The sequence below is a fragment of the Saimiri boliviensis genome, chromosome X (genome assembly GCF_048565385.1).
Source record: "Saimiri boliviensis isolate mSaiBol1 chromosome X, mSaiBol1.pri, whole genome shotgun sequence".
NCBI lineage: Eukaryota > Metazoa > Chordata > Mammalia > Primates > Cebidae > Saimiri > Saimiri boliviensis.
Window position 1 is genome coordinate 115317354 of NC_133470.1, and position 121315 is coordinate 115438668.

The 121315-nt window shown below is 40.2% G+C and overlaps 1 protein-coding gene, 1 non-coding gene and 1 pseudogene across 5 annotated transcripts; 1 reads left to right on the plus strand and 2 right to left on the minus strand.

The window, feature by feature from the left end:
* Positions 1-7822: 7822 nt before the first annotated feature.
* Positions 7823-7915, minus strand: LOC120361992 (small nucleolar RNA U3; annotated as a pseudogene).
* A 28887-nt stretch (positions 7916-36802) lies between these two features.
* CUL4B (cullin 4B) lies at positions 36803-75639 on the plus strand. Of its 4 annotated transcripts, none has more exons than XM_010341707.3 (21): positions 36803-36893; positions 37645-38187; positions 40224-40339; positions 50955-51058; positions 51581-51650; positions 52488-52561; positions 53662-53824; positions 54100-54189; positions 54490-54572; positions 55252-55319; positions 56539-56657; positions 57746-57938; positions 59232-59336; positions 59834-59944; positions 60401-60486; positions 61583-61690; positions 62672-62785; positions 63699-63804; positions 65742-65914; positions 68414-68566; positions 71790-75639. In XM_010341707.3, exons 1-21 carry the CDS (start codon positions 36866-36868, stop codon positions 71883-71885), a joined length of 2703 nt encoding a protein of 900 aa, XP_010340009.2. In that variant the 5' UTR covers positions 36803-36865; the 3' UTR covers positions 71886-75639. The 4 variants fall into 4 exon arrangements, with proteins under 4 accessions (XP_010340009.2, XP_010340008.1, XP_010340010.1 ...); XM_010341706.2 differs by having other exon boundaries at positions 36807-36893; positions 60401-60492; XM_010341708.2 differs by lacking the exon at positions 36803-36893 and adding an exon at positions 36917-37075 and having other exon boundaries at positions 60401-60492.
* Positions 53884-53987, minus strand: LOC120361964 (small nucleolar RNA U13). Its single transcript, XR_005577987.1, has one exon. It is a non-coding gene; the product is annotated as a small nucleolar RNA U13 (small nucleolar RNA).
* Positions 75640-121315: the final 45676 nt, after the last annotated feature.

The following is a 121315-nucleotide window of genomic DNA, read 5'->3' on the forward strand; positions in this document are numbered from 1 at the left end:
AGGTTGTAGTGAGCTCAGATTGTACCACTGCACTCCAGCCTGAGCAACAGAAAGTCTGTCTCAAAAAAATAAATAAATAAAAAGTTAAAAAATAAAAAATAAAAAAACAATGTTAGGCCAGGCGTGGTGGCTCACACCTGTAATCCCGCACTTTGGGAGGCTGAGGTGAGTGGATCACCTGAGGTCAGGAGTTGGAGACCAGACTGACCAACATGGTGAAACCCCATCTTTAAAAAAAAAAAAAAATTAAAAAAAAATTGATTCTTCCAATCCGTGAACATGGAATATTTTTCCATTTTTTTGTGTCCTCTTCAATTTCTTTCTTCAGTGTATTTTTTCTTTTCTTTCTTTTTTTTTTTTTTTTTTTTTTTGAGATGGAATCTCACTCTGTTGCCAAGGCTGGAGTGCAGTGGCATGATCTCAGCTCACTGCAACCTCCGTCTTCCAGGTTCAAGCAATTCTCCTGCCTCAGCTTCCTGAGTAGCTAAGATTGTAGGTGTGTGCCACCACACCACCTGACTAATATCTTTGTAGTTTTAGTAGAGATGGGGTTCCACCATGTTGGCCAGGCTGGTCTCAAACTCCTGACCTTGTGATCTGCCTGCCTCAGCCTCCGAAGGTGCTGGGATTACAGGTATTAGCCACCGTGCCTGGCCAGTGTATTTTACTTTTTATTATAGAGACCTTTCACTTCTTTTGGTTAATTCCTAGGTATTTAATTTTATATGTAGCTCTTGTAAATGGGATTACTTTTTAAATTTCTTTTTCAGATTGTTCAGTGTTGGCATATAGAAATGCTACTAATTTTTGTATGTTGATTTTGGATCCTACAATTCTAATAACTTTATCAGTTCTAATAGTTTTCTCTTGAGTCTAGTTTATTCTAAATATAAGATCATATCATCAGCAAACAATGATAATTTAACTGTTTCCTTTCCAAATTGGATACCCTTTGTATCTTTCTCTTGTCTGATTGCTCTAGCCAGGACTTCCAGAATAACAATGATGATGATGGGCATCCCTGTCACGTTCCAGATCTTAGAGGAAAGGCTTTCAGTTTTTCCCCATTCGGTATAATACTAGATGTAGGTCTATAATATATGGCTTTTATTATGTTAAGGTATATTTTTTCTATCCCCTGATTTTGAGGGTTTTTATCATGAGTAAATTTTGAATTTTATCAAATACCTTTTTAGCATCAACTGAAATAAAAGGTTTTTATTTCAAACTGAAACTAGACATTTTTTTCCTTCATTCTGTTAACAGGCTGTATCACATTGATTGATTTGTATATGTTGAGCCATCCTTGCATCCCAGGGATAAATCCCAGTTGGTCATGATGAATGATCTTTTTAACGTATTGTTAAATTTAGTTTACTAGTATTTTGTTGAGATTTTTGCATCTATGTTCATCAGAGATAGTGGCCTGTGGTTTTCTTTTATTGATGTGTCCTTGTCTGGTTTTGGTGTTTGGAGTAATGCCAGTCTCATAGAATGAGATTGGAAGTATTCTCTCATCCTCTGTGTTTTAGAATGAGATTGGAAGTATTCTCTCATTCTCTGTGTTTTGGAATTGTTTATTTATTTTTGAGATGGAGTCTCACTCTGTCACCCAGGCTGAAGTGCACTGGCACTATCTCAGCTCACTGCAACCTCCACCTGCCGGGTTTAGGCGATTCTCCTGCTCAGGCTCCTCAGTAGCTGGGATTACAGGCGCGCGCCTCCACACCCAGCTAATTTTTGTATTTTTAGTAGAGACGGTGTTTCCCTATGTTGGTCAGGCTGGTCTTGAACTCCTGATCTCATGATCCACCCACCTCGGCCTTCCAAAGTGCTGGGATTACAGGCGTAAGCCACTGCACCCAGCGAGTTCCTCTTTAAATGTGTGGTAGAATTCAACAGTGAAGCCATCAGGTCCTGGACTTTTCTTTACTGGGAGACTTTTTATTACAACTTTGATCTCATTACTTGCTTTTCTGCTGTTCAAGTTTTGAATTTCTTCCTGATTCAATCTTGGTAGGCTGCGTGTCTCTAGGAATTTGTCCATTTCTTCCAGATTTTCCAATGTATTGGCATATAGTTGCTCACAGTAGCCTCTAATGATCCTTTGAATTTCTGTAGTATCAGTTTTTTGTTTTTTTGTTTTGTTTTGTTTTGTTTTGTTTTGTTTTGTTTTGTTTTGAGACGGAGTTTCGCTCTTGTTACCCAGGCTGGAGTGCAATGGCGCGATCTCAGCTCACCGCAACCTCCGCCTCCTGGGTTCAGGCAATTCTCCTGCCTCAGCCTCCTGAGTAGCTGGGATTACAGGCACGCGCCACCATGCCCAGCTAATTTTTTGTATTCTTAGTAGAGACAGGGTTTCACCATGTTGACCAGGACGGTCTCGATCTCTTGACCTCGTGATCCACCCACCTCGGCCTCCCAAAGTGCTGGGATTACAGGCTTGAGCCACCACGCCCGGCCTGTAGTATCAGTTTTAATACCTCCTTTTTTATTTCTGATTTTGTTTATTTGGATCTTCTCTCTTTTTTTCTTAGTTACTCTGGCTAAATGTTTGCCAATTTTCTTTAACTTTTCAAAAAACCAACTTTTTGTTGCATTGATCTTTTGTATTGTTTTCTTCATCTCAATATCATTTATTTCTGCTCTGAACTTCATTATTTCTTTTCTGCTACTAATTTTGGGTTTGATTTGCTCTTGCTTTTCTAGTCATTTAAGATGCATCCTTAGATTATTTATTTAAAGTTTTTCCTCTTTTTTTGATGTAGGCACTTATAGCTATAAGCTTTCCTCTGAGTATTGCTTTTGCTGTATCTCATAGGTTTTGGTAGGTTGTGTTTCCATTATCATTTGTTTCAAGATATTTTTCAATTTTCTTCTTAACTTCTTCATTGATCCACTGGTCATTCAGGAGCATGTTGTTTAATTTCCATGTATTTGTATAGTTTCCAAAATTCCTCTTGTTATTAATTTCTAGTTTTATTCCATTGTGGTCAAAGAAGATGCTTAATATTATTTCAATTTTTGAATGTTTTAAGACTTGTTTTGTAACCTAAAATATAGTCTATCCCTGAGAATGATCCACATGCTGAGGAAAATAATGTATATTCCGCAGCTCTTAAATGAAATGTTCTGTAAATATCTATTAGACCCATTTGGTCTACAGTGCAGATTAAATTTGATGATTCTTTGTTGACTTTTTGTCTCAAAGTTCTGTCTAATGCTGAGAAGGGGGTATTGAGGTCTCCAGCTCAGATTGGTGATTCCCCTTTCGCTAGGCCTACTTTAAATGCTCCCTCCATGGGCAGGCATCAACAGAGTTTGGTCTGAGTTTTCTTTCTGCTCTAACAGGACAGCACTGAGTTCAATGCCTCACAATTGCTGTATTTTCCCCTCTCCCAACACCCAGAGATGTTCTCCCCACCACGCCATTGCTGCTGGGGGTGGGAAGAGGTGGCGTAGGCAATTCCAGGCTGTTTTTTAATCTCTTCAGTGCCTCTTTTAGCAATATGAAATTAAAATCAGGTACCATGACGGCTCACCTGATTTTTGGTTCTTATGAAGGTGTTTCTTCTATGTAGGTAGTTGTTAACCTGGTGTCCTTGTGGGGGCGGGGTATGATCAGTGGAGCTTTTTATTCTTCCGTCTTGTTCCATCCTCCTCCAGCTTTTGTCTGTCAGGATTCTTGCCAAACAGCCTTCCTCTCCTGGCAAATGTCACATTGCCCTGGGAGCCTGCCATTTAACAATAAAAACAGCCATAGTCCGGGCACACTGGCTCATGCCTATATTCCCAGCACTTTGGGAGACTGAGGCAGGAGGATTGCTTGAACCCAGGAGTTTGAGACCAGCCTGGGCACCATAGCGAGACCCCCATCTGTAAAAAAATTTAAAAATTAGTCAGTCCTGTTGGTGTATGCTTATAATACCAGCTACTCTGGAGGCTGCAGTGGAAGGATCATTTGAACTCAGGAAGCAGATTACAGTGAGCCGAGATCATGCCACTGCACTCCAGCCTGGGCAACAGAGTGAGACCCTGTCTCAAAAAAAAAAATGACAAAAGTATTACACTGAAAATCTGTAGTGCTAGAAATAATAGTTAATAAGAGTTAACTTTTTTTTTTGTAGACAGAGTCTCACTCTGTCACCCAGGCTGGAGTGTAGTGGCGTGATCTTAGCTCACTGCAACCTCCACCTCCTGGGTTCAAGAGATTCTCATGCCTCAGATTCCTGAGTACCTGGGATTACAGACGCATGCCAGCCCAGCTAATTTATTTTTTGCATTTTTAGTAGACACAGGGTTTTACCATGTTGACCAGGCTGGTCTCAAATCCCTGACCTCAAGTGATCTGCCCGCCTTGGCCTCCCAAAGTGCTGGGATTAGCTGGGATTACAGGTATCAGCCACCGTGCCCAGCCAAGAAATAATAAATTTTAATTCTTTTTTTTCTTTTTCTTTTCTTTTCTTATTTTTATGTCTGTGTGTGAGAGGGAGTTTTGCTCTTGTTGCCCAGGCTAGAGTGCAATGGCATGATCTTGGCTCACTACAACCTCCGCTTCCCGGATTCCAGTGATTCTCTTGCATCAGCCTCCCAAGTAGCTGGAATTACAGGCACTCGCCACCACGCCCAGCTAATTTTTTGTATTTTTAGTAGAAACCGGGTTTCATCATGTTGGCCAGGCTGGTCTTAAACTCCTGACCTCAGGTGATTCATCCGCCTCAGCCTCCGAAAGTGCTGAGGTTACACGTGTGAGCCACCACACCCGGCCCATAAATTTTAATTCTATAAAAATTATACATATGCTATCTAAGTTATGACAGATCTTATAAGCATGGGAATTGGCATATAACCATATCCACATATGTAGTTTAATCTACTTCCATACACTGTGACAATCACAGAAACTAAATCTGAATGATGACAAATGCTACGTTAGGTCATTAGTATTAATGAGCTATTCAGATCAGTACATGTGCGTAAGTACCTTTCATTCATAACCCATCTATACAGGTACATAAGCAGGGCACTTTTCACTGCAATGCATTTCTGGACATTGTGTTGTAAGTGGTATCATCATAAAGTGGATTCTGTTTTTCCAAGGCTGTAATTGAGGGTGTGCTCCTGACAAAGAACTCATCTTCAAATAATTCATTGCTACAACTAACCATATATCATTAAGAAATGCTTCAAAATAAACCTCTTCAAAAATTAAAACAATACCTCATTTATTTATGTAATAGTTATAAATGACCTTTATGTTTTAGACATTCATGTTATCTGTTCTGTAACTTGTATGTAAATGTTTTGTGAAATTTATCTTACAAGGGTCCTTGATGTACATGTAGCACAGAGCACAGAAAACCAAGTCTTTCATACATTTTACTAAAATAAGTAATGTAGCTATAATAAGCATTAAATATTTAACAATTGTGTTTGCCTTCTTAGAATTCTGAAAGGATTTTACAGGGTCATCTTGACACAAGGCTCTGAAATACTGCCCAAGGAAGTTTGCAGTAAGGCCTCTTGTTCTTTTTTATAAATTTCCTTGAGCACCAAGCATGGCACCCAAACCCTTCAGACTGTCTAGCAAAGAAAGGTTTCTTTAGGAGCTAGGCCAAAGCTTTGAACACTGGAGGAGATGCTTTCACTGCAAGAAGGAATTGGGCCACTGCCAGACCCCTGCTGGGCCTCATATCTCTCAGAATCTTCAGCCTGTGAAGTCTTCCAGTAGGTTCACATTTCCCACAAACTGCCTCTCAGCTTTATACCTTAGAGGCAGTGGCAACCTGACTTTATATACCCAATAGAGCAAGACGCATCTGAAAACCCCACGACTGCCCTTACCACCAATCACTCTGCAAAGCACAGGTGAGAAAATGTACTGGTCATGCCACTGCCTGGATCCTTCCACGCGTAGCAATATAAGGAACACCAATAAAACAGCAACTCCTGCCTCCAGGGCCAAATACAGCTAAATTTGGAGAGAGCTGAGAGCCCCCTGTCTATCAGAAAATGGCACGACTAACCATCTAACCAAACTTGTGATGAGCCGAACCCACCATACCTCATTCACATCCCTCTTTTCTTCTGTCATCATTCAACATGTAAGCATCCAGTTTGACATATCTACTTTGTGACCTTGGGCAAATCACTTGAGCTCTGTGCCTGTCTTCTCATCTGTAAAATTAAGGTCTATTCTTCATGAGGTTTTATGAGGATTAAATGAGGTGATCTATGCAAAGCACTGTTATTATTGTTATTTTTATGTTTCATTATTATTGTTCTTGTCCTCTAACTGCATTCCAGTATTGCTTTGTGCTTCTTCTCCCTGAACCTGACCTCCCACTTCTACCTTCACTCCTTACATGCTTCGGCTGTGCCTCCTGGAACACCATTCCATGATTAACAAACTCTTCTGCCATCCACAAACTCATCCCTCAATATCCATGTTCCTAGATTTCCCATAAGGATGGAGCTTCCCTTACAGCCCTTTCCAGTGAAAGTGATTTATACCAACACACTGCATGTACTGCATAGGGAGGAGGTAAGGTGGGAATCTTCTTCCAGCCACACTGCAACTTTCAAACCATTCTTCCTCCACCCTCAGGCAAAACCCCCTGATCCCTCTTCTTCTGAGTTTCATGATATTTGGTTACACCTTGACTCCACCTCTTTGCTGTCCTATGCTCATTCATCAAAGATGCTGGCGTCTGGTTCACAGCCTTTCCTCTCACCCCTACCCCCAGGGTGTTAAGCACTGCAAGAGAAAGTCACACAGATGAACAGATTTGTACCACTCTGAATTCACGGTCACCAACATCAAGTGGACCTTCAATACTGGGGATTCTGTCATGTTTTCAGCTCACTCTCTCATTTTCCCAAATGGTACTTCTCAATCTTCTTCATTTTCCTCAAAACTCCAACTCCTCAGCTGCCCCAAAGAACTCACCTCCTAAAGATAGATAGAAGTCCCAGATGGGAAACCAACTTCCTGCTACCAAACTGGAAATGTATTCACAGCCATCCTTCACAGTTAAAATGAAAGGTATACCTCTTCCAATCTAGAAGTAATTCCCCCATGTGCATTGTAGATCCTATTCATGTACAGGTCTCCTCACCAGCCATACTCAACCTACTATTACCTCTTTTCCATTTTCAACCTCTCACTCTCTACTGGCCCCTTTTTCTTGGCTTTTTCAAAGGAAGTACGTGAATATTCCAAATCATGTAACATCCAAACAACACAGAAGCATAATGACAATCATAATGGCTAACATTTATTGAGGACTTATCATGTACCAACATGTGCGTTCAGGTATTAACACATTTAATTCTCAGAATTACTTATTAAAGTAGATAGTATTTTCTTTCTTTCTTTCTTTCTTTCTTTCTTTTTTTTTAAGAAACTGAAGAAAGGCCGGGCGCGGTGGCTCATGCCTGTAATCCTAGCACTTTGGGAGGCCAAGGTGGGTGGATCACCTGAGGTCAGGAATTCAAGACCAGCCTGGCCATCATGGTGAAACTCCATCTTTAAAAAAAAAAAAAGAAGAAGAAAGAAAGAAAGTGAAGAAGAAGTAAGTTGCCCAAGATTACCCAGATATGAAATAACAATCTGGATTTGAACTTAAGTAGTCACAACACTGTGCTCTCTAAATGACAACACTTAAAGTGCCCCTGCTGTGTCCTGCCCTGTCCTGCCCCACTCCATCTCATTCTCCCTCCCCTCTTTAACTCTTCCTTTCCTTCTCCATAGGTAATGACTGGCAATAAATTTGTGTGTATATTTGTGTGTATATCCTTCTAGAAATTTTTGGCGCATTTATATACACAGTACGTACATGCTTTTCATCTCTACCCATTCAGAGAAACTTCTCTAGTGACAAACTATAGAAGTGATCCTTGAAAGTACAGTCTTGGCCGGGCGCGGTGGCTCAAGCCTGTAATCCCAGCACTTTGAGAGGCCGAGGCAGGTGGATCACGAGGTCGAGAGATCGAGACCATCCTGGTCAACATGGTGAAACCCCGTCTCTACTAAAAATACAAAAAATTAGCTGGGCATGGTGGCGTATGCCTGTAATCCCAGCTACTCAGAAGGCTGAGGCAGGAGAATTGCTTGAACCCAGGAGGCGGAGGTTGCGGTGAGCCGAGATCGCGCCATTGCACTCCAGCCTGGGTAACAAGAGCGAAATTCTGTCTCAAAAAAAAAAAAAAAAGAAAGTACAGTCTTACATTACATACATGCTTCTAAATTGATGCATAATAATTGTACATATTTATAGGCTATATGTGCTATTTCATTGCATGCATAGTATGTATATTGATGAAGTCAGGGTATTTAGAGTATCCATCACCTCAAGTCTTCATCATTTTATTTGTTTGTTTGTTTGAGACGGAGTCACGCTCTGTCTCCCAAGATGGAGTGCAGCGATGCGATCTAAGCTCACTGCAATCTCCACCTCCTGGGTTCCAGCGATTCTTCTGCCTCAGCCTCCCAAGTAGCTGGGACTACAGGCACGTGCAACCATGCCTGGCTAATTTTTTGTATGTTTAGTAGAGATGGGGTTTCACCATGTTGGACAGGCTGGTCTCGAACTCCTGATCTCGTGATCCACCTGCCTCGACCTCCCAAAGTGCTGAGATTACAGGCATGAGCTATCGCGCCCAGATGAGTCTTTATCATTTCTATGTGTTGGGAACATTTAAAGTCCTCTCTTCTTGCTATTTTGAAATGTACAATGCATTGTTGCAAACTATAGTCACCCTACTCTGCTATCAAACATTATAAATTATTTCTTCTATGTAATTGTATGATTGTACCCATTAACCAATCTTTCTTCATCAGCCCCTCCTATCCACATATACTTCTCACCCCCTCTGGTTTCTATCAATCTACTTTCTACCTTCATGAGTTCCCACATGTGAGTAAGAACGTCTTTTTGTCCCCGGCTTATTTCACTTAAAATAATGACCATCCATGTTGCTGCAAATGACAGGATTTCATTTTAATGGCTGAATAGTATTCCATTGCATATACATGCCACATTTTCTTTATATCATTTGCCATTAATGAACACCTAGGTTGATTCTGTATCCTGGCTACTATGAATACTGCTACAATAAACGTTGGGGTGCAAGTAACTTTTTGTTATACTGATTTCTTTAATTTTGGATAAATAGTCATGAGATTGGTTGATCATATGATGGTTCTATGTTTAGTGTTTTGAGAAATCTCCACAGTGTGTTCCATAGTGGCTGTACTAATTAACATTCCCACCAACAGTGCACATGAGTTTTCTTTACTCCACATCCTTACTAGCATCCATTTATTTGTCTTTTTAATAACAGCCATCCTAAGTGGGGTCAGATGAGATCTAATTGTGGTTTTGATTTGCATTTCCCTGATGATTACTGATGTAGAGCATTTTTTATATATCTTCTGGCCATTTGTATGTCTTCTTTGGAAAAATGTCTATTTGTGCTTTTTGACCAATTGTTGTTTTTACTATGGCATTGAGTTCCTTACATATTTTGAATATTAACCCCTTATCAGATATATAGTTTGCAAATGTTTTTCCCATTCCATAGGTTGCCTTTTTATTTTGTGTTTGCTTTGCTGTGCAAAAGCTTTTTAGTTTAATTGTCGTATTTGTCTTTTGCTTTGTTTTGTTTTTGTTGCCTGTGCTTTTGAGGTCTTAGCCACAAAATATTTGCCTAGATAAGTGTCCAGAAGTGTTCCCCCTGTGTTCCTCTAGTAGTTTTATAGTTTCAGATCTTATGTTTCAGTCTTTAATCTATCTTAAATTGATTTTTCTATATGGTGAGAGATACGGGTTGGGTTTCATTCTTCTGAATATAATATCCAACTTTCGCAGGACCATTTATTTTAGTGTGTGTGTGTGTGTGTGTGTGTGTTTCCCAATATATCCATATAATAACACCAGCACCATTTATTGAAGACAGTGTCTTTTCTCCAATGCATGTTCTTGGTGCCTTTGTCTATAATCAGTTGCCTGTAAATACACGGATTTATTTCTGGATTATCTATCCTTTTCAATTGGTCTATGTGTCTGTTTTTATAACAATACCATGGTGTTTTGGTTACTATAGCCTTGTAACATATTTTGAAGTCACATAGTATGATGCCTCCAGCTATGTTCAGAAAGCTGCTCCGTCTGAGACTCCTTCACTGATTTCTTCTTCTTTCCCAGAATGCTATCCTTGGCATTCTCTTCTCCGTCCACACTCCCCCTCTTGATAATCTCATCTTGTCTCCTGGCTTTAAACACCATTTATATCTCCATCCTAGACTTCTCCCTTAAACTCTAGACTTGTATATCCAAGTACATATTTGACTTCTCTGCTTGAGTATCTAAAAGACATCTCATATCACATGTCTAAAACTACCGCCTGTTTCCTAAAAACTACTGAAATAAAATAAAAAATGAATAAAACAGTACTTCTAGTCTCTCCCCAGTCTGCCTCCCCACATACATCCCAAAACTGATATTACTCACAGCCTTCAGTTGATGACAATCCCATCCTTTCATGTGCCTAGATCCAAACTCTTGGGTATTTCTTCAACTCCTCTCTTTCTCTCACACTCTATCTTTGAATAATCAAAAAATCCTATTTACTCTTCAAAATATATCAATAATTCACCCACTTCTCACAGGTTTCACAGCTACCATCCTGGTTCAAGTCATCATTACCTGTTGCCTGGATTATTTCAATTAGCCTCCTAACTGGTGTTATACGTCTGTCCCCTACACCACAATCTACTTTCAACATGAGTCAGATTTTCCGATTAACAATGAAAGTTAAACATTTCAAGCCCCAGCCCTGGACCCTACAGCCACTGAGATGTTAATGCCTAAGAAGAACTGGATTGCCATTTATGAACTCCTTTTTAAGGACGGAGTCATAGTGGCCAAGAAGGATGTCCACATGCCTAAGCACCCGCAGCTGGCAGACAAGAATGTGCCCAACCTTCATATCATGAAGGCCATGCAGCCTCTCAAGTCCCGAGGCTACGTGAAGGAACACTTTGCCTGGACACATTTCTACTGGTACCTTACCAATGAGGGTTGGAGACATTTCTACTGGTACCTTACCAATGAGAGATACTGGATACCCTCATTGGTAAGGTACCAGTAGAAATGTCTCCAGGCAAACTGTTCCTTCACATAGCCTCGGGACTTGAGAGGCTGCATAGCCTTCATCTGCCCCCCAGAGATTGTGCCTGCCACCCTACACCACAGCTGTCCAGAGACTGGCAGGCCTTGGTCTAAAGGTCTGGAGGGTGAATGACCTGCAAGACTCACAGGAGCGGAAGCTGACAGAGATACCTGTAGATGGAGTGCTGTGTCCCCTGGAGCCGACAAGAAAGTGGAGGCTGGGGCTGGGTCAGCAACCTCAGTAAAATTGGAGAGGATTATTTTGCATTAAATAAACTTACAGTCAAAAAGACTTGAAAAAAAAAAAAAAGAAAGAAAGTTAAAGTCTCTTTTCTGCTCAAACCTCTCCAATTGTTTCCCATCTCATTTAGAGGAAAACCAATATCTGTACAATTGCTTACAAGGTCTTTAATTGTCTGGATTTCTGTTACCTATTTAGCATCATTTCCTACTACTCTCCCCTACTTTCTTTGACTCTTCTCTAGTGACACAGTCACACTAACCTCCTTGCTTCCTTGCTATTCTTTTTTTTGAGACAGAGTTTTGCTTTTGTTGCCCAGGCTGGAGTGCAATGGCGTGATCTCAGTTCACCACAACCTCCACCTCCCAGGTTCAAGTGATTCTCCTGCCTCAGCCTCCCAAGTAACTGGGATTATAGGCATACACCACCACACCTGGCTAATTTTGTATTTTTTGTAGAGATGAGGTTTTTCCATGTTGGTCAGGCTGGTCTCGAACCCTGAGCTCAGATGATCTGCCTGCCACAGCCTCCCAAACTGCTGGGATTACAGATGTGAGCCATTGTACCCAGCCCCCTCCTTGCTATTTTTCAAGCACACTATGCATGTTCATACCTTAGGGTCTTTGCACTGGCTGTTCCTTCTATCTGGAAGGCTCTATACTCCCGATCTCCAATGACTGTACCCCTCCCTTCCTTCCAAGTCTTTGCTCAAATGTCACCTTCTCAATAAGACATTGCCCTAGTCACTCCACTAATACATAATGTCATTTGCCCTCCCATCCCTTTTGCTCAGGGATGTAATTTTTCGCCAGCATGCATCACCTCCTAACATACTATAAAATGTATTATATTAGGCCGGGCGCGGTGGCTCAAGCCTGTAATCCCAGCACTTTGGGAGGCCGAGGCGGGTGGATCACGATGTCGAGAGATCGAGACTATCCTGGTCAACATGGTGAAACCCCGTCTCTACTAAAAATATAAAAAATTAGCTGGGCATGGTGGCGCGTGCCTATAATCCCAGCTACTCAGGAGGCTGAGGCAGGAGAATGGCCTGAGCCCAGGAGGCGGAGGTTGCGGTGAGCTGAGATCGCGCCATTGCACTCCAGCCTGGGTAACAAGAGCGAAACTCCGTCTCAAAAAAAAAAAAAAAAAAATGTATTATATTATTATTTATTGTGTCTCTTCTTAACCATGTAAGCTCAATGAAGGCAAACATTTGCCTGTTTTTGTTCACTGTTGTATCCAAGATCCTGGAACATGGTACACATTCAATAAATATTTGTTGAGCGAATAAATGGAACACTACATTAAGTACCATTAAAGTTTCCTATTTCCCATTATAACAACAATCCTGGAAATAGTTTTCTATATTTACAATCAAGGTTAATGTCATCAGCAATAGGTCACGTACCTTTGATATAATGTGATAATGGCACTTTACCTTCCTGATTTTCCTTCCAGAAATCCATAACCCCTGTCTAACTATGAAACAAGCATCAGACAAACCCAAATGCTACAAAATACCCTCAACAGACTTTTTTAAATTGTCTAAGTTATCAAAAACAAGGAATGTTTAAGAAACTTTCACAGCCAAGAGAACCTAAGGAGACATAGTAACTAAATATGATATGGTATCCTGGATGAGATTCTGGAACAGAAAAAAGAACATTAAGTTAAAAAAAAAAAAAAGCAACCTAAAAAAATCTGAATAAAACGACTTTAGTTAATAATAATCAATATTGGTTCATTAGATGAGGCACATGGCCTTTCCACTTTCTCTGTGTAACCTAATTCCTCTCTTCTTAAATCTGGGCTGATCTTAGGGACCTGCTTAACCAAAAGAATGCAGCAGAAATTTGGCATTTACAAGGGTAGGTCATAAGAGGCCTCGTAGCTTCCACCTGGGCTTATTGGGATACTCCCTCTTGGACCTTTGAGGCACCATGTAACAAGTCTCTCTACCCTGAGTCTGTCATTCTGTGAGGAGACCCTAGCTAGCCACAAGAAAGGATGTCTGGAGAGAGAGAGATGACCAACCTGCCCCCAACTGGTCTAGTCCTTCTTCTTCCTTTCCCCAGTAAATGGCACCATCATCCATCCATTTGCACAAGCCAGAAGCTAGGAAGTCATCCTTGTTATGTCTTGTCCCTCATTTTGCCTGCTAAATGTCTCTTAAGAGCTTGCTTGGGCCAGGTGCAGTGGCTCATGCCTGTAATCCCAGCACTTTGGGAGGCCGAGGCAGGCGGATCACTTAAGGTCAGGAGTTCATGAACAGCATGGCCAACATGGTGAAACCGCATTTCTACTAAAAATACAAAAAGTAACAATAATAATTAGCCGGGCATGGTGGCACATACCTGTAATCCCAGCTACTCACAGAGGTGGAGGTTGCAGTGAGCCAAGATCACACTACTGCAATCCAGCCTGGGCGACAGAGCAAGACTCCATCTAAAATAAATAAATAAATAAATAAAAAAGCTTGGTTGTTCTTGTCCTTTCTTAAAGTCTACCACTCCCACCACCCCTAAGATATCTTCTTTTCTCAGTAATAGCCTTCTAATTGATCAAACTGCTTTGACTTTTGCCCTTCATCCAATACTTTTTACACTGAGTGTGGTGGTTTTTTGCACTTTTAAACTTTTTTTTTTTTTTTTTTTTTTTTGAGACCAGATCGCACTGTGTCACCCAGGCTGAAGTGCAGTGGTGCGATCATGGCTCACTACAGCCTTGACCTCTTGGGCTCAGGTGATCCTTCCACCACAGCCTCCCAAGTAACTGGGTGCACAGGCATGCACCACCATGCCTAGCTAATTTGTTATCATTATTATTTGTAGAGATGGGGTCTCTCTATGTTGCCCAGGTTGAAAACTTTTCAATGATTCTTACTGCTCTTACAATAAAAACAAAATCAGTATAGCCTCTGAGGCCCTGCTTAGCATGGCCATTATTTACCTCTTTAGCCTCATAAAATTCTCTTTTAATACTGTTGGCTCTAATTTTATTTTTATCTGATTCAAATATTACCAGTTGAGTCATGGGTCAGTTGGTTGCCAGAAAATCTGAAAAAAAAAATCTCAAAACACTGATTCCAGTGACACAGTTTCTAAAGTTATCAGGAAACTGCATTCAAGAGCCCCTGTCAGACTCCTATAGCTGAATATAAAACCACCTTCTGAAAAGGATCAAAGCAATAATTTAAAAAATTTTTAAAAAAAGAAAAAAAAAGAAAAGGATCAAAGCAAATCAATTGTAGATGACAAGAAAATTGAATACCTATGGTTAAAGACACAATTAACAAAGAAATTTGGATATTTTTTAGCATATAACAATCTAACATAATGATAATTATTAGTGATAATATACATAAGTCATATTAAAATTGTAAGTCTCATATAATTCTAGAACGCACATTAATAACACATTCATAGATATACATCCCAAAGAAAGCCAAATGCCATTTCACACTTGACAATGCTCCCTGTATGACTGTAACATACCAAATAAGCCAAATATGTCTCTTTTGGACATCAGGGGATGCAATATCTAAAAAAAGTTAATGAGAATGAAATGACTGAATTTGCAACATGAAAGTTTGATCTTGTAAGATTTGTCAAATATCAAAGATTTAAAACACTTGATATCAAAAAATAGGATTACATGTCATTCAATTAGCCAAAGTAATAAATGGAAAAATTTCAAATAGGCAAAAATCTTTACTCATTGATAGAGGGGAGACCCAGCTTTACAAACAAGACCCAGTGAAGACAGCATGAGAGCAACTGACTCTGTCTCTTCTCTCTCCTTTCCTTTTTCCTTTTGTCCTGCAATTTACCCCAAAGGCAAACAAAAATCTTCTTTTTTATTTCAATATTACATAAAAATCTTGTTCAAAAGAGAAAACCAAATTTTGCCTTTGCATTAGCGTACTATTAATGTTAAACCTATTTTAATAAAACTTTATAAACAAATCTATCCAATCTTAATCAGTTTGACCATAAGTTAAAATTTTCATAAACCTTTTACAACTCTTTACAATTTTCTATTAAACAGCAGATCAATGCTCCAAAGAAACCCTGTTATTCTGACACATGGAACCAGATGTGCTTTTTTTTTTTTTTTTTTTTTTTTTTGAGACGGAGTTTTGCTCTTGTTACCCAGGCTGGAGTGCAATGGCGTGATCTCGGCTCACTGCAACCTCCGCCTCCTGGGTTCAGGCAATTCTCCTGCCTCAGCCTCCTGAGTAGCTGGGATTACAGGCACGAGCCGCCATGCCCAGCTAATTTTTTGTATTTTTAGTAGAGACGGGGTTTCACCTTGTTGACCAGGATGGTCTCGATCTCTTGACCTCGTGATCCACCCGCCTCGGCCTCCCAAAGTGCTGGGATTACAGGCTTGAGCCACCGCGCCCGGCCTGTGCTTTTTATCTTTATGTTTAATTTATAGAAAAACTAAGTAATCCCCTTCAAATTGTGTCCGACTTGTTCACATACAGAACTTCCTTTATAAGATAAATACTTTAAAACTCCTACAACTTGCTTATGGCTTCAGTTTTGTCCTATCATTCTTTTAACTTAGGACAATCCATAAAAACCTCTCAACTAGAAAAAAATACTTTCCTTTTGACAAAAAAACATATTTCCCATGCCTTCCTATAACCTCTTACCAAAACTCATTCTACTTTCCTTATATGCCTTACATGTGAGATTATTTTGCCAGTAATCTCAATTACATATATTGATGTTAACTCTCAGCAACTTTTATTCTAGTGAGAATCTCAGTAAGTAAGCAATTTTAACAATGAATGAGATTGCAGAGCCCAGGACAAGGACAGAGCTGTATACAATGTCTCTTTCCAGACTAGCTAGGGGACACAGCTAACTCCATGTGTCTCCCAGGCCTTACCTAGAATCTAACAGCTATAAAGCAGATAAGTCAAACAATTACAAAAAATGTCATAGTAGCAGTTTATGACCTTTAAACATCTGACAGAGACTGTCTGACCTGCCTGATTCAGACTGAATGTTTAAATTCTGAAGATATCTTTATTTTATTTTACTAAAAATCTTAAAATTATATTTACCAAAGATTACTAATGTCACATGAATGAAAAAGCATTAAGATTTCTATTTTCAAATGTTTATATTTATTTAAGCCAATTAATTAGAGCTCTTTCATATACATTGGTTATTGAAACATCACACACAGGAGACATATAAATATATAGACAGACAAAAGCAGATCTGGTAGAGTTATAAGATTCTTTATTTGCCGGTTTTTAAATTTCTCTTCTCCATTTGAGACCAGTCTCTTAATTACTTGTTCCCTGCCCTGAACAATTGCCAGCTAGGCAACTCTAAATTTGCATTTCTAAAGGGACAATTCTTAGATGAAACAAGATACAGGATTCATATTTTACTCAAACCAAAGAAAAAATGGTGCAAGTAAAAGTTCAGTTAAGACAGCCAGGAAAAGCAGATATCCTTACATGTGGACATTTCCTTAAAGATGTAAGTTTCTTCACTGGACTACTGGCTTTAAGATGGAGCCTTTTAAGGAGTAGGGTCAAGGAGGCATGCAGTTTCTAGGGCCTAATAGGCAGCCACAGCTGGAAGGCAGAACAAATCCCTAAAAATCAAGAATCCCATTTTCACACCAAAGTTTGGGTCCCCCCCAAAAAAGGAAACACTGTGGGATGAGACAACACAATGTTTTTACCTGAATTCCACTGCAAGGACGTTCCTCTGAGGCTGGTGGCCAAACCAAAGCCAATCAGCCCATTCTATAATCAGGCCATCCCTCATGGGAGCCTGTATTAATCTGTTCTCATGCTGCTATAAGGACATACCTGAGACAAATTTACAAAGGGAACAGGTTTAATTGACTCACAGTTCCACATGGCTGGGGAGGCCTCAGGAAACTTATAATCATGGTGGAAATGGAAGCAAACATGCCCTTCTTCACAAGGTGCAGGAGAGAGAAGTGCAGAGAAAAGTGGGGACAAGCCCCTTATAAAACCATCAGATCTTGTGAGAACTCACTCTCATGAGAACAGCATGAGGGACCCACCTCCATGATCTAATCACCTCCCACCAGGACCTTCCCCCAACACATGGGGATTATACTTTTGATTACAATTCAAGATGAGATTTTGGGTGAGGACATAGCCAAACCATATCAGAGCTTTACCTCTCAGTGTGGTTGGGAATGTTTCCATATAAATAATGCTTCCAGGTGACCAAAAGCATTATTTTATTATCCAAACATGCAAAGAACCAAGTATCCCCCCATAACTGCCATTAGCCATTCCTAAAAGTATGTCTCCTACCCAGCTATTACATATCCAGGTTAAAAGCTCTTTCAATATGCAAAGTAAAAAGGTCAATGCAAAATAGAGTCGAGCCTTATATTCTAATCTATCTGCTCACGACTCCTGGGGTTCCATGAGGAAAACAGAGGTTCTTCCCAAAACAGAGTCTGTGGTGCCTTCTGTTTTTCCTGTGGGGTCCTAGGCTGTTAGGAATCATCTTAGGTCCTCATGTGGGCATCAAGGGTGGCAAGAGGGCAGACAGAAGTAAATGGAGAAACATAATTCAGTCAACTGAGAAGAAAAAACCCTTTTTCTCAAAAAGCAAGATCTAAGAAGGGAAAAAGTATGAAGGCCTTTTAATATCATAATTTTGCAAAGGCAGTTTCACTGGTGTGTATTACTCAGGAGTGTATTTCTCTCACAATCAAAATTACTTCTTTTTTTTTTTTTTTGCCTATATTTCTAGAAAGTCCAGATTACACAGAGGTCTGTTCTGTTCTGTTCGTTTTTCTAGGATCCTATGCTCACATTAGTAAACTTTTAGAAGCAAGCAGTGTAAAAAAGAAAAAGAAAAAAGGAAGCAAGTAGTTCACTTTCTTTAGTGTGAAATTTTAAGTTTTGACTTTGGAATAAGTTGGGGGAAGAAGGGACAGGAACAGCCACAGAAGTTACCCTTTTTTTCTGAATACAATTCCTGTTTTTTTTTAACTGCTCCATTCCAATTGTAGTGAATGCAATTATTTAATTAACTGCAAGTATATCTCCTTGCATGGACATACAAAACCCCCTTCCCATGGTTTTGCATTTATTTATTCTGAAATTTGATTTTCTCTGAATTTACTCCCATAATCTTCTCTTCCTCTCTTATCAATATGATTCTAACTGATTTCTATCCTCAGGGGATTCATCACAATTTCTGGACTGCTGATGGTACACTTTAATTATAGTGCTCTTGTTTATTTTGCCATTGTGCTATTTTAAGGGATTCAGAGCAGGAGAATGGGAACAAAGTTGCAAGTGCGTAGGCTGCCATTTTGATCTAATCTGACCAAAGACGTTTTCTTTTTCGTTCTTTTTTTTTTTTTCTCTATTGCTACAAAGACCTCTCCAACCAAAATCATTTTCTTATGTCAATTTGCCTCACAGTTTCCCCATTTTCGTGTTTTCAAGTGATTTCTGTACTTCGCTATCCTCCTTACAAAATTTTTAACTTTGATGTAGTCTTATCTGTTAATGGATGGCCAAAAGGCACTAGATAAAAATCAGCAGTTATTCCTTATAAATGAGTACAGTGAGTATAGAAAGTACAACGAGAACCAGAATAAAACTTTTGTTTTTGTGTGTGTGTGGTGATCTCTGCCCACTGCAGCCTCTGCCTCCCCAGGCTCAGGTGATCCTCCCACTTCAGCCTTTGGAGTAGCTGGGACTACAGACACGCACCACCACACCCAGCTAATTTTATGTATCCTTTGTAGACACTGGGTTTTACCACATTGCCCACACTGCTGTCGCACTCCAGGGATCAAGCAATCCACCCACCTCGGCCTCCCAAAGCGCTGGAATTACAGACATGAGCCATGGCACCCGGCTAGAAAACAACTTTCTAAACACAGTAAAGAGTACCAAAAAACCATCAGAAAGCATCATAATCAAGTCAGTTCCCCTGAAATTCAGGAATAAAGCATAGATGTCCACCGTAGTGTTTTGAAGGTTCTGGAATGTGACAAAACAAGAAAACAAAATAAGCTGTATAAATCTAAAAGAAAGAGAAAAGAGAAAAAAGTAGAATTCTTTGTAGATGTGATTATATGCATTGAGAATCCAAGAAACCTAACTTAAAATCATTAAAACAAATAAGTCTATGTAGTGGATATCTGCTATTTTGCTTTGCCCAGCATTCCTTCCTCCCTGCTTCTAGCAACAGCATTCTTCTTCCTTTGGATACCTTCTCCTACTTTATCCTTTCAATATAGTCCTGGTAGGACATGTAATCACAATAGCCTCCTCCCCTGCCTATGGCTGGGCACCTAACCCAGGATGGACTAATCGTAATACCATAATCATAATATCCAACCCCACTGGACCCAGTGGTAGCTCCAAGTGGTAGCCATGAGACCCAGGCCAGAGATACAAGACCTCCCTTGGAATTTCCTAAATCAAAGGTAAAGAAGTAACTTTCTCGTTTCCTTGGATCTTGAGCTGTAAGGATGTGACCCCAGAGCAATTGGTAGCCGTGTGGGGTCTCTACCAAGTAAAAGAGTCTTAGAGAATTAGGTGATACAGACAGAAAGCAGAGATGAAAGATGAGATGGAGTGAGAGGGTAGATACCATTTGTGTCCCTGGATCTAGTTAGGTCTGAGATCTGCCCTATTCGTTTCCCAGTTACATTAATCAATAAACTCAATTTTCTTCTTAAGCTTATTTAAGTTGGGTTTCTGTCACTTGCAAACAAGAGTCCTAACTAATACAAGCCAGATATAAAATAAATATACAGAATCTCATCGTTTTCATTTTTTTCACCTTCAATGTATTATTAAATAGTTCCCTTTTATTTTCCAACATTTGTTATAAAAAGGTTCAAACATGCAGAAACACTGTTAATAATTTTTACAATGAACACCAATACGCCCGCCATCTAGATTTTACAATTAACATTCTTTTGTTATATTCCAATAATTTTCTCTTATTCTAAATAACAACTAAACATTGTGTGTGCATATATATATATATATATATATATCCCATTCACAACAGTGAGAAACGCCCACAGACACAGATTAAAGCCTTAACAAAACTCCTCTCTCAAGACAAATGATCAAAAAAGGAGCAACCTAGCAATCGAGAAAATTTTAGATAGCTAATCTAGTCAAGCCAAACACCATGGGAAAAAAGAAAAACTGAAGATTCACCTTTACCCACGCCAACAATGGCAGAGCATGAGCTTAGACTTCTGCTCTTAGAAGGCTCCAGTCCCCATCTCCCATCCCCCACCTTTTCCCGCTCAGCAGAGACGACTACACGGAGAACCTGATGCCCCTCCCCCTCCTGATGGGATGATGGCGGCACTACCCTGATGCTCCCCCCCCGTGACGTGTAGGTGATGTCAACACTACCTAATTGTGAGGACACAATCCCTCCCCAGCAGTTCAGTTTAGAAACTGCCAGTCTTGGTACAGAACAGCCTAGGCTTCTCTGTTGAAGTCCCGTAGGTAATATTTTTAAACAGAGAATAACCTGGACTTGGGGAACTGTATAATTTGAGATTTTTTTGGAATTTTCGTTTTGTTTTGTATTGCTTTTCTTTTGGCTACAACCAGGCCCCTGTTCGTGGAGTGGGGTTTCCCCTCGCAGGAATTGGTCAGATCTGCTATCAACCTTGAAAGCCTTAAATACACACGAAGTCCAGCCTTGGTGGTTAGGACCTAGCCTTAAAGGGCGGGCATTGATAATGTGTTTTCAAAAGGTCTTCCTAACCCTCTGCTTTAGACACATCGGACCATAGATGGAAGAAAACAACGGATTCTCCAGTGCCTGACGGTGAGCTAAAACATCCTTTTTTTTTTTTTTTTTTTTTTGAGACATAGTTTCGCTGTTGTTACCCAGGCTGGAGTGCAATGGCGCAATCTCGGCTCACCGCAACCTCCGCCTCCTGGGTTCAGGCAATTCTCCTGCCTCAGCCTCCTGAGTAGCTGGGATTACAGGCACGTGCCACCATGCCCAGCTGATTTTTTAAAATATATTTTATTAGAGACGGGGTTTCACCATGTTGACCAGGATGGTCTCGATCTCTTGACCTCGTGGTCCACCCGCCTCAGCCTCCCAAAGTGCTGGGATTACAGGCGTGAGCCACCGCACCCGGCAAAACATCCTTTTAAGATTTTGGAATGCGGGAAGGATCTTGTTTAGGAACGTATTGAAGGTGAACCTGGGTATGCACCTGGTTACAGGTCACAAGACCCAAGCAAAGCCACATTTTTAGGCACTTTTAAGCTACTCTCAATGTTGTACTGTTTTGTTATTCCCAAACATTTATAAGAGGTATGTTAAAAGTTACAGCCTTTACTCATCTGTGATACGGAGAACTTAGGGAAAAGCTCGTTAGAGTCATAGTTACTTGTGGTGAAGATCCTACCTAGCCAAGTGGTGATCACAAAATGGCCTTCAAGGACCATAACACTGCAGCTTAATGAAGAAGCAGGAACAGAAGAAAATTTGTGACCAGATTCAGATCGTAAGTGAGATAGTACTTTGAAGAACCTCCAGAAATAGCTGGAGGACACTTTGAGGAGAATCTGTTTTGTTGATATTCAAGCCGGTAGAAATTCAAGCCATTGTAATTTAAAAGGACATGTCAGGCTTGCAACTTAAGACAGTCGGAACAAATGTGTTTTCCTACCCAAATCAGCTTTAAATGACAGAAGAAAAAAAGCAAGTAAAAGAATAGCACTATAATTGCAAGGGTTAGCAAGGAAGGATGTGATTAACAGACCAAAATTTTCAGGATTTCCTTGAAGATGATATAGAAGAAATAGAATAAAATTGTCTGGGAAACCAGAGTCAATGAATTCATAACATTATACAGATATGGGAGAGGACTGCTGTAAAAGTGAATTCTCTCTTTTCTATCATAGACGCAAAGGACAGATGTCACAGTCACCTGGATCAGGAGATGGGAGTGATGATGAGGCTACTACCTCAAAAGCTGGTGGTGAGTAAATGAATTATTAAAACTTAAGAGTTAAGTCTAAATAATTGTTCACATGTCTAGGAAGCTTGAGTAAATTATGAAATTATTCCTCAGAGTGGGGTGGATCACCTGAGGTCAGGAGTTCGAGAGCAGCCTGGCCACCATGGTGAAACCCCATTTCTATTAAAAACACAAAAATTAGCCAGGCATGGTGGTGGGTGCCTGTAATCCCAGCTACTCGGGAGGATGAGGCTGGAGAATTGCTTGAACCTAGGAGGTGGAGGTTGCAGTGAGTGGAGACTGTGCCATTGCTCTCCAGCCTGGGCAACAGAGTAAGACTCTGTCTCATTAAAAAAAAAAAAAAAAGGAAAGAAAGAAATTATTCCTCAGAAGATCAAGTGTATTGAAACAATTACTAAAAAATTAATAGCAGGGTAGAAACAAATTTTCCCAGAAAGAATTGGGATCAGGGGATGGTGGTCAAGAGGGCACTCCTGTTTTTTCTGTATTGTTTTTGTTGCTTTACAGTGAGAATGAATTCATGTAATATTTTGGCTAAAACTTTTCTAAGGTTTGATAAAACTTAGTGTTGCTAAGGATATGGGGCAATTAACGGTCATTCAGAAGGTAGGGATCCTATGTTGGCACAATATTTCTGAAGGGTAAATGTGGCAGTCTATCAACATTTTAAATATTCCTTCCCCTTGACCCAATTGTACTTGTTCAAATATATCCTCAGAAATGCTTTTATACATGCACAGATTTTTGTTACAAGGATGTTCATTGGAGCATGATTGTAGTCACAAAAATTGGAAATATCCAAATGTCCAAAAATAGGGGAATGGTTTAATAAAATGTGGTATAGTTTTACTGTAAAATAGTGTACAGCCCTTAAAAAGAATGAGGCAGATCTCTATATACTGTCATGGACCAATCTCTAATATACATTAAGTGAAAAAAGCAAGCGTAGAGCTATATGTACAGTAATCATGCCATTTTAAAAGATACCAAAGCTTCTGTTTGTATGTATACAAGTATATATGTACATAAATGCTGAGGAAGGTGATACACCAAATTTAACAGGGAAAAGACACACTTTTAATGTTATTTATTTTTCTTTTATTTTATTCATTTTTTTCTTGCTCATCTGACCACCAACACTTACACTTTTTATCCTATATTCTTCTGTATTGCTTAAGTTTTTCTTATGAAAAGAATGTTTATATATTATTTGCATAAGTAAAACTGAAAGGTGACCATTAATAGAATGTAAATAGTATGTAGGATTTCCCAAACACTAATAGTTGTAAAAAGAAACAAAGAAAATTGTCAATCCAGCAACATAAGTGAAGAGAAAAAAGCAATAATAACGTATAATAATTGATTTTCAGTGATAGGAATATGTATCCATATATAGTATACTGTGTTGTCCATAAAAATAGTGAAGTAAGCTGGGCACGGTGGCTCGAGCCTGTAATCCCTGCACTTTGGGAGGCCAGCGCGGGTGGATCATGAGGTCAGGAGTTCGAGAGCAGCGTGGCCAGTATGGTGAAACCCCACCTCTAAAATAAATAAATAAATAATAGTGAAGTAGATCTGTGTATAGTGACAAGGAAAGGTGTTTATGATACAATATTAAGCAAAAAATAAAGTAACCAAAAAATTCATACTGTGTGATCCTTTTTAAAAAAAAAAAAAAAGGCAAAAACTCTGCATGTTGGTTAAATATATAGAAAAAGATCTTTAATCAGCAAACTTAACTGAGGTTATCTTTGGAGTCTGGATTTAGTTGGGGAGCAGGGACTAAGTGGAGATTTCACCTTATTTTGTAGTCAAAAGTTGTCGAGACCTAGACAATTCTTTTTTTTTTTTTTTTTTTTTTTGAGACGGAGTTTCGCTCTTGTTACCCAGGCTGGAGTGCAATGGCGCTATCTCGGCTCACCGCAACCTCCGCCTCCTGGGTTCAAGCAATTCTCCTGCCTCAGCCTCCTGAGTAGCTGGGATTACAGGCACACGCCACCATGCCCAGCTAATTTTTTGTATTTTTAGTAGAGACGGGGTTTCACCATGTTGACCAGGATGGTCTCGATCTCTTGACCTCGTGATCCGCCCGCCTCAGCCTCCCAAAGTGCTGGGATTACAGGCTTGAGCCACCGCGCCCGGCCAATTCTTTTTCTTTTTTTCTTTAGAGACTGAATTCTGCTCTGTCACCCTGGCTGGAGTGCAGTGGCGCGATCTTGGCTCACTGCAACCTCTGCCTCCCGGGTTCAAGCAATTCTCTTGCCTCAGCCTCCCAGGTAGCTGGGATTACAGGCCTGTGCCACAACATCCAGCTACTTTTGTATTTTTTTTTTAGTAGAGACAGTGTTTCACCATGTTGGTCAGGCTGGTCTTGAATTCCTGACCTCAAGTGATCCTCCCGCCTTGGCCTCCCAAAGTGCTGGGGTTAAAGGCATGAGCCACTGCGCCTGGCCAAGACCTAGACATTTCTGACTGTACCTCTGGTTATATTACTCCCTTCCATTTTTGATGCCCTTCAGTGGTTACCCATGACCTACTGGATAGAATCTAAACACTGGAGGACGGCATACAATACTGCCTGAACCCAGCCCACCTCTGTCTTCATCTCTCACCATTCCTCCATAGGCCTACTGAACATCAGTCACACAGCATGGTAATATGGTTGTTCCAAGGTATCCGCAGGGAACTGGCTCCAGGAACGCTGCAGATACCAACATCTGCAGGTGCATACCTCCCACAGTCAGCTCTGCGGAACCCACAGATACAAAAAGTTGGCCCTCCACTTACAGGTTTCCAATCCTGCAAATCCTGTTTTCCATCCCTGTTTGATCGCTGATGTGGAACCCGCCCATGCGGAGGGCAGACTGTATTTATTGAAAAAATACATGTATAAATGGACCATCACAGTTTAAACCCCAATTGTTCAAGGGTCAACTACACTTAAACAGTTGCTTAAAGGGGCCAAGATCTTTCTCATGCCTCCATGCCTTTGTACACACTGTTCCCCTTTTCAAGTAATCCATAGATCTCTAGATCTCACTGTCCTGATACTACAAATTAAGTTTGGATTTGTATAATTAATATACAAATTACAACATTAAGCCCCCATATTGTGGACCATAGAGAGTCCATTCTTCCACCAGGTTGTAGGGCATCCCCACCCTTGAGTAATTTCCAGAAATCTGCAAGATATGCTTAAATGTCAAAAAAAATCAATCCTGGTTGACATTTGTCATCTCTGCCAGCTATTCTTTCTGCATACTGCCATGGTCTGCCTTCAAGTCACCACTTCCTGTCTTGAAACTTTAAAAAAAAATACCTTTTTATGGCAGGGCATGGTGGCTAACACATATAATCCCAGCACTTTGGGAGGCCGAGGTGGGTGGATCACAAGGTCAGGAGATCGAGACCGTCCTGGCCAACAGGGTGAAACCCCATCTCTACTAAAAATATAAAAAATTAGACGGGTGTGGTGGCACATGCCTGTAGTCACAGCTACTCGGGAGGCTGAGGCAGGAGAATCGCTTGAACCCAGGAGGCAGAGGTTGCAGTGAGCCAAGATTGCGCCACTGCACTCCAGCCTGGGTGACAGGGCAAGACTCTTTCTCAAAATAAATAAATAAATAGGCTGGGCGCCGTGGCTCAAGCCTGTAATCCCAGCACTTTGGGAGGCCGAGGCGGGTAGATCACAAGTTCAAGAGATCGAGACCATCCTGGTCAACATGGTGAAACCCCGTCTCTACTAAAAATACAAAAAAATTAGCTGGGCATGGTGGTGCGTGCCTGTAATCCCAGCTACTCAGGAGACTGAGGCAGGAGAATTGCCTGAACCCAGGAGGTGGAGGTTGCGGTGAGCCGAGATCACACCATTGCACTCCAGCCTGGGTAACAAGAGTGAAACTCTGTCTCAAAATAAATAAATAAATAAATAAACAAATTTAAATTTAAAAAAAAACCTTTCTATTATGTAATTTTTTTAATTTTTAAAAAATTTCTGAAAACATGGTGACGTGTAATTTTAATACATACAAAAGATATATGATGTATAATTTACAGAGCATAATTATTAAATAAACATCCAGGAATCTATCATCTGTGTGTAAGAACTAGAACATTACTGATGCTTTTGAATCTACTTAAATTCCCCTTTCCTAAATTTTCTTCCTACACTTTCCCTAGAGCAAACTCTTATCCTGGATCTTATATTCATTATTTCCCCTTCCCCTTTTTTAAAAAAATCTCCCTGTGTTGCTCAGGCTAGTCTTGAACTCCTGGGCTCTAGCGATCCTCCTGCCTCAGCCTCCCAAGTAGCTGGGACTACAGGTACATGCCACATCACCCAGCTATTTCCCTTCTATACTTTAATACCCTTACCATATTATATATCTGTAAGCTTTTCTTACTTTTGAACTTTATTTAAAAAGTTATCAAATTGTATGTATTATTTGGTGATTTGTGTTTTTCATATAACATTGAGACTTACTCACATGGCTGTAATTTATTTACTGTTCAATGCTGTATAAGATTTCATTATATAACCATACCACAATTTATTTACCCATTTTCCTATCAAATAATATTCTCTTGCCATCCTTTGAAGTCTGCATGCAGACTAGGAATAGAAAATCCTTAGCATGTTCTAAATCACTTCCTCCTTTCTGCCATGTATCTATTTTGTTGTTGTTGTTGTGTTTTTTATCTATTTTTAACAATTACTGTATTCAAATGCAAGGATTGGCAGGTTTTTTTCTGTTAAAGACTAGTAGGAACTATTTAGGCTCTGTGGGCCATAGGGTCTCTGCCAAAACGTTTTTTTTTTAGACGGGGTTTCACCATGTTGGTCAGGCTGGTCTTGAACTCCCAACCTCAGGTGATCTGCCCGCCTTGGCCTCCAAAGTGCTTGGATTACGGGTGTGAGCCACCACTTCCGGCTCTGCCAAAACTCTGTTCTTTAAGCATAAGAGCAGCCACAGAAAATACGTAGACAAATATTGCAATGTTCCAATTAAACTTTATTTACAAAAACAGTAAAGGGCCGCATTTGGTCCATCAGCTGTAGTTTCCAAACCATGCTGTAGTTCATCTGAATTTTTTGTGTGTGTGACAGAGTCTTGCTCTGTCACCAGGCTGGAGTGCAATGGCACGATGTCGGCTCACTGCAACCTCCACCTCCTAGGTTCAAGTGATTCTCCTGCCTCAGCCTCTATTGTGGTTGGGATTACAAGTGTGCACCACCATGCCCAGCTAATTTTTGTATTTTTAGTAGAGATGGATTTTCACCATGTTGGCCAGGATGGTCTCAGTTTCTTGACCTCGTGATCTGCCTACCTCGGCCTCCCAAAGTGCTGGGATTACAGGCATGAGCCACTGTACCTCGCCCTGAATTTCTTTAGTGTTGCCCAGTATTGTGGTCTTATTATCACGTCTGCCCTTGTCTGTTTTGCACGTGTCAAACCCTATTCTCCCTCTTTGAGATTCTCAGCTCCTATATCTAAGAGTGAGCCCGATCTGTAAATCCAATTCCTGAACCAGTGTGGCTCAAAGCAAAATGTATTGAGTAGCCACAGCTCCAATAGCAAGTGAGGTATATGAGTAAGATTTGGTGCTAAGAGGGCTAAGATTGCTGTATCAGACTTGAGATTGAGATGCTGTCTTGATTTCCTTTATTAGCTCTTCAGAATTTCTGGTTAGGACTGAAGTTACACTCTAATAAATAGTCTCCTTGCCATGTCCTGAATGTGCCTTATTCTCTCTTACCTTTAGGATTTAAATGTGCTCCTTATCTTCCTTCTTTATGCCCCCTGCTCCCTTTCACTCCCTTTGCTGGCTGATTCCCATAGAAGCTATTCTTAACTCCCTTCCCTTCCTCCAGTGCACCCCACCTCACCCTCCTAGGCTGGGCCATGTGTCCTACCTCTGCGTTCCCATAGTGGCTTTTATTGCTCTGTCTTGTAATTGTCTCACCCACCAGGCCAATTGAGAACTGAGGGCAAGGGTTGTCTTTGTATATTCAGGGAGTAGATCACCATGGGTCTGCGGGCAGAGTTCATTCAGTTTTCCTGGATTTGGCCAGGAGAAGCAGTTGGTTTCTACCTCCTGTGAAGATCAGCCACTGGCTGAGGGTCCAGCTAGAGAACAGACTGATTCTGTAGAACAAAATTGCCACACTCTCCTTAAATGTGCATTGCCTGCTATTTTGTCCTATCTGCTTGATGATGGCCTGAGCTGCATGCAAGCTTGGTCTCCTTTTGGGCATTGTGATTTGGCTCATTTCAATAAAGGAGTTATTTTATTATTCTTCATTTTTTTCTCTCGGTGAGTGGGGCTCTAAACGTCTTTTTCTAACTTGTCTACTACTTGAGACTATTTTTTGGCGAGTCTCCTTACAAAATGGTAAACTATGGGAGATACTGTATTTGGAGTCAGTGAAGAACTGGAGTTAGATCTGTGTGCTTCGTGACTTTAGCAGGCAATTTTAACCTTCTTTGCTGAGCCTATTTCTCATCTGTACGGTGGGGATGGTACTTGATCTATCTCACAGTGTGTTTATGAGAATAAAATAAGATTGTATGTGAAAGTGCTTTGAAAAACCGTAAAATCAACTACAAATTGAATTTTGTGTTATTCTGTATTCCCTCACAGCATCTATCACTGTGCCTTGCCGAGAGTAGTTGCTCAATACATTTTTGTTGAATGACCAAAGAAACTGGAGAGAGAAATAATGCTTTTGGTGGAAATAAAGGACATTTAGTAATAGAAGCAGGAAAAATAGATGACTTGGTAATAGAAACTTCCCTTAGGTGAGGGATAATTTAAAAGTTGGGCATTTAGGGATAGCTCTAAACCTACATTCCCAATGTCTGCTCTCTGCTTTGCTTATAAAAATATTTCAGTTTTCTTTTGGTATGATTTTAGCAGCTGAGATAAGCTGTCAAACTTGATTAGGTTTTAAATATGCAGTCATCAAAAAGCACGATTGGCCCTAGGCAATACTGTGAGGTCAGCAAAATGTACTTTCAGAAATCTTTCCTTCCTGTTTGGTAAACTTACCTCTCACTACTCCCTAATGCAGTGCCTTCTCCTAGTTCTGTTTATCTCCAGGCTCCTAGGACTTTCATATTAGCCTTTTTTCCCCAAGAGGCATTCACCTTAAAGGGTTGGGAACCAAGTTTCCTTGGCTAATTGCACTTTAAAAAAGGATTCCTAGAGAAGGAGGCAATGTGTTATCCAAATGAATGAATAAATAATCATGAAATTTCAGGCACTAAAGGGAGTACGAGGGCTTATCAGCCCCATTGAAATCACAAGACATACTTACTTCACCTACAACTATGGTTTCTCAGCCTTGGAGGTATGTACAATTACCTGGAAAGCTGCTTTTTTTTTTTTTCTTTAGTCTGGCTTTGTCACCCAGGCTGGAGTACATTGGCACCATCATACCTCACTGCAGCTGGAAATCCTGGGCTCAAGCAATCCTCCCACCTCAGCTTCCCAAAGTGCTGGGACTGCAGGCATGTGCCACCACAGCCAGCTAATTTGTCATTTTTTTTTTTTTTTTTTAAATAGAGACAGGGTCTCGCTTCGTTGCCCAGGCCAGTCTTGAACTCCTAGCTTCAAGCAATCCCCCTGCCTTGGCATCCCAAAGGGATTACAGGCACAGGCATGAGCCACCACACCTGGCCAAGAGCTTCTTAAAAATACTGATAATTGAGGTCCTACTCACAGAGATTTTGATTGAATTGGACTAAGTTTGGACCCGGGTAAAGATTTTTTTAAAAAAACAACTCCTAGGTCATTCTATTGCAGGCGTCCCCAAACTTTTTACACAGGGGGCCAGTTCACTGTCCCTCAGACCGTTGGAGGGCTGCCACATACTGTGCTCCACTCACTGACCACCAATGAAAGAGGTGCCCCTTCCTGAAGTGCAGGGGAGGGGGGCGGATAAATGGCCTCAGGGGGCCGCATGCAGCCCGCAGGCTGTAGTTTGGGGATGCCTGCTCTATTGTATAGTGAGTTGGGAAGCCCTGATTTAAATCTAAATTGGCGCTGGGTGTGGTGGCTCACACCTATATACGTAATCATAACACTCTGGGGCCGAGGCAGGAGGATCACCTAAGGCCAGGAGTTTGAGACCAGCCTGGCCAACATAGTGAAACCCAGTTTCTGCTAAAACTACAAAAAAAATTAGCTGAGCATGGTGGCTCACACTTGTAATCCCAGCTACTTGTTGAGGTTGAGGCAGGAGAATCACTTGAACCTGGGAGATGGAGGTTGCAATGAGCTGTGATCCCACCATTGCACTCCAGCCTAGGTGACAGAGCAAGACTCTGTCTCAAAGGAAAAAACAATCTAAATTGGCCTTGTCTGTGAGTAAAAGAAAAGCTGAGTGTCATTAGAAGATCAAACATTGAAGCAGGGTGGGGTTGGAGGGACTTTGAGAGTCACTGATAAACTGAACAGAATGTTAAAATAGGCCATGCCATGGCACACCAGCTAGCCAAAAAAAAAAAAAAAAAAAAAAAAAAAAAAAAAAAAAGGCCCAGCAACTCCATAATAAGCAAGTGCTGGGCAGCACCCAAGGGAGAATTCATCTGTGGCTGGTCTGGCTCCCCACTCCCAAATCCCCAGGGAAAACAGCCTATCTCTAACTTTCAGTCCTTAAATCTGCTTTCCAGATGGTTCACAGGTATGACAGATACAATCTCTGAGCTAAGGAACGAAGTGCTTGAATGATTGATGTACCAAGTCAGTAATACTTCAGGCGTTGAGAACATTTTACATGGAAGACAAACAATTTTGTTAGAAATATGAAATCTAGGTTGGGCATGGTGGCTCATGCATGTAATTCCAGCACTTTGGGAGGCCAAGGTGGGTGGATCACGAGGTCAGGTGTCCAAGACCAGCCTGGCCAAGATGGTTAAACCCCATCTCTAATAAAAAATACAAAAGTTAGCTGGGCATGGTGGCAGGCGCCTGTAATCCCAGCTACTGGGGAGGCTAAGGCCGGGAATTGCTTGAACCTGGGAGGTGGAGGTTGCAGTGAGCTGAGATTGCACCACTGCACTCCAGCCTGGGCAACAGAGTGAGACTCCTTCAGAAAGGAAGGAAGGAAGGAAGGAAGGGAGGGAGGGAAGGAGGGAGGGAAGGAGGGAAGGAAGGAAGGAAGGAAGGAAGGAAGGAAGGAAGGAAGGAAGGAAATCTGTGTTATCTATTTACATTTTACTTAGCACATAGGTTCGGCACATGTTATTACTTTCCTTGCTTTTATAAAGCAACCCCAGGATGGGAAAAGGATGAATTAACATTGTGTGGTTAGATTATTTTAATTCACATTGTGTAGATAGATTATTTTTGCTTGAGCTTTGGACTCCTCAGCAGCCCATTGGTGTTGATAGCATAACAAAGCTTTTATTATGATACTATCTTTACTATCTCAGCATTGCTTAGTTTGCCTTTTCTGTACTTTCCTGCTTCAAGATGGTCCTTCAGAAAAGTGGATGAAGAAAAAACTGCCTTTTACCTAGCAGGTATTTTTTTTTTTTTTAACACATTCCTTTTTTCCAACAAGGTCTTACTCTGTCGCCCAGGGTGGAGTGCAGTGGCACAATCTTGGCTCACTGCAACCTCCGCTTCCTAGGTTCCAGTGATTCTCCTGCCTCAGCCTCCCAAGTAGCTGGGATTACAGGCATGTACCACCACACCCAGCTAATTTTTGTATTTTTAGTAGAGACGGGGTTTTGCCATGTTGGCCAGGTTGGTGTCAAAACTCCTGGCCTCAAGTGATCTACCCACCCTGGCCTCCTAAAGTGATGGGATTACAGGCATGAACCACGGTGCCTAGGTGTTTTTTGTTTTTGTTTTGTTGATACATTCTTAAACAATGCTTGCTTCAGAAACATCTTCAGATTCTCCTGGACAAGCAGTCTCTCCTGTTCCTAAGGAAAATCCCACCCGTTGGATAGGAAGGCTTCCAGGAGTATGTATCTAGTGGCAAGCCACTGCTATATCTGAAGAGGACCTAAAGCACCCCGGATGGCTATAACTGTATGGTGTCCTACATTACATTACACATCTTTTTTTTTTTTTTTTTTTTGAGACGGAGTTTCGCTCTTGTTACCCAGGCTGGAGTGCAATGGCGCGATCTCGGCTCACCGCAACCTCCGCCTCCTGGGTTCAGGCAATTCTCCTGCCTCAGCCTCCTGAGTAGCTGGGATTACAGGCACGCGCCACCATGCCCAGCTAATTTTTTGTATTTTTAGTAGAGACGGGGTTTCACCATGTTGACCAGGATGGTCTCGATCTCTCAACCTCGTAATCCACCCGCCTCGGCCTCCCAAAGTGCTGGGATTACAGGCTTGAGCCACCGCGCCCGGCACATTACACATCTTGATTCCCCAAGCACCCTGGGGAATCCCTGTGATCAAAAAGGGAAACGGGTTACACTCTGACTTTTTAGGGAGATGTCCACAGAAATAAAGGAATGGACATTAGAAGATGTAGTCCCTGTCTTTATATTTCTTCCTTTATGCATGTACTTACCTTTATAAACAGCTTGGTTGAAAGGCGGCCAATAATAACTATACCTCATGTGGTAGCATTGTAAAGTTTAATTAATGTTTCTAAGGTATGAGTTGAACTCACAAGATGAAAGATCCTAAATATGAAACATGTGTTAAGTACCCAGTCTGGTTGAGTCTGATAATGGCTATAATTGTATGGTGTCCTACATTTCACATCTTGATTATTGTGGCTCCCGTGAGTTCAACCTTAAAAATGTATTTTAATGTTGAGAATGTGTTTAACATTGGTTGGCAAACATTTGGGTGTATAGAATATATGCTTATGTTCTTCAGCTGGCCTCAATTAGTTGGTTCTTGATGTAAAAGATATTTTACAAATCAACTTGGTAGGTTTTTGTTTTTGTTTTTGTTTTTTGAGACAGAGTCTTGCCCTGTTGCCCAGGCAGGAGTGCAGTGGCACAATTTCAGGTCACTGCAACCTCCACCTCCCGAGTTCAAGTGATTCTCCTGCCTTAGCCTCCCAAGTGGCAGGAATTACAGGCACTCTCCACAACACCTGTACAATTTTTGTATTTTTAGTAAAGACGGGGTTTTGCCATGTTGGCCAGGCTGGTCTTGAACCCCTTACCTCAGGTGATCCACTCGCATCAGCCTCCCAAAGTGTTGGGATTACAGGCCTGAGCCACTGCACCTAGCCTTTTTTTTCTTTTTGTAATAAGGTCTCACTGTATCACCCAGGCTGGAGTACAGTGGTGTGATCTTGGCTCACCGCAACCTCCACCTCCCGGGTTGAAGCAATTTTCCTGCCTCAGCCTCCTGAGTAGCTGGGATTATAGGCACACATTACCAGACCCAGCTAATTTCTGTATTTTTAGTAGAGACGGGGTTTCACCATGTTGGCCAGGCTGGCCTCGAATGCCTGACCTTGTGATCCTTCCACCTTGGCCTCCCAAAGTGCTGGGATTACAGGCATGAGCCACCGTACCTGGCTTGGATCTGTGCTTTTTTTTTTTTTTTGAGACGGGAGTTTTGCTCTTGTTACCCAGGCTGGAGTGCAATGGCGCGATCTCAGCTCACTGCAACCTCCGCCTCCAGGGTTCAAGCAATTCTCCTGCCTCAGCCTCCCAAGTAGCTGGGACTACAGGCGTGCGCCACCATGCCCAGCTAATTTTTCGTATTTTTAGTAGAGACGGGGTTTCACCATGTTGACCAGAATGGTCTCGATCTCTTGACCTCGTGATCCACCTGCCTCAGCCTCCCAAAGTGCTGGGATTACAGGCGTGAGCCACTGCGCCCGGCCTGGATCTGTGCTTTTTAAAACCAAGCTATAACTCAGAAGACTGAAGGGCTTAGATAACCATGTGAGATTGAGAACTATTATTACTAGAATGTAGTTAAATATTAACTGGACTTAGCTATCATGTAGGTTAGTAGAATAGTTTATCTTTGTATGGCAAAACCAGCTTTCTCTTTTGTCCATTCCCTTTCAGTTGCACTAACATTTGTATTTTTCAAATGGCTACCACTTCAAATAGCCTCCTAAAGAATTTAACTACATGAATTAGAACAACCTTGTTCATTAAATCCTGAAAATGAGCCAGTCCCTTATAAAGACACAGCATGATTTTATTCACATTCAATGAAACATTCAATTCAATAAGCATTTACCCTGCATTTACAGTTGTTCAGCGTTTTGTAAAATATGAGACATGATAAAGGAAAGCTCAATGTTTTAATGCATCTTTCCTGGCCTTAAGAGTTTACTGTTTCTATTTGGGCAGCAAGAATTATATGGTAGGCCCAGAACTTTGGGAGGCTGAGGCTGGTGGATCACCTGAGGTCAGGAGTTCGAGACCAACCTGGCCAACATGGCGAAAGCCTGTCTCTACGAAAAATACAAAAAAATTAGCAGGCGTGGTGACACACACCTATAGTCCTAGCTACTCAAGGAGGCTGAGGCACAAGAATCGCTTTAATCCGGGAGGTGGAGGTTGGAGTGAGCCAAGATGACACCACTGCCCTCCAGCCTGGATGACACAGCAAGATTCTGTCGTAAACAAACAAACAAACAAGACTATGTGGTATATTCAAAACAGATAGGAGTGCTTCCATCTGTCCTCTTTCAGGCCCCTGTCTCCGTTCTCAGGGTCCTTGGGTTCTAAGTTCCAGTAGAGCCCTGCTTTTAGCAGGCTGTCATCAAATAGCAATGATATTGTTTGATAATGCCCAAGGTTGATTTGCATTTTAATCAGGGACTTTTCAAGACACAAAAACAAGTGGGCCTGTTTAAACAAAGTTAGAAAGTTGATTTATGTGCAGGGTTCTGATTCACCTATCACAAGCTATGCCATACAAGCTGCTTTTACTCCACTCACAATCCTGTCACTTTGGTTTGTAAAAGCCCTGCTTGCTAGATTGTCCCCCTGCTATCTATGATCGCCTACAGAGTAGACTCCAAATTCTTGGCTTGGTGTGCCAGGCACTTTTGAGCTTCCTCTTCCTTACTCCCAGCCAGACATCCTACTTTCCAGCCTCACTGCACTTTCCATGTTTCCATAAACAGGCCAGGCCTTTTCACAACTCCTTGCTTTGCTCTTGTTTCCATTTCCCAGAATGCCTTTCATCCTGTTCCCTCTTGTCTTTTTGGCAACTCCCACTTTGAGACACAGCATCAACATAATCTCTGTAGAATTCTTCCTGACTATTCCAGATTCCCCCAAATCTCTTGTTTTGCCTATTCTGACAGCACTTTGTATATTCGTTATAGTACTGTTACAGAAATTAGCTTTGAAACTATCTTCCCCTACTGGCTTCTCAAGGGCAGAGACCTTGCATTGTGCCTTACCAAACATGCTCACTGAATGCTTCTGCAGTTAGCATGATCAACAGGTTGGCAAATTGAGTTTTATTTGACATTGTGTTACCTCCCTCTGAGAATGCCTCAAGGTTAAGTAAAAACTCCCAACAGGGAATTTACAAGGTTTATTGTTGCTAATTTAACCAAATTTAAAGATTTAAAAAAGCAGTAATCAAATTTAAAGCGTGAGCTCATGAAACACATTGGTAGAAAACATTTGACTTTTGCGGATATTGTTCTAAAATGTCTCTCCTTTGGGACAGCGTGTAAGCTGAGATTTGGCAAAAAGAGGAAGTGGGTCTTAGCTTTGTTTGGTCTATAAATTACTGAGTTAAGGACTGATGGAGTCGGGGTTACGACGGTCTGGGCATAGTGCTGGGTGGGTGAGGAGTTAGTTTCGTTCCTATTTCTTCACCTTAGAATGCACCCTTAATTTGGCCAGCCAGCTTAGAAAATGTTCCTGGTAGGAAGGTAAAGGATTTACAGCTACCAGAATGAGTACGGCATCAAAACTCAGGCCTGATTCAGCCTTGGGTCTGTGGTGCCTTAAGATAAAAGAGAAACAATTAATAGCGGCACCGAATCAAAAAGTCCTTTTCTTCCTTAGTTCCTTTTTTTCTTTTCCTATGTTAACATCGTGACATTCCTTTCCAGCAACGGGCATAATGGCATGATTATGTTTTCCTCTATTTAGGGTTACTCCCCTAGCCTTGCAACCACTCCTTATTCTTTTATCTCTTTCAAAGTTTCCATTCTCCCGTACACTGACGTTTTATTCCGTCCCTCCCTCTCTCCTCCTCTTCCTCCACCTCCGTTTTCCCAGCTACCTCACTCCGCCCCTCGCCGTCACTACCTTCCCTCCCCCTCAGACTCCTTCCCGCTCCTCTCCCGCCACCCCCACCCCCTCGCCTCAGAAAGCTCCAATCAGGAGCTCCGAAGGTGTCTCGAAGGCCCGCCCCCTCCTCCCTATCCACTTTTCTTCCCCCCATTTCTCCCTCCCCCACCCCACCCCCCCACTCAAGTCCTGCGGACCTGGGGGCTTTGGGATCTGGGCGCTATGAAAAGTGTCTGCCCGGTCACTTCCGGTAAGGGCGCAGCGGCGCGAAGCTTCCCGCGGGACCGTTAAGGAGGGAGTGGGAGTTCCCGGTGGGCCAGGGAAGGAAGGCGCAGACAGGAAAGGAGAGCGCGAAGAGGAGCGGGAACAGGAGCGAACTAGCGCGGCGTCTAGGGCGCTTCAGCCGCTCGTTTCCCGCCGTCCCCCCAACGCGTGAGCTCCCTCGCCCCCCGGGCAGCTGCAGCGCTTCCCTCACCCCCACTCCCAGAGATTGACGCCGCCCTCACTCGGCTCCGCGTGACCGGAAATAGCGCCATCTTTAGCCTCTTGTGCTATTGACAATAACAAGCCCCGGTTCTTTCCCCCTCCCCCTTCCCCCCAACCACAGCCTCTCGCGTCTCCCCTCCCAGGGAGACGGAGAAAAGGAGGAGGAGCTGCAGCCTCACAGACTCGCTGAGTCGCTCCCGCAGAAAGGGGGGAGAGAGACCGAAAAGCAGGGGAGGGGGACGGCACGGCCGTTTACCTGTCTGCCTCCTCATTCGCTCTCCCCCCTCGTTCTGCTCACTCCTGGTGTCAGCCTACCCGCCTTCCCAAACCCTCCCATTCCCCCGGTGTAGTCCCCCCCTTCACTTTCCTTCTCGTCCTCTGTGTTTCTCCTCTCTTCTTTCTTCCCTTCCCCCTCTAGCATTGCCACCTTCTCTCCTACACGCACGCAGGCATATAAACGTAGGTTTTTGATGCTCCTCTGCCTGTTGACCCCGCTATTTTCATGTTTCCAACAGGTTTTTCTTCCCCCAGTCCCTCAGCTGCTGCTGCTGCTCAGGAGGTCAGATCTGCCACTGATGGTAATACCAGCACCACTCCGCCCACCTCTGCCAAGAAGAGAAAGTTAAACAGCAGCAGCAGTAGCGGCAGTAACAGTAGTAACGAGAGAGAAGACTTTGATTCCACCTCTTCCTCCTCTTCCACTCCTCCTTTACAACCCAGGGATTCGGCATCCCCTTCAACCTCGTCCTTCTGCCTGGGGGTTTCAGTGGCTGCTTCCAGCCACGTACCGATACAGAAGAAGCTGCGTTTTGAAGACACCCTGGAGTTTGTAGGGTTTGATGCGAAGATGGCTGAGGAATCCTCCTCCTCCTCCTCCTCATCTTCACCAACTGCTGCAACATCTCAGCAGCAGCAACTTAAAAATAAGAGTATATTAATCTCTTCTGTGGCTTCGGTGCATCATGCAAACGGCCTAGCCAAATCTTCTACCACCGTCTCTAGCTTTGCTAACAGCAAGCCTGGCTCTGCTAAGAAGTTAGTGATCAAGAACTTTAAAGGTAACCAAGGCCAAAATCCATAATCACCTACTAAGGATTTGACACTCGAGGGGTCACGTGCTCTATTTATGTTAATATATTAAACAGTTTGGAGGTGGCCTAATGTTTTATGCATAATCAATGAGGTGGAGGGGAGGTCCTTTTTTGGTGGAGGGTTCATTTTCCGGGGGTGGTTAGGATCCTTGTGCTGAAGCATACACCGGGTGTTTCTGTGCAGTATTTTGAGGTCTTTCTCAACCTATTGTATTTAATCTGTTATTCCTTATAACACTGACAATCAGTATGATTGATCCGGATTTTACAGGTGAGAAATTTGTATTCTAAAGAGGTTTATTTATTTCAGGTGCATAGCAAGCCTTGGCACTGCTGGGATTTTTATTTTTATGCTTCAGTAGGCCACATTATCCAGTGCCTAGAAATGCAGGTAGCAGTGGTGATCTTTTAATGCTCATATAAGATTTATAATTAGATTTATACTGTATTCATGAAATTCATTTGGAAGCAATATTTGGAGAACAATTTATTTACGTTCTCTGCATTTCTTTCCAAAGGTAGGGTTTGGAAGTGAAAAACATTGTGTATACACAGAAGTAGTAACTCTGTGTACCACTAGTCTAAAGATAGGAACAATAACTACATCTATTTTTTCCATCACTAAAATGGATTTTAAAGTATCGACCTGCAGCTTTTAGGAAAATTTGTTCAGACTGTGTTTGAGATATGTGATGGAGAGTATTATAAATGCATTGATGCAAATATAGAATCAGCAATTTTTTAAAATGTATTTGAGCTGAATTAATTTTTATCTTTTGAATGTGTTTCTGTTTTTCTGACTTACTTTTCGACACCCTTAACTTCCAGGTAATCAGTGCTTACAGTGTTCATTAAATAGAGAAGTAAATGAATGAACTTAAGTAACATATAGGAGATAAGTGCTTTGTGGCTAAATATTAGTATTGAGAAGATTAGGTTCTCTATGCTTGTGATTCCAACATTGTGTGGAAATCAGGAATCTGCTTTATTTTGTCTCAAGCCGATGGCTATGGTGTTGTCTATTTTTAACCCTTTCTTTTTTATATCATTACCTTCCCATATCCAGGCTCTCAGTTTCTGATTTAATCGGAGAGCTTTCTGAAGTCGTTATGAATTGTAATTGATTAACGTTCATTATTTCACTTAAAAATATATGGATTTAATAACCAAAGGTTTTTAAAGAAATGAGTAATGATCCTGATTGCATTTGCAAATTTGTTTCAGAGATTCTTTTTTTCTCTCCCTCCTAAAATAAAGGCACATTATTAAGGCATTTGGTTTGTCCGATTAAACTTTTCTTCCCCTGCTCATTGCTAGTCAATGAAGTTTAAAGCCTGTAGTAAGATGTTTCTTTCTGTTCTGAAAATGCAGCTATTTTCTGGAGTTACTTGGATGTTTCAATCTTTAAAAATGTCATTCTGATCATAAATGTTAAGATGTATGTATTTCTGTAGATGTTGCATAAATTTGGGGGTCAAACGGACATGAATTAGAATCCCAGCTTTGCCATTGACTAGCTATGATGACCTTGGGCAAGCTTACCAAATGAGTTCCAGCCTCAGTTTCCTCGGTTGTAAAATAGATTCCTCAGGGTATTGTTGGGAAGATTAAGAGGTTTATAAAATACTTTGCACATAGACATTTTAAATCTCAGGTTAAAAAGTCATGTCGACTTAGGTTTTACACATGATGAAATAAGATCAGGATTGTTGTTTTTTATGGTCATTCTTGAATTTTTATTTTTTTGAAGCAATACAATCAATAGGAGAAAAACCTCACCTTCAGTTTTAATAGGTGAGTCAAAATGACTTAAACAGTATTATGACATTTCAAATTTTATTCTTTATATTAAACTTAAATACAGTGGTTACTTTAATGATTAGGTGTAATAGTTATATAGATCACAATTTACTCTAAAAATAATAATACTATTGTATTTTATGGACCTTTGGTTACTATATCTGACATAGTATTCTGATACCAACCTTTTACGTATCATCTAGATAAGCCTAAGTTACCAGAAAACTACACAGATGAAACCTGGCAAAAACTGAAAGAAGCAGTGGAAGCTATTCAGAATAGTACTTCAATTAAGTATAATTTAGAAGAACTCTACCAGGTATGTATGTATTAATATGGATAACCAAATTTGATTACCATAAATTGAGGTGGGATGTATGTGGATTTTGCTTTCCAAAATAGGTTCTTAAGTAGACTTTTGGTTCCCTTCTAATTTTAGTTTCTCCATTATTTGATGAACTCTGTTATTAGACCACGTATTCTCACAGAAACTATGGGTACAGTCATACAGGTGTAAGTTGTGCTTATCTTTGACCGTTCTGATTAGGAATTACATTTAGGTGTACCTTGGTATAATAGAAATTCTACCTATAATGAAATCCTATAGCAAGGATCCGAAAGATGATTTCTAGTGACATGTCATTCTAGTGTGATAATTCTTTTTTTTTTTTTTTGAGACAGAGTCTCTCACTGTAGCCCAGGCTGGAGTGCAATGGCGTGATCTCTGCTCACTGCAACCTCCGCCTCCTGAGTTCAAGTGATTCTCCTTCACTTTCCCAAGTAGCTGGGATTGCAGATGCGTGCCGCCACACCTGGCTAATTTTTAATTTTCTTTTTGTATTTTTAATTAGAGATGAGGTTTCATCATGTTGGCCAGGATGGTCTCAATCTCCTGACCTTGTGATCTGCCTGCCTTGGCCTCCCAAAGTGCTGGGATTACAGGAGTGAGCCACTGTACCAGGCCGATAATTCTTTCTTAGGAAAGGCCTCAAGACATGCAGATATTATTCATACCTTCTTCTTAATAGTAGACATTTCTTTTTTCTTGCTTTTTATGTTTTTCTTATATCCTGGGCTACAAGACACACCTTAGCCCAGAAATGAGCAGCGGTTTGTAGTCCAGCAGCTTAGTTTGAGGTTCAGATTCTTTACTTATTAGCAAATGGGTCCTTACGGAAATGTTTAACTTAAATATAATGGTAAGGGCAGTTACCAAGGGCAGTCTCTTGCTACCAAGAATTTTTTCCCTACTGTGTATTTAACACGCAGTTAATTCAAGAAGTTGCTTTCCGGCCTTCAGCCCCAAATGCTATCAACCCCTGAGGCTCTCAGCTCGGAAGGCTGTTGGCCCTAAATAAATAAATAAATAAATAAAATTAAAAAAAAAAAAGAAGTTACTTTCCATTAGAGTGTCAGGGATTTGGTGTTAAAAGATACTTCAGAGTACAATAGCTTGAATTTTTGTATTGGTGAGTACCTTATAAGAAATGATGCTGGTTTGGTTTATCAGTATTTGTTTATTTTAGTTGCAGAGCTAGTATGGTGATGGGCAAATCCTGGATTAGGAGTCAGAAGATGGGTTTGGGATCTAGTTTTGACTGCTGTTCCCTCGTAATCTTGGGCAAGGTACTAAAACCCTCTCAGTTTTTTTCCTGTTTTTCTAAGAGATGGGGGTCTTGCTATGTTGCCCAGGCTGGTCCTGAACTCCTAGGCTACAGCAATCTTCTTGCCTCAACCTCCCAAGGTACTGAGATTATAAGCATGAGCCAACACACCCAGCCACCCTTCTAAGTTTAAATTTCCTCTTGTGTAAAGTAGAGGAAATAATATTTGCCCTCCCTCTCACAAAGTTGCTTATAAGCATCAAATAAGATATTTGTGGAAAACATCTCCAGGCAGTATAATCTTAAAAATACAAGATGATATCATTAGTCAAACTTTTTCACAAGCCACAGTATAGCCGCTTCACTTGTTGTATATCAATTGAGAGCACCAGTTTCTGTTGCTATGAAAATTAAGTCAGCAACATATAGTAATAATGCTATGTAATATTATAAGCATTATAATGCTGTGTAAATGTCAGCTAGTAGTTGTAGTACTAAGCTGTTATGAATAAGCCCATTTCATTTTGCTCCTTTGGCATAGTATATATGTGGCTTCTAAGATGTACAACAATAAAAGTCAAAGTATGAAACCAGACTTGGAAAGGCCTTAAGAGAGCATATGGTCCAATATATATATTTTTTTTTTATGGTGTATGTGACAGCCTGCAAAGGGGATTTATCTTACAGTATCTCATATAATCATTTCAGAAACCCTTTCTGGAGTATGCAGGGTAGTAGTTATTATCCCCACTTTTTTTTTTTTTTTTTTTTTTGAGATGGAGTCTCACTCTGTCGCTCAGGCTGGAGTGCAGTGGCGCGATCTCAGGTCACTGCAACCTCCGTTGCCCGGGCTCGAGTGATTCTCTTGCCTCAGCTTCCCGAGTAGGTGGGATTACAGGCACCTGCCACCATGCTCTGCTAATTTTTATATTTTTAGTAAGGACAGCATTTCACCATGTTGGCCATGCTGGTCTCAAATTCCTGACCTCAAGTGATTCACCCACCTTCACCTTTCACAGTCCTGGGATTACAGGTGTAAGCCACCACACCTGGCCTATCCCCGCTTTATTGATAAGGAGACTGAGTCTCAGAGAAGTTGAATAACCTGCATAGAGTCACATATTGGCAGAGCAGGGACAACTCAACCTGAGATACTGGATTTCTAGTTCAGTTCAGTGCGCTTTTACTGCTGTACCAGCTCACTGATACACTCTGGTACTTTGAATACCACTGTAGTACAGTGTTTGAAGCAATTAAATTGTTTTACTTTAGGAAAAAACTCTTTATCATCGAAAGTGTTTTTATCTGTGCATGTATATAAGTGGTGTTTATTTGGATATTATATGGTGTTTATTTGGATATGCTGGTATACAGCATATTTAATTTCAATGTGTTATTTTATGTATTCCATATTTATAACAAATGTTTATTGTAGTTGTTAATGAACCCTATTTACTTTACCTTAAATATTTTTGATTTGAAAATATGTTTCCTGATATATTGGTTCTGTTAAATTTTTTTATTTCAGGAGCATAGAGCTTACATCTTTTGTTTTTGTTTTCTCGTACTTTGTAACTTTTACCTGCTGTTGTTCAGTTGCATTTCTTTAACCTAGTCACAAGTCTTATAACTTCACTGTTTGCATTTTTCTTAATACCTTACTGCTTTTGCTATAATGAATTAAAAAGCATTGGTTTTTAGCTCTTTTATAGTTTTTGACCTTAATTTTATAAATGCTCCTTTGGATTGTTCTCAGAAAGATTATTTTGAGCTGTTCAAGTTCAAAAAGGAGAATAAAGGACGTAAAGCTATTTCTTTTTTTTTTTTTTTGAGACGGAGTTTTGCTCTTGTTACCCAGGCTGGAGTGCAATGGCGCAATCTCGGCTCACCGCAACCTCCGCCTCCTGGGTTCAAGCAATTCTCTTGCCTCAGCCTCCCGAGTAGCTGGAACTACAGGCACTCACCACCATGCCCAGCTAATTTTTGTATTTTTAGTAGAGACGGGGTTTCACCATGTTGACCAGGATGGTCTCGATCTCTCGACCTTGTGATCCACCCGCCTCTGCCTCCCAAAGTGCTGGGATTATAGGCGTGAGCCACCGCGCCCGGCCAGAGCTATTTCATATAATCTGGACTTCAGGTGTTTGTTTGATTTTGGCTCGTTGAAATGTAATTAGAAGTACTCTCTCAATCTACCTGAGTGGGAAATTAGAAAAGAAGAAAAAGTACTCTCCTGAAATTGGAATAATATGGAAATATATAGTTATACAGAAGTTCTCCAAACCCCTGTCCCACCCTTTTCCTCTGAAGTAAACTCTTACTGTCATATGTCTACTCAGAACTTACTTCTGCATGAAAAAACGTTTTGCTTTAAAGCTTTAAGTATGGAAGTCCCTAGTGTTGCATGTACTGCCTACTAAGTTTTTAATTTCTATAAAAGAACATGCTGTTCTTAGTACACTTGCAGTAAGCAAACATTGTCTTTTTAAAGTAATTTTAAATGAGAATTTGACCTGAGTTTTAAAATTATCTTTCCTTGGCAACCTTGATATCCTGTGGGTGTGAGGCAATGATTAATGTTTTCATTTGACTTTTTTGTTTGCTTGCTTGCTTGTTTTTGACTGACTACAAATAAGACTGATTAAATGCAGTGACTTTTGAGTTGTTCAGCCTGCCTTAGGTTACAGATCTGTGACTCATCATATGACTTCTGGCGAGTTACTTCTCTACGTCTTGGTTTCCTCATTTACAAGATGGTGAGACTAACCACTACCTATATGGCAAGGTTTTTTTAGACGTAAATGAAATATTGCAAAAAAAAGTAATTATCGCAGTCCTTGCTATATATTGGTATGTGTCATCAATCATAGTTTGAGTCTTTAGAAAATAAGTCTTTATTTAAAAATTACACTTTATTTTAGAGATCTGAAACCACACATTTTTAAATTCTAAATCTACACTGGTCCAGAACAACTGGCTGATAAATAGATTACATTCCAATTGTGCTTCAGCAGGACACCATTAATGAAATTGAAAAAATAATAGAAAAAGAAAATCTCTAGGAACAGTATTCCTCTATGCTTATAAAGAATGTGTCCTGTTTCCACATGTGGTATCTTAAAGTTGGAATTTTGGTTTTAGTGTGAGTTTTTTTTTTTTTTTTTACTATTAATAAGTAATATTTTAAGTAGGATTATTTTCATAATCCTATTCTGAGCTCATGCTGCAGTGTTTTATTTATTTAATTTTAAATAGAGATATGGGGGAGTGGGTGGTCTTACTATGTTGCCCAGGCTGTTCTCGAACTCCTGGCCTCAAGCAGTCATCCCCACCTTGGCCTCTCAAAGTGCCAGGCTTACAGGCATGAGCCATCGTGCCCGGCCTAGTACAGTATTTTAAGATCAGCTACCTTTTTTGGAGATGCTGGAAGTTTGTACAGGAGAGTGTAACATTTATCTTTACTATAAATCTCTTGCTGTTTAAAGTCAAGCCTAGTCCATACTTCAATTTTGATGAAAATGACTTTATTATTATTAATGGGAACTCTGGTTATCTTTTTGTGAAATAAACTGTAAATAATGAAACCTTCTATTAGTGACTCATTTATAGAGTAGACGACCACAGGACTAGAAGCAAATAGAATAGGTTATTATCCATTGTAAAATCTGGTTGCTTAAGCAGTCAGTGGTTATAAGAAAGCAGTTAGATTTTTAGCAGTGTTGATGACTAGCTGTTGGATTCTGTGTAACTTTTGTCACCCTATAGATGTCTTAAAGCTTAGTCTATTATGTATTTCTCTTTTTACTGAATCTTTAATCAGTACTATTGTTGCTGTTTATTTTATTTTATTTTATTTTATTAAAAGATGGGGTTTCTGGGCCAGGTGTGGTGGCTCAAACGCCAGTAATCCAGGCACTTTGGAGGCCAAGGCGGGCAGATCACCTGAGGTCGGGAGTTCAAGACCAGCCTGACCAACATGGGGAAACCCCATCACTACCAAAAATGCAAAATTTAGCTAGGCATGGTGGTACGTACCTGTAATCCCAGCTACTGGGGAGGTTGAGGCACGCGAATTGCTTGAACTTAGGAGGCAGAGGTTGCAGTGAGCTGAGATCGCACCATTGCACTCCAGCCTGGGAGACAGAGCAAGAATCAGGTCTTAAAAAAAAAAAAGACTTGTAAAGTTATTTAGAATCTGTTTATTACAAATAGTAATAATTATGCTGTTGAACTTCCAGGTTTTATTAGTATAAATAATAAATACTAATATGTAAAAATACATAAATGATAAATACATATTTAAAATAATATATTTTTTAAAGTACTTTCAAAGATCTAGAGTAAAATAGAGCTTATCTCAAATACTTTCTTATTCCTGTTTCCATCCCAGCAGTAATAGGATGAAGAGTACTTAGTAAACAGTCATTCCTTGTTCAGTCCATGACTGCTTACTGTGTCCAAAACTGGACTGATATCTTGGGGTTATGGAGAGCACTTAGTGCTTGTAAGAGAGCATAAGTACCCTACTTATGTTCTAATAGATTCATGAAATTAATAGTTCGTGACAGCATTATTTAAAAAGAAAGTAGCAAATATCAGAATGCATCACACAGTAATGATGTATAGGTTCATGAAGATTTTAATTACATAAATTTATGTACAATGGATTGTGACATAAGATAAATTTCCTACTGTGGCTTTGGGTCAAAACATTTTGGGAGCCACTTTTTTTGTTTGTTTGTTTTGTTTTTGAGACGTAGTTTTGCTCTTGTTACCCAGGCTGGAGTGCAATGGCGCGATCTCGGCTTACCGCAACCTCCTCCTCCTGGGTTCAGGCAATTCTCCTGCCTCAGCCTCCTGAGTAGCTGGGATTACAGGCACGCACCACCATACCCAGCTAATTTCTTTTGTATTTTTGGTAGAGACGGGGTTTCACCATGTTGACCAGGATGGTGTCGATCTCTTGACCTTGTGATCCACCCGCCTTGGCCTCCCAAAGTGCTGGGATTACAGGCGTGAGCCACTGTGCCTGGTGGGAGCCACCGTTTCAGAGACACCACTCCAAATCTTGCTCAAAAGTGAGAAAAGTGGACTACTCAGATCACAGGATATGTAAAAAAAAGTTTATAATCAGGGGCGGCCAAGGTGGCTCACACTTGTAACCCCAGCACTTTGGGAGGCTGAGGTAGGCAGGTCACTTGAGATCAGGAGTTTGAGAGTAGCCTGGCCAACATGGTTAAACCCCATCTCTACTAAAAATACAAAAACAAAACAAACAAACAAAAAAATTAGCTGAACATGGTGGTGCATGACTGTAATCCCAGCTACTTGGGGGTCTGAAGCGGGAGAACCACCGGAACCTGGGCAGCAGAGGTCACAGTAAGCCAAGATTACACTCCAACCTGGGCAACAGAGCAAGACTATCTCCAAAAAAAAAAAAAAGTTACAATCAGACATGAGACGAAAATGGTAAGATTGGCCTAGAACGCCACGCTAAAAAGTGTGGTGGTGGGGAAGTTAGAAAGGCTTTTATTGGGGAAGGCAAGTATTTGAGTTTTTTGAATATCTAATATATTCCTCTGGTTCAAAGCCCCAAAAGTATTGCAGAGCATGTAGTGAAAAGTTTCACTTCCACCCCAACCTCCAACCCCATAGTTAGTTCTCCTTGTGACAGACATTATTAGTTTTTTGGGTATCTTTCCAGAGATGTTTTATATATGTAAAAACAACTGTGTATGTTTTTACTTTGTCCCTTTTTTACATAAATGATAGCAGACCATGTACCACATAATTCTGTTTGTTTGTTTGTTTGTTTGTTTGTTTCATACCTGTTATGGGATTGCTCCATCACAATACAGAAAAAGCCTGATGGAAAGTTGTTGAGGAAGGGAAATCACTAGATCTGATCTATAGGTTAAGTAGTCAAGGCTAAATTAGAAAAACAGAATGTTCCCTTCGAACTTGACCTCAAAATTCACCTTAGATGCTGCTCCCTTTCTTAAACTTCTTAAACCACCCTCCAGCTAAACCCAGGTGAGGCTATGTGTTATAAAGCCCAGCTTAATTCTCGATTTCTCACTATTTCCACTAACTTTTTGTCTATTTCCCTCTGGGTCTTTGGAGCTCTCTCCCTTTAGCTTCTTCCCAGGAAGGCTTTTCTGACTTGCCCTCCCCTAAATGCTGGGTTAGGGGCCTCATCTCTGTACTTAGCCTTATCATAGCATCTAGCACACTCAATTGTAATTACATGTTTTCTAGCAACTTTTGTCATACTGGAAGCCCTTCCTATGTGCAGGACACATTGCTAGAGTTTTTTTGAATACTTACGTATTCACTTGGTTCAAAGCTCAAAAAGTGTTAAGGAACTTATAGATAGATGACCATACAATCTGTCATTAAGGGGTCAGAGAGACAAGATATACACATAAAAAGATAAGTAGTATTGTGTAAGAAGTATCCAGTGGTTGGGGGGAGATAAATAGTATTGACTCAATGACATGTCAGTATGGTAAGATGGGTGCAAGCGCCATGTGAGTCACTGGTAGCTGAGGCAATTAGGAACTTAGTGGAAGGAGTGGGATGTAATTGATTACTAAGAGAATATGGTATCTTGTGTGAGAAGATAAGTAGATGTGTCGAGAACTGTTTTATGTGAGAAGGGAACATAGCAGAAGGAAATGGGATAAATAGCACTTAGAAAAGTACTGGAAATGGGAAATGTGGAAAGATGAAGTACGCACTAAGTCATATGACAGAATCTAAGCAGAGATATAAATGTGAGTCATTCAAAAGGAATGGTGAGATACAATGAGAGGAATACTAAAGGAGGAAGGGGGCCAGTCCACAGAGGACCTGTGTGAACAGAGAGGCACATGAAATAAAGGTAAATTCCCTTAGGCATTTGTGACCTAGCCCCAGGTCATATGAGAAGTGGGCAGGCCAGCAGAGTCTCAGCCTTATTCCTCCATAGCTGCTCAATCTAATTGGCCTGCTGTTTCCTGCTGAGGTGTGGTGACTTCTCTCTTGTGGTGTAAGAGGTTTCCTTTAAGCTTTCTTTTCTTTACGTTTTTTGAAATGGCGTTTCGCGCTGTTGCCGGGCTGGGATGTAATAATGGTGTGATCTCGGCTCACTGCAACTTCTGGCTCCCAGGTTCACACGATTCTCTTGCCTCAGCCTCCCGAGTAGCTGGGGTTACAGGTGCATACCACCACACCCGGCTGATTTTTGTATTTTTAGTAGAGGTGGGGTTTGACTATGTTGACCAGTCTGGTCTTGAACTCCTGACCTCTTGTTTGCCCTCCTCTGCCTCCCAGAGTGTTGGAATTACAGGTGTGAGCCACCACGCCAAGCCAAGCATTCTTTTCATTTGCTAATTTATTTACTGGACCTGCATATTGGGAATGTGACTTCTAACTACATGTTTATAAAATTCCACTCTAACCCACACAACTTGGATACCCCTCCCACAGTCCATTTTAATGGAATTTATTTTTCTTCTGTTGTGGTTAGAAAGGAATCTTGGTATTATATTTAAGTGATTACCACTTAGAATTGTAGATTATATCAGAGTTTTCTTCCCATGCCTGTTGTTTTAAATTTGAAAGTCTTTGATATATACATAAGAAGAAACTTAGTGAAATCTGAAGGTCATCCTTCTGGAATCTGAGTATAAAAGAAGACCAATTCACTTATTAGAATGAAGTAAAAATGCAGTCATTTCTTTTGTAATTGGTGTCAATTCAGTTGTACAAATGTTGTTTATTTTTTTGAGACGGAGTCTCGCTCTGTCACCCAGGCTAGAGTGCAGTGTCGTGATCTCAGCTCACTGCAACCTCCGCCTCCTGGGTTCAAGCGATTCTCCTGACTCAGCCTCCTGAGTAGCTGGGATTACAGGCATGCACCACCACACCCGGCTAATTTTTGTATTTTTAGTAGAGACAGGGTTTCACCATGGTCAGGCTGGTCTTGAACTCCTGACCTTGTGATCTGCCCACCTTTGCCTCCCAAGTGCTGGGATTACAGTCATGAGCCACCATGCCTGGGCACAAATTTTAAAATCTATATTTAACTATTCTTAAACTGAAATGTTGGTGAAAATTTCTTGTTATTATATCATACTTATTATCATACTGTTAGCAGTAATTTCTGCTTTGTTCTGTTCAGGAAAACCCAAGAAAGTTTAAGTAAATCTTAATTCAGTTGTAGTAGGACTGCCTGACCCATTTGATAAATAAACAATTGGTGAAATTCTTTTTTAACCCCAAAATGAAGCTCTGCTTCTGAAAATGATTAGCATTTGAAGCGACAAGACAGCTTTTTTATTTTTGAGACAAAGTCTCACTTTTTCCCCGGGCTGGAGTGCAGTGGCGTCATCATGGTTCATTCTAACCTTAAACTCCTGGGCTCAAGTGATCCTCCTGCCTCAGCCTCCTGAATAGCTGGGACTACAGGTGCACACCATTATGCCCAACTAATTTTTAATTTTTTGTAGAGATAGGGTCTTGTTTTCTTGCTATATTAGGCTTCTCTTAGAAGGACAGAACTACAGAACTAGTAGGAGATGTATATATAAGGGGAGTTTATTAAGCATTAACTTACACTATCACATGGTCACACAATAGGCTGTCTGCAAGCTGAAGAGAGCCAGTCTGAGTCCCAAAACTGAAGAACTTGCAGTCGAACGTTTGAGGGCAGGAAGCATCCAGCACAAGAGAAACATGTAGGTTGGGAGGTTAGGCCTGTCTCTCCTTTTCACGTTTTTCTGCCTGCTTTATATTCACTGGAAGCTTATTAGATTGTACCCACCAGGTTAAGGGTGGATCTGCCTTCCCCAGCCCACTGACTCAAATGTTAATCTGTTTTGGCAACACCCACACAGACACACCCAGGATCAGTACTTTGTATCCTTCAATATTAACCATCACAGTTTCCTAGGCTGTTCTTGAACTCCTAGCCAAGCAGTCCTCTCACCTTGGCCTCCCAAAGTATTAGGATTACAGGCATGAGCCAGTGCCCACAGCCCAAGTAGCATTTTCTTTGTGTATCGTGTTGGCATTCAAAAGGTTTCAGGTTTTTGAGCATTTTGGATTTCAGATTTTTGGATTAGAGATGTTCAACCTGTAATTTGTTCTTTTTTGATACAGTATATTGGTTATGAAAAAGTTTGCCACTCACATTGATATATTTTGTTTTACCTTGTGTCTTAAGTGGATGAATAACCCTTTTTTAATAAGCTGATGTAATAGAAATATCAAATTAATGAGAATCTGATGTAAATAGTTGAGAAATCCTTCATCCTCTCATCAAGAAAGTATGTGTTTAATTTGCAGGCTGTAGAAAATCTCTGTTCTTACAAGATTTCTGCAAACTTGTACAAACAGCTGAGACAGATCTGTGAAGATCACATCAAAGCACAGATTCATCAATTCAGAGAATATCCTTTTTAAAACAAAAAATCTTAAGTAGTTTTGTCTTCCTTCCTTTTTCCGTCCCTACCCCTCACTATTTAACCCAGGTTGAAGTAGAATGCCTGTGTTTTGTAGGTTTGATATTTTTTGTGCCTTGTGTTTTTTGAGAAAGAAAAAATACATGTTGACTTTTCAGCCTTAATTCGTGTCCAGAACTACATGTGGTATTCATGCAAATATGATGTCCTTATGTCTTTACCTTTTTGCCCTAATAGATTTCTACTTGAGGGAAAATAATCTAAGGGAAATCATAAACTGAAAACATGAGGTTCAATTATGTCTAAGACTTGTTTTTAAAGGTGTTTTTTAGTATAATCCACTTTTTTTTTCTTTTACAAATAAAGAAATAGCACTTTGGTCCATAATAAAGTGCCATTTGGTTTCGTTTAGTATACAAGGTATTCACATTTAAGAGTAATGTGCTGTCTGTCACATGGCACATATTACTTGTACTAAATGCTGTAAAATATCCTTAACGTATGTTTCAGGGATTCATTGGATAGTGTTCTTTTTCTAAAGAAGATTGATAGATGCTGGCAAAACCATTGCAGACAAATGGTAAGCTAGAAAAGGTATTATATTTCAGCCAAACACTGTATTAATAGTTAAAAACATTTAAATGCAGGAGTGTTAATTTTTAAAACTTAGCAGTAGGGAGATTGCTTCAATGTCTATGCCTTTTCTATATTGGAAACTAGTTTTGATTGAGTTTTCTATTTTAAAACTACAGGTTACAGGTAAACTTGCATTTCAGAATGACTCGCACCTTAGGTTCATTTTTATTTTTGTCACACTTACCAAAAATGTATTTATCTCATTCATTAAAAAGCTACATTTTGTCTGTCACTCTTATTTTTTTTTCTCTCTTGATGGTTTTCCTGTTCACTACTTGATTACCTGTGAAGGTGCCTGATGGTCCTTATTTTAGTTTATTCAGATGACAACTTTTTCCATTTTCCTTAACCTGGTATTAGTTTATACCTTATTCTACAGATCAAAATCTTAAAATCTGTCCTCCCCACCCCCAACCAAAAACTAAAAACCTCACGTGTTACATTGTAAGGCAGCTTCATTGCCTAGCACTGTGGCTAAGGAAGAATTATATGAGTGTCCCCTTGAATCCCTGTTGTTTTTCAATTATTTCTCAGGTAATAAGTCAGGTGGAGGGTCATTGTAAGTGCCTTCCTTTCTCGAAAACACAACAAGGATTAAGACAGTCAAATAATAAAAATGATATGGGCATATTCTCAGATAGGTGTGTTTATCTGCATATTAGATCCTAGTAATCTAATATATATACAGACAAACCCTTCAGTTTATTCTTACTGAAAGCAAATATTTCAGCTTCACAACATATAAAAATTGTTTTGATTTCTTTTTTTTTTCCATTGGCAGATCATGATCAGGAGCATTTTTTTGTTTCTGGATAGAACTTATGTTCTTCAGAATTCAATGCTACCCTCCATTTGGTAAGGATTCCAGTAAAACATGAAAAGATTGTTCCAAATCATACTCAGATCTTAATTACACTAATGAAAGAGTATAAGCAATACTGTGAATATTCTAAAAATTCATATTTGGCTTCTAGACTTTCCTTTGTAGCAGTTTTATCTTCCTAATAATATGTTGTCTTTGCTAATATTGAAGATAGCTAACATTCCCTGGGCATATATTTATGAAGAAGTTTTTTGTTAAGGGGACCAAAGTTTGCTCTGGAATGTCTATGATTGTGATTCAGTTTGCTGCTGATCATCAAGAGTTCACTCATGCCGGCCGGGCGTGGTGGCTCAAGCCTGTAATCCCAGCACTTTGGGAGGCCGAGGCGGGTGGATCATGAGGTCAAGAGATTGAGACCATCCTGGTCAACATGGTGAAACCCCGTCTCTACGAAAAATACAAAACATTAGCTGGGCATGGTGGCACGTGCCTGTAATCCCAGCTACTCAGGAGGTTGAGACAGGAGAATTGCCTGAACCCAGGAGGCGGAGGTTGCAGTGAGCCGAGATCGCGCCATTGCACTCCAGCCTGGGTAACAAGAGTGAAACTCCGTCTCAAAAAAAAAAAAGAGTTCACTCATTTAACATTATGGAAAAGTCCATGTATACACGAAAATAGAATAGTATCATGAACTCTTCCCCCTATCATGTACCTATCATCTGCTTACAGCAATGACAGAATTCCCTGCTTCTTGAGTATTGAAACCAATTGATAAATAACCAAATAAGCTTTCAATGCCAGTACAGTGAAAACTGTTCTATGTCTTTGAACTAATTTTGTCTCTTGATTTGAGCAAGAAAGAAATCCACAAAAAGAAGTAATACAACAAAATTTAGTTATGGAGGAAAATAGGAATTTAGCTTCAGTTCTCATTAAACACAAAATGAGTTTCCTGTATGCTTTAATCTAATAATGTTATTCAAAATTAAATGTGTGGAGTTTATTCTTTTACAATTGGTGCTTCAAAGCCTGGGGGTATAATTAACATGGGAACATGTGGTAAGAAGTTAAGCAAACCTCTTCAGAAGTGGTATTGTCAAGTAATTTAGATTATATGTGTTTTTTATTTTAGGGACATGGGACTGGAGTTATTTAGGGCTCATATTATAAGTGATCAGAAAGTCCAGAATAAGACAATTGATGGCATCCTTCTCTTGATTGAGAGGGAAAGGAATGGTGAAGCAATTGATAGGAGTTTACTCCGAAGCCTTTTAAGCATGCTGTCTGATTTGCAAGTAAGTTAACCACTACACATATACAGAGTTGATTGCTATTCCAAGTTTTTTCCCCCCCATATCAGACAGGTAATGTGTTGATGTCATAACAAGGTTTGAAGGAAGCACATCTCAAACATGAGCATAAAACCTCAATCAGCATGCTTCTAAACTTCAAAAGGATCCTAGTTTGATGTTTAAAAACCAAATCCATAATGCTGTTTACATAGACACAGAGGACGTTTAGTAAATATTTACTAGGTAAATCATATCCTTCATTTTGTTCTCCCTCCCAGATTTATCAAGATTCTTTTGAACAACGATTTTTGGAAGAAACTAACCGGCTCTATGCAGCTGAAGGCCAAAAATTAATGCAAGAAAGAGAGGTATTTAAAAATCATGACTAATAAATTCACTGTCTCTCACAATAGACCTTACTTTGTAGAATATAAACTTCCCTTTGCATTTATCTTCCCAACATTGTGATGCTCTTCTCTCACTTAGGTGCTCCTTTCTTTTCTCTCTTCTTAAAGGCCAGAATTCTGGATCATAAACTCTACCTATAATTTTACATATGATTCTACCCTGTCACATTTGACAGGGCTGCTCCCAGGATCTTTTGGACTTGACATTTTCTGAGTGATTTATGGGGAGGAAAACAATAATATAAAAAACTATCTTTGTAGGTTCCTGAATATCTTCATCACGTTAACAAACGTCTAGAAGAAGAAGCAGACAGACTTATTACTTACTTAGATCAGACCACTCAGTAAGTATTGCATGCTTAATGTAATTGTCTTAAACTGTCGTTAAATCACTTGTAGCACTTAAGGCATCCTAAAAATTAACTGTTTTCAGTTGTGATTTGAAATGTTAACAGTTGTTTTCATAATGCAAGCTTCAAGTTATTCTTTCCCTAGTTAATTAGTTTTCATCAAGGATTCAATTATTAGGGGTGTGTGTGTGTGTGTGTGTGTGTGTGTGTGTGTGTGTGTAGAATGTAATTTAGAAATAATATTAGAGATTGATGTGATCATTAAACTCTTCAGGCCAATTAAAATTCAGTGGATTCCCCTATTTCTGTGCTTTCCTAAGTATTGTCAGTCGAGGGGCTTCTGTAAATAGTATTTCTTTACCTTCCTGATAAAAGTAGCAAAACTTGGAAAAAGCCAACTACAGCAAGATCATGGAGATACTTATTTCATGATATAAACCTAATTCTAAAATAGGCATTTTAAAAAATGTTTCCCAACAATTCCTTTGTGTTTTCTTCTTTTAGGTATAAGGTATAGTAGTAACTCTTAAGCGCCAATAAATGTATACATAGGATAGGAATCTTGAAATTAGCACACAGTGAGCTATTTGATTTTTTTTTTTCCCTCAAGAGAGGCTTAACATTTTCTGGAAGTCAAACATCAATAATGCTAAACTTTTTTTTTTCCTCGCAGGAAGTCATTAATTGCTACTGTAGAAAAACAACTCCTAGGGGAACACTTAACAGCAATTCTTCAGAAAGGTAATTGGCAATTTGTAAAAGATTACTTTTTAAATGGTAGTGGCAAAATAGTAGAGAATTTTTAAAGGTGTTGCCCTTTTAAAAGTTTGATAGCATGTGGCTGGATTTCTGAGGATGGACATAATCCTTATTAATCACAGTAAACTTCCTGGAGGTGCCAATTTTCTTATCTGAAAGATACAGGAACTAGAAGAAAGGGATCCACCAATACCAATAAAGAAACAGTGGTTGATACGTGCCTGTAGTATCAGCTATTTGGGTGGCTGAGGCAGGAGGATTGCTTCAGCCCAGGAATTCAAGATCAGCCTGGGCAACATAGTGAGACTCTCTTCTGGTTAAACAAAAGAAAAGACAAAAAGTGGGAAATTCTTGACTTAATTTGTAAGCTTTCAGTAAGGAAAGGTATTCCATCTTATACTAAAGTGGTGAGTGTTTTCTGTTGTTGTTCATGGCATGTAAAACCAAGCACTTCTAATCCAAAATGATCTTAGACTATACCCTGCATTTTACTTTGAGAATGCCACAAATAGGTAAAAGGCTTACCTTTCTCTCCAACAATATTTTCTTTTGTTTATAAATGTACGTATTTAGAAATTTAATGCAGTTATACTGTTATTTCATCCTGAAAATCAAATGTTTATTAGAGTCTCATTTAAATTTGACCTATTTATGCATGGCTTTTGACATATCACAGGCCGTTTCCAATATTCTGAAATGTAGCTATGTACATAATATGGCTAATATATATATATGAGGTATTTATAATGTATATTTATGTGAACCAGTTTTTAGAAACTTGTTTATCTAATCTGTCATTCTAAATGGCACAAACCATTATACAGTTAACCATATTTATTTATTTATTTATTTATTTTTAACTTTTTAAATTAAAATGGGGGTGAGGTCTTACTATTTTGCCCAGGCTGGTCTCAACCTCCTGGGCTCAATTGATCCTCCTGCCTCGGCCTTTCAAAGTGCTGGGATTACAGGTGTGAGCCACTGTGCCTGGCCTATTTTTATTTTCGTAGTGACTAAAGTCACTGTATTTTGTTTTTACCTAGAGAGATGGTTGGGTTTAAGTCAAAGGAAATCTTACATTACAACTCACATATAGACTAGTTCAAACCAGTATCACAATAATGATTACAACTCAGATTTGAATAAAATGTCTGATAATCTTATTCACTATATTTTAATGCCAAAATGTTTTAAAATACAGGTTTAAATAATCTCCTTGATGAAAACCGAATTCAAGATTTGTCCCTCCTGTATCAGCTCTTCAGTAGAGTTCGAGGTGGAGTTCAGGTTCTATTGCAGCAGTGGATTGAATACATCAAGGTATTAACAATTTACCTGTGATTTTTCTCTCTTATGGCTTATCTACACATTAAGAACGCATATTGGCAAGCATTTCTTGTTTGATCCAATTTTTTTTCCTCTTTTTTTTTTTTTTTTTTTTTTGAGACCGAGAGTTTCATTCTTGTCACCCAGGCTCAAGTGCAGTGGCACAATCTTGGCACACTACAACCTCCGCCTCCCGTGTTCAAGCAATTCTCTTGCCTCGGCCTCCCAAGTAGCTGGAATTACAGGCATACATCACCATGCCTGGCTAGTTTTGTATTTTTAGTAGAGACAGGGTTTCACTATGTCGCTCAGGCTGGTCTAGAACTCCTGACCTAAGTGATCCACCCACCTCGGCCTCCCAAAGTGCTGGGATTACAGGCATGAGCCACCGCACCTGGCCTTGATCCAGTTTTTTTAAGGGAATTTTAAATTTGTTTTGAAAAGTAATAGGACTTTTAAGAACAGTTAACCTGAGAATGGTAGCTGTGTGGCATATCAGCTATAAAACCTGATTGATGTTTGACATGATTTCTATCTCTAGCACTTAAAGCAGTGAGTGTAGAAAAGAAAGAAGACTTTGAACCCCAAATTTCTTTTCTTTCTTCAATCTTACACTAAAGCCAGATTGCCATTTTAAGGAAATTGAAAGCTGACTTCTTTAAAAATAAGGAAAAGATCCCAGAGGCTTTTAATAATACCCTGTTACGATATCATATGCCCTGTGATCATTCCTTATTATTTTTGTGATTATAGGCGAGTGGTTATCAGTCTGGATATTTTAGTACTTTATATTTTTTTTCCTCATTTCACAAACAGCTTTATTTTGCCAGGTGGCGTGGTGCATGCCTGTAACCCCAGCTACTTGGGAGGCTGAGGCAGGAGGATCCTTTGAGCCCAGGAGTTTGAGACTAGTCTGGGCAACATAGCAAGATTCCATCTTAAAAATAGCTTTATTTTACTTTTTTTAAATCTTTAAATATATGTGCCACTTAAAATATGATTTGGGGATTGTTTTCATTGTAGATATCATTTACAATTTCATTGTAGACAATTCAGTAAAAAGTGGGAATTTTTTGTTTTAGGCATTTGGCAGCACTATTGTAATTAATCCTGAAAAAGATAAAACCATGGTTCAAGAATTGCTGGATTTTAAAGATAAGGTTGACCATATAATTGATATCTGCTTTCTGAAGAATGAGAAATTTATCAATGCCATGAAAGAAGCATTCGAAACATTTATTAACAAAAGACCAAATAAACCGGCTGAACTTATAGGTATGTTTTCCAGTCCTTTTTCCAGTTGTTTAATGATGTTCTTTCAGTCAAAATCTTAATCAGTCTGAAATTTTTACAAGGTTGTAGTATTACTAATTCCTCATTTGTTTGAGGTTGCTTAGCCGGTATATTAAGTTTGAAAAGTGTTTCTAAAAATGTAGATGTAAATACTGAATGAAAGTCTACATGTCAAACATAATGTGCTTCTTTGTAAGACAGTATGCTGGGCCCTATTTACCTTTATTGATAATAAGCTTACCTGTTTTCCAAGCCTAAAGTGATTTAGAAATGCAGCAGGGTATTATTTCAAACTGTTAAGAAGGGGCGGCATGAAATTACAGTTGTCAGTGAAAAAGGAAAAAGTCCAGGGCAAAAATAAACCTAATAACCTGGGTCCATTTAATGTAAAGATGTCATATATACTACAGTGCTTCTCAAGTTTTTCCACCCAGGTACCCTTAGTGTCAGAGGAGGAGGTAACCTGAGAAGGTCTAAGGTCCTCTGCCAAAAGGATGAAATTTTGTTGCAGCCTATCTATTATTTATCCTTAACATGTAGCAAATTTTACCTTCTACTCTGTGATGTGTCTGGTTTATTTTAATAGAAAAGTAATGTTTAAGATTGCTTATTATCCCTGTAAAATAGACACTCCAGAAGATGTCCCATGTCTTTCAGTGGCTTTGATTATGCCTTCATAGGGCTACATGAGGCCTCCCCCACAGGAAATCCATAAACATCAGAATAGTAGAAAGTACATTTGATCTGGAGTCAGCACACTTGGGTTTGTGTTCAGGCCCTGATATTAACTGTATGGCATTGAACAAGTCATTTGATCTCCCTGACTTTGGAGACTTTAAAAAGTGCATATAGCCGGGCGCGGTGGCTCAAGCCTGTAATCCCAGCACTTTGGGAGGCCGAGGCGGGTGGATCACGAGGTCGAGAGATCGAGACCATCCTGGTCAACATGGTGAAACCCCGTCTCTACTAAAGGTGCAAAAAATTACCTGGGCATGGTGGCGTGTGCCTGTAATCCCAGCTACTTAGGAGGCTGAGGCAGGAGAATTGCCTGAGCCCAGGAGGCGGAGGTTGCGGTGAGCCGAGATCGCGCCATTGCACTCCAGCCTGGGTAACAAGAGCGAAACTCCGTCTCAAAAAAAAAAAAAAAAAAAAAAAGTGCATATAAATTTCTGAAGTATTGAAAAACTCAGTGTATCATACTCTTCTTTGGGTATAGTGCCCAGTATTTCATGTATTCCCCTGGTTATTAAACAACAAACTTCTTCCCCATTTTAGCTAAGTATGTAGATTCAAAGCTTCGTGCAGGCAACAAAGAAGCTACAGATGAAGAACTTGAGAAAATGTTGGATAAAATTATGATCATATTTAGATTTATCTATGGTAAGTATTTACTAATGTTTTAATATTTTTCTTTTAAAATAGCACTCAACAGAGAAGCTAGCAAGTATATGCAACCTGGAGGGAATATTTATTTGGGAATTACAGATTTAAAATTGTTTTTAATTCATTGGGGGGGGGGACTTGAGGAATGTTACCTAATCATCCTATGCTTTGACTCTTCTAGTATGAAGTACCTTAGTTTTTGCTACGTGGTTTAATCTCTCCAATATTTGCACCAAAGCTACCAGTCCACAAAAGGTTTTCTGAAGAAAAGTTAATGCAGTAAAGACAGTTAAATGAAAAAAGTTTCACAATAAAAACTTTGAAATGTCTGGCACAAAAATGAATCTCTACTGTTGCTTGCATTTAACAAACTTAGATAAAATGTGTAAACTAAAATAACTTGGAATAATGGTGTGATTTATTAAAGTACTTTGAAGCAGTTTTGTCAGAACTTTTTATTGGAATATTATAAATTTTGCATGTTTTTTACATAGGCAAGGATGTTTTTGAGGCCTTCTATAAGAAAGATTTAGCCAAGCGCCTGTTGGTTGGGAAGAGTGCATCTGTAGATGCTGAAAAATCAATGCTGTCCAAACTTAAACATGGTAGGTTTCTCATTCTTCCCATTCCTTTTCTTTGATTTTTGAAGGAGAATGTTATCTTTTTACTCTTTCAATCAGTTTCCTCTTCTGTCAATCATATCTATGTATATATGATGGAAACATAAATTGAGCAAGCTCCTGAGGTTTCCAACTTACTGTATATATATCCAGAGCTGTTGCGTTTTTGAAGACAAAACCTTGTTCTTGGTTTTATTATTTGTATAAAAATTTCCCATTTATTTTATATCTAAATAGTAGATAAGGTTACTACAGGATTAAAGAGTTTGACTCTGAATTAATGGGGCATACACTTTGGGGTAAGGATTTCTTTTTATTCTTATGAATAGTTACAGATCATACTTCATACTAAAATAAGTTTTGTATTTCACGTTTCCCATTTTAAACCTCTTTTGTTTTTACTACTTTAAAATATTATACATGTACAAACACCTTTAATAGAATGTGGAGCTGCTTTCACCAGCAAACTTGAAGGAATGTTTAAAGACATGGAACTTTCTAAAGACATCATGATTCAGTTCAAACAGGTAAAAGTGAGTTAAACTCTTACTTAATTCCTCAAACTTCGTTATATTTAGTTATCTGCTCGCTGTGATTTCTACAGAAGAGGATAAATAGAAACATGTTTGTTGTAATTACTTCATGGCAACTGAGGTGATATTCACAGAAAAGAAATCATCGATGAAATACAAGTATATTTGACCTACTTTAGGATTTATTTTTAACAAACACCCAGAATAACACAAAAATAAAAATAAAATGAGTTGAACTGAGGTCAGTATAAGAAGAGCTATAGGTAGATAGTGGGAACAGGGCTTTCCCCAGCATCTTACCCTTTGGTGATTTGCATGTTCAGAGCTTGCAATGGGGAGAGAAGTGATAATGTAGCTGTATAAATCTTTGGGGACATTGGGAATAGAAAGCTAGATCCACAGTTTTGAAGATGTAGGTAAAGTAGTTTTGAAATATTGAAGAACATAGGTGATAGTGATGGCAATTAAATTTTCCTCTTTTGGGGTTTTAATAGGGACTTCTGTACCCCACAATGTTGCTAAGTTGGGAAGTGGAAGTGAAAGAATTAAGAAAAAAATCAGGGCCAGTAAGATCATAGATCCTATAGTAGCTACAGAATAGGGCTTATCTGCTTTGCCCTTTTCCCCTCTTCTTCCTTCCCTACTCCAGGTCTCTCCCTGCAGACAGGCAGTGGAGCAAGCGAAAAACTGGAGACTTGGGCTGGCTGGTGGGGTGAAGAACAGGGGTTGCTGCAAGGTGTTTAAGCCACATAGGGGTATTTAAAGGTGGGGACTGCAGGTGTTATTGGGGGAAAATAATGGACAAGAGATCCTATAACAGCCCAGCTTTATGTGAAAAATTATTTAAGTTGATAATGCCTATAATGAGGTCATGTGATCTTTGTATGTCTTTGTATCAATGTTAACCTCTATACTTGCCTAGTGCATTTTGTGTAGGCTTCATTTAAAGTCCTCTTAATAGTTGCCTTTTATTTTAAGGATGGCCAGTATTTGCATGTAATTTCATAACAGGGAACTTCTTAACTAGGTTATTATGCTAGGAAATGTACACAGTTTTAAGATCTCAGTGTGTGTGTTGATCTTCTTTTAGTATATGCAGAATCAGAATGTTCCGGGAAATATTGAGTTAACTGTGAATATCCTGACAATGGGCTATTGGCCAACATATGTGCCTATGGAAGTTCATTTACCACCAGAGGTAAGAGTTACTGTTCAGAACCTGAGTTACAGGCATAGAAGTCATAGCACTTCCATTTTGCTTGTCATTTAAAAGTAGATATTTAGAAAAAATTAGAGACCCAGGGTCTCGTATTGCTCAGGCTGGTCTTGAACTCCTGGGCTCAAGTTATCTCCCCTGCCTAGACCTTTTAAAGTGTTGGGATTACAGGTGTGAGCCACCAGGCCTGGCATAGATACTTTTAAAAGTGTATGTCAGTAAACACATCAACACCAAATACCAACTGCTTTAATACTTTACTTTTGTACTTCTAAGTCCAGTTAAGCACATAGCTGATAATGCCAAATTTCTGGATGCAGGGTCAGTTTCCCTGGCTCTTCTTCCATCTTTCCAGATTATATCCCTCATTCTACCTAGCTATTAAGAATTCTTGTGCATATTTCACCCGTGGGTGGGATTGCTTAATGATGGGTGCTTGATTAAATCTGTCCTGACTCCTAGGAAATTGTCTAGCCCAGTACTGAAGCCCATGAAAGGGATTAAAGCTAGACAGATAGATACTGAGAATCCTCCATGGAGATGATTATGAAAGCCAGGGAGTACATCTCTCTCAAAGAGGAAGAAAAAATGGCAGAGGCAGAATTTTAAAAAAGGCTCACATTTGGCAGATGGTAGAAAGAGGAACCTGTGAAGGAAACCAATGCAGAAGCAACAGTCAGATAAAGGAACCAGCATAGTGCAGAGGCACAAAATCTGCTGCAGGTGAATGTTTCAAAAGGGGATGATTAAACGGTACAGAGAGCAAAGGGTATAAATCCTAATAAATCCCATTTGATTTGGTGGTTGGGAGATCATTATTTTTCATTGAAGTAATTGGTGGAACTACTGGATATAGTCTTAAAAATTTCCAGAAATATGTCACATGATGTAAGTATAAAAAGTGGTAAATGTGGTATTGGATACAGAGCTTAAATAAAGCCTTATTTTATTTATTTTATTTAGATGGTAAAACTTCAGGAGATTTTCAAGACATTTTACCTAGGCAAACATAGTGGCAGGAAACTTCAGTGGCAGTCAACCCTAGGACACTGTGTGCTAAAAGCAGAATTTAAAGAGGTAAGTAGATGTTGCCAAAACTTTTCGTTTTCAGCTTTATCTTTAATATTTAGGTCATCCTTCTTACCTGAAGGTTTAAGCTATTGTTTTATAAATGTATCCTAGATATCTGTATGACAACAGTGACACCTTGTCACAGCTTTTATGTATTTTTAAGTAGTTTTAGGTGTGTGGTATTTCCACAATTGATTTGGCCCTTCTGCAAAACAAAATGCATTGAACTTCCCCCTACCCTTTATTCACCTGTGGATGAAAACTTCACACTGCCATTTCCTATTTTGATTTATTTGTTTATTTTTAGAGACAGGGTCCTACTGTGTCACCCAGGCAGGAGTATGGTGGCACAATCATAGTTCACTGTAACCTCAAACTCGTGGGCTCCAACTATCCTCCTGCTTCCTAAAGTGCTGGGAGTACAGGCATGAGTGATTACACCGGGCCTAACACTGCCACTGCTTGACAGAAATCTTGTTGCTGGGAGCTATGAATAGAGTGGGAGTTAAGGCGAACAATGCGCATATCTAATCTCAAAAAACTTCAGCTTTTCATGACTAATCTGAGTCAAACAAATCAAAACTACATTTGAAATAGTGATTTCTTACTGCTTGTGATGAATATCTAGAATGACACATAAGGCTGATTAATTTTCATTACTTTATTCTGTTTTAATTATAAGGCTTTAAAAAGGCCTGTTAAAAAGTTAGCTAATCCTTCCCCCTATTTTAGGTAGGGTCACACCTAGAACCCCACACTGAAATACTGTTATTACCACCTCAACTGGCTTTACTGGATAAGGCTAATCATGTTTCTGAATCCACTAATTCAAAAATGCTTTTCCTATAAGAGATGATTTGATTAATTTTTCATGTGTTTTTTAAAAAGTGATGGCTAAATACCTTTATTTCTCCAACAGGGTAAAAAAGAACTCCAGGTCTCTCTTTTTCAAACACTGGTGCTGCTAATGTTTAATGAGGGAGAGGAGTTCAGTTTAGAAGAGATCAAGCAGGCAACTGGAATAGGTTTGTGTTGAATCAGTTGATTAGCAAACATTTAAGTGTTCACTATGTGCACACCACTATGTTAAGAGGCCTGGGAGATACATTTATAGGAGTAATCCCTTGCAACGTAACTCTTTTGAGGGCTTTTTTTTTTTTTTTTTTTTTTTTTTTTTTTTGAGATAGAGTCCCACTCTGTCACCCAGGTTGGAGTCCACTGGTATAATCATGGCTCGGGCTCAAGGGATTCTCCTGCTTTAGCCTCCCAAGCAGCTGGGACTACAAGTGTGTGCCGCCATGCCTGGCTAATTTTTAAAATTGTTTTGTAGAGACAGGGTTTCACCATTTTGCTCAGCCTGGTTCTCGAGCTTCTGGGCTCAAAGGATCTTCCTGCATCAGCTTCCCTAAGTACTGCAATTACAGGCATGAGCCCCTGCACCCAGCCAGAACTCCCCCCCCCACCAACCCAGATGGAATCTTGCTCTGTCACCCAGGCTGGAGTGCAGTGGTGTCATCTTGGCTTACTGCAACCTCCACCTCCTGGGTTCAAGCAATTCTTCTGCCTCAGCCTCCCTAGTAGCTGGGATTACAGGTCCTCACCACCATGCCCAGCTAATTTTTTTTATATATTTAGTAGGGACGGGGTTTTGCCATGTTGACCAGGCTGGTCTTGAACTCCTGACCTCAGGTAATCCACCCACCTCGGCCTCCCAAAGTGCTGGAATTACAGGCGTGAGCCACCGTGCCTGGCCCAAAACTCTTAATATAACCATAGGGAAAGGGGGAAATGACACTAGAAATATGTCAAAACCAATAGGTACTGGCTTGTAATGCTGACTACAAGTGTGTTAAGAGTTCGACAAAGCAAGAGATCTCTGTGGATTGGCACAATTGGGAAAGCTGTCATGAAGAAAGTGGGATTTGAGCTGGGCCTTCAAGTTTTGGTCAGGGAGAAGGCATATACAGCAAGGGGAAATAAATTTTGAGACAAGATTTGGAGGTAGGAATGGGCACAGTATAGGCTCATGAAGAGCTTAATTGTGGCATAGAATCATAAGAATCATGAAGAGTTTAATTGTAACAGAGAGTAGTGAGTTACAAAATTAAGTAAGATGAGTAGGTACTGATTGTGGAGAACCTGATAAATCTAGCAAATGAAACTTACATTGTAGTGTCTCAACTGTGTGGCATGGTGGAAGTAACTATTTGGACAACTTACTGAAATCAATGTATAGGACAGCTGGAAAAATGAAGGGATTCCAGTTTAGATGCTATTGGGATAATTGAGGCATAAAGTGGAAAGGACTTAGACTAGAATGAGGCCATGAGAATGGAGAAAACATGTCTCTGTGGAAGCAGTGGCTAGCTATTATGTTGAGGATGAAGAAGAAGGAAAAGTTAAAAGATGATTTCAGGGTTTCCCAACTAAGAAGGTTAGTAGTATCGCCACTGACAATTGGAAAGAGGACACAGTTTTATGGGGAACATGATGAATCGAAATTTGGATATAACTACAGTTGGTAGTAAAACAGAGAGGTGGAATTGCCCCTTAAGCGTGCGGGCAATTTAAGAGAGAAGTGAAATGTCATTTTGGAAGATTTGGTAGTTGCCCACATGGTATGATAATCGACACCTTTAGAAGAGGACTAGGGGCCAGGCAGGGTGGCTCACGCCTGTAATCCCAGCACTTTGGGAGGCCAAGGTAGGTGGATCACTTGAGCTCAGGAGTTCGAGACCAGCCTGGGCAACGTGGTGAAACTCCATCTCTATTTTTTTTTTTTTTTTTTAAAGAAGAGGACTAGGAAAAAAGCGATTGGATAGAACGAAGAAAAGTTGATGACAACCTTGGGGAAAAAAATGAAACAGTTTTAATAGGAGGATGGAGTGGAAGCTTGATTGAGATAGAATGTAGTAGTTGTTCATGCTAGTAACAAATAACTATACCTCTGTTTCTTCTTCAGAGGATGGAGAGTTAAGGAGAACACTGCAGTCTTTAGCCTGTGGCAAAGCTAGAGTTCTGGCGAAAAATCCAAAGGGCAAAGATATCGAAGATGGTGACAAGTTCATTTGTAATGATGATTTCAAACACAAACTTTTCAGGATAAAGATTAATCAAATCCAGATGAAAGAAACGGTATTTCTTTCACTTTCTCCTAGTCCTACCACACTGGAATTATACATGTTAATCGAAATATATAAAGATTTTATACCTGTAATACTACCAATACCATTAACATTTTCTGTGCCTATGTTGAGCTAAATATATTTCTGCATTTAATTTTGGGTTTTTGGGGGAGTGGTGGTACAGGATTGGGTTGATATTCAACATGGTTTATATCCTACCGTGTTTATTTAATATTCAATCTTTAGAATTTTTCCATGACATTAAATAGTTTCAAAAAATGGCAAATGGCTGTGTAATACTTTTACATGGCTCTTATAATTTATTCAACTACTGTTGATTTTGGGGCAATTAAATTCATTACTTTTTAGTATTATAAATAAAATTGCAAGAAACCTGTTTGAACTTAAATCTTAATCTCTTTGATAGATGATAAATTTGAGGAAGTAGATTTTTTTGGGTTAAGGGTGTGAACATTTTAGGAGTCTTAGTATTTAATGTCATATCGTGTTCCAGAATGGCTGGACCAGTTTATGCTCTGTCCAGCAGCATATGAGAAACTGTTTTACTATATCCACCAGCGCTAAAGATTATATTTTCTTTTTCCAACTTGCTTGGTGAAAAATCTGAATTCTTTATTCACTATTTCTTTGATTAACAGTGAAGGTGGGCCAGGCGCGGTGGTTCACACCTGTAATCCCAGCCCCTTGGGAAGCCGAGGCAGTCAGTTCACCCGAGGTCAGGAGTTTGAGACCAGCCTGCCCAACATGGCAAAACCCCGTCTCTACTAAAAATAGGAAAATTAGTTGGGCATGGTGGTGCGTGCCTGTAATCCCAGCTACTGGGGAGGCTAAGGCATGAGAATCACTTGAACCTGGGGTATGGAGGTTGCAGTGAGCTGAGATCACACCACTGCACTGCAGCCTGGGTGACAGAGTGAGACTCTGTCTAAATAAAATTAAAAAAAAAAAAAAAAAAAAAAACATGAAGGTGAATATTTCACTTGTTTTTGCCATTTGAATTTGTAAGATACTTCTATTAATGAAACTAGCTATAGCATTCTGCAACTGATGGTTTTAGTTCCAGTAAGGTTTAATGCAATATTTGAAAAAACGTTTTCTTTTTTCTTTTTTTTTTTTTTTTGAGACGGAGTTTTGCTCTTGTTACCCAGGCTGGAGTGCAATGGCGCGATCTTGGCTCACCGCAACCTCCGCCTCCTGGGTTCAGGCAATTCTCCTGCCTCAGCCTCCTGAGTAGCTGGGATTACAGGCACACGCCACCATGCCCAGCTGATTATTTGTATTTTTAGTAGAGACGGGGTTTCACCATGTCGACCAGGATGGTCTTGAACTCTCGACCTCGTGATCCACCTGCCTCGGCCTCCCAAAGTGCTGGGATTACAGGCTTGAGCCACCGTGCCCGGCGAAACGTTTTATTTTTTCTTTTGAGATGGAGTGTCACTCTGTCACCCAGGCTGGAGTGCAGTGGCACGATCTTGGCTCAGTGCAGCCTCTGCCTCCCAGGTTCAAGCGATTCTCCTGCCTCAGCCTCCCAAGCAGCTGGGACTACAGGCATGTGCCACCATGCCTGACTAATTTTTGTATTTTTAGTAGAGATGGGGTTTCACCATATTGGCCAGGCTGGTCTCAAACTCCTGACCTCATGATCCACCCGCCTCGGCCTCCCAGGGTGCTGAGATTACAGGTGTGAGCCATCATGCCTGGCCGAAAAAAAAGTTTTAATGTAGGACAGCAACCAGTATCTTCAGACAAGTTCCTGTCTTTTCCACATACACATCAAAGACAGGATATTTCCTTAAAGGATTACCATGTCCTTTTAGAACATTTATGCCGTACCAGGGAGAAACTGTTGCAAAAAGCCCAAACGGGTTTTTTGGTTTAGTTGCTAAAGAAGAATATTTTTACTTTAGCATCAAGATTGGTAAACCAACTCCTAAATGCCTACATTTCTGTAAGTCTTAAAGGATTGTAAGCATGAATGGCATGCATGTCTGATTTATATATTAGAAAATAAAAATTAATTTTCAAAGAGTTTGACTCTTAACTCGTTTGCTTAGCCAGTTAGTATGATGTCTTGGTCAGAGGTCAAATAGAGTTAGTCACTTTATAAACGAGCTACTGTCCTAGAGAAATCTGGTTAACAACCCATTGAAACTGATACCCACTTCTAGAAGGTATCAAAGACAGAGTAAAAAAAGAAAATGGTAAATTCTGCATCAGCTATCTCTACTTCTAGAAAAGCAATTCAAAGATGATGCTTTTCTATTAACTAGTATTAGCATTACTTCATTGGTGTAGGGCAATATAATCAGAACAGAAAAAAGTTATGTTTGTAGGGTTTTTTTCTCTGTCAGTGTCTATATTTATGAGACCGCATTTAGATAACTCAGTACCTTTAAAGCAATAACAATGTCATGTCCCTAAAATGCATAATTTATATGGTCACGTTTTGCTGCTGGTATAATTCTTAGGTTTAAAACTTTTTTGTTAGGTTGAAGAACAAGCAAGTACTACAGAAAGAGTATTTCAAGACAGACAGTATCAAATTGATGCTGCAATTGTTCGAATTATGAAGATGAGAAAGACACTTAGCCACAATCTCCTTGTTTCAGAAGTATACAACCAGTTGAAATTTCCAGTTAAGGTAGGTACTTCCATGTTTTCCTATTGAACACATTATAAATAAAAGCACATTAGATTTTCAGACACAAATGTTGCAAACAGAGATTAAAGTATCATGACCATTTAGAGAGAAAAGTTTTAATTTCCCACGTTGATGCATATGATTTCCAAAAAAAATTTTCTTAGCATATGTGGGCAGCAGTGACAAAAGGGGGAAATAGCTTATAAAAGCTTGGATATCTGAAAGTATAGCTGCTAAATGAGTCTTTGAAATTTACAAGTTTATTCACTGTATTTCTTTTGAACTTCTTGGTTTATTTACTTCTTTTCCTCTTGAAATACTGTCGTATTCACAGATTTGGTTATTGTAGATTTAGTTAAATTTTCTGTTTAGATAGCTTACATAAGAAATTATCTATTAAAAACCATACAGATAACTAGTCATCATTAAGCATCTTTTTGAAAAGTGTAGTGGTAGTTCTAGTAAAGTGAAATTTGTTATTAAATGGAAATGTTCCAATATGAATGCCCAATAATAAAGTCACTTAATGTGATGTTGTACTGGCCTATTTTCCAAGTTTTAGGAGGTAGCTAACCAAACCCTTGGATGATAAACATTGGTAGAGTTTTGATATATCTGCTAGCTATTAGGGTTCTTACCAGCGTTGGACTTCCATAGATCTCTTAACCTTGCTGATCTTGTTTCCTCTTTTGTAAAATGGAGATAATAGTAGTACTTACCTTGTAGGGTTATTGTGAGGTTTAAATGAGATCATGAATGTAAAAATCTTAGCACTAGACCTGGTATATAATAAGCACTCAGTAGCTCTTAGTTCTAATAAGGTAAGCGTTTTCTTTTCTCCAAACCTAATATTGCCTCCTCATTACCACACTTTCACCCTCATTCTCTGCCTAACAATCATTTCACCTCAAGCCAGAGAGATCACTGATGCTAGGGAAATTAGGGGATCGCTGTAGTTAATATTAATATTGTGCTGATATTCTAGGTCTTTTGCCATAAAGAGAAAGTCATTTGATTTCCAAACCTTGGGATTAGTGGATAAAATTTTCACTGCTGCATCAGACTGCCTTCCCTCTTTTCCCTTCTTGAACAAGTGGTCATTTTACTTATCCTGAAAAACCTTCTATTAGCAAACAAGATTATATTATATTTATAGGCTAGATACATAAGACATATAGTGGTTGTCATCCAAGAGCTTAGAATGCAATCATGAAGATAAAGCTACAAGCTTTCTTAATTACTTTTAAATCTCAAAATACGGAAATCCAAGTCACTTAGATGCATTAAACCAAAAATATGAAGACTATGAGATGCTTCATTTATCAAGCCATTTCATGTAGTATTCTTTTTTTTTTTTTTTTTAATGGAGTCTCACTCTGTCACCCAGGCTAGAGTTCAATGGCGCGATCTTGGCTCACTGCAACCTCCGCCTTCCAGGTTCAAGCAGTTCTTCTGCCTCAGCCTCCCGAGTAGCTGGGATTACAGGTGTGCGCTACCAGGCCTGGCTTATTTTTGTATTTTTAGTAGAGACAGGGTTTCACCATATTGACCAGGCTGGTCTCGAACTCCTGACCTCGTGATCCACCTTCCTTGGCCTCCCAGAGTGCTGGGATTACAGAGAGCCACTGTGCTCAGCCAATATTCTTTTAAATAGTGATTTTGGTGGTGGTGGTTGTTGTTGTTGTTTTGAGATGGAGTCTTGCTCTGTTGCTTAGCCTGGATTGCAGTGGCACAATCTCGGCTCACTACAACCTCCACCTCCTAGGTTCAAGCGATTCTCCTGCCTCAGCCTCCCTAGTAGCTGAGACTACAAGTGCACACCACTGCACCTAGCTAATTTTTGTATTTTTAATAGAGATGGGGTTTTGCTATGTTAGCCAGGCTGGTCTCGAACTCTTGCCCTCAGGTGATTCACCCATCTTAGCCTCCCAAAGTGCTGGGATTACAGGCATGAACCACCACACCCGGTCTAAATAGTGATTTCATCAACATATTTTAAATCTTAATTTATGAAAATGAAACCAACTAACTCTTGCCCAAAGTAAAGGTGTCCTTCACAAACTATCTTGACAAAACTAGTATTCTGTGTCCTTAAACTACCATATAGTCCTCATGTGAAGTTACAGTAAATGTAGTCTTTTGTATTTAACCAGGCAAAGGGCAGCTGCTTCTGGGAGACCTCTTTAAAATAGAAAAGCATAGAAAGTATTGTGTAACAATATGACAAAGGTGTGACAGTTTAATGTGTGTATAGTATATAGTACGGGTTGAACACCCTTAATGTGAAAATCCAAAATCTGAAATGCCCTAACATTGGAAACTTTTTGAGTGCCAACATGATGCCACAAGTGGAAAATTCCACACTTTACCTCATTTGACAAGTTGCAGTCAAAATTTTGTTTCATGCGTAAAAGATATAAAGTTATCTTCAGGCTATTTAAGGTATGTGTGGAACATAAATGAATTTTGTGTTTAGACTTGGGTCCCATCTCCAAGGTATCTCACTATATATATGCAAGTATTCCAAAATGAAAAAATCAGGACCAGGCATGGTAGCTCACACCTGTAATCCTAGTACTTTGTAAGGCTGAGGCTAGGGAGATCACTCAAGACCAAGAGTTCAAGGTCAGCCTTGGCAACATAGCAAGACCCTATCTATTAAAAAAAATAAAACTACAAAAAAATTAAAAATCGAAAACACTTTGGGTGTTAAAGAATCTTCAGTGCATATGACATTTATTAACTTGGTTTACTTTCATGATACTTTTCTCTAAAAAAGGGATTTAAATAAAATTTTTAATTTTTTTTTTTTGAGACAGAGTTTCACTCTTGTTACTCAGGCTGGAGTGCAGTGGCGCGATCTCGGCTCACCGCAACCTCCGCCTCCTGGGTTCAGGCAATTCTCCTGCCTCAGCCTCCTGAGTAGCTGGGATTACAGGCATGCGCCATCATGCCCAGCTAATTTTTTTGTATTTTTAGTAGAGATGGGGTTTCACCATGTTGACCAGGATGGTCTCGATCTCTTGACCTCGTGATCCACCCGCCTCAGCCTCCCAAAGTGCTGGGATTACAGGCTTGAGCCACCGCGCCCGGCCTAAATAAATTTTTTAAAAAGAGATTAAGTTCATGAGCCAAAACTGTTGTCTTTTTAATGGGGTGTTAACTAAATGGGCTTGAGCCAATGATAATGAACTTTACATTGAAAGTTTGCCTTCTCTTACAGCCTGCTGATCTTAAGAAGAGAATAGAATCCTTAATAGATCGGGACTACATGGAAAGAGATAAAGAAAATCCAAACCAGTACAACTATATTGCATAAAATGTTGGCCTTGCATTTGGTGTCATATGCAGTAGCCAGTGGATAAACTAACCTGTTGATTCAATATTATTTGACTCCTTTTTTACTACCGATGACCAAATGAAGCAGTGTAATTAATGGAAATAGTTGAGTGGACTTTTTCTCAGTGGTTAACATGCCCATTTTAAAGAGTAATACTTACCTTTAAGAAGAATGTTGTTGAACTCTTTGCATGTTATTTAGTATGATGTGCAGAAAACACTTAAGAACGTACCTGGTCTTCATGAGTTCCTCTTTGGAACTGGGAAAGAGATCCCTGTGGCTATTAAAAAGCGGGGAGGGTTCTTATACACCATTAAATATGAAGCAGAAGGTTTATTTGCTTAAAATGTCATTTAAAGACACTTAAACTGCATGCAAACTTTATTTACTGTACAGAGTTCTGGATGTATTTATCAAATAGAAAAACCACCCTTGACTTGGTTGTTCACCCATTTTGTGGTTTCCCTTGAAAAGAGAAATGAGCTGTCATAGCTATTGATATTTTACTAGGTAATGTTCTGTCACACTGAAAGGGATGTTTTTTAAAAAGAAAAATTATTTGGAAACAAGTTTTCAAGTAGGGGGGCAGTTGCTTACATAATATCTTGTATATTCACATCCTAAAAATTTCCATTTAGGAGTATGGGATGTGTATATATGGCTTAGCCCCGAGTTTACTGTGCTGATTAACACATACTTATAAAAATAGCTAAAATAGAAAATTAATGATCAGTTGTACTAGAGGAACATCATAGAAGAGAAAATAATCCAACTCTTTCTTTATATTAAGAATGAATACAATAAGAAAATTGCAAAAGAGACCAAAATGAACGTGTTTTGTAAATTGTTACAGGAGCAAAAACTTGTCAACAGTTTTCAACATATTTTAGACTTTAAATGTTGTTAGGACAGTTTTGTCTTCAACTTGGACCAACTGTAGATTGTTACAGACTTCCTAGGATTTAGCATTCTATTTTCTCTACCAAAGTTTTTTTGGAAACATCCCACCTCTTCTCTTTGTTTGATAAATAAGCCTTTCCTGTCATCCTCATTTTAACTTCCTAAAACCCTAGATATAAAGGTCCTCCCTCATTTTTTCCACACAGCTTCTGTTGGGGAATTTGACATTCTGTGTCATGCTGGTCTTCCTTTCAGAATTGCTTGAAGTTGAGTTCTCTTAGCCATTGGACACCTGCTTTTCAGGAAAATGACCCAGGATTGTTTATATTACAAAATGGCAAAAGTACTATTTTTCAAATTGATAATTTGAGCAAAAGGCTTCCCTTTACCATCAGTGTTGTATTGTTTTTGTTTTGCTTCCTTCTCTTTCCTTGAAGCATTGAAGGGAGGAGAAGCAGAAAATTTTGTTTTTGTTTTCTAAAAATCAGAACTTAATGCTTTTTGCCACAGCATATTACCTTGCCTATTGGAGCCGTTAGGAAGATTACCTATGTCCTAATGTTCAACCTGAGGAGATTTTTGAATCTTATGTCTACTGTTTTTTTTTTTTTTTTTTTTGAGACGGAGTTTCGCTCTTGTTGCCCAGGCTGGAGTGCAATGGCATGATCTCGGCTCACCGCAACCTCCGCCTCCTGGGTTCAGGCAATTCTCCTGCCTCAGCCTCCTGAGTAGCTGGGATTACAGGCACACGCCACCATGCCCAGCTAATTTTTAGTATTTTTAGTAGAGACGGGGTTTCACCATGTTGACCAGGATGGTCTCGATCTCTTGACCTCGTGATCCACCCACCTCGGCCTCCCAAAGTGCTGGGATTACAGGCTTGAGCCACCGCGCCCGGCCTTTATGTCTACTGTTGATTGTTTTCTTGAGTTCTTGAAGACCTGTGGCCAAGTATTTTTTTAAAGTGGCCTGTTTCTTTCTAATTGCATCAACTTGCACACTGGTGTCTAACTATATGTGGTATTCAGAACTTATAATTCTTACTGAGCAGCCATTGCCTATATTTTCTCAGCTCCTCCCTGATTTCTTTATATGAGCTCAGCTGACAAGCAAATGCAGCTATTTTGTTTGCCCTCTCTTCATACCAGACCATCAACAACAGTGTTCTAACATCCCTGGTGGTCTCTGAGATGTAGACTTATACAAGATTCAAGTTATTCTTAAGCAACTTTTAGATAGAGTTGCTCCTGTTACAAGGAAACTCTTGATGTCATCTTTTGTTATCTTGAAAGCAGGTCTCCTCCCTGAAGCTTTTAAGTCTTTGAAAACTTGATGCTGTTTTAGCTGAAAAATTAGCAAGACTGTTAAACAAGTTGATGGGAGCTGTTTAAGAAACTGAAAAGTAATAGCAAACTACATTGGATAATTGTGATTTTCAGTTGTTGTTCTGTATCAGTTGAATTTTTGTGCTCTTTTCCCTGTGTACGTGGTGGTTCTATTTTTCTCCAATAAAACTTTTATTTAAAAAATGTTTCTAGAGAAGATCTTTAAAATTCAAGTATTGTAAGAAAGTTAAAACCACAGGACTTAAAATCTTCTTAACAACTTCTGATGAACTCACATTTGTCAATTTTGTTATTTTTAAACTTAAATTTTTTGTGATTGTTTTGTGGTAATACTTACTGTAAGAGTATGGGGGAGGGTATGGTTAATGAGATGAGGAAAATTCCCAGGAATCCTTAAGGTGAATAATTATTCATGAACATCATTGTAGAAAATGCAAATACAAGTATAAACATGGCTTCATTCAAAACCTCAATGTCAGATTGTTTCATAAAGTCAATATGAAATGAGTCTAGATTTGAGTTCAGGGGAGAAGGAAAGATTACTCTTATTTTAGTTATGGCATTTGATCTTCCTTTTCTGTTAATACTTTTTTGAGTTCTGGGCCAAATACTCATAGTAAGATGTTCCTCAGAGTTTTTGAACCCAGTTCCTGAGTCTGCTTGAATAGTCTTAATATCATGTTTAGCCACACTCTTGAAATTTTTGCTGTGTACATGAGGGTACAGTTCAGAAAAACAGCTTATTTAGGCATCTGCATCTAAAGATTTGAGAAGTTTGTTTTTTAATCTTGATATTCATAAATCTTTTAAAATTAGCTGGGTTTTGTTTTCATGACCACTCTCTTTAATGCTGTGAATGGCGGGAGTGTTGTTAAGCATGTCCTGTTCTCTTACATAAAATTGCCGAAACAAATTGTTCATTAAAAAGAAAAGAACAGTACTAATGAAAATTTGCATACTTTGTAAAATGGTATCTTGCTAATGCTTCATTAATGAATATTTTTTAGTGTCCTATAAAAAACACTTGTTTTATATTTGAATAGTGAAGTTTGTTCACCTGTAAACACTCAGTCAAATCAAACACTTTGCTCAATTATTTTCCGTTTTCCCCTTTCCTCCTTTATAAAAAAGGATATTTCTTCTTTTAAGTGGACACATAGTGTACCTTTATGTTTAACAATCCTTAGAAGTTATCTCTAGCATAGTGGAAAAAACCCTAACCTTTCTTTTGTTTTAAAACCCTTTCTATTTGATGTAGAATGTAAAAATGTGTTGCATTGGCACGTTAGAACTTAATAGTTTTGTCAACTGTGACAACACAGATCCTCCTCATTTATTCTCAAATTTCAAAACTTCTTAAGTTTTTTATTGTGGTACACATAAAATTTACCATTCTAACCATGATAAAGTGTTCAATTCTGACAGTACATTCACAGTATGCAACTACCATTATGTAGTTCCAGAAGTTTCATAAACTCTAAAGGAAACTCGGTACCATTAAGCAGTCATTTCCCATTCCCCCTTTTCACCCAGGCTCTGGAAACCACCACTTTCTGTCTCTCTGGATTTGCCTGTTCTGGATATTTCCAATCAATGGAATCATGTATGTGACTTTTTGTATCTGTTTTCTTTCACTTAACATGTTTTCAAGGTTCCTCCACGTCATACGTCTTGTACTTCATTCCTTTTTATGGCTGAATAGTAGCATGTATATACAATATCTTGTTTTTTTTTTTTGAGACGGAGTTTCGCTCTTGTTTCCCAGGCTGGAGTGCAATGGCGCGATCTCGGCTCACCGCAACCTCCGCCTCCTGGGTTCAGGCAATTCTCCTGCCTCAGCCTCCTGAGTAGCTGGGATTACAGGCACGTGCCACCATGCCCAGCTAATTTTTTTTGTATTTTTAGTAGAGACGGGGTTTCACCATGTTTACCAGTATGGTCTCGATCTCTTGACCTTGTGATCCACCTGCCTCGGCCTCCCAAAGTGCTGGGATTACAGGCTTGAGCCACCGCGCCCGGCCTACAATATCTTGTTTATCCATTCATCAGTTGTTGGACATTTGGGTGGTTTCCACCTTCTGGCTATTGTACATAATGGTGCCATGAAGATTTGTGTACAATTATCTGTTGAAGTCCCTATGTTAAAATCTTTTGGGAATATAAGAGTGAAACTGATGGGTTATATGGTAGTTCTGTGCTTATCAATGAACCATTAAACTTTTCCGCAGCAGCTACACTTCTGTTCCCACCAGCAATGTATGAGGTTTCCAATTTCTCCACATCTTCAATACTTGCTGTTTTCTGGTTTTCAGATACTATAATCATCTTAGTGTGAAGTGGTAGTTCATTGTGATTTTGAATCTCATTTCTTTAATGACTAATAATGTTGACCATCTTTTCATGTGCTTATTTGGCCATTTGTACATTTTCTTTGTAGAAATGTCTTCACATTTTTTGGCTTTTTAAAATAGGCTGGATTGTCTTTTTGTTGTTGAGTTATAAGAATTCTTTTAATATTCAGGATATTAAATAATTTGCTAATATCTTCTCCGGTTCTGTGAATTGCCTTCTTACTGGGTGGTGACGTTTGCACATAAGTTTTTAATTTCAATGAAGTCCAGTTAGTCTATCTTTTCTCTGTTGCTTGTGCTTTTGGTATCTTTTTTTTTTTTTTTCACTTACAAGCTCTCTACATGTCATGGTGTCATATTTAAAAAACCATTGCCAAATCAATGCTCATGGTTTACTTCTTTGTTTTCTTATAAGAGTTTTACAGTTTTATTTCTTATGTTTAGGTCTTTGATCTTGAGTTAGTTTCTGTATATGATATGAAGTAAATGTTTAACTTTATTTTTGCATGTGGTTATCCAGTTGTCATGCTACCATTTGTCAAAGAGACTATTCTTTCTCCGATTGAATGATCTTATCAACCCTTGTTGAAGATCAGTTGACCATAGCTGTGTGGATTTATTTCTTTTTTTTTTTTTTTTTTTTTTTTTGAGACGTAGTTTCGCTCTTGTTACCCAGGCTGGAGTGCAACGATCTTGGCTCACTGCAACCTCTGCCTCCTGGGTTCGGGCAATTCTCCTGCCTCAGCCTCCTGAGTAGCTGGGACTACAGGCACGCGCCACCATGCCCAGCTAATTCTTTTGTATTTTTAGTAGAGGCGGGGTTTCACCATGTTGACCAGGATGGTCTCGATCTCTTGACCTCGTGATCCACCCGCCTCGGCCTCCCAAAGTGCTGGGATTACAGGCTTGAGCCACCGCGCCCGGCTGGATTTATTTTTACGTCTATTCCATTCTTCTTATATATCAGTCTTACACTGGTACTACACTGTTTTGATTACTGTAGCTTTTTAGTAAATTTTGGAATCAGAAAATGTGAGTATTTCACCTTTCCTCTTTTTCAGGATTGTTTTAACTATTTGGGTGCCTTACATTATAATTCCACATGGATTTTAAAATCAGCTTTTCCATTTCTGCAAAAAAAAAAGCTATTGGGATTTTGATAGGGATTGTATTGAATCTGTATATCACTTTGGGGAGTATTGTCATCTTAACAATATGAAGTCTTCTAATCCATGAACAAAAGATGCCTTTCTGTTTTTAGGTCTTTAAAATTTTTTTTCAGTAAAGTTTTATACATGTCAGTGTACTTTTCTTGTATCTCCCTAGTTAAATATACCCCTAAATATTTTGTTCTTTTTGGTGCTGCCATAAATGTAATTGTTTTCTGAATTCACTTTTCATGCTGTTCATTGCCAGTGTATACAACTGTATACAACTGATTTTTGCATGTTGATCTTGTATCTTGCATTTTTGCTGGATTTGTTAGCCCTTAAGAATTTTTATGGATTTTTAAGGAGTTTCTATGTATTTTTGCCTTCTACAGTTTACTTCTTCCTTCCATTTTGAGTGCCTTGGATTTCTTGCCTAATTTCTCTGACTGGAGATTTTAACAGTGTTAAATACAAGTAGCTAAAGTGAGCATCCTTGACTTGTTCCTGTTCTTGGGTGGGAAGCTATCAGTGTTTCACCATTGAGTATGATGTCACCTGTGAGAGTTTTATAAATGCCCTTTATCTTACTGAGGAAGTTTTCTTTCTCTTTTATTTAGTATTTTAGAGATGCAGAGTCTCATTCTGTCACCCAGACTAGACTGCTATGGCACAATCATGGCTCACTGAATTCCCTACCTCATAGGCTTAAGCATTCCTCCCACCTCAACCTCCCAAGTAGCTAGGACTACAGGCACCTGCCACCACACCTGGCTAATAAACATTTTACACATAGAGAGACAGGGGTCTCACTGTGTTGCCCAGACTGGTCTCAAACTCCTGGCCTCAACTGATCTGCTGCCTTGGTGTCCCAAATTGCTGGGACTACAGGAGTGAGCCACTGTGCCTGGCCCAAAGTTTTCTTTCATTCTTAGCTTTCTGAGTGTTTTCATCATTAAAGGGTGTTGAACTTTGTCCAGTGCTTTTTCTGTATCAGTTGAGATGATCATGTGGCTTATTTCCTTCATTCTATTCATGTGGTGTAGTACATTGATTTGTTTCCATATGTCAGATCACTTTGGCATTCTTGGCATAAATCCCATTTGGTCATGTTGTATAATCCTTTTGATATGTTGTTGGATTTGATTTGCTAGTATTTGAATATTTTTGCATCTATGTTCATGAAGAATATTGATCTGTACTATTTTTATAGTATTTTTGTCCAGCTTTGATAGCTGGTTAATGCTAGCATTATACAATGAACTATCAAGCATTTGCTCTTCTGTTTTCTGGAAGACTTTGAAAAGAATTGGTGTTCATTCTTCTTTAACAGAATTCGCCAGTGTAAAAGTCAGAGGATGAGGGGAAAAAAAGAATTCACTAGTGAAGCTGTCCAGCCTTAGGTTGTTCTTTTGGGGGATGTTTTCAATTATTTAATCTCTTACAGGTCTGTTCAGATTTTCTATTTCTTTTTGCATCAGTTTTAGGTCATGTGTATATTTCTAGGAATTTGTTCTTTTTTTTTTTTTTTTTTTTTTTTGAGATGGCGTTTCGGTCTTGTCGCCCAGGCTGAAGTATAGTGACGTGATCTCAGCCCACTGCAACCTCTGCCTCCTGGGTTCAAGCAATTCTCCTGCCTCAGTCTCCAGAGTAGCTGGGACTACAGGTGGGCACCACCATGCCAGGCTAATTTTTGTGTTTTTAGTAGAGACAGGGTTTCACCATATTGGCCAAGATGTTCTCAATCTCCTGACCTTGTGATCCACCCACCTTGATTTTATCTTAGCTATCTAATTTGTTGGCATACAATTGTTGATAGCAATCCTTTTTTTTTCGATACAGGGTCTCACTCTTTCACCCAGGCTGGAGTGCAGGGGCACAACCATTGCTACTGCAGCCTAGATCTCCCAGGCTCAGGCCATCCTCCTACCTCAGCCTCCCAGGTAGCTAGGATCATGGGCATTCACCACCTTCACCACCACACCAACTTAGTTTTTTAAAAAAATTTTTGTAGAGATGGGGTCTTGCTGTGTTGGTCTCAAACTCTTAGATTTAAGCAGTCCTCTCACCTTGGCATCCCAACATGCTGGTATTACAGACATGAGCCATTGTGCCCAGCCTCATAGCAATCTTTTATCATCCTTTTTAATTGTGAGGTCAGTAGTAATATCCCACTTTCATTTCTGATTTTAGTAACTTGAGTCTATTCTATGTTACTCTTTTTTTTTCTTTTCTTTTTTTTTTAAACAGGGTAGTGCTCTGTTGCCCAGGCTGGAGTGCAGTGGCACAGTCACAGCTTACTGCAGCCTCAAACTCTTGGGCTCAAGCGATCTTCCTGAGTAGCTGGGACTACAGGCGCATGTCACCACACCCAGCTAATTTTTAAACATTTTTTTTTTTTGTAGAGATTGGGTTTCTGTATGTTGCCCAGGCCAGTCTCGAACTCTTGGCCTCAAGCAGTCTTTCCATCTTGGTCTTCTGAAGTGCTGGGATTACAGGCATGAGCCACCATACCTGGTCTATTACTGATTTCTAATTTTACTCCATGTGGCCAGAGAAGATGTGTATGATTTCAGTCTTGTTAAATTTATTGAGACTTGTGTGCCTAACATGGTCTATCCTGGAGAATGTTTCATGTGGAGTTGAGAAGAATGTATATTTTGCTGTTTTGTGTGGAATGTTCTGTGTAAGTCTACTGAACCAAGTAGGTTTGTAGTGTTGTTCAGTTTTTCTGTTTCCTTATTGATCTGTCTAGTTCTATCCATTATTGAAAGTGGGATATTGAAGTCTTCAACATTATTGCAGAACTGCCTATTTCTCCCTTCAATTCTACCAGTTTTTACTTCATATATAGTGGGACTGTTAGGTGTGTCTATGTTTATGATTATTAATATCTTACTGATGTATTGACCACTATATCAATACATATTATTGTTCTTTGTCTCTTGTAACAATACACATTTTTACTTAAAAGTCTATTTTACCTGACATTAGTGGAGCAACCCTAGCCCTCTTTTGGTTTGCTTGCAATGTCTTTTTCCATCCTTTCTCTTTCAACTTGTTTGTATCTAGAACCTAAAGTGAGTCTCTTGTCAACAGTCTATAATTAGATCTTGATTTTAAATCCATTTTACCAATCCCTTACTTCTGAAATTGGAGAGTTTAATTATTTTACATCTAAAATAATTACTGATACGGAAGGGCTTCTGTCATTTTGCTATTTGTTTTCTATGTATCATCTTTTTTGTTTCTTAATGGCTTTATTACTGCCATCTTTTGTGTGTGTTTCTTTTTAAATTCATGGGTTTTTTGTTTTACTGCTGTGCTTGATATATATGAAGTAATGGATACTGCATTTTTACTTGTACATTTATTATTAGGTTGAATTTAGTTTTATAATCATAAACATCTGGTAGAAATAACATAAGCATATTCGACTAGTAAACTCAGAATAGAAGTTGTGTCTGCATTATATTTAATGCTGATGCTGACAACCCTGAAGGCATTTTTTGTAACTAAACCAACAATATTTACTAAAGATTACTAGTCAAGTCAACTTGAAAAGCATTTGGGTTAGTTCTTCTGTTTTCTGAGAAAATACACACTTTATGTAAGTTTCTTTTTTTTTTCTTCTGTCCTTTTGTTTTGTAGCCAAGTTCTCACTCCCTCACCCAGGCTGGAGTGCAATGGTGCAATCTTGGCTCACTGCAACCTCTGCCTCCCAGACTCAAGTAATTCTCCTGCCTCAGCCTCCTAGTACCTGGGACCACAGGCACATGCCACCGCACCGGGCTAATTTGGGTATTTTTTGTAGAGATGGGGTTTGCCATGTTCCCCAGCCTCGTCTTGAACTCCTGAGCTCAGGTGATATGCCCGCCTCCCAAAGTGCTGGGATTACATACAGGCTCGAGCCACTGTGCCCAGCCATTTTATTTTATTTTATTTTATTTTATTTTATTTTATTTTATTTTATTTTATTTTATTTTATTTTTTGAGACACAGTCTCTGTTGCCTGTACTAGAGTGCAGTGGTAGGATCATAGCTCACTGCAGCTTGGAACTCCTGGACTCAAGCAATTCTCCTGTCTTGGTCTCCTAAATAGTTAGGACTACATGCACCAACCACCATGGCTAGCTAATTCTTAAATTTTCTTTTTTAGAGACGAGTGTCTCGTTACGTTGCTGAGGCTGACGTTATGCAATCCTCCTGTTTCGCCTCCCAAAGTTTTAAGATTACAAGCCTAAGCACCACACCCAGCCCAGTGTATTTTTCTTAAAGCCAATGAAGTTGAGCTTGTTTACACACAAATTTAGGTAATACCATGGGGATAGAAGAATGTCACATGTACATAGACATGCATAAACATAGAGATACAAACAGATTTTACAGCTTTTATTTAAAAATTTTAGCGATGTATCAGGTACAATAATACAAAACTCACTAGTTTGTAAAAGAATAGCTGGATCTAAATTGTGTTTCTGGCAGATAGAGTAAGTTAAGTTTACCTATTCAGATGGCTAAAGATTTTTACAAGTATCTGTGGAAAAGACTTTCCACAGATTTTCATTTGCCCAGTCTCCAAATAGCTCCTTTTTTTCCCTTCAGGTGAGAGTCGCCTCCTTGAGATTTTCATTTCAAAAGAGATAGCCCTCAGGCCCTAGAGAAGAAATTTTACATCTCAAAGGCACAGAGAAAGGATGAAAGTTCTCTCCTAGGAGTTTTGTAGCATATTTGCCTATTTTTAGAGGTCAGTCTTAGGAAGCTGTGGACTAAAATGTAGATGACTGAGGAGGCATCTAGTGGTTATCTCCAAAGAGCATCGGAGTGGATGAAACATCCAGTCTATTTCTAACGCCTTTCTTTTCAGCCTCAGGTAATTGCTTTTGGAGGTCCCTAAGTCCCTTGAGAGCCAGAGTTCTACAGTTCAAGAGACTAAGGGGCTGGAGTGGAAAGGTAAAAAGTCTGGCAGTGGTAGACAGAGGGACGGAGGAGGTAGGAGCTTGGAAGGGGAACAGATCAAGGTTCAAAGGAACTGAATTAAAGATCGAAAGTGGCAGAAGGCAGAGCGGAAGCAATGGGGACAAAGAGGTCTCAGAGCCAGTTTGGGGAAATCTTTCAAGAAGCCAGTGAAGTTTCAAGTTACTAGCAAAATTGTGTCAACAGAAAGAAGGTGTCCAGAGTTGGCAGATCATATAGTCTGCAGGATTTTGAGAAAGGAATTTTAGTTGACTGAGGTTTCCATGGGGGGAGCAGGATCAAAAAGAATAGAGAATATTCTGGCATAATTGAACTCTTTTCTTTTTCTTTTTCTTTTAAACCAAAGGTGTAACCATGACAGGTTTCTTGTCCAATGTACACACAAGTTGATATGCTGAGATGCTGGCTTACAGCAGAGAAGGAGGTTTTTTGTTGTTGTTTTTGAGATGGAGTCTCGCTCTGTTGCCCAGGCTGGAGTGCAGTAGCATAATCTCGTCTTACTACCACCCGTGCCTCCCAGGTTCAAGCAATTCTCCTGCCTCAGCCTCCCACATAGCTGGGATTACAGGTCTGCGCCAACACACCCTGCTAATTTTTGTATTTTTAGTACAGGCAGGGTATCACCATGTTGTCCAGGCTGGTCTCAAACTCCTGACCTCAAGTGATCCACCCACCTTGGCCTCCCAAAGTGCTGGGTTTATAAGCGTGAGCCACTGTGCCCGGCTGAGAAACAGGTTTAATGGTAGGATAACTAAAAAAAGAAATGGGAGAAAACCTCAAGTCTGTCTCCCTGAGGAATTTCAGGTTAGGTTTTTAAAGGGTTTTGGAGTGGGCCAAAGTGTGGAGATTGTGTATTGGCTGAAGAGTGCAGGGTAAAGTCACAGGGCACGGAGATGAAGAAACTATTCTTGGCCAGGCTCACACCTATAATCCCAATGCTTTGGGAGCCCAAGGTGGGAGGATTGCTTGAGGGCAGGAGTTCAAGACTAGCCTGGCTAACACAGGGAGACCCCATCTCTACAAAAACAAATGTAAAAATAAGCTGGGTGGTGGTATGCACCAGTAGCCCCAGCTAATAAGGAGGCTGAGGCTGGAGGATAACTTCAGCCCAGGAGTTTGAGGCTTTAGTGAGCTATGATCGTGCCACTTCACTCTAGCCTGGGTGACAGAGCAAGACCCTATCTTAAAAAAAAAAAAAAAAAAAAAAGCTGGGCGCAGTGGCTCAAGCCTGTAATCCCAGCACTTTGGGAGGCCGAGGCGGGTGGATCACGAGGTCAAGAGATCGAGACCATCTTGGTCAACATGGTGAAACCCCGTCTCTACTAAAAATACAAAAAAAATAGCTGGGCATGGTGGTGCGGGCCTGTAATCCCAGCTACTCAGGAGGCTGAGGCAGGAGAATTGCCTGAACCCAGTAGGCGGAGGTTGCGGTGAGCTGAGATTGCGCCATTGCGCTCCAGCCTGGGTAACAAGAGCGAAACTCCGTCTCAAAAAAAAAAAAAAAAAGAAAAAGAAAAAGAAAGTATATTCTTATGCTGATTTGGTTCTCCTCTGAGGGCCTTGAAACTGGTTGCCTTCAGCCTTTCCATTGGAATTCAGGATCTGAAAAATATCTTAGGTAGACCTTAAACAAAAGCCTTATGATTCCAGTGTCAGAGATCCTATCTGTAGAAAAAATGTAAATGCAAATAGCCAGTATCTAGTACTACATGACTTTCAGCAAGAGGAAAGTGGGCCAAAGGGCAGCCTGATTAATTTTTAATTATAACTATTTCTGTCCAGAACCTAGCATGCAATTCTTGTCACCCCTCTGGGGACATTTTCAAAGGTATATTTATCAAGTGACTTGACCAAAACCAATAAGCCCTTAATGGCTTAACTGTGGTAGCAAGAGGTGTCTCCATAGAGGGTGCAAAGATACGGTCCTCCCAAGATCTAGAGCCACTCCCAGAGATAGCCAAAAGAGAATCCTCTGAGAGCTGGCAACAGTTGGTAGGACCCTAGCTACAAGAAGGATACAACCCCCATTTCTGCCAAGCCATATTATTGAGGGCTGCCAACCTTTTGGTTGGCTGCCTCCAAACAGGCTTGATAACCTGTGTAACCAGACAGGTAGAAAGCCAAGCTAAGCTTTCAGGACACAAGATGAGACTAACAGGAAAGCAAAAGCTGTCTCTGAGAGGGAAAGGATCAAGCCAGAGTCATAATCCAAAAAATCAATTTGTACAGATATTTTTCTCCTGCTGATCAAAAGTTAGAAAGTAAGGAACAAGGAAAAGTGTTTGCCTTCCTCTTCACTACTACATCCTGCAGACATATCCAGGAGAGTTGACTTTGGTAAGAATTTTTACCCTTAGCCAGCTTCTATCAGTTTTCCCAGGATCTCATTGGCAGGTTCCAGAGTGAGCAGGGTACTCCAGAGATCCTATCCTTATTGCCAGAAACTCTAGGGGAGGAAAGATACTTTTCTCTCTGTCCTTCATAGTTTCTAGTTGTGGTGGACTCCTGTAACAAAAGATAGACTCCTCACAAGAGAAAAAGTTTAATAGCTTGTACAGTGGTCCCCCTTATCTGAGGAGAATATGTTCCAAGAACCCTGGGGGATGCCTGAAACCACAGGTAGTACCAGACCCTATATATACATTTTGTTTTCTATAAATACATACCTATACTTCATTTATAAATTAGACACAGTAAGAAATTAACAACAACAATAAAATACAGCAATTGTTACAATTTGCCAGCATCACTACTCTTGTGCTTTGGGGCCATTATTAAGTAAAACAAAGGTTACTTGAATAGAAGCACTTCAGTACTACAACACTTGATGTGATAACCAAGGTGGCTACTAAGTAACGGGTGGTGTATACGGCATGGATCTGCTGGACAAAGGAATGATTCACATCTTGGGTGGGATGGAGCAGAACAGCATGAAATTTCATCATACTATTCAGAATGGCATGCAATTTGAAACTTATGAATTGTTTATTTCTGGAATTTTCCATGTAATATTCTTGGACCATGATTGGCCACAGGTAACTGTACCCAGTGAAAACAAAACTGTAGTTAAGGGGGGACGGTTGTATACTTCATGTATACCTGGGAGATAACCATGGAAGGATGAGTAAATCTCCCCTTCTGTTGTATTGATTGATTTTTTTTTTTTTTTTTGTAGTATACCATTTTGATTCTCTTCTCATTTCCTTTTATGTGTATTTTTTTTTAATAGAGGCTAGGCATCACTGTGTTACTCAGGCTGGCCTAGAGCTCCTGGGTTCAAGTGATCCTCCCTCCTCAGCCTCCTGAGTAGCTGAGAGTATAGGTGCATACCACCTCACCTGGCTTCTTTTCATATGTATCTTTTGGGGGTTTTTTTCTTAGTGGTTAGCCGGGGATTATGATGGGCATCTTAAGTTTACAGCAAACTAGTATGAATTAATACTGATCTAGCTTCAACAGTATAGTATATACAAAACCTGCCTCTATACAGCTCTACCTCTTCTTATGTAGTTACTGTCCCAGAGTACATCTTTATACATTGTATGCCTATTTAGAGATGAAATCTTTCTCATATTTCTTACTGTGAAATAGCCAATGAGACATTCTTAAGTTGAAAGCAATATAAATATCAGAGTGAGTTGCTTTTAGGTATTCAATTGTTTTGTGGTAATATAAAAATCCCTTCTATGCATAAACATATTTTCTTTTCATTGTCTATATGTCAGAAGTTTGTTTTTTTTTTTTTTGCTTTTGTTTTTGTTTCTGAGACAGAGTTTTACTCTCTCACCTGGGCTGGAGTGCAGTGGCACGATCTTGGTGCACCGCAACCTCTGATTACTGAGTTCAAGCTATTCTCCTGTCTCAGTCACCTGAGTAGCTGGGATTACAGGCATGCACCACCATGCCCAGCTAATTTTTGTATTTTTAGTAGAGACAAAGTTTCACCATGTTGACCAGTCTGGTCTCGAACTCCTGACCTCAAGTGATCTGGCTGCCTTGGCCTCCCAAAGTGCTGGGATTATAGGCTTGAGCCACCGCGCCCAGCCTATATGTCAGAAGTCTTTTTTTTTTTTTTTTTTTTTTTTTTTTAACATTTGGCAGATAGTAAGAAATTTTTATTAAGTACAAAGACATTTTTCGTCTGGTTGTTGATTTGTTTAAATCATTGGTGTGTGAATATCTTGTGAAAGCATTTTTTTTTTTTTTTTTTTTTTTAAGATGGGGTTTCACCATGATGGCCAGGCTGGTCTTGAATTCCTGACCTCAGGTGATCTACCCACCTCGGCCTCCCAAAGTGCTAGGATTACAGGCATGAGCCACCACACCCAGCTGTGAAAGCATTTTTCAAAGTGGTCGTAAGCCTTCATAATGGTTAACATTATACCTAAAAGGGCAGTATGGAATTTGCCAGATTTTTAAAAGGTAACACAAGTGAGAAGCAAGGACAGATTTTCTTACAATCAGGCCTACATGATGAATTACACCTTTGCCCTAAAACACAAGCACCAAATCCGACTGTGGAGTTAGCATCTTTCAAAGGTTTATTTCTAATTCCTCTTTGAGTTAAGCATTATCAGACAGAGAGATAACTGTATGCACATTTTTCTCTATCTTTCAAACATTAAATTTTTAACATAATTTATATAATGTTCAGGAATTTCAAGTATCCTACTTAATCATATGGTTTTGCATGTGATTGTTTTAAGAGGAAATTAGATATAAACAAGTGAAATATTTTAACCAAAGGTAAGAGTTATATGAAAACTTCAAGCCTCTTTGAATGCACGAGGTTTATATTAACCTTTTCAACCTATTCTTATGTAGGAATTAATAAATGGAGGGTCACTTCCTTTGCAATTAAAAGGAACAAGAAAATATTATTTCAAACCAGTATATATAATTCCTACCTAAAACAGATCATTAGATTCTGTCATCTGGGAATGAGTATTTTGGGGATATCAGGCCCTAGCATAACACTAAAACATTCGCTAATTTAATTTCCAATTTATTTTCTAAAGCACGCCATTAAAATGTGCTTTTTATTTTTTATTTATTTATTTTTTGAGACAGAGTCTCGCTCTGTCACCCAGGCTGGAGTGGAGTGGTACAATCTCGGCTCACTGCAACCTCTGCCTCCTGAGTTCAAGCAGTTCAACCGTTATATAACACTGTATTTTATAAATGTAAACAATTCGTCCATGCTTTTGAACACACATAGCTTGTTCGTTTTGTTTTGTTTTGTTTTACCCATTACAGACAATACAGAAATAAACATTCTCGTAGATTGCTCTTCAAAAAAGATGTGGGATATATATCCTATCTAAGATTAGAATTACTCAGTCATAAGATGTGGGCAGCTTTGATCTTACTAAATATTGCTATTGCTTTTCAAAGTAGTTGTGCCAATTTATATTTCTACCATGAATGAGATTACATTGCTCATCACCACCATCATTTAATGCTGTAAGGCTTTTCCATTTTTGGTAATCTGATGCATGTGAAGTATAATACCTTACAGTTTTATTCTGTATTCATCTGATTGTAGTGAGATTGATCTTATAAATATATTGATCATTTTGGATTTCCTTTTCTGTGAATTCCCTACTCATATTCTTTGCTCATTTTTGAATTTACCTGTTTTTCTTATTGACTTATGAAACCTACTTATATTTTCTGAATATTAATCTTGTGTTGGTTACATGCACTATGAATGTGTTCTCCCAGTCTGTGGATTGTCTTTCTGATTTGTATGGAGCCTTTTGATTAGTTATACTGAAACTATCTCTACTGTATTATTTTTGTGCTTTGTATTAACTTTACTTTTTCTATGTTTCTTTCCTTCTTCCCCTGTTTCACTGATCATGTTTCCCCCTTCTACTGGTTTGGATGTTACACATTCTACTTCTTTTAGAGTCACCCTTAAAATATATTTTAAAATTTATATACAGTATAATTCATTTTTGGTGTACAGTTCTGAGTTTTGACAAATGACAGCTGTGTAAACACTACCACAATTAAGATACAGAAGAGTTTCCTCATGCCTCAAACTCCCTCTTAGTACCCCTCTCTATATCCCTCCTTTCACCTCAACCCATACTAATTACTGATCTGTTTTACACTCGTAGTTTTGCCTTTTGCATAAGGTAATGTAGGAATTGTATGTAGCCTTTTGACTTTGGCTTCTTCCACTTAGAATAATGAATTGAAGATGTATTCATCTTATTGAATGTATCAATAGTTCATTCATATATATTACTATGTAGTAGTATTCCATTACACAGATGTACCATTATTTACCCATTCACCAGCTGGGGGTTGTTTCAGGTTTTACATTTACAAATAGGCTTTTGTGTGAAAATTAGTTTTAATTCCTCTTGGTAAATACTTAGGGGTGGGATTTCTAGGTACCCTTAAATTTTAATATGCATACAGTCCAAAGTTAGTATCTTTATTCCCCTTTTGAACAAAACAAAGATCTTAATACATTTAACTCCAAACTTTTATCTTCTATCTTAGCTTGTCTAGTATTTAGTGCTACTCTTATCGTAATCTTCCCCAACAAAATCAGTAATTTTTATTTTTAGTCAATGTGTATTTAGGTATTATGAATATATTTCAACAATTACTTTGGTCATCATTGCTTCTTGCATCCCACTCCTTTCTTCTAAAAAGCACATGTAGGCCAGGTGCAGTGGCTCATGCTTGTAATCCCAGCACTTTGGGAGGCTGAGGTGGGCGGATCACTTGAAGTCAGAAGTTCGAGACCAGCCTGGCCAACATGGTGAAACCCTGTCTCTACTAAAAACACAAAAATTAGTGAGGCATGGGGGCAGGCACCTGTAATCCCAGCTACTCTGGAGGCTGAGGCAGGAGAATTGCTTGAGTTCACTGTTCTAACCCAATGCAAAGAAACTAAAAACCTTGAAAAAAAGTTAGATGAAATGCTAACTAGAATAACCAGCTTAGAGAAGAACATAAACAACTTGATGGAGCTGAAAAACACAGCACAAGAACTTCATGAAGCATACACAAATTTCAATAGCCTAATAGATCAAGCAGAAGAAAGGATATGAGAGATTGAAGATCAACTCAATGAAATAAAATGAGAAGGCAAGAAAAGACAAAACAGAGTGAAAAGAAATGAACAAAGCCTCCAAGAAATATAGGATTACGTGAAAAGACCTAATCTACACTTGATCAGTGTACCTGAGGGAGACAGGGAGAATGAATCCCAGCTGGAAAACACTCTTCAGGATATTATCCAGGAGAACTTCTCCAACCTAGCAAGGCAGGCCAACATTCAAATACAGGAAATACAGAGCACACCACGAAGATACTTCTCAAGAAGAGCAACCCCAAGGCACATAATCATCATATTCACTAGGGTTGAAATGAATGAAAAAATGCTAAGGGCAGCCAGAGAGAAAGGTCAGGTCACCACAAAGGGAAACCCATCAGACTCACATCAGATCTCTCAGCAGAAACCATACAAGCCAGAAGAGAGTGGGGGCCAATATTCAATATTCTTAAAGAAAAGAACTTTCAACCTAGAATTTCATATCCAGCCAAACTAAGTTTCATAAGTAAAGGAGAAATAAAATCGTTTATGGACAAGCAATTGCTGAGAGATTTCGTCACCACCAGACCTGCCTTACAAGAGCTCCTGAAGGAAGCACTAAACACGGAAAGGAACAACCAGTACTAGCCACTGCAAAAACATACCAAATCGTAAAGACTAACAATGCAATGAAGAAACTGTGTCAACTAACAGGCAAAACAACCAGCTAGTAACAAAATAGCCTAAATGCCCCAGTCAAAAGACACAGACTGGCAAACTGGATAAAGAGTCAAGACCCATCTGTGTGCTATATTCAGGAGACCCATCTCACGTGCAGAGACATACATAAACTCAAAATAAAGGAATGGAAGAAGATTTACCAAGCAAATGGAGAGAGACAAAAAAAAAAAAAAAAAAAGCAAAAAAAAAAAAAAAGCAGGGGTTGCAATCCTAGCCTCTGATAAAATGTACTTTAAACCAACAAAGATCAAAAGAGACAAAGAAGGACATTACACAATGGTAAAAGGATCAATGCAACAAGAAGAGCTAACGATCCTAAATATATATGCACCCAATACAGGAGCACCCAGATACATAAAGCAAGTTCTTAATGACCTACAAAGAAACCTAGACTCCCGCACAATAATAGTGGGAGACATTAACACTCCACTGTCAATATTAGACAGATCAATGAGACAGAAAATAAGCAAGAAAATCCAGGACTTGAATGCAGATCTGGACCAAGCGAACCTAAAAGACATCTACAGAACTCTCCACCCCAAATCCACAGAATTTGCATTCTTCTCAGCACCACATTGCACTTATTCTAAAATTGACCACATAATAGGGAGTAAATCACTCCTCAGCAAATGCAAAATAATGGAAATCATAACAAACAGTCTCTCAGACTACAGTGCAATCAAATTAGAACTCAGGATTAAGAAACTCACTCAAAACTTCACAACTACATGGAAACCGAACAACTGGCTCCTAAATGACGACTGGATAAACAATGAAATGAAGGCAGAAATAAAGATGTTCTTTGAAACCAATGAGAACCAAGACACAATGTAACAGAAACTCTGGGACACATTTAAAGCAGTGTCTAGAGGGAAATTTATAGCAATAAATGCCCACATGAGAAGCGAGAAAAGATCTAAAATCGACACCCTGTCATCAAAATTGAAAGAGCTAGAGGAGCAAGATAAAAAAAAAAACTCAAAAGCTAGCAGAAGACAAGAAATACCTAAGATCAGAGCAGAACTGAAGGAGATAGAGACACAAAATATCCTTCAAAAAATCGATAAATACAGGAGCTGGTTTTTTGAAAAGATCAACCAACTAGACAGACCACTAGCCAGACTAATAAAAAAGAAAAGAGAGAAGAATGAAATAGAAGCAATAAGAAACAATAAAGGGGTATCACCACCAATTCCACAGAAATACAAACTACCATCAGAGGTTACTACAAACAACTCTATGCACATAAACCAGTAAATCTAGAAGAAATGGATACATTCCTGGACACTTCACAGAACTGGAAAAAACCACTTTAAACTTCGTATGAAACCAAAAGAGAGCCTGCAAATCCAAAACAATCTTAAGCAAAAACAACAAAGCTGGAGGCATCACACTACCTGACTTCAAACTATACTAAAAGGCTATAGTAATCAAAACAGCATGGTACTGGTACCAAAATAGAGATATAAACCAATGGAACAGAACAGAGACCTCAGAAACAATGTTACACATCTACAACCATCTGATCTTTGACAAACCTGTCAAAAACAAGCAATGGAGAAAGGATTTCCCATTTAATAAATGGTGTTGGGAAAACTGGCAAGCCATGTGCAGAAAGCAGAAACTGGACCCCTTCCTGACACTTTACACTAAAATTAACTCCAGATGGATTAAAGATTTAAACATAAGACCTAACACCATAAAAACCCTAGAAGAAAACCTAGGCAAAACCATTCAGGACATAGGCATAGGAAGGACTTCATGACTAAAACACCAAAAGCATTGGCAACAAAAGCCAAAATGGACAAATGGGATCTAATTAAACCTAAGAGTTTCTGTACAGCAAAAGAAATAATCATTAGAGTGAACTGGTAACCAACAGAATGGGAAGAAATGTTCACAATCTACCCATGTGACAAAGGGCTAATATCTAGAATCTACGAAGAACTAAAACAAACTTACAAGGAAAAAAAAAACAAACAAACCCATTTAAAAGTGGGCAAAGGATATGAACAGATGCTTTTCAAAAGAAGACTTACATGAGGCCGACAAACATGAAAAAATGCTAATCATCACTGGTCATTAGAGAAATGCAAATCAAAACCACATTGAGATACCACCTCACGCCAGTTAGAATGGCAATCACTAAAAAATCTGGAAACAACAGATGCTGGAGAGGATGTGGAGAAACAGGAACACTTTCACACCATTGGTGGGAGTGTAAATTAGTCCCACCATTATGAAAGACAGTGTGACGATTCCTCAAGGATCTAGAAATAGAAATTCCATTTGTTACAGCAATCCTGTTACTGGGTATGTACCCAGAGGACTATACGTAAATCATTCTATTATAAATCGTCTATTGCAGCACTGTTTACAATGGTAAAGACCTGGAACCAACCCAAATGCCCATTGATGATAGACTGGACAGGGAAAATATGGCACATATACACCATAGAATACTATGCAGCCATAAAAAACGATGAGTTCTTGTCCTTTGTAGGGACATGGATGAATCTGAAAACCATCATTTTGGCAAACTGACACAAGAACAAAAAGCCAAACACCGCATGTTCTCACTCATAGGTGTTGAACAATGAAAACACATGGGCACAGGGAGGGGAAGATCACACACTGGGGTCTGTTGCGGGGGGTGAGGGGCTAGGGGACAGTGGTGGGTGGGGAGGTTGGGAAGGGATAACACTGAGAGAAATGCCTGATGTAGGTGACGGGGGGATGCAGACAGCAAACCACCGTGGCACCGTGGCATGTGTGCACCTATGCAACGGTCTTGCAAGATCTGCAAATGTACCCCAGAACTTAAAATACAGTAATAAATAGATAAATAAGTGCTCTGGGAATTAGCCTAGGACATGCATTTCCCCAGTCAAAATATACAGTTCTTATAGATGATTTTTAACCTTCATAGATGCAGCTTTCTTCACATGCTGCATGATTTACTGTTCATCCATCAGAATGTTTACTTCTCTTAACTATTCACATATATTTTGTACAATCCTTATAATTTTCATATTTATTTATTTCTAATTTCATTTCTTTTTCACTTTTTTGAGAGACAGGGCCTTACTTTGTCACCCAGGCTGGAGTGCAGTGGCGTGATCTTGGCTCACTGCAACCTCCGCCTTCTGGGTTCAAGCCATTCTCTTGTCTCAGCCTCCTGAGTAGCTGGGATTACAGGTAATCACCACCATGCCTGGCTATTTTGTATTTTTAGTAGAGACAGGGTTTCACCATGTTGGCCAGGCTGGTCTTGAACTCCTGGCCTCAGGTGATCCACCTGCCTCTGCCTCTCAAAGTGCTGGGATTACATGACTCACTGCAGTCTCAACCTCCTGGACTCAAGTGATCCTCCCACCTTAGCCTCTCAAGTAGCTGGGACAACAGGCATATGCCACCATGCCCAGCTAATTTTTAAAAAAATTTTCCTAGAGATGGGGTCTCATTATGTTGCTCAGGCTGGTCTCTAACTCCTGGGTTTAAGTGATCTTCCTGCCTTGGCTTCACAACCTGCTGGGATTACAGGCCTGAGCCTTTGCACCCAGCTCTAATTTCATTTCTATCGTAGCCCTATGTCACTTTTTACTGGGACTTTCAACACTCTTTATATGTATCCGATATATAATATGTTAATAATGTTCATTAAAGTACTCAAACATAAGCAAAATCACAGCAAACATGCCTGATGAACCACCAGTGCCAGAGACCAAAATGACAGCCAATAACCATCTGCTGGTGGCAGAGTTGATGACGTTTGCTTTCCACATGTGGCTCGCTAAGAAATATTTCAAGCAGAGGAGTCTCTGTGTATAGAGAACTTACTATGTGACAGGCATTGTGCCAGGATCAGGAATTGCAGTGGGGAGCAAGTCTAGTCTCTGCTCTCCCCAAATTCCCAGTCTAGCAGAGGACACAGATCAGGAAGTGGACAATTGCCATGCAGTATGGTGAGATAATGGCGAGCCAAACACCTACAAAGAAAGGTCACCTAATCCAGGCTTGGAGAACAGAGAACACTTCCTGCTGAGTCTTCTAAGTGATGTCTAAGCTGAGCCAGAGGACGAGTAACATTGAGTCAGGCAAAGATGGGTCTTTGCAGGGAGGTGGGTCCTAGGCAGGGATCACGGTCTGTTCAGAGAGCTGAGTGACGAGGAAGGCTGGAGAAGTAAGTGGAAAGCAGGCCACATGGGGCTTTAGAAGCCATGGGAAAGAAGCAGGCAGTGGTTGGGTCCTCTGGAGGAAGACCTTGAAGTCTCAGCTGTCTCTTCCACTTAGCACTGTGAACTTGGACAAGTTACTTAAGCCTTTAAGCCTCAGTTTCCTCATGTGTAAAATGAGGACAAGGCCGGGCACAGTGGTTCACACCTATAATCCCAGCACTTTGGAAGGCTAAGATGGGAAGATCACTTGAAGCCAGGAGTTCCAGACCAGTCTGGGCAACAGAGCAAGACCCCACCTCTGAATTTTTTTTTTTTTTTTTAATTAGCCAGGCAAAGCGGCACATGCTTGTAGTCCTAGCTACTCAGGAGGCTGAGGCAAGAGGGTTGCTTGAGCTCAGGAGTTCTAGGTTGAATGAACCATGATCACGCCACTATACTCCAATCTGAGCAACAAAAACCCTGCTGAAAAAAAACCCAGAAAAATGAGGACAGTATTCTAATAATAACTACTTCATAAGCTTAAGTGTTAAAAGTGGACATAAGGTAGCAAATACATAGTATGTGCTCAATAAATATCAATATTTATTTTTTAGAGATGGAGTCCGTAGCGATTTTTATATTATTTCCTCTAAATATAAACTTGACATTTTGGCTGTTGGAGACTTGGTGGTCTCATAGATTTGCACAGGCTATATGTATGTATGTATGTGTGTATATACTGTATGATTATAATATAAAATTAATTATGGATATATTTAATTATAATTAACATATGTGTTTAAAAATTAAAATATTAAATTATAAGTAACATGTTTATAATATACAATTATATATATAATTTCATATTGGCTTTTTATCATTCCTATGCATTAAAACCTTTTTTTGCATTTACATTTTTTTGTTTATAATCTTAGTTTTTTGTTTGTTTGTTTGTTTTTGTGACAGGGTCTTGCTGTGTTGCCCAGGCTGGAGAGCAGTGGCATGATCTTGGCTTACTGCAATCTCTGCCTTCTGGGTTCAAGCGATTCTCCTGCCTCAACCTCCCGAGTAGCTGGAATTACAGGTGGGCACAACCACGCCCGGCTAATTTTTGTATTTTTGGTAGAGACGGCGTTTTGCCATGTTGCCCGGGCTGATCTCGAACTCCTAGCCTCAAGTGATCCATCCGCCTCGGCCTCCCAAAGTGCTGAGATTACAGACTTGAGTCGCCACGCCCCGCCTATAATCTTAGTTTTGTTGATTACGAAACGATTTTATATATCGATATAGTGCTATTCGGTCTCCGTTTCTTTTCTAACTTCATGGCTTTATATGTTAAACCTTATTATGCTTCCTCCAGGGACAGTGTTTTCTCTCTTCCTCCATCTCTTTCAAACTTGCTGTTTCTGTGCCTTCCTGCTTAGGGACTCTAAATTGGTACCGCTTAGGAAAGAGCGCCCTCTGGCATTCATCTAGTGTCAGTTCAAAAGACCATTTTCTCTTAACTGTGGTCTGTGGTCTCTGCCTATTGCCTACGAGCGGAAACCTTCAGTCTCAGAGGGCGTAGAGGTTGTTAAAACCGTAGGTTTCACAATTTAACAAAGCCGGACGGGCGTGGTGGCTCACGCCTGTAATCCCAGCACTTTAGGAGGTCGAGGCAGGCGAATCACCTGAGCTCAGGAGTTCGAGACCAGCATGGCCAACACGGTGAAACCTCATCTTTACTAAAAGTACAGAAACTAGCCAGGTGTGGTGGTGCACACCTGTAATGCCAGCTACTCAGGAGGCTGAGGGAGGAGAAATGCTTGAACCTGGGAGGCAGAGGTTGCAGTGAGCTGAGATTTGGCCACTGCACTCTAGGCTGGGCAACAGAGCAAGACTGTCTCAAAAAAAAAAAAAAAAAAAAAACAGAAAGAAACGAAAAGAAAATGCTAGTCTATGCCACCATAGAATTTGGCAAATCTTCCTGATCACTGGATCCCTTTGTTAGATATAAAGACAAGGCCAGGCAACCAATCTGCTGTTAGGACATCAAGTCAATGGTAAGGAAAATTTAACAATAATCATGAATATAGCCTCTGAATAAAAATAACAACAGCAATGAAAATAGTTCATGTTTACTGAGAGTGCAACATGCCAAAGCACTCTACCAAGTGCCTTATACACATTATTTCATGTCAGCCTTGAACAAACCACTGAGAGAACTTCTATTACTACCATCACCATTTTAAAGATGAGGAAACTTGAGGCTGAGGTGGCGGATCACCTGAGGTCAGGAGTTGGAAACCAGCCTGGCCAACATGGCAAAACCCCATCTGTACTAAAAATACAAAAATTACTGCCAGATGTGGCAGCTCACGTCTGTAATCCTAGCACTTTTGGGATGCCAAGGTGGGCAGATCACTTGAGATCAGGAGTTCAAAATCAGCCTGGCCAACATGGTGAAACCCCATTTCTACTAAAAATACAAAAAAAAAAAAAAAAAAAAAAAAAAAAAAAGCTGGGTGTGGTGGCACACGCCTGTAATCCCAGCTACTTGGGAAGCTGAGGCAGAAGAATTGCTTGAACCCAGGAGGCAGAGGTTGCAGTGAGCCAAGATTGCACCACTGCACTCCAGCCTGGGCAACAGAGAGAGATTCTGTCTCAAAAAAAAAAAAAAAAAAAAAGGAGGAAACTCAGTATGAGAGTGAGTGAATAGCTTACTTAAAGTCACAAAACTACTAAGTGTTAGAACTGGAATTGAAATCCAGGCTGTCTGCTGCAAAAGCTAATATGCTAAGTATGCTATAGTTAAGGTGACCACATAACTTCTTGTCCAAGCTGATACACTTTTGAGTGAAGAGAGCTCTGAAACCAACTACATAACTTTTCTGAAATATTTCTTTGGTACCAAACATTGATTTTATTATATTAGTTGCAAAAAACATTGTCAAAAGTAAGATGCTTTATTTAAAAAACAAAGATAACATCCATCTGTGTATATTAAAGCAAAATATTTATATTGATTATCTGAAAACTTTTAAATAGCAGGAGTAATTATTATTGGTACATATTCACATAGTCTGATCAGTTTCTTAGTCCTGTCTTATAATGCATCACTGGTATTTTTGTGAAGAAGGTACTATTTCAATATGATTTTATTATTTTTATTTTTATTTTATTTCATTTTTTTGAGACAGAGTCTTGCTGTGTCACCCAGGCTAGAGTGCAGTGGTGTGATCTCCCAGCAACCTCCGACTCCTCTGTTTGAATGATTCTCCTGCCTTAGCCTTCCAAGTAGCTGGGATTACAGGTCCCTGACACCATGCCCGGCTAATATTTATATTTTTAATAGAGACAAGGTTTCACCATGTTGGCTAGGCTGGTCTCAAATTCCTGACCTCAAGTGATCCGCCTGCCTCCACCTCCCAAGGTGCTGGGATTACAGGTATGAGCCACCGCACCTGGCTGATTTTGTTATTTTTAAACTTAAAAATAAAATGATCTGCAATCATTTTCAAACTTGCATTTAAGGCTGGGTGAGGTGGCTCATGCCTATAATCCCAACACTTTGGGAGGCCCAGGAGGGCTGATGACTTGAGCCCAGGAGTCCGAGACCAGCCTGAGAAACATAGCAAGAATTTGTCTAAAAAAAAAAAAAAGAAAGAAAAGAAAAATTTGCATTTTGTGGTTAAGAAATTTGAAATTATTCATACCCTTCAATTGTCTTGTATCGGTAAACCATCCTATTTTTAATTTAGAAAATACTATGTTTGCAGGTGCTGAGGTACCCTGCACCTCAACTTCAATAAATGGTATACATCTTAACTATAGCACACTTAGTCATAATTACTTTTTTTTTTAGATGGAGTCTTGTTCTGTCACCCAGGCTGAAGTGCAGTGGTGTAATCATGGTTCTTTGCAACGTTGAACTCCTGTGCTCAAGCAATCTTAACGCCTTAGCCTCCTGAGTAGCTAGAACCACAGGGTGTGCCACCATGCCTGGCTACTTTTGTTTTATAACAATTTCTTGTTGTAAAGATAGGGTTTTTAAAGTTGCCTCAACAGGTCTCAAATTCCTGGCCCCAGTCGATCCTCATACTTTGGTCTCCCAAAGTGCTGGGATTACAGATATGAGCTACCTTCCCCAGGCTCACAATTACATTTTAAAAAAAATAATAAAATGGGGATTGGGTGCAGTGGATCACGCCTGTAATCCCAGCACTTTAGGAGGCTGAGGCCGGTGGATCACCTGAGGTTGGGAGTTTGAGACCAGCCTGACCAACATGGAGAAACCCTGTCTCTACTAAAAATATAAAATTAGCTGGGCGTGGTGGCACATGCCTGTAATCCCAGCTACTTGGGAGGCTGAGGCAGGGGAATCGTTTGAACCTGGAAGGTGAAGGTTGCAGTGAGCCAAGACTGTGCCATTGCACTGCAGCCTGGGCAACAAGAGCGAAACTCTGTCTCAACAAAATAAAAATAAAAATAAAATAAAATGGATAATTATTTTATCGCAAATATTCTTACAGAAACTCTCTATTCAAAATGCCATTCTTCAACGAATGTTGTCACAAGATAAAATTCATTTAAATCATACCTGTAATCCCAGCACTTTGAGAGGTTGAGGCGGGTTGATTTCCTGAGGTCAGGAGTTTAAGACTAGTCTGACCAACATAGCGAAACCTCGTCTCCTAAAAAACAAAACAAAACAAAAACAAAAACAAAAACAAAAACATTTAAAAAGTTGTATCTGGCCGGGCGCGGTGGCTCAAGCCTGTAATCCCAGCACTTTGGGAGGCCGAGGCGGGTGGATCACGAGGTCGAGAGATCGAGACCATCCTGGTCAACAAGGTGAAACCCCGTCTCTACTAAAAATACAAAAAGTTAGCTGGGCATGGTGGTGCGTGCCTGTAATCCCAGCTACTCTGAGGCAGGAGAATTGCCTGAACCCAGGAGGCGGAGGTTGCGGTGAGCCGAGATCGCGCCATTGCACTCCAGCCTGGGTAACAAGAGCGAAACTCCGTCTCAAAAAAAAAAAAAAAAAAAAAAAAAAGTTCTATCTATGTTTCTCTTGAAAATTTTGCCAAATGTGGATGCTGAGAATCATAGGCCTTCTCAATTTTGTTCCATTCAGGTACAGAATATAAATCTAATTAAAATTTTATCAAATTAAATGTCTCCAACAACAAAAAAAATAAGAGCCCTATCAACATGACAAGTGTTTTCTCTCAAGTCAGCATACTCCAAAGCACAATGATAGAATTTCACAATTAAATCCTGTTTGTTCACCATTACAGCTCTAGTTTGTTTCAATCCTTTTTTAAGAGATACATTTTGATGCCTTTCTGTTTTTCAGGCTTCGTTTTCAATAACTGCAATCTACTAAAAGCTTCAAAAGCCAACATTTTTTAGACACTCTATTTGTTGACTATTTTGATTAAATATTACCTACCGATGTTCAACAAAATAACCCAATCTTTGTTAAAAAAAAAAAAAAAAAAAAAAAAAAAAAAAAAAAAAAAAAAAGGTCAGTATCCATTTTAGGACACTTAGGTGCACTATCAAAGGAGCCCTTCAAAAGCTCTCTTTAATTTTTTTTTTTTTTTTTTTGAGACGGTATCTTGCTCTGTCGCCCAGGCTGGAGTGCAGTGGCACCATCTCGGTTCACTGCCACCTCCACACAGGTTCGAGTAGCTGAGACTGCAGGCACATGCCACCATGCCTGACTAATTTTTGTATTTTTCGTAGAGACGGGGTTCCACCATGTTGGCCAGGCTGGTCTTGAATTCCTGACCTCAAGTGATCTGCCCAGCTTGGCCTCGCAAAGCGCTGGGATTACAGGCGTAAGCCACTGCACCCAACCAAGACTTAACATTTAAATATATTACAATTAGGCCCTAGACACAAAATATCTTTTCAGGACATGTAAGCATGCAAGCGCACAGCCTCTGTAAACCAGCCAGAACCAGTCCATGGTGGGTGATCTGATCAGGAGAAAGTTGCTAAAATCAGCCTGTTGTCCAATTAAAGCTGTAGCTGTGGCTGGGGGAAGAGAGGTTCAGTTAGTCAGCATCTGTGAGCTAGATGAGTTGTGGTTGTTTTAATATTTTAATATTATCTCAAGACCAGTGCTTGTTTAGCTGCTAGAGAAAAAAAAACCTTGAGACAGAGCATAGCTTATTATCTTTTTTTACTTCTATTTTCTAATCAACACCTTGCAACATAGCTTCTTCTTTAAGTGTAAGGGTGTGTGACTTAACCCTTGCCTGGTATAGCCTTAGGTTCTGTTTATAATTTTGTATCTTATTGCCACAAAGGGTCTATTCTGTCGGTCTTATGCTCTATATTTTAACATTAGTGTTGGTGAGTTGTGTCTAAACCATAAAACGGAGAGGGTATAACAAGACGTGTCTTACCTATCATCCCTTCATGGCCAGGAACTCAGTTTTAAGGTTTTTCTGGGGTCCTTTTGGCTGAGAAAGGGTCTGTTCATTCAATAGGAGGCTTAAGATTTCTTTCTTTCTTTCTTTCTTTCTTTTTTGAGAGGGAATCTCACTCTGCCACCCAGGCTGGAGTGCAAAGGCGCGATCTCGGCTCGCTGCAACCTCCGCCTCCCAGGTTCAAACGATTGTCGTGCCTCAGCCTCCTGAGTAGCTGAGATTATAGGCACCTGCCACAATGCCTGGCCAGTTTTTTTTTTTTTTTTAGTAGAGATAGGGTTTTGCCTTGTTAGCCACGCTGGTCTGGAACTCCTGACCTCAGGTGATCTGCCTGCCTTGGCCTCCCAAAGTGCTGGAACTTAGGATTTTATGTTAAGTTTACATTACAACAACGTCTATAACGATGTCAGATGTTTCATCTTCATCAGAATTCAGTTCAAATATTGTTATTTTGATTTCATGCATTGAATGAAATAAATGCATCATTATTAATTTAACTTCTGTTTGAAGCACCTGAGGACAGCGATATAAAATTGGCATCATTAAACTATTTGTTTGGCTAATGCAGCCAACACCTTAATAGCTACAACTTCGCTTTTTGTATGTGCACAAGGAAAGTTGGAATTTAAATTGAGCAAAATGAATTTAGAAGAACAGTCATTTGATCTACATGAGAATCATGTTGAACAGAGTTATACGTAAACCTGTGGTCCTTAAGCACATCTGTAGATAACTACTGCCTTATGAGGTATATGCTGATGCTTCCTCAACAGACCATTGCCTTCTGGGTTTTGTGTGGTGGGTTATATCACTCTGGCCCTCACAGTGGTAAACATCAATAGACATTTTGTGCAAGTTACATGTACCAAATTTAATACCTTTTTTTTTTTTTTTTTTTTTTTTTAGAGATGGGATCTTGCTCTGTTGCCCAGGCCGGAATGCAGTGGTGCAATCATAGCTCACTGCAGCCTTGAACTCCTGGGTGCAAGTAAGCCTCCAGCTTCGGCTTCCCAAAGCGCTGGGCTTACAGGCATGAGCCACCATGCCCAGCCAGTACCTCAATTTTCAGTAAACATGTACTTTCATTTATTTGAGCTCATTACTGCTAAGAAGGTTTATAACAAAATAAAAGGCATTATCAATCAATACATAGTTGTACCTCTACACCATGCATAAATTACACAACCACTGTTGTATGGACTATCAGACTGCTCTGTATATTCTCTGTGGCTGGTCTGCTCAGCCTCTATGTCCTATGTCTATACAGGTACACCTTACCTATCATTGCCCACATTTCCCATTGATCCTGCTAACTGGCAACATGATGGCTTCTTCTACTTGTTCTTCTTTAATTTTACTTTAAGTTCTGGGATACATGTGCAGAATGTGCAGGTTTGTTACATAGGTATACGTGTGCCATGGTGGTTTGCTGCACATATCAAGTGGTCATCTAGGTTTTAAGCCCCACATGCATTAGCTATTTGTCCTAATGCTCTCCCTCCCGTTCGCCCCCACCACCTGAGAGGCCCCAGTGTGTGATGTTCCCCTCCCTGTGTCCATGTGTTCTCATTATTCAACTCCCACTTATGAGTGAGAACAAGCAGTGTTTGGTTTTCTGTTCCTGTGTTAGTTTGCTGAGGATGATGGCTTCCAGCTTCATCCATGTCCCTGCAAAGGACATGTTCTCATTCTTTTTTATAGCTGCATAGTATTCCATAGTGTATATGTGCCAAATTTTCTTCATACAGTCTATCATTGATGGGCATTTGGGTAGCTTCCAAATCTGACCTGATGGCTTCTGAAACACACATAGAAGTCAAAGGCCAAAGAATCACTGGCCAGTACACCAAGTGGCAGGCAACTGAACAGTGTCAGATTCTCCCTCCATCACTACTCAAGATCTGAGGTTGTTAGCAGTCCCTAACTGCTGATGTCTGGGCATATTTCTTTTTATCAGTGAGTTCCTCTGCCTGCTTTCCTTGATGGGGAGGTTAGTTATTTATATCTGGAACGGGTTAGGAAAAGAGATTATCAGTGGTTGTCTTTCAGATTTAATCAGGTGAAAACCAAAACGAGGACTCTGTAGAAACTGGAAGTTCAAAGTGGAGATCTACTAAACTCAAACCAAATTATTTTAGTGCAGCTATTGATAGTAACATTAACTTCAAAAATGAAAAAAATGTGAGACGAATGCTAAATTCGATGAGATGTGGAACAGTGGATATAAACTGAGACTGTCCCAGGCAAAATAGGACTGTAGAGCCGTCCTTGTAATACTACTTCTTACTAGATTATCATTTCTTTCTGTTTGTGTTTTTGAGAAAAGTTTGTACTCTGTCACCCTGGCTTGAGACTACCACACCTGGCTTATTTACTTATTTATTTTGTAGAGACAGAGTCTCATTGTATTACTCAGGCTGGTCTCAAACTCCTGGGCACGAGTCGTCCTCCCACCTCAGCCTTCTGAAGTACTGAGATTACAGCTGTGAGCCACCAGGTCCAGCCTATTACTTCTTAAACTGGATCCCATTTAATAACTTCACCTGTTCTTAACCAACATCCTAGAATAGAAATATCATAATGATGATGATGATATGGATGATGAACTTTTGATCCAGTTGATTACATATCCTCCTTAAAATGTTCTTCCCTCTTTTAGCTTCTGCAGGGGTGGGTGTTTCATCCTTACTGGGTTCCTCCTCCTCTACCCAAGTCTAACTGTTAAGAGTGCTTCAGGGCTTGGGTCCTGGGCCTGCCTCCCTTCTCTTCCTGCACTCATTCTTTTCTCTGTGGCAGCTGCTCTTGCTACACATGTACAGTTGTCTGGTGTAGACATTTCATCTCACGTTTCCTACTATCCTGTATCAAGAGATGGCTGCCAATCCTCCTCCTTACATGTTGAGATACAGTTGCAATTCACTGTTCGAACATTCAACAGTTTGCCATGTGTTACTACACTGTTGGTTTGCTCCCAGGATGGTGGACACAGGGAATACGCCATTCTGATCTCCCTGCAAGGAAGGACTTGCTGCTCAGATGTGGCGAGTGTGCTCAGAATCAGATGTCAGCTACTGCAGGGTCTACCTCCACTTCAAGTCATGAGGTCATGCTCTCTCCAGGGCAGCCTGCTTCCAGTGATAGGGAGAGGGGGATGAAGGCCTAGCCTTATCAACCCATTGGGGGACACTCTGATGGCAACAGTCACTCCAGACCTTCCTGTGGGGTTGGCAAAGGCTTTGTTGGGCTGGCATCACCGTTGTTGGGATGCATCTTGCCTCCTATCCCTTCCTATCACAGGTATTGATTTCTAAATAAACATCTTTCACTGCAAATTCTACCTCAGCGTGTTTTGGCAAAACCCAACCTGTGACAGCTCCCTTCCTTCCCTTATAGCAACTACAACGTAACTACACAAAGTCCAGGGCAACACCTTGGTATCAGCTTAGATGCCTTCCTGCAGCTCAGTGCAGCTGAGCCAACCCACCTCTCCCACAATAGCCTGCACTTGGCAATGACGGTTCTCTCATCCTATCCCGCAGCCACAGGAAAGGCCACATGTGTGGACTTGAGAAATGTGAAGCAGGGAAAACTTCATGATGAAGGCTGGATTTGAGCTGAATGCTTCAAAGCAAGGGAGAGGGAAGGGGAAATAAAACTATTATCAACTGAGCCTTATGTCTCAGGCTCGCTGCTAGGAACCCTACTTTCTTTTGTTCATTCATGCTCTGCTCACAATAATACTGTCAGGTAAGTGGTTTCATTGCCAATGAAAATTAAAAAAAAATAAGTACCACTGTTGGTGATTATATCACTGATGATCATGACAAAATAGAAGTAAGTACCATTGAATACACAGTAGTATGTAACAGGTGGTGTTCTGGGCCTTCACATTCATTATTATCTCATTTAATCATTCAAAGTCCTCCAGGCCTGGGAAACTTTCAGTTGTTGTTTTTTTGTTTTTTGTTTTTTTCCCTTTGGAGATGGAGTTTCGCTCTTGTTGCCCAGGCTGGAGTGCAATGTCGCGATCTCAGCTCACTGCAACCTTTGCTTCCCAGGTTCAAGTGATTCTCCTGCCTCAGCCTCCCGAGTAATTGGGATTACAGGCGTGTACAACCATACCTGGCTACTTTTTGTATTATTAGTAGAGATGGGGATTCACCACATTGGCCCGGCTGGTCTCAAACTCCTGACCTCAGGTGATCCACCTGCCTCGGCCTCCCAAAGTGCTGGGATTACAGGCGTGAGCCACCATGAAACTTTCAGATTTTAAAGACACTCACCGAGCTCCTATTCTCTTACTTTCTAGTACCAGGGCTGATGATTTCACTTAGGATCAGCTTTTTTGAGAATCATTCTCCCAGCAATTCTACACAAATTTATTATGAGACAGCAGGCCATGTTCGAGGCCCATGTAGAGTTGAGGATTCCCCCAAATGATCCCTCCTTTTACTCCTCCCTTGCTGACCCTGATTCACTCAGGAGCTCTGTGAGAAAGCTGAGGGTCAGAGAAAATGAGGAATTCAACTTAGCTCACACACCTGGCAAATGGTAGTTTAGAGCGTTGACCTGATCCCTTAGCCAGGGTTCCTGACCCCTGTGCTGGGTTATCTCTTATGGGACTGTGATTGTTTTCTTTTCTTTTTTGAAGCATAGTGTCTTTGTGTTTTCTTAGGTGTCAGGGCAACAGTAAATAAAAAATTAATTTAGATGCAGGGAGGCATCTAAGCTTATCAGGAAAAACTTTGCAAGTAAAACCTCGTGTCTATATTTACAGAAATTAAAGGCTTTAAAATAAATGGCAGTTAAATTACAAAATTGGGTAATGTGATTTTTTTCTCTACTCAGTGATATAGATAAAAGAAACACATTTTTGTATTTTATCAGTTACTTATTTTAGTTACCATTTTTAAATCTTCTCAATGTGCTTCTTTTAAACAACTTTATTGAGGCATAAGTGACAAGCTACAAATATTTAAAGTGTACTATTTATTTTTAGGAAACCCCACTAGCAGGAATAAAGTGTACAATGAGTTACGTTTTGACAAGTGCGTATATGAAACAATTGTGTGGCTTTATGCCGCTCAAAGTCATTTATAGCTACCGCAACACCCACAGACATGCCAACCCAGGACAGGCACTAAGCCTACTGGCTTTGGTGCAGGTTCTTGTTCGCATAAAGGCCACCGGGTAAGTAGGTTCGCTCAAGAAAGACTTCAACGCACCTACTGCCAGCAAATCCGAAGCGGCACCTTTAGGCATAAAGGGCAGCACTTCATCGTTCTTTTCGCGCAGAGGCCATAATTAACTGGTAAGGACAGCAAGCTACTGTTCGCGCCAAAGCCAAGAATAGAGCAGTATCATGCAGTAAAAACAAACTGCATTTAAAGCTGAGGCCTCCAGGGGGAGAAAAGTCCTGGAGGAATGCCTAGAAAGCGGCCAAGCAGCCAGAGTCACCAGCTCAAAGTACAATAGTGGCTTTGCTGAGCAAGGTCGCCTTGACCGCTGCCAGCGAGTGCAGCCTCTCACAGCTGCAGCCGGCCCCCAAAAGGTACCAAACGCAAGAGACACAAAATGCCAATGCTTCGCCTAGATCGAAGTGTTCCTGGTCCGCAACCCTGACCCACGTTCCTAAAGGCGCGCCTGCCCGGCCCGGATGCCCCTCCTTCCGCCACCCTCTCAGGGCTCCGCCCAGTGAAGAAACCAAAGGATTGATGAAAACCGACGCTCCTCTACCCTTTAAATACACCGAAAGTGGGTGGAGAGGGAAGGGAAGGCTGAACACGTCTGATTAGTTTCCTTTTTATTAAAATCTTCACGTGATTGACCGACTCTTGACTCAGCGGTTTCTCCAAACGGCCTCCTTTATTTATTGGTTTGTCATCACCGCCTTCATCTTTTCTTCTACAGTCCTACCTACAGTTTTGACCATTTAAACGGAATTCCTCCATTCGATACAAAGAGCAAATACATTTTAAACCTTTAAAAATGAAGATCAAGATTTGATTTCTAAAAATTCAATTTACTCAATTCATTTAGCCAAATTCATTTGAAGTCCACAAATGACAAGATACGGGTTTTAAATAATCACTTGACACGAGGCTCCTTCCTCATTCCCCACAGAAGCAACTGCCACACATTTTCTTAAAAGGACCATCAGGGCCGGGTGAGGTGGCTCACGCCTGTAATCCCAGCACTTCGGGAGGCAGAGGCTGGCGGATCATGAGGTCTGGAGATCGAGACCATCCTGGCCATGGTGAAATCCCATCTCTACTAAAATACAGAAAATTAACTGGGCGTGGTGGCTCGCGCCTGTAGTCCCAGCTACTAGGAGGCTGACGCAGGGGAATTGCTTGAATCTGGAAACGGAGGTTGCAGTGATCCGAGATCGTGCCACTACACTGTACCCTGGTGAAAGGGCAAGAAGAAGAAGAAGCAGCAAAAAAACCACCATCAGCTTTTCTCACTCTTCTACCTCGGTTCCGGATTATTATAGACTCTTCTTCCCTTCCTTCCTTTCCTTCTCTCCCTCTCTCCCCCTTCGTGCCTCCCTCCCTCCCTTTCTTCTGTTCCTCCCTCCCTTCTGCCATTGATGAATAAAAGTTGTATATGTTAACAATGACATTTTGATATATTTGATACATTTATATATTGGGACATGGCTAAATCAAGCTAATTAACATATCTATTACCTCCCATACTTTTTAATGGTTCAAGCACTTAAAATCTATTTAGCAGTTTTTTCTTTTCTTCTCTTTTTTTTAAGACAGTCTAGCTCTGTCGCCCAGACTGGAGTGCCGTGGTGCGATTTCGGCTCACTGCAACCTCCATCTCTCAAGCTCAAGCCATTCTCCCACCTCAGCCTCTGGATCAGCTGGGACCACAGGTGTGTGCCACGACGTCCAGCTATTCTGTGCATTTTTTTTTTGTACAGACGAGGTTTTACTATGTTTCCCACACTGGTCTTGAGCTGCTGTGCTCATGCGATCCTACCGCCTCGGCCTCCCAAAGTGCTGGGATTACAGATGTGATCCACCGCGCCTGGCTACTTAGCAATGTTCCATCCACAATATATTGTTATTAACTATAGTTACCATGTTGTTTAATAGATCTTATAGACTTGTTCTGAAGCAAATGAGTGATCAGATTAAAAACTTAATGAACAGTTGTCTTAGAATTTTTTCTCCTTCCACAGTGACAACTCAATAGTCACCCCAATAATGACAATTCTGAAAAGTTTTGTGCAAATCAAATTTAAAAAACAAATCTTGCCGGGCGCGGTGGCTCAAGCCTGTAATCCCAGCACTTTGGGAGGCCGAGGCGGGTGGATCACAAGGTCGAGAGATCGAGACCATCCTGGTCAACATGGTGAAACCCTGTCTCTACTAAAAATACGAAAAATTAGCTGGGCATGGTGGCACGTGCCTGTAATCCTAGCTACTCAGGAGGCTGAGGCAGGAGAATTGCTTGAACCCGGGAGGCGGAGGTTGCAGTGGGCCGAGATCGCGCCATTGCACTCCAGCCTGGGTAACAAGAGCGAAACTCTGTCTCAAAAATCAAAAATAAAAATAATAATAATAATAATAATAATAAACAAATCTTGATTTTGTTTTTAAAGTTTATTCTAATCTTTTTTAAAATTTAATTGTATTATTTTGTTTTGAGACAGGGTCTCACTTGGTCATCCAGGTTGGAGCACAGTGGTGCGATCTTGGCTCCTTGCAACCTCTGCCTCCCAGGTTCGAGTGATTCTCCTGCCTCAGCCTCTGCAGTAGCTGGGACTACAGGCACACACCATCACGCCCAGTTAATTTTTGTATTTTTGGTAAAGCTGGGGTTTCGCCATGTTGGCCAGGCTCATCTCCAACTCCTGACTTCAAATGATCTGTCCACCTAGGCCTCTCAAAGTGCTGGGATTACAGGGGTGAGGTTCCGTGCCTGGCCATATATATATATTTTTTTCCCCAGGAAGCCTTTTTGACAAAAGGGGAGCACCTGGCCATATTTCACTCTTGACAATAAAAGTAATACACACCCATTATGGAAAACGTAGACAGACAATTCGAAAGAATAAAAGGAAATTATTTACAATCTTTACACTCAGAAATAATCTGTTAATAATTTGGTGTCTTTCCTTCCAGTCTTCTTATCATTGATTTTGCTTGTTTTTCATTTTTTATAGCCCTTAAATTGGTATATAATATTGTGGATTTTTAAAAACAATTGTAATTATACAATTTTGTTTTAAACTTTTCCCCCAATTACAATGTTAGCATTTTCCCATTTTGTTAAGAACATAACTTTTAATGACTGTTTAGTAGTTCATTGTATGAATTGAACATTGATCATTTAATCTCACTTTCTCCATTTTCAGACATATGAGTTCAATTTTTTATTCAACTGAGCAAACTATTTAAAATAACCGGCTGAAAGAGGTGGCTCATGCCTGTAATCCCAGCACTTGGGGAGGCTGAGGTAGGCAGAGCATTGGAGGTCAGGAGTTTCAACCAGCCTAACCAACATGGTGAAACCCCGTCTCTACTAAAAATACAAAAAAATTAGCCAGGCGTAGTGATGCACGCCTGTAGTCCCAGCTACTTGGGAGGCTAAGGCAGAAGAATTGCTTGAACCCAGGAGGTGGAGGTTGCAGTGAGCCGAGATCGCACCACTGCACTCCAGCCTGGACGACAGAGTGAGACTCCATCTCAAAACAAAACAAAACAAAACCCCTGTAGTAAGTTCTTTATATGAAGTGACACATCCTTTGAAATGTGAAAAGCCACTCCCAGACCCAGTTTACTTTTATAACTTTGAGTTCTCATTTATTGAAATTTGTTTAAGGTAAAAACACATCTGAACTTTTTTTTCCTGTTTTTTAAATTTTGGAGTTGTTTGAGGTTTTCCTCCAAATTTATGTTTTAAAAACAAAAACCCCAAATTATCGTTCTAAGCCTCTTTTGTGTTTTTCCGAAGCATTTCAACATCATATATATTGGTACGTACCTAGATGAAAAGAGTGATTTTACTCCCTTTGTACTTATTCCTCCCCACTGAAGAGAGAAGAGAAACGTGGAGAGAATTGGGTGCCAGTAGAATAACAATTAGGGTTGGGGCTTGGGGCAGGGGGTAGGGAGGAAAGGAACTGAGTGGACATCAGGTGAGTTCAGGCAAGTGAAAGGTAGTATACCTGCCTCCAAAAGTTTGTAGCCTAGCCAGTCAAAATAAAAACAGGTGTGTAAGATTTGGAGAAGCATATTCTAAGTCACACAATGTCTTATTCTCTTATAGCCCCACTCCAGAATCTGGCTTAGTAACAGGCACCAAGAAAATAACAAATTTATTAATTTGGAAGTATTTATTGAGTATCTACTATATACCAGGCACTGTTCTTGGTGCTTAGGGATATATCAGCAAACATAAAACATACCAATCCCCTCACTTTGTGGCACTAACATTTTAATGAGTGAAGACGGATAGTCAGTGCACAACATTAGTAATTAAATTCTATTTTGTGTTAGAAGGAGGGAAGTGCTACGAAAAAATGGACAGGAAAAGGGAGTTTGAAAGTGTGTTGAGGGGATGGCATGGGTGGGAGGGCTTAGTCAGGATAGGTTTCATTGAGAAAGTAACAGTTAAAGCAAAGACTTGAAGGAAGTGAGAGCGTTACCCATCTGGATACCCGAAGAAAGAACGTTCTAGGCAGAGCAGTCAGTGTCAAGGCCCTGGAAGTGTGAGTGTACCTGAAGAACAGCCGGACAGCCAACGTGGCTGGAGAGGAGCCAAGCGATTGATTAAAGGAATAAATGGCTAGACACATGATCACAAAGCAAAATGTTAGAAGTGTGAAAAAAAATCCTATCTGTACTATAAATGAAAGGGATAATGAGGGCTGGGTGTGGTGGCTGACGCCTGTAATCACAACAATATTGGAAGGCCAACATAGGCAGATCACTTGAAGTCCAGGACTCGAGACCAGCCTGGCTAACATGGTGAAATCCCATCTCTACTAAAAATATGCAAATTAGCTGGCCGTGGTGTTGCACATCTGTAAGCCCAGCTACTCAGGAGGCTGACTCACGAGAATCGCTTGAACCCAGGAGGTGGAGGTTGCAGTGAGCCAAGATCACGACATTGCACTCCAGCCTGGGTGACAAAGTGAAACTCCATCTCAAAAAAGAAACAAACAAATAAAGGTCTGAGTACTTGGGCAACTGCTAAATTGGAAGGAAGTTATTGGGTAAGTTCTAGGTATGCACCCTGAACCTTGAGTTGTAGAAGGGAGGGAGGATGCAGAAGTGATATAAAACGGAGCCAGAGCCTCAGACTGCCCCGCAATCATCATCCGGACTTCCAGGTTTCTGGTACACTAGATAAGAAGCCACAGTCTTGAAACTCTGGGACTTTTGTTAACTGGTGAAGAAAACAAAAAAAAGCACTCCCCCTCAAAGAAAAACAACACTGCTTTTTTTTTTTTTTTTTTTTTTTTTCTTTTGAGACGGAGTTTCGCTCTTGTTGCCCAGGCTGGAGTGCAATGGCGCGATCTCGGCTCACCGCAACCTCCGCCTCCTGGGTTCAGGCAATTCTCCTGTCTCAGCCTCCTGAGTAGCTGGGATTACAGGCACGCGCCATCATGCCCAGCTAATTTTTTGTGTTTTTAGTAGAGACGGGGTTTCACCATGTTGACCAGGATGGTCTCGATCTCTTGACCTCGTGGTCCACCCGCCTTGGCCTCCCAAAGTGCTGGGATTACAGGCTTGAGCCACCGCGCCCGGCACCACTGCATTTTTAATCAACATTTGCTTTCTTTTTTTGTTTTTAGTTGAAAAAAATTTTTTTTTTAGACGGAGTCTCGCTTTGTCGCCCAGGGTGGAGTGTTTAATCAATATTTTCTAAATGCCAATTTCAGGGGCAAAATGCTCAAAGCCCCACCTCTTTCCCCTTCCCTCCCTCCCTCCTTTCTTTCTCTCTCTCTCTTTCTCTTTTTTCTTTCTTTCTTTTTCTTTCTTTCTTTTTTTCTTTCTTCCTTTCTTCCTTCTTTCCTTCCTTTCTTTCTTTTTCTTTTTTCTTTTTGTGAGATGGGATCTCACTCTGTCACCCAGACTACAGCGCAGTGGTGCAATCATAGCTCACTGCAGCCTCCATCTCCTTGACTCAAATGATCCTCCTCCCTCAGCCTCCCAAGTAGCTGGGACTATAGGCATGCACCACCACACCTGGCTAGATTTTTTTGGAGAAGAAGTCTCACTCTGTTGCCCAGGCTGGAGTGCAGTGGTGTGATCTTGGCTCACTGAAACCTCCGGGGTTAAAGAGATTCTCCTGCCTCCAGAGTAGCTGGGATTATAGGTGTGTGACATTGTGCCTGGCTAATTTTTGTATTTTTAGTAGAGACGAGGTTTCACCATGTTGGCCAGGCTGGCCTCCAACTCCTGACCTCAGGGAACCCGCCGGCCTTGGCCTCCCAAAGTGCTGGGATTATAGGCCATTCTGATTGATTTGGAGAGAAAGGGGCAGGGTACCTCACCCGCTCTGAAATACCAGCCCTGAGCCCAAGGACTCCATGGAACACACTTTGAGAAACACTGATGCAGTTCAAATCCTTAGACAGTGGAGGAACATGTGCTCCAAAGAGATCAAGTGGCCTAAACAGGCCACAGAATGAGTAGTGATCAAACAGGGACGAGAAACCAGCTCCCCTGATTTTTATGCTGAGGAGAATGAGCAACTCTTGGTTGTGAGTACTATGCTGGATGTGGTATCATGGTGATGCCTCAGCAGGGCCTGTGAGATCCAGCGCTTAGGTTTCGTCTGGATGACTGATGTCTCCATCCTGGTTTACAGGTCTTCCAGTGGATGTGCCTCTCCCTGGAAGCTACCCAGGATTTCAGAAATTACTGCATCTGGGAAGAAAGGAGTAGAAAATATGGTCTGGAAAGGGATAGAATCAAGTAACTTGTATTTATTGTGTGTGTGTGTGTGTGTGTGTGTGTGTGTGTGTGTAAAACAGAAAGACAGAAACAGGGAAACAGTGTGAGCAACACACACACACACACACACCATGAGAAACAAAGAAAGAAAGGGAAATAAAGGAAGGAAAGGAGGAAGGAAGGAAGGAAGGAAAGAAGGGAGGGAGGAAGGAAGGGAGGGGGGAAGGAAGCGTGAGGGAGGAAAGGAGAAAGAAGGAAAGAGGAAGAAATGAGGAAGAAAGAAAGAAAAAGAAAGAAAAGAAAGGAAGGAAGGAAGAAAGAAAGAAAGAAAGACAAAGAAAGAAAGAAAGAAAGAAAGGAAAAGAAAAGGAAGAAGGAAGGGGCCATCATGGTGGCTCACGCCTGTGATCTTAGCACTTTGGGAGGCTGAGGCAGGAGGATCACCTGAAGTCGGGAGTCTGAGGCCAGCCTGACCAACACGGAGAAACCCCGTCTCTACTAAAAATACAAAACTAGCTGGGTGTGGTGGCGCATGCCTGTAATCCCAGCTACTCAGGAGGCTGAGACGGGAGGATTGCTTGAACCTGGGAGGTGGAGATTGCGGTGAGCCAAGATGGTTCCATTGCACTCCAGCCTGGGCAAAGAGCAAAACTGCCTCAAAAAAAAAAAAAAAAAAAAGGATTACAAAATATTAAGGATGATAAAGTGCGATGAAATAGATAGATAGATAGATATAAAAGAAAAAAAGGGGAATATATACATATATTAGAAAAAAAAAAAAAAACCCTGCCCTTATTGCAGATAACATTACTCTCTATATAGAAAATCCCAAGGAAGGCCGGGCACGGTGGCTCACGCCTATAATCCCAGCACTTTGGGAGGCCGAGAGGGGTGGATCACGAGATCAAGAGATCGAGACCATCCTGGTGAACATGGTGAAATCCCGTCTCTACTAAAAATACAAAAGTTAGCTGGGCATGGTGGCGCATGCCTGTAGTCCCAGCTACTCGGGAGGCTGAGGCAGGAGAATTGCTTGAACCCAGGAGACGGAGGAGCCGAGATCGCGCCATTGCACTCCAGCCTGGGTAACAAGAGCAAAACTCTGTCTCAAAAAAAAAAAAAAAAAAAGAAAATCCCAAGGAAGCTACAAAAACATTCCTATATGTACCGTTCAACAAAGTCATAGCATATAGGTTAAACATATACAAATCAATTATATTTCTATATACTAGGGACATAAAAAAATATGAAGGATGGGAATGGCTTTCAGGCCAGCTGGCTCCCTTGTTCAGTGTGCACCAGTGAGAACTCCCTTAGGTCTGTGAACACACTGCCAGGGAGAGAAGGGAACAGTACGATGGTTGATACTAATAACAGTAATCGATCATATTTGTTAAGTGCTTACTGCACATCAGCATTTTCCATGTGCCTTGCTTAATCCTTACAACAATCCTATGTGATGGTTAATACTATTATCATCTTCATCTTATGGGTGAGGAAACTGAGGCCCAGAGGTCACACAGCTATTAAGTGGTAGAGGCAGTAAAGAAATCTGAGTGGTCCAAGGCCAGAGCTCAGGCTCTTCTTTTTGTTTTTTTTGACATAGAGTCTCACTTTGTCACTCAGGCTGGAGATGCTATCTTGGCTCACTGCAACTCCACCTCCCGGGTTCAAGCGATTCCCCTGCCTCAGCCTCCCGAGTAGCTAGGACTACAGGCACGTGCCACCATGCCAGGCTAATTTTTTTTTTTTTAACAGGTTTCACCGTGTTAGCCAGTCGAACTCCTGACCTCGTGATCCACCCACATCAGTCTCCCAAAGTGCTGGGATTACAGGCGTGAGCCACCCTGCCCGTCAGGCTCTTCTTAACAACCACACTATACTGTTCCTCTGTAAATGATCAAAGCGATGCACACAAGAGACCAACTAGTGTTTTATTTATTTATGTATTTTGAGCTGGAGGCTTGCTCTGTCACCCAGGCTGGAGTACAGTGGTGCGATCCTGGCTCACTGCAACCTCCGCCTCCTGGGTTCAAGCGATTATCCTGCCTCAGCCTCCTGAGTAGCTGGGATTACAGGTGCATGTCCACACCACCACACCCAGCTAATTTTTGTATTTTTAGTAGACATGGAGTTTCTACATGTTGATCAGGCTGGTCCTGAACTGCTGCCCTCAGGTAATCCACCTGTCTCGGCCTTCCAAAATGCTGGGATTACAGATGTGAGTCACCATGCCCAACCCCAACTAGTGTTTTAATAAGAAGCAAATTCCTGCCATCAGGTGTGTCCCTATCTCCTCCAGATTGGAGGGACAGGGAGAGATAAGGGTCTTAATTTGTATGCGGAGAGGGAGCTCAGATGTGTGAACGGGATAAAGTGACTTTCCTAAAGTCGCATAATAATCTGATGGCTGGCCAGGCACGGTGGCTCATGCCTGTAACCCCAGCACTTTGGGAGGCTGAGGCGGGCATATTACCTGAGGTCAAGAGTTCAAGACCAGCCTAGCCAACATGGCGTCTCTACTAAAGTTAAAAAAAAAAATTAAAAAAAAAATTAACCAGGCGTGGTGGTGCACACCTGTAATCCCAGCTACTCGGGAGGCTCAGACAGGAGACTTGCTTGAACCTGGGAGGCAGAGGTTGCAGTGAGCTAAGATCGTGCCATTGCACTCCAGCCTGGGTGACGAGCAAAATTCCATGTCAAAAATAATAATAATCTGGTGGCTGAATGAGTTCCAAAAATCTAGTTCAGTATCACAACTGCTGGCCAGATGAGCAATGCTTATCTTGTGGCATGTTTCCAGTTTTCAAAACAGTGACATAAGTCTAAATGGCTTATTAAAATTCTCTATGAAATAAAATGGTGTTGTTCTGCGATGCAATCCCTATGCTAACCACATGGTGATGCTGCAGACAGATCTAGAGATTTGAGGAGAAGGGGCTTAAGAACATTTTTTATGTTTGTAAATCATGGTACAGCTACACAATTAAAGATTATGCAGCCTTTTAAAAGAATGAGGTAAAGCTACAGATTTGTAAGAAAAATCTTCAAAATATGCCACTGAGAAAAGTAAGTCACTAAACAATATAAAGAACACGCTCATATTGGCCTATTTTGTTTAAAGAATATAAATATATATGCTGATACATATATGATGTTTTTCTGCGGAGTAGAAAAAAACGACCAATAACAGTTGTTACTTTGGGGAGTGGGACTGATGTCCAAGAGAGGGGAAAGGATGGCTTTTTGGATAACTTTTTGCGGGTGGCGGCGGTTCAAAGGATTCACCTGCCTCAGCCTCCTGAGTAGCTGGAATTACTGGCATGCACCAACACGCCTGGCTAATTTTTGTATTATTACTACAGACAGGGTTTCACCATGTTGGCCAGGCTAGTCTTGAACTCCTGACATCAGGTGATCCACCCGACTCGGCCTCCCAAAGTGCTGGAATTACAGGCATGAGCCACCTCATCCAGCTCATAACTTTTAAAGTGATTTGATTTTAATAATTTACATTAATTTACAAATCATTATTACAAAAAATCCATTTATCGTACAACTTTAAATACTGAATAAAAAAATCTCTTTCCTTCATTTTTTTTTTTTTTTTTTTTTTTTTGAGATGAATTCTTGCTCTTGTTGCCCAGGCCAGAGTGCAATGGTACAGTCTCGGCTCACCGCAACCTCTGTCTCCCGGGTTCAAGCGATTCTCCTGCTTCGGCCTCCCAAGTAGCTGGGATTACAGGCATGCAGCACTATGCCTGGCAAATTTTGTATTTTTTTTTAGTAGAGACGGGGGTTTCTCCATGTTGGTCAGGCTGGTCTCGAACTCCTGACCTCAGGTGATCTGCCCGACTCGGCCTCCCAAAGCGCTGGGATTACAGGCGTGAGCCATCGTGCCCGGCTTCTCCTTTGTCTCTTAATCACATTCCCCAGAGGTCAGAGAGCCCCTGCGGAGAGTCTGAGACCTCATTTCTCAGAATGTGGTCTCCAGACCAGCAGCATCAGATCACCAGGAAAGTTGCTGGAACTGCAGATTCTTGTGTCCTACCCCACACCTGTTGAACTCCACTGTGGGGCCCAGTAATCTGTGTTTTAAGGAGCCCTCCAGTGAGTGTGTTGCATGAACCATTTTGTTTTAGCAGATTGGATCAGATCTTTCGGTAGGTGAGGTTGAGAATACTGCCTGCTGGGAGAACTAACAATTCAAAGTGGCATGTTTCCATTTATCCAGAGAGCTCCGGCTCAAGAGTTGGCAGCCCCTTGAGCCCACTGTGACCTCGATGTGGGGTTGAGTGATAACCATACTGTAATCCAGACAGTAGGTATTAAGGGTATTATCCAGAAAAAAGGAAGTGCCAGAAGGAGAAAGAAAAAAGAGGGAGTGTAGGAGAAACTAAAAGAAGGATGAGTAGGGCAAGGAAAAATGGGACAGATAAAAAGAGAGAGCAAATAAGAAAGATAAAGATTCTGTGGTGGCAAATAGATGACACCAATACTGCAGGGCCACTCATTTATTTATTTATTTTTATTATGTGTTATTATTTTTGAGACAGGGTCTCACTCTGTCACCCAGGCTGGAGGGCAGTGACGACATCTTGGCTCACTACATCCATCTCCCAGGTTCAAGCAATTCTTGAACCTCAGCCCCCTAACTAGCTGTGTTTACAAGCATGTGCCACCACACCCAGCTAATTTTTGTATTTTTTGGTAGAGACAGGGTTTCCGTGTTGGCCAGGCTGGTCTTGAACTCCTAACTTCAAGTGATCCTCCCACCTCAGCCTCCCAAAGTGCTGGGATTACAGGCATGAGCCACCAAGCCTGGCCCATTATTTAATAACTATTTATTATTCTTCCATTCTAAACCTCTGCACTTTTACGTTCATTTCCTCCACTCATCCGCACATTTTATTGACTATCATTCACCAAATCTGATAGGGTCATTTCTTACACCATTCAGTATGTCGACATTCAGGGAAATGTTTGCCAGTGAGTCCCTGCTCTTTGGCCAAAAAGTCATGCACTCTCAAAGCTGCTGAAAAGAGTCTAAATCTACCTATGATGGTAGGGGACAGTGTCAGGGGACTGCTGAGGAGTTTGTGCACTGGGGTGGTATGAGGTATATTCAGGAGAACGCATACAAGCACCCTAGAAACAGCAGGATCAACAATCACATCAATCCATGTGAAGCTTATATTGGAGGGGATCTCACAGATTTCCTCAAACACTAATCCCAGTCTCACGTATACATGTGCATCTATCACTGAAAGCCAAGGAAAAGCTCCTTCAATCTGAGGCAGGGTAGTGGGAGAAGGTATACAAAAAGGGATTTTTCTCACAGTGTTTTTGTGGGGAAAACATTAAACAATTCTGAGTGTGGGAGCTCAGAGCAAACAAAGATTTGAGAATGTTTAGCCTATTTATTCTGATAGAATACCCAACATGTATCTACAACTTTCAAAATATTGTTCTGTCTCACGACGGTGCTGTCCCAATCAAGGAGCCGGCATTTGTTATTTGCCTGAGGGAAAGGTTGTGATGGGGGCGAGAGTGGATTTCGCTTGTAAGGCTGCTCATATTTCACTGTGTTCCTTTATTTTTTTAATTTGATGACACCTTCGAGAGCTAAAGGGCAACAATTTATTCATCAGATATTTGACAAATTGGGACGGTATTTCATTTTAATTAATAGAGACAAGGTAGCACTCATCTGCACAGGCTGGAGTGCAGTGGCGCCATCATAGAGTACTGCAGCCTCAGCCTCCTGGGCTCTAGTGATCCTCTCGCCTCAGCCTCCCTGGTAGCTGGGAGTATAGGTGTGCACCACCATGCCTGGTTATCCTGATATATAAATATAAATATATGTATATGTATATGTGTGTGTGTGTGTGTATATATATATATATATATATATATATATATATATATACTTCAGTGACAGCATCTTGCTCTGTCACCCAGGCTGGAGTGCAGTGGTGCAAACATGGCTCACTGCAGCCTCCACCTCCTAGACTAGAACAGTCCTCCTGCCTCAGCCCCCAGGTAGCTGGGACTACAGGTACACAGCACCACGCCTAGCGAATTTTTTATTTTTTGTAGTGATGGGGTTTCACCATGTTGGCCAGGATGGTCTCAAACTCCTGAGCTCAGGCAATCTGCCTGCCTTGGCTTCCCAAAGTGTTGGAATTACAGGCATAAGCCACTGTGCCTGGCCAATTTTTAAAATATGAGCATTTACTCACATAGAATCCTTGAATTATAAAGTTGGCACCACCTTAACAGATCATCTGAGGCCCACCAATATTGCTTTGGGGACTTTTGAGAAAAACACCATGCTCAGGCCTGACTCTAGGCAGACCGAATCTGAATCTCAAGGAATGTGACCAAGGGGGATTTCCACTTTTAAAGCTCCACAGCTGATTCCAACGTGCAGCCAGGATCAAGAAACAGCTTTAGTTTCACTCTTTCATTTTACAGATAAAGGTATAGAAGTTCAAACAGGTGAAGTGACCTGCCTAAGGTCACACTACCAGTAAGCAGTGCCTGACAACCAACTCCTCTGACTGCCAATGCCATGTTCTTTCCACTATGTTCTTTTTTTGTTTCTTCTTACAGAAAGAACTTAGGGTTTTACTGAACATTCAAGTTATGCGATTTACAACTGAGAGAGAAGAGCTAGAGTTCAGTAAGTATTGGTGGGGCATCTTCAGAGGGCTCAACTCAATTGTGGGTTTTCTGAAGACTACTATGCCCAGGGCATTGCTCCTGCCAAGTGTTACTGATGGCAGTCAAATGATGTTTTGCTAAAGGCAGTGACTAATACTGTATTCAGTGTTCATTAATCTTGTGTTGGGCAAGTCACTTGCTCCTGAATTAGTTTCACCTATGGTAGAAAACATTCATTGACAAATGTTCTCACTTTCAAGAATTAATTACATTAAAGCAAACAATAGTGGGGGATATCAGTGGTTCTTAATACTCGAGTTAGGTTGGGGGTTAGGGCGGGGAGTCACAGGTCCCATTGGAGAGCTAGTGAAAGCTACAGAGTTCCCCACAAAAAGACACATAAATCTTGCATGTAATTTCTGAGGATTCACCAACACCTCCCCCAGTCTGTCTAAACTCATACATACACTCCAGATTAAAATCTGAACGAGATGATTTTTGAAGCTCTCTTTTAGTGTTTCTCACAAAACACTGTGGTCCATGGACCACAGAATCAGAATCACTTGGGGTGTTTATTAAAGAAAAGAAGAGATTCATAAGACTGCCACAGACCTACTGTTTCAGAATCTCTGGGGAATGAGGTACAGGAATCTTTATGTTAAAAAAAAAAAAAAAAAAAAGCCAGATGGTTCTTTTGGAAACTAACACTTGAGAATCAGTGCTTTATTCTTACTTGAGATTTTTAAATGCTTTCATCTATCAAGTATAACAAACAGTATGCTTAGTATGAACTCATTACAGAATATTTGTGTGTATGTACATAGGAAAAACATCTGGAAGTATAGACGTGGATGTGTGTATGTATATGTGTAAATATATATATATAACAATGTTAATAGTGGGAATATAGATGATCTCTATTTTTCCCCTTTATCCTTCTGTTTTATTTCTCTCCCTTTTTCCCCTGTGTTTAAAAAAAGATGCTTCTTGTTTCTGAGCTTGATTTCCCCATCTGAGAACAGGGTGCTGGAAGTAGGTGAACTTCAAGATCATGTCCTGTTCCAATGGTTCGTGACTCTTTATACTACCCTCTAGGCTCCCTCGTCCATCTCACAGCATGAACTGCATAGGTAACAACAGTGTTTGGAGAATAAGCATGTATTATTTTTGTATGTATTACGTTTGAGATGCCTAGCAACCGTTTTTGCACCAGCAAAATTTTTCTCTTCTTTATCAAGGAGCCAAAACGGAAATAGTCTACTATCTACAGCCCTCAAAAGTTCCTCCTCTCTCTTTAGCCTTACAAAATGCCATCTGCCATGGGCATGGGCAAAGACTTAATAACTAAAACACCAAAAGCAATTGCAACAAAAGTCAAAATTGAGAAATGGGATCTAATTACAACAGCTTCCACACAGCAAAAGAAACTACCATCAGAGTGAACAGGCAACTTGCAGAATGGGAGAAAATTTTTGCAATCTACCCATCTGACAAAGGTCTAATATATGGAATCTACAAGGAACTTAAATTTTGAAGAAAAAAAAAATCAAAAAGTGGGCAAAGGATATGAACAGACACTTCTCAAAAGAAGACATTTATGCGGCCAACAAAAATTAAAAAAAGCTCATCATCACTGATCACTAGAGAAATACAAATCAAAACCGCAATGAGATACCATCTCACACCAGTCAGAATAGCGATTATAAAAAAGTCAGGAAAC

Coding starts and splice junctions, on each gene's coding strand:
- CUL4B (XM_010341706.2), top strand. CDS start 36,866: ATGAAAAGTGTCTGCCCGGTCACTTCCG. Junction 53,825..54,099: donor GCATGCTGTCTGATTTGCAA/GTAAGTTAACCA, acceptor TCTCCCTCCCAG/ATTTATCAAGATTCTTTTGA. Junction 55,320..56,538: donor AACAGCAATTCTTCAGAAAG/GTAATTGGCAAT, acceptor TTTAAAATACAG/GTTTAAATAATCTCCTTGAT.